Source organism: Pan paniscus, chromosome X (genome assembly GCF_029289425.2).
Source record: "Pan paniscus chromosome X, NHGRI_mPanPan1-v2.0_pri, whole genome shotgun sequence".
Classification (NCBI taxonomy): Eukaryota; Metazoa; Chordata; class Mammalia; order Primates; family Hominidae; genus Pan; species Pan paniscus.
Window position 1 is genome coordinate 135,543,415 of NC_073272.2, and position 138,647 is coordinate 135,682,061.

At 41.9% G+C, this 138,647-nt stretch overlaps 2 protein-coding genes and 1 non-coding gene across 15 annotated transcripts; 1 reads left to right on the forward strand and 2 right to left on the reverse strand.

The window, feature by feature from the left end:
* Positions 1-3,697: 3,697 nt before the first annotated feature.
* On the reverse strand, positions 3,698-3,801 carry LOC112438612 (small nucleolar RNA U13). Its single transcript, XR_003027014.3, has one exon. It is a non-coding gene; the product is annotated as a small nucleolar RNA U13 (small nucleolar RNA).
* Positions 3,802-16,106: 12,305 nt separating this feature from the next.
* Positions 16,107-80,752, forward strand: FHL1 (four and a half LIM domains 1). Of its 11 annotated transcripts, none has more exons than XM_055106636.3 (8): positions 16,311-16,418; positions 39,307-39,380; positions 75,793-75,974; positions 76,402-76,576; positions 77,178-77,347; positions 77,841-78,027; positions 78,635-78,834; positions 79,268-80,752. In XM_055106636.3, the coding sequence occupies exons 3-8, from the start codon at positions 75,819-75,821 to the stop codon at positions 79,349-79,351; spliced, it is 972 nt and encodes a 323-aa protein (XP_054962611.1). In that variant the 5' UTR covers positions 16,311-16,418; positions 39,307-39,380; positions 75,793-75,818; the 3' UTR covers positions 79,352-80,752. The 11 variants fall into 11 exon arrangements, with proteins under 11 accessions (XP_003812382.1, XP_054962611.1, XP_054962612.1 ...); XM_003812331.6 differs by lacking the exon at positions 16,311-16,418 and adding an exon at positions 16,863-17,040; XM_008964722.5 differs by lacking the exon at positions 16,311-16,418 and adding an exon at positions 16,950-17,284.
* Positions 80,753-87,623: 6,871 nt separating this feature from the next.
* On the reverse strand, positions 87,624-121,015 carry MAP7D3 (MAP7 domain containing 3). 3 transcript variants are annotated; one of them, XM_034949840.4, is made up of 19 exons: positions 120,683-121,015; positions 115,636-115,734; positions 115,457-115,540; positions 114,024-114,187; positions 110,546-110,663; positions 109,768-109,872; positions 105,629-105,724; positions 100,940-101,616; positions 100,232-100,359; positions 99,778-99,986; positions 98,020-98,155; positions 96,678-96,825; positions 95,299-95,403; positions 94,217-94,270; positions 91,778-91,871; positions 90,149-90,347; positions 88,978-89,056; positions 88,785-88,882; positions 87,624-87,874 (listed from the first exon to the last, which is right to left on the reverse strand). In XM_034949840.4, exons 1-18 carry the CDS (start codon positions 120,750-120,752, stop codon positions 88,817-88,819), a joined length of 2,631 nt encoding a protein of 876 aa, XP_034805731.2. In that variant the 5' UTR covers positions 120,753-121,015; the 3' UTR covers positions 87,624-87,874; positions 88,785-88,816. The 3 variants fall into 3 exon arrangements, 2 of the variants coding, with proteins under 2 accessions (XP_034805731.2, XP_034805733.2); XM_034949842.4 differs by having other exon boundaries at positions 99,778-99,983; positions 120,683-120,957; XR_010111258.1 differs by lacking the exons at positions 87,624-87,874; positions 90,149-90,347 and having other exon boundaries at positions 120,683-120,958.
* Positions 121,016-138,647: the final 17,632 nt, after the last annotated feature.

A 138,647-nucleotide genomic window follows, 5' to 3' on the forward strand; every position in this document is an offset into this window, starting at 1 on the left:
AACCGTGAGCCACCGTGCCCGGCCTCATGATTTTTTTTTTTTTTTAATTTGAGGCAGAGTCTCGCTGTTTCACCCAGGCTGGAGTGCAATGGCTTGATCTCGGCTCACTGCAACCTCTGCCTCCTGGGTTCAAGCGATTCTCCTGCCTCAGCCTCCTGAGTAGCTGGGATTACAGGCACGCACCACCACGCCCAGCTTTTTGTATTCTTTAGTAGAGACGGGGTTTTCACCATGTTGGTCATGTTAGGTTTGAACTCCTGACCTTGTGATCCACCCGACTCGGCCTCCCAAAGTGCTGGAATTACAGGCGTGAGCCACCGCGCCCGGCCGGCCTCATGATTTTAAAATGTACCTCTGTCTAGTAAAAGGGCCTAGAATCAATGACATCCCAATGGCAGTGAGCACACAGCACCTAGTTCTTGTACAGTAGTCCTCCCTTATCTGTGGTTTCATTTTTTGTGGTGTCAGTTACCCACAGTCAACCACAGCCCAAAAATATTAAATGGAAAATTCCAGGAATAAACAAACCATAAGCTTTAAATTGTTCTGAGTAGCATGATGAAATCTTGCACAGTCCTGCTTTATCCCTCCCAGGACATGAATCATCCCTTTGTCCAGGATGTTCATGCTGTGGTTACTACCTGCCTGTGCCGGTTATCAGATTGAATGACATAGTTTGTACAGGGTTTGGTACTATCTGTGGTTTCAGGCATCCACTGGAAGTCTTGGAATGTAGCCCCTGAGGATAAGGGAATGTTATCCAAACACCAGGGGTTTGGTCTAGGTACTGCTGCTCACCACACAGAGAACCAATCACTGAGACGATGATTATTGCCAAGGAAGAAGGCTTTAATTGGGTGCTGCAGCTGAGGAAATGAGAGCTCAGTCTCAAATCCATCTCCCGGACCAACAAAAACTAGGGGTTTATACAGCAGGCAAGAAATGTAACAATGAGTAAGAAAACAAACTAGGGAGGGGCCAGGAAGCAGTCATGATAAATAAGGGGTCCGACATCTCATTGTCTCCAGGTGGTGATGTGGTGAGTTTCAGTTCTTTGATACTTTTTTTTGACAGAGTCTCATTCTGCTACCCAGGCTGGAGTGCAATGGCAGTATCATAGCTCACTGCAGCCTCCACCTCCCAGGCTCAAATTATCCTCCCACCTCAGCCCCCATGGGTAGCTGGGACTACAGGCGTGCATCACCACACCTAGCTTATTGTATTTTAAATAGAAACACGGTTTTTTTTAAAGTTTTTCTTTTATTATTATACTTTATGTTTTGGGGTACATGTGCACATTGTGCAGGTTAGTTACATATGTATACTTGTGCCATGCTGGTGCACTGCACCCACTAACTCGTCATCTAGCATTAGGTATATCTCCCAATGCTATCCCTCCCCCCTCCCCCCACCCCACAACAGTCCCCAGAGTGTGATGTTCCCCTTCCTGTGTCCAAGTGATCTCATTGTTCAATTCCCACCTATGAGTGAGAATATGCGGAGAAACACGGTTTTGCTAGGTTGCCCAGGCTGTCTTAAATTCCTCGACTCAAGTGATCTGCCTACCTGGGCCTCCCAAAGTTGATCCTTTTTTTTTTTTTTTTTTTGAGAGGCCCGACAGCCCTTTCCTGAGGAAAGAACTCAGATAAACAAATACAAATTTCAAGCTTGGCTGGGCGTGGTGGCTCATGCCTGTAATCTCAGCACTTTGGGAGGTCAAGGTGGGTGGATCACCCGAGGTCAGGAGTTCGAGACCAGCCTGGGCAACATGGTGAAATCCTGTCTCTACTAAAAATACAAAATTAGCTGGGCACAGTGGCAGGTGTCTGTAGTCCCAGCTACTCAGGATGCTGAGGCAGGAGAATCACTCGAACCCGGGAGGCAGAAGTTGCAGTGAGCCAAGATCACGCCACTGCATTCCAGCCCGGGCAAGAAGAGTGAAGCTCCGTCTAAAAAAAAAAAAAAAAAGTTTCAAGCTTTGAGACCAGAAGTGTCTGTCAATTTCTCCGTTTATGAAAAAAAAAAAGTATCTATGGGGCTATTGGGTTGGTTTCAGGGGGACTACTATATTCTGAATACCACCTGCCTCAGGTGGGGGTCTCTGGAAACAGAAGCTGTGATGGAGTATAAAGTACAAGATGTTTACTAGAGATCAACCAATGTATACCTATGGAAGGACCGAAGGAAGCAGGACTGAGAAGAGAAAGAAGATGAACTGTGTTGCGGACCTCAACCAACCCAGCAGGGCGCTCTGGTACAAGTATTTTGTCCCAATAGAGTGTCCCAAATGGGGCTGAAAAGCCAGGCCTTTTACTTCTGTCTCAATCACTAGACGTAGGTGGCCCCGGAAGGGCATGCACCTAAGTGAAAGTGTTTTGCAGCTGAGGCAGACATTGAAGGAGCAGACAGCTGGAGGCTGCCCGCTGATCACACTCCCGATAGATAGGCAGCAAGCCCTTTCTACTTAAAATTTAATTTAATTTAATTTTATTGTTGTTGTTGTTTAGAGATGGAGTCTCACTAGGTCATCCAGACTGGAGTGCAGTGGCACAATCCTATTTCACTGCAGGCATGACCTCCAGGACTCAAGTGATCCTCCCACCTCAGCCTCCCAAGTGGTTGGGACCATAGGCGTGTACCACCATGCTCAGCTTCAAATTCTTTCTTAAAGGATGATCTGGGTGGCACATGTTCATGTCTAAAACACTGTTCCCACTCAAAGGAACTAGATCTCCTTAGAGAAGTGGCTGATTCCATGTCCAGGGCAAGGGAAGAACAAAGTGAGTCTGGAACATCTGGTAATGTGAGGAAGCAAGGAATACTCGAAAATCGATAAGACTCATGTTAAAAAGATACAGGAGGCTGAGTGTGGTGGCTCACGCCTATAATCCCAGCACTTTGGGAGACTAAGACAGGTGGATCACTTGAGGCCAGGAGTTCGAGACCAGCCTGGCCCACATGGCAAAACCCTGTCTCTACTAAAAATACAAAAATTAGCCAGGCGTGGTGGCACGCACGTGTAATCCCAGCTACTCTGGAGGCACAAGAATTACTTGAAACAGGGAGGCAGAGGTTGCAGTGAGCCAAGATCGTGCCACTGCTCTCCAGCCTGGGCAACAGAGTGAGACCCTGTCTCAAAAAATAAATAAAATAAATAAATAAACAAACAAACAAATAAATAAAGATACAGGAGCCAGCTAGAAGGGGCTCCCACTAGCCAAATTTGGGACAATTTGAGCATCAAAATGAATAAGGACAGGAATGGATTGTAACATACTGAATAAAAAATTCGGCCAGGCATGGTGGCTCACACCTGCAATTCCAGCACTTTGGGAGGCTGAGGTGGGCGGATCACAATGTCAGGAGTTCGAGACCAGCCTGGCCAATATGGTGAAACCCTGTCTCTACTAAAAATACAAAAATTAGCCAGGCGTGGTGACATGCGCCTGTAGTCCCAGCTATTTGGGAAGCTGAGGCTGAAGAATCGCTTCAATCCAGGAGGCGGAGGTTGCAGTGAGCCGAGATTGTGCCACTGCACTCCAGCCTGGGTAACAGAGCGAAACTCTGTCTCAAAAAAAAAAAAAAAGAAAAAAAGAAAAAAAAGAATTCATGGGTCCATACTGATACTGTAGAAAAAAGTTCAAAAAAGGATAGGGGAGAAGAAAAAGATCTTTTCTTTTTCTTTTTTTTTTTTTCAGGCCAGATGGGTAAGATGCCAACGTCATAACAAGGTTCAAGGGTGGCACATCTCACACATGTGCATGAACACCCAATCTTCATGCTCATGAACTACGAACAGATTGAAAAAGCTCTTCTTTATAGGAGAAATCCAACTAATAAATGTAGGATAAATGACAAAAATAGAAAAGCATTATTTTATAACCACCATAGTTAACTGATTCAAGCAAAAATCATCAATGAATGCTGAAACTATCAGGTGAAAACATACTGAGAAATAGAATATTTACACCCTCTCAAAATGTTGTTGAAATGGGAAAAGTTCCCTTATCCCTCTCACAGGGCGTGCGATGGAGGTGTGGCTCGCTTCTTCGGTGCCTCACTGCTCAAACTTCTAGGAGAGCATGCAGATGGGCAGGTTGTGGGGCTCCGACCCCACGGCAGTGGCTAGGAGCAAATGTTCACAGCTCCTGAAGCCCCAGTGGGCGTGTATTACAGGATGCTCTTTTAGTTTGCCATCTATAGGCGACCTGTGCTAGCTCAATTAGACCCCCTTCTTTATCATAAGGACAGAGGGATTTCTGTATCCTGGGGTTTCTTGCCTTGGTGTACCAGAAGAACCGGATCACAAGTGAGCTTGGAGAATGAATGCAAGGTTTTATTGAGTGGAAGTAGCTCTCAGCAGATGGGGGAGCCAGAAGCGAGAAAGTTTTCCCCTGGAGTCAAGCTGCTCAGTGGCCTGGGTTCTCCTCCAACCACCCTGACCAAACTCTATGTCATTCCGCCAGTTGAAGGCCTGCCGGCGTGCCAGCATCTGTCTTGTGCTCTTCCACTGGCGTGCTCCCCTCGACATCCTCTCAACGTCCAGTCACTTGTGTCTTCTTCTGCCAACGTGTTCCTTTCAAAGTCCAGCCACTTGTGTGCCTGCCTGTTAGGGTCTCGGGGCTTTATAGGCACAGGATGGGGGTGTGGCAGGCCAGGGGGGTCTTGGGAAATGCAATATTTAGGCAGGAAAACAGATATGCCAGTCCTCACCTAGGTCTGTGGACACAGGCCTGGGGGTGGAGCCCTAGCCAGGGACCACGCCCTTCCCTTCCCAGCACTTCCCTGTCCCCCTTCCATATCATTACTTCACAGATTACCTATTAATTCTAAGGCTAAAGGAAACTCTTACAATGGAGAAGTCTGATAGAAGCCACCTGAACTCAGTGATCAAACCTCACATTAACAATAATGGGACAAGGTGGCATTATGTGCCCTCTGATGTGGTGCACTAAGAAATACACAACATCACTTCTGTTGTATTCCTGCCAAAAATGGGAACGGTCACAAATCCAAATTGAGGGACATTCTGGGTGAAAACAAACAAACAAAAAAACTAACCTGAGCTCTTCAAAATGTCAATATCACAAGAACCACCTCACCCCAAAAAAACAGCTTGGAAATATTCTAGATCAAAGAAGGCTAAAGAGACTTGACAATAGTGTGATGTTTGGTTCTTTTTTTTTTTTTCACTGATGCCTCAAATTCCTAGTTCAACGGAACCTCCTGCCTCAGCCTTCTGAGTAGCTAGGACCACAGGTGTGCACCACCACATCCAGCTAATTTTTAAAATTTTTGTAGAGATGAGTTTTTGTCACGTTGACCAGGCTGGTCTCAAACTTTTGGGCTCAAGCGATCCTCACGTCTTAGCCTCCCAAAGTGCTGCGATTACAGGCATGAGCCACTGTGCCTGGCCAATCCTTGATTACATTTTGGATTTTAAAATGCTATGAAGTATATTATTGGAACAACTGTGAAAATTTGATTTCAGATGTAAATTTGATATTATATCAATGTTAAATTTTCCAAGTATGATTATTATACTATGGTTATGTAGGCATATGCCTTTGTTTTTAAGAGATACATGAAGTATTTAGGGATGAAGTGTCATATCATCCAGAACTACAACTATCAAATAGCTCATCAATAGATAGGTATCAACATACACACAAATAAAGCAAATGTGAAAAATATCAACAATTGATGAATGTAGGTAAAGGGTATATAGGTTTTTATTATGCTATTCTTGCAATGTTTCTGAAGGTTTGAAATATTTCAAAATAAAAGTTGACAAAAAACAAAAGTGCAAACAAAAACAATTTTCCAGAGATTAAAAAATATAAAATAGAATACATAAAACAATAATATTGATTATTAAACAGGAGCCTGCAATAAGAAATCCATTGGAAAGAAAGAAAAAAGTTGGATGAAGAATAGAAAATACAGCAAAATCAACAAAAGTTGTTTCTTTGAAAATATCAACAAAATTGACAATCCTTCAGTTACGACGACCAGAAAAAAAAAAATTGAGGACTCAAATTACTAAAATCAGAAATAAAAGAAGAAAGTGTATTATTACTGACCTTACAGAAATTAAAAGAATTATATGTGCTGGGCACAGTGCCTCACACCTTTAATCACAGCACTTTGGGAGGCTGAGGCAGGAAGATCGCCTGAGGCCAGGAGTTTGAGACCAGTCTGGGCAACATAGTGAGACCCTGTCTCTACAAAATATTAAAAAGTTAGCCAAGTGTGGTGGTGAGTGCCTGTAGTCCCAGCTATTTGGGAGGTTGAGGCAGGAGGATCGCTTGGGCCCAGGAAGTCAAGGCTGCAAAGTGAGCCGTGATGGTGCCACTACACTCCAGCCTGGGTGACTGACAGAGACTGTCTTAAAACAAAAGAAAGCCAAAAAAACCAAACTGGAACTAAAATCGCAGAGAACAAAAACATTAGAGTTGGGGGTGGGGTGGGAGAAATTACCTTGTTTGGGAGAAGGATGGAGATAGTGATTACATTTGGAGTGTATGATATAAGTAGAATGCATGACTGGGGTGACAGGGAGAAGAGATGAATAAAGAATAAAGCTGGGCATAGTGGCTCGCGCCTATAATCCCAGAACTTTGGGAGGTGAGTGGGGTGGATCACTTGAGGTCAGTTGTTCGAGACCAGCCTGGCCAACAGGGCAAAATCCCATCTCTACAAAAATACAATAATTAGCTGGGCATGGTGGTGCACGCCTGTAATCCCAGCTACTTGGGAGGCAGAGGCAGGAGGATCATTTGAGCCTGGGAGGTGGAGGCTGCAGTGAGCTAAAATCGTGCCACTGCACTCTAGCCTGGGCAACGGCACAAAGCCTAGTCTCAAACAAACAAACAAACAAACAACAACAACAACAAAAAAAAAAAAAACAAAAAAACCCCCAAAAGAATAAAGCCAGAAGATTGAGTCAAACAGACAAACAAAAGTTGCAGAATGATATAGACTGATGGTACCACTGATGTACATTAAATATAAAATCATGAAACAAAACCAACTCAGAATAGTGGTTGACTCAGGAGAAAGAAGGGGATAGGACTGGAGACAGCAGACAATATTAAATATTTTATCTGCAATATTCAATTCTTTTATTTTCCAAAAGAGAAACAAAGTAAAAACAACACAATAACAAAACAACAACAACAAAAAACTTCTTATTGACCAAGTCTGAAAAAAAATAAAAAACAGAGAGACAAAAGTAAATATAAACTCTTAATAGTTGTGAATTCTGGGTAGTGGGAGCATGAGTTTTATATTATTTTTTGTACTTTGCTTTTTAAGAAATGTCTGGGCCAGGCACGGTGGCTCACATCTGTAATCCCAGCACTTTGGGAGGCTGAGGGGGGCGGATTGCCTGAGGTCAGGAGTTCGTGACCAGCCTGGCCAACATGGTGAAACGCTGTCTCTACTAAAAATATAAAAATTAGCCAGGCGTGGTGTCAGGCGCCTGTAATCCCCCCTACTCGGGAGGCTGAGACAGGAGAATCGCTTGAACCCGGGAGGCGAAGGTTGCAGTGAGCCGAGATCACGCCACTGCACTCTAGCCTGGGCAACAGAGCAAGATTTCATTTCAAAAAAAAAAAAATGTCTGAAAGCCTAAAAAATAGATGGGGAAGTGTGCTGATTAGATTTACAGCCCACATTTATTAATTTCATATGTAATCTTGGCCTAATCATATAACCTTTTTTTTCTTTTTCTAAAGACTGTAAAAAAGCTAAAGATAGGCCGGATGTGGTGGCTCACGCCTGTAATCCCAGCACTGTGGGAGGCTGAGGCAGGCGGATCACGAGGTCAGGAGATCAAGACTATCCTGCCTAACACGGTGAAAACCTGTCTCTACTAAAAATACAAAAAATTAGCCAGGCGTGGTGGCAGGCTCATGTAGTATCAGCTACTTGGGAGGCTGAGACAGGAGAATGGCATGAACCCGGGAGGCGGAGCTTGTAGTGAGCTGAGATCATGCCACCGCACTCCAGCCTGGGCGACAGAGAACGAGACTCCGTCTCAAAAAAAAAAAAAAAAATAGCTAAAGATAATCCATCGTACTTGTGTAAAAATGGGAATGTCAAGATGGAAAGGTGGAGAAAGAATCTAACGTTTCCTGAACACCTACTATCTGTCTGATGTTGTGCTAGGTTCATTACATGTGGTATGTAATTTAATTTCATTCTCACAATAATCCTGTTACTTAGATAATACTAGACCTGAATTGCAGATGTAGAAACTGAGATAAGGTAAATTAAGTCATACTGGGGTACACATAACACGGGGGATACATGAAGAATTTCCAGGAGTCCGTGGGCACAGTCAGTTGTGAAGAAATCAATTTCTAGACCCTTAACTTTTAAAAAATGATCTGCCTGAGAAAGCTGTGTCTGAGGCAGGTGGATTCTCCTTTTCCTCCTCCTTTTTCTCAACAGCCCTTCTCCCATTTTACAAAAGAAAGACAACCCCTTTCTTCATCACTAATCTGACTTTGATGTATTGCCGCAGGGGATATAAACCTCCCCGTGTCAAACAAAGGGAGAAGCCAAAATAAGGGTGTTGTTGTGGAAAAATGAGTGATCCTGAACGCTGCATAACAAGACCTTTTGCAACACAGGTGGTTTCCAATTCTTTGTCTTCAAAAAAATTTCTGAAGGATCTAATGGAATTGTCAACCAATAAATCATTAAAATTAATTTTTGACAATAGATTCAGGATGGGATGGGATTTCAGTTACATAACTCAGAAGAAATACAAAGGTTTGTATGGCAACACTGTGAGAAACGTTCTTCTACTTATTTATGTAAACAAAGCTTCTTAGCCTTAATATTTTTAAAACATGTAAAAAGTCAAAATAACATTGATACAGAGCCCTGTCTCATTCTAACCATAAACAATATTTATCCACAAATGGCATGAACTAATTGAAAAAGACTTCATCCATGTCTAAGAACTACATTTCCAAAAAAGTTTACATTGTGCATTTAAATTATTTTTCAAATCTTGTTAAATATTTAAGTTATTTTGATTAATTGTGTACTAAAGATAACTCTATCCAGAAAACTTTTTTATATTCCACCCCCTAGAAAACTTTTTTTTTTTTTTTTTGTGAGATGGAGTTTCACTCTTGTTGCCCAGGCTGGAGTGCAATGGCATGATCTCGGCTCACCGCAACCTCCGCCTCCCAGGTTCAAGTGATTCTCCTGCCTCAGCCTCCCTAGTAGCTGGGATTATAGGCATGTGCCACCATGCCCAGCTAATTTTGTATTTTTAGTAGAGATGGTGTTTCTCCATGTTGGTCAGGCTGGTCTCGAACTCCTGACCTCAGGTGATCTGCCCACCTCGGCCTTCCAAAGTACAGGCGTGAGCCACCGCGCCCGGCCTAGAAAACTTTTAACACGTAGAACTTTATGGTAAAAGAATTTTAAAAATGTAATTTATGTACATATTTGCATTGCAGAGATGTATATAGAGTGATGAAAAACAGACTTACACGTGTAAAATATATTACATTAGTACAAAATTCTGTGAAAGAAGTGAAGGAGATATGACTTAAAGAAGAAAAAAGGAGCAATGTAAAATTTCCAACTGTTAATGAAGTTAATCATGTATAATATTTAAATGGCTAATGGTGGGTATGAAACAACTACTCTATTTAAATTTAATTGGATAGAATAAAAAAGTGATGTAATCATTTTAGAATGTCAGTATATACTATATGCCCCAAATAACTTCGTTTTGTAACTATTTAAACATTGGATGAAAAAGTTTAGATACCAGCTTGTAACGTGAATGGTAAGGTAAGTAAAATGTCTCACTCACTATTGTGTACCTAGTGCACCAAGCACAGGGCCTTTCTTATATTAGACAACCACATAAATTATTTCTAAACTGAATGGCGTGGGGGCACACAGGTTTTCAAAATTATTTTAGGAAGCATGTGAACAAAAATGTTTGAACACACCTGAGTTTATAACTTACCCTGGGCCACACCACCAACCAAGGCCAAGCTTAGACTTGAACCCATGTTTGCAAGATTCCAAGACTCCAAGACTCATGGTGCTTAGACTATACCTGAGGGAGATAAAGGATGCTATGAATGTTGGTCTTAATTATTAACTCCATTCTGCTTAGAAATAATTTATTTGGTTGTCTAATATGAGCAAGGCCCTGTGCTTGGTGCCACTAGGTATTAGGTTGGTGCAAAAGTAATTGCGGTTTTAATATGCAATAGTGAGTAAGCATTTTACTTACCCTCAAGAAGCTGAAAACTTTACATGAGAGATAAGCTGCCTTCATAAAATCTTTAATATAAGATTAAATGTAATAAGGGCAAGAGACATTTATGATACGTGCTACAGAAAAAGAGAGAGAAGAGAGGCATGGTGGTGCATGCCTCTGGTCCCAGCTATTCAGGAGGCTGAGGTGGGAGGATCACTTGAGCCTGGGAGGCTGAAGTTGCAGTGAGCCGAGATCGCGCCACTGAACTCCAACTGGGTGACAGAGTGAGACCCCGTCTCAAAAAAAAAAAAAAAAGAAAAGAAAAGAAAAGAAAAAGAGAGAGAGAGAGACAGAAGGGTTTGAGCAGGTTCCAACATCAGATAGACAGATCTTTGTAAAACAGGTAAAATTTGGACTGTGGTAGAAATGGGTGAAAGAAGGTAGAGAGAATTCATTCACCCATCCCTCCATTTACCCAAGAACCATTAATCAGAGACATAGCAACCAAATGTAATAAATGGGCCTTTAAAATTCGTGGCTGGCACAATGAGATGTCTCCTCACCCCAGTTAGAATGGCTATTATCAAAAGGACAAAAATAACAAATTCTGGGAAGGATGTAGGGAAAACTGAACTATTGTAGATGGTTGGTGGGAATGTAAATTAGTACAACTATTATGGAAAACGGTATAGAAGTTCCTCAAAAAGCTAAAAATAGAACTAGCCTATAATCCAGAAATCCCACTACTGGGTATATATCCAAAGGAAACAAAATCAATATGTCAAAGAGAAATGTGCACTCCCAAGTTTTATTGCAGCACTATTCACAACAGCCACAATATGGAGTCAACCTGTGTCCATCAACAGATGAATGGATAAGGAAAATGTGATACACACACACACACACGCACACACACACACTGGAGTACTATTCAGCCATAAAACAAAAGAATGAAACCCTGTCATTCACAGCAACATTATGAGTTTGGAGGACATTATGTTAAGTGAAATAAGCCAAGAACAGAAAGACAAATACTGCATATTCTGACTCATATGTGGAAGTTAAAAACGTTAATCTCATGTAAGTACAGAGTAGAATAGTGGTTACTAGAGCCTGGGAAGGGTAAGGGGAAAGGTAGTAGTGATAAGATGGTTAATGCAAACAATGTTACAGCTAGATGGGAGGAATAAGTTCTGGTGTTGTATGGCACTGTAGGGTGACTATCGTTAACAATTATTGTATATTTTCAAAAATCTAGAAGAGCCAAATTGAATGTTCCCAACACAAAGAAATGATCAGGCCGGGCACAGTAGCTCACGCCTGTAATCCCAGCACTTTGGGAGGCCAAGGCGGGCGGATCACCTGAGGTCAGGAGTTTGAGATCAACCTGGCCAACATGGAGAAACCCCAAGTCTACTGAAAATACAAAATAATTAGCCAGGCATGGTGGTGTGTGCCTGTAATCCCAGTTACTCGGGAGGCTGAGGCAAGAGAATCACTTGAACCCGGGGGCAGAGGTTGCAGTGAGCTGAGATTGCGCCACTGCACTCCAGCCTGGGCACTCCGTCTCAAAAAAACAAAACAAAACAAAACAAACAAAAAAAGATCAGCATTTGAAGTGATGGGTATGCTAATTATCCTGATTTGATCATTACACATTGTATACATGTATTGAAATATCACACTGTACCCCATAAAGATGCACAATGATTATGTGTCAATTAAAAATAATAGTAAAAAAAAAGATTATTTCTTGACATGGAAAGATGCTTATCATTAAACAGATTACCAGGTCGCCAAAATAGAAATTGTTTGTATCAGGGGTCAACAAACTTTTCCTGTGAAGAACCAGTAAATATCTTCAGCTTCGTGGGCCATATGATCTCTGTCACAACTACTCTGTTCTACTGTTGTACTGAGGAAGTAACCACAGATAATATGTAAACAAATGAATGTACTTGTGTTCCAATAACACTTTATTTCTTGACACTGAAATGTGAATTTCATATGAATTTTACATGTCACAAAAAATACCCTGCTTGAAATAAATGAACTGTAAAAACAACATTTGGAAGACATCTGGAGAATTCAGAATCCTGACTGGGTATTTTTTGGTATTAAGAAATTTTTGCTAACTGTTCCTAGGTGTGATGATGATATTGTTATGTTCTAAAAAGGAGAAAAGCATCTTTATCTTTTAGCCATATGCACTTAAGTATTTCTGGATGGAATGATATGATGTTTTGCATTTGATTTAAAATAATCCGGTGTATGTGTGTTGGAGGGAATTGGTAGGAGAACTACAATTAAAACAAAATAAATCATGTGTTGATAATTTCTGAAGTTGGGTGTTGGGTGCATGGAAGTTCATTACATTATTTTCCCTATTATGTATATGTTTATATTTCACCACAATGAGTTTTCAACATGGCGAAACCCCATCTCTACTAAAAATACAAAAAATTAGCCAGGCGTGGTGGTGGGCTCCTGTAATCCCAGCTACTCGGAAGGCTGAGGCAGGAGAATCGCTTAAACCTGGTGGGTGGAGCTTGCAGTGAGCAGAGATCAGGCCACTTCACTCCAGCCTGGGCAAAAGAGTGAAACTCCATAACAACAACAACAACAATAACAACAAAACAACAACACTATTATAATTTAATGCTTACCATGTTCCAAGAAACTGGAAGTATAAACAAGGAAAATACATTGCTTGCCCTCAAGGAGCTTATGATCTGCTGGGGAAAACAGACACATGAAATGACCAGGTATGTCACGATTACCTATCGGCATGAACCAAATGACCAAATGCCACGGGAGAACTGGATTCTGCCTGAGTTGGTCAGGAACGGCTTCAAAGAGACGGTGAGGTTTCACTATTTCAGAAGTAGAATTTCTAGGACTTGATGACCTACGGGATGTGAAAAAGATGGAGTCAAAAGTAATAGCTTTTACTTTGCCCACGTGGGTGGGTGGTGTGCCATTAATGGAAACAGGAAATACGGGGGGGGCGGGAAGAAATAGATCAGGGTGGGGGCAGGCAGGGGAGAGTTCAGCCTTGGACCTACAGGAAGTTGTTGAAACTGCTCTAGGCAGAAGGTTACTTAGTTACCGCAGTAACTAAGGTTTCAAGAGGGGAATACACAGGATGTTTCTGGAGATCCTTCTAGATCCCGGACTAAGAGCCTACAGGCTGGGGAGAGGCAGGAGGTAAGGCTGGCTGGAGAAGTAGATGTGTTCTCTGAGAGCTGTTTTGGGCTCCACCATTGACAGGACACGTGATGATCATGAAATGGAGCCACTGTTTCCCTGTGGATTCCATTGACAAAGTCAGATGAAGGTCTTAGCACCACTTTGGGGGAAAAATAACTAACCTGAAAGAAGCAGCCACTTTGGATGACTGTAATAAAAGTGATGAACAGTCTTCTTTCATTGTTTTGGAAGTGGAGTATACAGGTTTGGATTGTGGGCTCTGGAAATATGCTGCTTGGTTTTAAATCCTGGTTCCAAGGTTGCTTAAGCCTCGGTTTCCTCATCTGTAAAGTATCTCATATAAGAGTAAATAAAATGATGTATGCAAACTGTCCATTACATAATACATTTTCAATAACTTAGAATTATTAGTTCTAATGGTACTTTTTGAAGAGAATGTAAAGGACTTGATTACTTTGTGTGCTGATAAATGCTCCATATTTCCTTCCAAGGAAATTCTTGGAAATTCTTGCTTAAATTCTATTGAAATTGAAGGCCGTTTTCCTCGTGCTCTGTTCCTTGGAAAGGCAAGAAGGAAGAATGAATAAAGGAAGAGGGAGAAAGGAAGGAGTCTTGAGAAGAATGAATCACAACTAACACTGATTGAATGCCAAAGAATAGCCAGAAGTTTCCCTGAAAGAGGGTGCTCTGTCCAGAGCCTTCCATCATGGGTGCCTCTTGGCTGTTTCTTTTGGGCTGGGCTGTTTCTTTGGGCTGGTATGGGGTGGGGAGTTGTCTGTGGCCAAGCTAATTGTTCAATGCCTTTCCATGATGGAGTGGGAGCAGATTGGCTTCCTCTTCTCCTAGGCAGTGTAGCGGGACTTCTCTTGCCATCTAGAAGGACCAAACTTCAGTGCTTCTGAGGGCTTAGAAGGGGAAAAGAGAAAGCCCAGGCCCCTGGTGCTAGGAGCAGAGAAGGGTACTTTGTAAGGGCTTATGCTGCTGGTTCTCTGGTAAGGGAGACCACTAGCCAGTTTGTGCGACATGGGGCAAATAGGAATCATGAGGATCTATTCGCTAGATCTTTGTATACCACACCATCCCTACACCCGCCCCTGTCATCATCATCTACCTCCATGGTCTTCTGTACAGTGAAGAATGACTTTCGGCAGATGGAGGGCCAATTCTCCCCATGAATCCAGCCCTTATTCCATCTCACCTAGTCAGGGGACTTGACTCCTTTAGTAAACCCTCCTGTCATGCCTCACCAACCCCTCTCTACTGATTATCCCTAAACTGTTGACCAACAGGCTCTCATCTCTCAAATCACAAAGAGAGAAGAGAATCTTTGTTTGTCCCTACTCGCTGCTCCAGTTCTGCTCCATTTTTCTTCCCATTTACATTGGAAAGTCTCAAAACAGTTGTCTGCCCTATGCTGTCTCTACTTCAACTCCAATTCCCTCTGCAACCCTGTTCCATCAAATCCTTCCACTTTCCTCCACTAGCACCACCCTAATCTAAACCACCATCAGCTTTGATAGGAACTATTGAGAAAGCCTCCTAACTAATCTCCCTATTTAAATTTTTAATCTCTTCTGAACCATTCTCCATATAGTAGTCAAGGTGGTCTTTTAAAAATGTAAACCAGATCTGGAATACTACTCAGCAATAAAAAAGAGCAAGCTATGGAAACACCCAACAACTTGGATGAATCTCAAGGGACTCAAAACCGAGTGAGAAAAGCCAATCTCAAAATGAATATTGTATGATTCATTTACAAAACATTCTCAAAATATCAAACTTACAGAAATGGAGGACGGATCAGTGGTTGCCAATGGTGAAAGACTTGGGGAACTGAGGAGATAGTTATTGCTGTTTTGTAATTACAATACAACAGGTAAGATCCTTGCAATGATGAAACTGTTTTATAATTGACCATGATAGTGGAAAGAGGCCACACGTGATAAAATTGTACAGAACTAAACGCACACATGCCAGACGTGCACGTGCGTACACACACATACACACACACACACACACACACACGGTAGAAATAAAACTGAAGAAATCAAAATAAGATTGGTAGATTGTATTAATGTCAATATTCTAGTTATCTTATAGTGTAGTCTTGCATTGGGGGAAATTGGGCAAGGGGGACCCCAGATCTCTCTGTATTATTTCTTACAAATGCATGTGAATCTACAATCATCCCAAAAGACAAAAGTTTAGTTAAAAGAAATATAAGTCAGACCATGTCACGCCTTGGGGTTAAGCCACTCATTCAATGCCCTCCCATTGATTTTGGAATGAAGTGGCCTGCCCATGGACTGCACCTACCCATGGACTAGTATGCAATCCACGATCTGGTCCCTGCCAACCTGTCCAGCCTTACTTTCTGGTACTCTCCCCAGCTTTCCTGGAGCCAATCATAATCACCACCTTTTAGTTCCAAAGCATCAAGATTTGGTCCCTCCTTCTGGCTTGTTTTCTGGAAAGCTTTTTCCTGGCTCTTTCATATCTTTCAGGGTTCAGCTTAAATGTCACCTCCTCCTTTCCTAATCACACTATTTGTACTTTTCCTGCACAGGCTTTATCCAAATTTGATTATTTTCTCACTTCTTTATTGTCTGTCTCCCCCACTAGATTACAAGCTCCCAGGGCAGGGTGCGTACTGTCTGCAGACAACGCTGTTATCACCAGAGCCCGGCACTGAGCTTGGCACATGGCGAGGGCTCAGTAAACTGAATGCTGAGTGAATGAGACGCCACGCGCCGCTTTGCCATCGGTGCTTTCTGAGTGACGTTAAAACGCTCTGGATGGTGGCACTGGGATTCTGGATGGGGCTTATTTAGCTCCCTCCGGCTTGCTACTAAGGGGAGGGGTCGTCGGTGGGCCTTTCGGCGCCGCTCCAAGCCACCGGGTTCCGAAGTCGGAGGCCGAAACGGCGTGCGCCCCGAACCGGGGCCGCTTTTCAGGGAGTGCGCAGGTTAGCGAGGACCCCGGTGAGGCGAGACGCCACCCTCACTTGGCTGTCTTTGTTGCTCCCACCTCCCCAGCCCCAGCCGCCTGCAGTGATTCGTGACTCCCGCAGGCCTCTAAGGCCCGCTGCGCGAGGGAGGGGGCCCGAGGCGCCCCCGGCCCGCCCTCCTCCCGGTCTTCGGATCCCAGCCGGTCCTCGGGAAAGAGCCTGCCACCGCGTCCCCGCAGCCACCCTCTCCGCGCGCCCGGCCCTCTCCAGTGGCGGGGGCACGTGGGCGCGCGGGGTGCGTGACAAGCCGCCCCTCTCCCCACGCCCGTCCGGCCGTCTCCCGCGCGCGCGCGCGCGCCCCGCACACAGCCTCCGTGCAGTGGGCAGAGCCCGGCCCCGCGCGCGCCCCGCCCCGCCCCTGACTAGCCGCGCCCGCCCCCGCGCTCCTGCTCCCTCCCCTCTTTCCCTCCCCGCCTCCCCGGCGCGCACCCCTCCCCTCGCGCCCCTCCCGCGCCCTACATCCACCGCCCGGCGGAGGGGGCTCAGTCCGCAGCCGCCGCCGCCACCGCCGCGCCTCGGCCTCGGTGCAGGCAGCGGCCGCCGCCGCCGAGACAGCTGCGCGGGCGAGCATCCCCACGCAGTAAGCCCGCTTTCTTTCCGCTTGTGCCCGCGTGTGTGCCTCCCGCCCGCCGGCGTCCTGGGTCCCGGAGGAGCGGCTGCCCTTCTGCCCCGCCGCCGCCGCCGCTCGGGGTTGGTCCCTGCGGTCCTGGCTGCCTGGCCTTCCAGGGCTGGGTACTGCGGCTTCGGCGGCCTCGCTGAGGCCGGGGGCCAGGGGCCGTCCCGGGCTGCGGGGTGCGGGACGAGGGACTGCGAGGTCCCCCCTGGTGCGTGCCTCGGCCTTCCCTGGGTTTTTGGCTCGATGGGGACTAAGAGGCAGTGGGGTGGAGGTGGGGGGGATCGGGAGTGAAATGGGGGCGCTCCATGTTTTCCTGTGCGGGGGATGGTGGGGAGTGAGGAGGGAGTGAAAGGGGGGCCCTGGTTTTGTCACCAAGGATGGCGGGCAGTGGGGGGTGGGGCGAGGTGGGGACACCTCTTGGTTCTTTCAGCCAGGATAGCTAGCAGGGGCTGTGGGGAGCGGGTGAGGATGAAGCGGTGGGTCGACTCCCTTGGTTTTCCCATCAAGGATGGCGGGGATCGTGGAGGGGGGAGGTGGGAGACCTGCCTTGCTTCGCTCAACGAGGATGGCGGGGGTGGCGACGAGGAGTAGACGTGAGGGGGCCCGCCTCGGTTTTCTTGACTGGGATGCTTGTGGGGTGGTTGGAGGATGGGGGTGGGGTGCAGAATAAGGAGGGAGGGGGAGGGCCCGCTGTGGTTCTTCTGTCCAAGGGGGATGGCGCGGGTTTGGCGAATGGGGGTGGGGAGGGGGTATTTCAGCTCCAGCGTGGAATCTAGAGAAGCACGAGGAAGGTTCTATCACGGGGGTTGAGCCTTAGAAGGTGGGTTTTCAAAACTGCAGGGCGTAACCTCTCCCGCCTCGAAAAACGTGAAATCCTTACAAGGTGCCGTCTGTTCTAGGCTCTGGGAGAGTGGTTTCTGCTTTCGAAGTTTCTCTTCCTTTCCTCTCTGCTCTTAGCGTCCAGGACTAGGTAAAGGTTAAAAAATCATCAAGGCTAAGCGACTGTTGTGTCGTTCGTGTTGAGCGCTGTATTATTTTCTGCATTTGGGAATGTGCGAGTTTCTCAGGTTTGTTTTGATTGCCCTTTACAATAAAAACCCATACTAGGGAGATCCCTTAGGAAAAGAAAAGGACAAGGCTTATTAATGGGATGCCAGGTTTGGATTTTGAATTTCCTGAAGGGCAGGAGATACATCCTTGTAGCATTTCGCTTGGTTTTCAGAAGAGTAGAAGTAGTAGAATAAGCGTATGTATTTGCTGGAAGTCCCCTTGTATTCATTTAAATTATCCCTTCGGGATTATCCGAGCCCCCTTTGATTTGGGTTTGGAATAGATCCAGTTTTCCTAATTGGAGCCATCATCTTGTAATTGCTTGTAATTCTTCTCTGGGTTATCAAGTCTATGGCAAGCTTATAGAACAGCAGGAATAATTTTTTCCGTCATCTTAAGACAGTTTTAATGTAAACGTTACGGTGTTCCTTGGAAATGTGAACATTTGCAGAACAGCACAAGTTTAAATTATGGGCCCCCCTGGAATTTTGTAAAGCCTTTCCTGCCCCAGCTCATCTCCAAGAACCGGGCCCTCCCGATCCTTACACTGAAGAAGCAAGAGCTTCTGGGATGGTAGCTTTGCCTTTACAAACTCGTGTTCATGTTTGCTTAAGAAGAATACGTATTAAGCAGGCATTTGCCTTTTATGTGGTGAGACTATAGTGTTTTCCCATTTTTGGTTACATAAGGTTCCAATCAAGTCTTTACCTTCAGTCTTTAAAAATGCTTATTTAACATTTTTAAGGGCAAATATAATCTTTATGCAACAGGAAATTGGTCAGATAGGCCATGATTTGTGCAAACCACCTCACGATAAGTACATAGTCTAAGACTATCATATAGATTCTGTAACCATATATGGTTTTTGAAATTCTAGGCTACCATTCCCATATTTAATTTTCAGAAAAGGAAAATATTTTTTTCAGCCAAGTCTAGATTTTTGAGTGAAACTAAGAAAAATTGTGTAAGATTTAAATTGATAAAATTCCTCCTGTATAATACCAGTGCATTGGAGGTAATTTAATATATATTAAATGAATCGACCGCTAAAACAAAATAATTATTTTTTTTCCTGGAAGTGTTAAACTGGAAATGTTTAAGGGGAAATAGATTTTTCGTCACAAAGACCGACAAAAATGCATTTATTTACACTATTGTATTATAATGTTAGTATGGTATTCATTCTGTGCCCCCAAATAGCAATTGAAAAAATAGCATATTTTTATAATAAAATTTAAGCCTAATGTTTTTTTCTCTGAGGAGTAGAATGCAGAAAGTGGTAAAAAATCTTTTACAGAGAGAAGCATGTTGATAGGAAGTGGGCTTTAAGTTTCTCTCTGGACAAAAGGTGTAAATGGCGTATCTTTTACCTGGCTTTTTGAGAATCTGTTGCCCTCTAGGACATGAAAGACATTTCAGGAATTAACAGAAGTCGGATCAAATTCTCTTGCTAGATGTTCTTAAAGATTTTGCTGATACGCATTTGAAAATTTGTAAATCACGTTTTCATGTAAGAAATTAACCCTCACCTCTAAAGTTTGAGCATTAAAAAAGTTTGTTGAAGGCATGGAAGGTAATCTCCTGTGACTGAACCCTGTTTTCCCACTCTCCACCTCCTAGTTACCTTCTTCCCCATGCCTCTCCTTTTTCCCCCGTCTGGTGCCAGCAACATTGGCTTTTATAACCTTATAGGAGTTGAACCAAATGTTCCTGCTTGCTCGAACTTGAGGCCTTATCTTTTTGGCTGCTTTCCCCAGCTTTTGCCTACTGAACTTTTTTTTTGTTAATTGAACTATCTAGTTGTTTGGATTTGGGGTAAAAGGGAGTAGACTGTAGTTGTTTTTTCTTAAAAGATCTTTTCTTTTAGCTCCTGTGGGACAAGAGCAGAGAAAGGTTCTTTTTTGGTCAGTGGTGTACTTAATTAAGCAGAATATATGACTTTTCGTTTATTCAACAAACATTTGCCGAGTTACCTCCTCTGTTGGAGGCTCCATGCTAGGTGTGGAGTTATTTGGTTGATAAGAAATGGCTTCCACCTTTCTGGTGAAGTTATGAAAATGAAAAATAGTGAATCTGTTGTGAGTAATCAAGAATTGTCTGGAGTTTTTTGGACAGACAAAGATTTCTTGATGTTTACATTCAGCTTTGTATTACTGTATAGAGTAGGGAGAAGTGGATGGCCAGCATCCCTTCCTGCGACTTAATGCATCTCTGATGGCAAATTGGGCCTCCCCAAAATATTTTTCTGGGGTCAACTTTGAATTATGGATAGTAATGGATGATGGAGCCCAGAAGAGTGGATAGTCCTAAATAGTAGCTCGAATAAACCTTTGACCTTCTACAGGGTTGCTTCCTGAGTGCCTGGAGAAATCCCCTCTTTGTGGATAGTGCCACACTGGTGGTTTTCAGCCAGGGCACTTTTGCCCCCCGGGGTCACTCAACAATTTTTGCTAGATGCACTCCACTGGCATCCAGTTGGTAGAGACAGGGATGCTGCTTAAATATCCAACAGCACATAGGGCAGTGCCTGGCGGCAAACAAAATTATCCAGCCTGAAATGTCGATAATGCTGAGGTTGATGTAATTTCCTCTACATAATGTAGCAGAACATAATTCCAGGAGAGTAGAGAACAATAACAGCGTCTTGAGGTGACTGAGTAGTTGGCGGAGCTCACTTTATCTGTCTCAAAAATGACTAGTTTCAGCCAGGTGCTGTGGTTCACGCCTGTAATCCCAGTACTTTGGGAGGCTGAGGCAAGCGGATCACTTGAGCCCAGGAGTTCGAGACCAGTCTGGCCAACATGGCAAAATCCTGTCTCTACTAAAAATACAAAGAATTAGCCGGGTGTGGTGGTGTGCGCCTGTAGTCCCAGCTACTTGGGAGGCTGAGGCACGAGAATCGCTTGGACCCAGGAGGCGGAGGTTGCTGTGAGCTGAGATTGCACCACTGCACTCCAGCCTGGGCGACAGAGTGAGACCCTGTCTCAAAAACATAAAATAAATAAATAAAAGTGACTAGTTCCTGCATACCAACCTGAAGAATTAAAGAAAATAACAGCTACCATTTATGGCACTTACTCTGTGCCAGAGGACTTGTATACATTATATATTCTCTTCATTTTATAAATGAGGAACCACACTCAGAGAGGTAAAAGATCTTGCCTGGAGCCTCACAGCTGGTCAAGGTTAGAAGTAGAAATCAAGATTAAGATTATTACTCCTTTTAAGTTCATGGTTTTAAGCACAACTATGCATTATCTCCCTTGCGGCATGCATCATTCAAAATCTTACGTAACAAAATGAAAATTACTCTATGTCCTATATACCATTGGGCTTGCCTGAGAGTAATTAAAACCATGAATGCTAAATGTGATCATACTTGGAGTAAGTGACAAGGAGTAGGGGAAAAGGGAACCAACATTAATTGAACACCTACTAAAATTTCAGGAAGCACGCAAATTAAATATATACTCATTGTCTAATTTGATTCTCACAGCAACTCTGCAGTTATGATGCACATTTTACAGATGAGAGTGGGAGATATTTGTTAAGTAACTTGTCTAAGATTGCACAACTAATAAGCAGCAGGGTTGGGATTTGAGATGATGTCCCACAACCAAGCCACTCTTTGCTGCTTACTCTAAAGGTTGGAAGTAAGTTGAGCCTCTTGGAGAAAGGAAGGTAACTGGCCCTGGGTAAAAAGTAACTTCAGGCAGAGCGCAGTGGCTTACGCCTGTAATCCCAGCACTTTGGGAGGCCAAGCCGGGCAGATCACCTGAGGTCAGGAGTTCAAGACCAGCCTGGCCAACATGGTGAAACCCCGTCATGGCTAAAACACAAAAATTAGCCAGGCGTGGTAGTGGGTGCCTGTAATCCCAGCTACTCGGGAGGCTGAGGCAGGAAGAATTGCTTGAATCCAGGAGTCGGAGGTTGCAGTGAGCCGAGATAGCGCCACTGTATTCCAGCCTGGGCGACAGAGCTAGACTCCATCTCAAAAAAAGAAAAAAAAAGTAATTTGAGAGGTAACACGTAGTAGACGTTGGATTATATTCAGGTAGAGAATGGAGAGATGAATTGCTATACCTTCCTCAGCTGATAAGAATCGAATTCTACCTGGAATTTGTTCTAGAGATCTACTCAAATTGAAACAGTGATTGTCATTTTGTCAAACTTCATTTTCTATCTCACCTGAATTTTCCAAGCTGTGCTTTGATAACCATGAACCTGGAAGTTATGGAAGTCTGTGCTTAACCTTTCGGTAGCTCACCTTCCACCTTTCTTAGGGCTGTCCTGTAGAACTTAGGAGTGACAACATTTGGTTTTTGTCTTCTTTTTACACAATTTAAACATTTGTGCTTGCTATGGAAATTGTTTTTATAATACGCGGCATCAAATTCATTCTTGTGTTTTTCATATGGGGTTGTTTTGTTTTGACAACTAAATATTTACTTTAAGTTTTAACGTGTTTTGTTTCGGAGCACAAAAAGAGGAAACATTTAAAAAACAGCCCAATCACAATCATTTTGTCTGAAAAGCATTTTTTTGTGGGAGTTGGGGGGGGGGACAGGAAAAGGACCACATGCTTAATTTCATTTGCTTCAATTGGAAAGGAATTTTAACCACGATTCTCAAGGGCCAGGATGCTGGAAAAAAATGTTATTTAGATAAAATGCCTGTTTTGATATCCACATAGAACTGTGAGCCATAGATTCTGATTATAATAATAATGTCCTGATTCTACTACAGCAATCAGCCACTTGAGTAATCAACCACCGTGTATAGACATGCATGGTGGTACCATCTGATTTGTCCCATCACCCATTGATTCATTCTAGAGTAGACTTGAGAGATCTGATAGAACTTGCAAGAATGAATGATCCTTTTGAAAATCAAATTTTTCAATAAGAATGGTACATTTTATTGTAGGAAAATGCAGAAAATATAGAAAAGCTTCAAGAAGAAAACCAAAATCAGTCATAATCCACCACCCCAAAATTAATGACAATATTTTGTATGTCCTTTAAAAATGGAGTACTTTCTAAAAATGGTGGATTCAAGCCCATTGCAAAACCTCCAACTGATATAGTGTGTTATTTTTTTTTAAATGACTAGATTTTCTGAACGACTGCTACATCTCTAGATGGAAGTCATGGTCATAACCCATGAAAAGGGAAAGCTGACAGGTAGTTGGAGAACTATGCTATAGCCTCTTCCTGGCAGCTATCTAAAGAAGCTTAAGGGTAGCTCCTTCAAATTTCTCCTCTTCCAGCTTGAATGATCAAGTTTCAATGCTAAAAGAGGCTGTTAGTACCCACCCCCCATTATTTTACAGATGAGGAAACTGAGGCTCAAAGGGGTCAAGCACCTAATGTGCTAACGTCAGAGTTCCAGCTTGAATTTTTAGATTGTCTTCATAGGTAGGTAAATTTTTTATTTCCTAAAGATTCTTCACAGTCAAAAACTTTTTCATGGCCTGACACTCAAAAGAACAAGCTATTCTGGTGGGAGTATACTATAAAGGATACTAAAAGGCCAAGTATAATACTTGCTAATTTCAGAATATATTCCGAACAGCTGTGGGCAGTACAGGAATTTTTCATGTTATTTGCTTTATTGTAATTGAACATTTAGTGATGGGGAACCTCTTGGGTCTAGCTCTCAGTTTAATTTTCTCTAGCCTATGAGGCAAGTGCCAAGGCATATGAAGTATGCCTATAGGTACAAAAATGAAAGATGATATTGAAAGAGTCTTTAGACATGGTAGCCTGGAAGATCGCAATTAGGGCTTTTGCTCCACGAAAGTATTTTTTTCCTTTATAAAGGGAGATATCTGTTGAAATTGTGGGATAGAGATTTTAAAGATTGCATCTGCTTCCAAACTAAGGTCGAAAGTTAAATTGTAGTAAATGTGTGCAGTGTGGTATCATTAAACTGTACACACATACGTGAAATTGTTGTTTTAATCTGGCATCTTATTTTTTTTTTTTTTTTTTTGAGATGGAGTCTCCCTGTGTCGCCCAGGCTGGAGTGCAGTGGCGCTCTCTCAGCTCACTGCAACCTCCGCCTCCTAGCATCAACCGATTCTCTTGCCTCAGCCTCCCTACTAGCTGGGATTACAGGCACGTGACACCACATCTTGCTAATGTTTGTATTTTTAGTAGAGACGGGGTTTCACCATGTTGGCCAGGCTGGTCTCAAACTCCTGACCTCAGGTGATCCACTCACCTCGGCCTCCCAAAGTGCTGGGATTACAGGCGTGAGCCACCACGCCCGGCCTTAATCTGGCATTCTTAAAAAAATCACTTATTTAGCTTTCTTCCCCCTTTTCTCCTGCCCCATTTCATTTCTTTCTGTAGCTGTGAGGGTCACTCTCTCTTTGTATCTGTTTCACTCTCAGGGTGACTCTTTTTTCAGTCTACCTGACTGCACTCACTTTCCTTTTTCCAGGCTCTCCGTGGATCCATATCCTTCTATCACATTCATCTGCCACTGCATCTTGCCCTTGTCCCCGTTTGCCAGTGTTAACAATGACCCCACCCTGGGCTGGGCCAGGGCTGTTTTTCAGCTTACACCGGGCAGGGAAGCTGATCTCCAGGGCAGATGTGGAGTGAGAAGAGTTGTTGTCACTCTATACAGAAATGTCATTGACAGAATAGGATTAAACAAAATATGTACAGAGATTACATAGGCTATGTATACATGTAAACTTGTGAACACAAAATCATTCCTTCTTTACAGCTAGGGTCCCAGCAAATGCTACAGCTACATGAAATAATGAGTATGGATACCTATTGCCGAGGGCTTACTATTTGAACAAGTGAGAGAATTGTACTCTTGCCTAGGGGTGTATTTTTAAGTAGTTTTTGCTCCTGTTCCTTATTATTGCCTGCTAATGGATACGTATATTGTCAGTAAGTGACCAACTCTCCTAGCTTCCTGTAGTACACTGTATTTCTCTTCTGAAAATGGATTTTCCTCTGTATTTAAACCACAGATTTACTTGTGCCTCATTTTTGAACTACTATAGATAAAAACTCACAGATAGGAAATACCTGTGGACTGTTTGAAATGCAGTGAAACCTAGAAAAAAAAAGCAATCAAAATAATAAGTATCTCCTGTCGGCATTTTACTGCTTGTAGAATTGATATTCTATTTGCCCACATAAAATCTCTCTGGATGTTATTCCTATTGCAAGACATAGTAGCTTTTCTTCCTGTTCCTTATTATTGCCTGCTAATGGATATGTACATTGTCAGTAAGTGACCGGCTCTCCACAGCTTCCTATAGTACACTATTTCTCTTCTGAAAATGGATTCCTCTGTATTTAAACTACTGAGATTTATTTGTGCCTCATTTTTGAACTACTATAGATAAAAAAGGCACAGATAGGAAATACCTGTGGACTGTTTTTGAAATGCATTGAAACCTAGAAAAAGAAAATAACAATCAAAATAATAAATATCTCTTGTAAGCATTTTACTGTTTCTTTTTACCCACATAAAAACTGTCTGGATGTTATTCCTGTTGCAAGACATGAAATGTTCTATAGCCTTTTTTTTTTTTTTTTTTTTTTGAGACGGAGTTTCGCTCTTGTTGCCCAGGCTGGAGTGCAATGGTACAATCATGGCTCACTACAACCTCTGCCTCCGGGTTCAAGCGATTCTCCTGCCTCAGCCTCCCAAGTAGCTGGGACTACAGGCACCCACCACCATGCCCAGCTAATTTTTGTATTTTTGGTAGTGACGGGGTTTCACTGTGTTGGTCAGGCTGATCTCGAACTCCTGACATCAGGTGATCCGCCCTCCTCGGCCTCCCAAATTGCTGGGATTGCAGGCGTGAGCTGTTCTGTAGACTTTCTAATAACAAGAATTTGTAACAGTCACAAGGTTTTAAATTTCCTTTTCAGTACTAAGGAAATGATAGCTGGGAATGCAAAGGCTTTATTGGCAAGATTGTTTTGACAAGGATGGCACAAAACTAAATTTCTATTCTTGATTAATTTATAAGTCTTGTCACTCACTTTTAGTTTTAGAGTGTGGATAAAGCTGTTTGATTCTTGTCAGATTTGAAATGTATTATTTATGAGACATTAAGGATTGGTTTTTCAGTGAATTCTGCCAGGTCTAGTTTTATGCATCATTCTGGTTTGGGAAGCTGAGTGCAAGTCTGCCTACAGACATAATCAATCACCTGCACTTTCGGGTGGCCAGGTGGACTGAAGTAACAGGTTTCCCCCCAGGTTTCTCAGAGACTAAGGAATACACACACACACACACACACATAGGCAGACCTGCAAATTATCGGTCCAAAAATATTTATATCACTAAGCCAGAGCAGTGGATTTAGACATTTGACTTAACAAAATTTGTTTTTCAACACATTCTAGCAACTACCCTGTAAATGATCGTCACCTACAACAATGAAAAGATAAAGTCCTCAGCCACATAGCTTCTAGAGGCTAAAGAGGCACGTTAAGTTGCTTGTCAAAGACTCCACACCTTCAGATGCCAGGGTCAACACAAGTTTTCAAACCCTAGACCCAATCCCTTCTAGGCCACAGAAGGTCTGCGTCTTGTAAGGAAGGAATTTTCCAATGCACTAAGCACAGCTAATCACACTAAGGAAAGAAACCAAGCAGCCAAACTAATATGAGGAAGTGAAAGTTTATACTTGCATCTTATAGCAGATGGCCTTTGTTAGAGCCACTTTTAAAATATCAACTTCACCGAGCATGATTTAGGTACAAAAACCGGCATCCAATTAAAGCCTCCAATTTGATGAGTTTAGACAGATGTATATACCCATGAAACCACTGCCCCAATCAGGATGTGGAATGTTTTTATCACCTCCACAAGTTTATCCTTGCCCCTTTTCCAGTAACATTCTTCCCCCAGCCCCTTTCCCCCAGATATCCCATTATGCTTTTGTGTGAGAGCCACTTTCAAAACTCAGATTTGAAAGTTTGTGGATCTTCCTCTATAAAAAGACTATATTTATGTCCAAAATGCAATTGTCTTCTCTATGTTTAAAATAATACTACAGAGAAATTCTAGGTATTGATTTCCTAGAATCTTTCCCTCATCCTCTGCAAGTAATACTTACTTACTGCTACTTAGTAAATAGTTTCATTATGTACTTGAATTGAAGAGAAATTACAGCCAAGAGAAAAACAATTCTGATAGACAGAAAAGCAGTGTATGTTCTTCTCAAGTAGTTACAGTGAGGTGTTAAATCCCTCAAGAACCAGAAAAGTAAAATTTGAATTTTGCTTCGTACTTATTTGTAAAGTAAAAATGAAGACTGAGAATAAAGGTTTTATATGTATCTATCTGTCTAATCATTCATCCATCCACCCATCCCTCCAGCTAGTGTGTGTATATATGTTTCTGTATAAAATTACTATGTATTAATAACCCTATCCCTTGAGGATTACAAAAGATTTGAAGGCTTCAGAGGGAATTTTCTGTGCATGAAAGGTGTACTGTCTTTACACACTTAGGTGCAAAGCAAGCTTTTCATATGCTGTTATTAGTCTCATTGATATATTTAATTGAACTAATAATTATTGGGCAATTTAAAGGCTTCTGCATTGAGATGGAGTTTGTCCCTTCGTTTGTCACCTTCTAGAAAAATCCAAGTGTCAAAAAATATCTCGCTGGCTCTCTGTTCTGTTGCTATTACTTCGGCATGCGTCGTCTCCTCTTGCCACTCTCGATTTCTACTGTTTCTGCCCTATCTTCCTTCCCTGATTTTCCTCCTCCATGTCTTTCCCGTATCCTGATGCCACTTCTCTTGCACTGCTCTGCTTTCTCATGAGAAAGCCATTTTTATAAACATCTCCAGACCGAGAGGGCAGCAGACTAATTCCAATGTGTCGGATAGCATCTTGGAGGCTGTTTCTCCTGTGATCCAACACTTTTTTCACACTCCTTTCCAGTTTCGAGCTGTACTGGAAATTGGAGAGTTGTGAAAGGATGGTTTTTGGATAATCAAAGTTGAATATACTTGCTGGGCTGTGTTATGACCGTCTTTGAAGCCACGAATCATTAAAAATAAGTGAATAGTTTACATTATAATATTCCTAGGAAACTTCCTTTGATAATTGTAAAGCAATTAAAATTGTCCTGAGATAAGGTGATTTATTGTTTTTCAGAATGGGCCATAAAGATATTAAAGAACCCATTCAACATTTGTCAAAACCCATAAAATGCACAACGCAATGAATGAACCCTAATGTAAACCCTAGACTTTAGTTCATTATAATGTATTAACGTTGGCCCATCAATTGGGACAAATGTACCACATCAATACAAGATGTTAATAATAGGGGAAACTGGGAGATGGATGCTAAGGAGGTATACAGAAACTCAGTACTTCCTGCTTAGTTTTTCTGTAAACCTAAAACTGCTACAAAAAAAAGTCTACTAATTAAAAAAAAAAACTCTTCAAATGTATGGGTTTCAGAAATACAAAGACTAGATCAGGAGCTTTTTATTATTACCGTGTGGATTAAAGTCTACTGTTTGTGGCCAGGTACAGTGGCTCATGCCTGTAATCCCAGCAATCTGGGAGGCTGAGGTGGGTGGATCACTTAAGGCCAGGAGTTTGAGACCAGCCTGGCCAACATGATGAAACCCCGTCTCTACTGAAAATACAAAAATTAGCCGGGTGTGGTGGCATGTGCCTGTATTCCCAGCTATTCGGGTGATTGAGGTGGGAGAATCACTTAAACGCGGGAGGCAGAGGTTGCGGTGAACCGAGATCACGCCACTGTACTCCAACCTGGGAGACAGAGTGAGACCCTGTCTTAAATAAATACATAAATAAATAAATAAATTCCAGTGTTTGTTTTTCAGAATGAGTGAAATAAGAGATGTGTTTCTCCTTGAGTGATGTAACTTGTGGCACGAGCCCCTGAAAAGGGGAAGTATGAGGTTCCAGGAGAGCTGCCCAGTACCTCCAATGCTATGTCTAGTTGCACAATAGTCAGTAGATAGGTCAGTGGGAGCAGTGGGTTGGGACTTCGCTTGCCACCCTTGAAACATCATGCCATCTTTGCAGTGGAGTCCCAGATTTGGCAAATTCCCTGCCCTACAACCCAGTGGGCCCTCTTTTGACCCTTGCATTTGTGGTATCATTAGCAACAGTGACAGTTGGTGAACTTATGCCAACTCTGAGCCAATATCCAGGTCAGAGTTTGATTGCTTTGGGCCAAAGGCTATTATTGCATGGCTTGTAGAAGCATAGGCCCAATGCCAGAACTTCCATGCACTTACTCAGTATGGCCAGCTCTACAGTAAACGTGTGTGAAAAGATTCGGTTTTTATAGGCATTAATGTAAATAGTTTCTTTATATTGGACCTGGGTAACTATGATGGGCAATTACAAGTACCCATTGCTTTCCTGAGTTGGCTATGAGAACAGAACATTCTGTGGTACGTGGTAGTGGGGGTGAGGGGAGGATCAGGTCTAAGAGGGACATTGCAGCTGCAAAGGGAAAGAAAAAAACTGAGAAGCCATCAAGGATTAGAAGGCAAATGGGAGCCATCACTCAAGCACTGTGTATCTTGAAGTGGTTGTCTGTCAGGTCTGTGATAAGACCTGGGGTGAAAAACCTCATAGTTCATATGATTATCTGAAAAATACCAATAAAGGGAAGAGTTGATTATAGAGTTCACCTGTTTAGTTTGTTTGTTTGTTTGTTTGTTTTTTTGAAACTGTGTCTTGCTCTGTCACACAGGCTGGAAAACAGTGACGATCGTGGCTCACTGCAGTCTTGACCTCCTGGGCGCAAGCAATCCCTCTGCCTCAGCCTCCTGAGTAGCTGGGACTGCAGGTGTGCATCACCACACCCATCTAATGTTTTAGTTTTGTAGAGGCAGGGTCTCGCTATATTGTCCAGGCTGGTCTCAAACTCATGGCTTGTTTAGCTTATTAAACTTTATTTTGTATATTGGAAATAATTCTTTGTGTACAGATCTGTTAGATGTCCTCATTGTTACATCTATTGTTAGACAGAATTTTATTTTTCTTAATTTCATTGGTTGCCTGAATTGACTATATATGTGGTACCACCTGTTAAAAGCAGATTTTGATGAGGAAGGGGAGAAAGAGGATAAAAATAACCTCTCCCTCAAGTCCCATTTCATGATGGAAGCTAGGATTCCAGTTCAGTGGCCAGGCTAACTGGTCACTTGATGCCAGTAGTGAGCTACTGCCACTGGATTTCTTTCAGTCAGCTTCACAATTGACACCAAATCCTGCAGCTGACGTGACTTTGCTGCAATTCATGTTGATTGGAAAAATGGCAAAAGTCACCATCTAACCCAATCATAATATGTTTGTTTCCCAGATATAGACAGGCTGGGTTAGTCATTAGGCCTAGTGTAGTCATGCTCCCTAACTACTGTGAGTATCTGGAAGGATTGGGGAGGTATAGTGGCAGCGGCTTGTGGGACAGGCATGTGACAGCATCCTTTTGCCCCCTTGCTGCTCACCCACTTGCTTCTTGCCACCTATTGGCTCCTCTTTGTCTTCCCCTCATTCTGTCTTCTCTTTATCCTTAATCCAGTTACTTTTGAATTTTCTGTTAAGGAACCAGGAGAGCCTCAGCATGAAAATAATTGGCTTAAGTATTCAAAGTACCAGAGCAACATACTTTATAATTCTTGGACTGCCTGATTGTTACTGCTGCAGTGGTTTGTTGGGTATTAAATGAGACTTAGGGTATTTTGTAAACGTTTTCTGACATACAATTTGAAAGTTGAATTTTGTCACCTTACAAACTTAGTTATTCCTGCAACTTTTAAAACCCCCCTAAATTTTCCTTATGTGTTCATGATTATCCCCATAGCAGATAATGGCCACATGCGTGCTGATATGAAGGATTTGCTCCAGGGCTAATTGATGGGAGCAGAGCTGCCCAGTTGCTGAATTGTAAGGAAACAGTTCATGGAGCGCCAATGCCAATTTAGGAAAAGTATGGGGCTGAGTACTTAGTAAGATGAAATAAAAAAATATTTATCCAGTGCTTACTCTAAGGAGAAGGCACTTGGCTAGGTTTGCTAGATGCTGTGGGGAGCCTTAAAACAACAGTGATCTCTTCAAGGCCAGGCATGGTGGCTCATGCCTGTAATCCCAGCACTTTGGGAGGCCAAGGCAGGCGGATCACTTGAGGTCAGGAGTTTGAGACCAGCATGGACAATATGGTGAAACCCCGTTTCTACTAAAAATACAAACATTAGCTGGGTGTGGTGGCATCTGCCTGTGGTCCCAGCTACTCGGGAGGCTGAGGCAGGAGGATCACTTGAACCTGGGATATGGAGGTGGCAGTGAGATGAGATTGTGCCACTCCACTCCAGCCTGGGCGACAGAGAGAGACCCTGTCTCAAAAAAAAAAAAAAAAAAAAAAAAGTACTAGCGATCTCTTCAAGCAAAGAACGCCCATTCTAATTGGAGAAGCTGTTAAAGACACATGAAGGATGTGGTGGAAAGAGTATTGAACTGCATAGGATGTGGGGAGAGAGTCAGGAGTTTTGAATCCTAGCCTGAGTTCTGCCACTAAGCATTGGAAACTCTGGGCAAATCATCTCCCCACTCTGGGTCTCAGTTTATAAAAAGGCAAATGAACGAGATCATCTCTAAGATATTCTGTAGATTGATTCATAAATGTGGAAGAGATTCCGGAAAACGGAAGCTTGAGCCCAGGAGTTCCAGACCAGCCTGGGCAACATGGTGAGACTCTGTCTCTACAAAAAATACAAAACATTAGCCTGGTGAGGTGATGTGTGTTTGTAGTCCCTGTTTCTCAGGAGGCTGAGGTGGGAGGATCACATGGGCCCGGGAGGCTGCAGTGAGCTATCACCTGGGAGCTTGTTAGAAATGCAACTTTCATGGGCCCCACTCCAGACCTAGGGAATCAGAAACGCTGGGGATGGGGCCCCGCCATCTGTGTCCTAACAAGGTCCTCCCTCAGGAGATTTTGAGGCACAATAAAGTCTGACAATTACAGGCTATAGGAATTTGGGTCAGTGGTTCTCAGCCTCTGCCATACAATAGATTCATCTGGGGGAACTTTGTTGGGGGTGGGGCGCTGACTTTGTTTGTGCTGCTGTAACAGAATATCTGAGACTGGGTACCTTATAAAGAACAGAAATCTATTTCTCACGGTTCTGGAGACTGGGAAGTCCCAAGATCAAGGTGCAAACAGGTTCGATTGTTAAGGGCTGCTCTCTGCTTCCAAGATGACACTTTAGTGCTCCAGCCTCCAGAGGGGAGGAACGCCCTGCCCTCATGTGGCGGAAGGCAGAAGGGCAAGAGAGCCAAAGGCTCTCTTGAAGCTTTAATCCCATCCACCAGGGAGGAGCTCTCCCAGTTTAATCACCCCACCTCTTAGAGGCCCCACCTCTCAATACCATCACATTGTCCATTAAGATTCAACACCTGAATCTTGGATACATGAAAACCGTAGCAGGCACCCAGGCATCACTAGTTGCTTTGGCTCTCCAGGTGCCGCCAATTTTGAGAATCACTGGTTTAGGGGAAAGTGGCATCAACCAAGACTTCTGTCATTCTCTAGCTGCAATGAACCTCAGATGCAGGGAGTCAGCCAAAGCCAGAGGCTTGAATTTCACTCAAAGAAACTTGGCCTTTAGATTACAATGGAGAAATGTTTTTGGCAATGGGAGTGATACATTCGAGGTGGAACATTTGAGAGATGATTCTGATGCTAGCTATGTGAAGAAGAGGGCATACCCATAGTTAAGAAATCTGATGAAATAGTCTGGTGTGAAGTGATAATGGGCCAAATTAGGACCTTAGAAATGAAATTATAAGGAAGAAAATGTATGAAAGCTCTTTTGCAGGAAAAATGGGCAGGGTTTGGCGATGGTTGCTGGGGTGACAGCAATGTTAGAATGTCTTTGGTTCAGGAGTTCCTCTCAGACTTCTGGGAGGGCCAGTGCTCTCTAGATGCATCTGGCAAAATTGTCATGTATGGATCTGTGCAATTCTTTGTTTTTTGTTGCTTTGATTTAGGAGTTATAATGCAGAGGTGACCAACAGCAAGTTATAGAAAAATACAGAATTACAGTCACCTCAAAAGCTACTCATGGTCATCATGTCAGAGGGAAAAAATGCTGTTTTTCTTTTAAGGAAAGAATGCTTGGAGTTGTGGGAAAGTTGTAGACTTGGCAATGAGTAATTCAAGCCTATCAGTCAATTAAGTGAGTTTTTATTTTATCATTTGTTTTATTTGGGAGCTGCTGTAATAGTCATTGAGAGGACATCAGTCTTCATATTTTTAAAACAAAACAAAAATACCATTGAACATTAGGGCAAAGGACAAGAATTTCAAGGTTTTTACCTTTTGACTTCAGCAAATATTTGCTGCTCCATTTTTCTTGCTAGATTTTGCCATTTGACTTGTGTTTTTCCTTTGTTCCAATTTGTTCTTTGTGCTTGATAACTGTAGTGTACTCTATTTTTTTTTTTTTTTTGAGACACAGTCTTGCTCTTTTGCCCAGGTTGGAGTACAGTGGTGCGATCTTGGCTCACTGCAACCTCTGCCTCCTGGATTCAAGTGATTCTCGTGTCTCGGCCTCCCAAGTAGCTGGAATTACAGGCACGCACCACCATGTCTGGCTCATTTTTGTATTTTCAGTAGAGATGGGGCTTCACCATGTTGGCCAGGCTGGTCTCGACCTCCCAAAGTGCTGGGATTACAGGCGTGCATCACTGCTCCTTGCCTCTATTCTATTTTCGATGGCTTTTTTATTCATAAGTATTCTTAAGGTTTTAATATTCCAGTTAAAAAATAAATATATTTGTCCCTTTATGTTTTTCCCCAATATACTTATTCTTCCTTTATGACCAAAAATTATTTAAATTTGCATCCAGAAATGGCTCACAGAAAGAGCTCCTTGGTATTTATTTAGGGCATGGTGGGACCTTTTGTTAGTTTCTAGGTCATGCCACATCTGGAAGGAAAGATACCTTTTATTTACTAATTTGAAAATCTATGAAAGCAGACTCAGTATTTTACAGGGTTGCATATATTCCTATGCAAAGTTGCATATATTCCTATGCAAAGTTAAAAATGACTCACTACTCCAACTTTGGTAAATGTGTGCACTTTAGTTTTTGAAAGAAGTGCAAAAATCTGCAGAAAAATCTGGACTAATCATAACTTGGAATTTTTAGTATATCTGGTAGATAACTTTTAAAAATATAACCCATCTTTTCCCAAACTGGATAAGGATAATTCCTCTCTTTGCAAATTGTGAGGAATATTATGATTGTATCATATAAAATAAATATAGAAACATGTAGAATAAATGATCTTCCAGAGTATATAGAGGATATCACCAGGTAATACTCTGTACTAAATATAAGGACACAAAACTGGACTTTATTATATTTCTATAACTGGTAATATCCTTCCAGTTTTTGCTTGTTTATTAAATGAATATACTGTTAAAGATTTGGTTATGTTGTAGATCTTAATTATGTTGGAATTATTAAAAATGAGGGATCTTTAATCTGTACTGCTTATTTCCAATAAATTATTTTGCCGAATGAGAGCCAGTTTACCAGTTCTTTTGTTAAAGAAAATGAGCCAGTGGCTACCTCAGTTGTATTTATCATTGCCTTTTATGGTAAACATTTAAAATGTGTTTTTAATGGTGCACATGCCAATGTTTCTGACCTCTATAGTAGCATAAGTATTTGAATAAAAGTGAGGTAAATGAGAAGTCTGTGCCACCCAGTCTCATCACAAGTGTACCTAATTAAGAAGATGTTTGGAATTCACTGTTCTTTGATTTCTTGGGTGGGAGAGAATATTCTGAAGGCTGTGATTAAGGAATCGTTACCATGACAATCACATTCAAAGAATTGAGAGGAGACAATGAGTCTGTGGGGGATCATCTCTTTTGATTGATTTGACTCTTCTTTTAAGTTCTTTCAAACAGCTGTTGTCACTGGATTTTCTTTTCCACGTAATTCACACAATTGATTGGTGATGTGGGGATCATTGAAGCTTGGTTGTCAGTAGTGATAAGGGTCATCAGTGTCCATGACCACAATACTTTTGCTAAACCTGGAGAGTGATTGTATGTGTTAAATGTCACTAAAAAGTAACTCTTGGCTTCTTTCTGGAATAATATATGTGGTTTGTCTATTTTCACTTATTAATTTTGTCAGGGTGGGATATGATTATCATGATCTCTTTGAAAGCATGACTAACTCTAAAGTGTTTGAGCTTTATTTTGGATTACTTTGCTGTCATCTTACCCAGTGTTTTGTGTGCTGTTTTGTTTTTATTCTTTAACTTGCACAATGTTGTCAACGTAATTTATATGATGTTCTGGTCAGAGACACAGTTACACGCTGCAGATTGAAAAGTACACACAAATATACCCACCACGAGTGCTTCAGCCTCACGACCCCAGCTCATGTTAAGTGGGACATGCTAGTACAGACGATAAAGTGAAATGGAGATACAAAGGCAGTTCAGATCTGACTGTCAATTTTTCTCCTTTGTGGACTAATTCTGGGTGGTGAAACCATGAACTATGGAACGAAGACTGCTCCAGCATGAGTCTGAGTTGAATCCCATGTGAGAGCTTTGCCTCCTCAGCCTTTGGGCCTTTCTTTCTTCTGCCCTCTGGAGGGTGTCAGAGAACATGAAATGCAAGGACTTTCTGGAAAGGATAGCCAGGGTTTGGTCTGGTAACTAGAAGACACTTTCCCTGCCCCTTCCCCACCACCCCCTCCAAGCCGGAACATGTAGAGGTGAGGAGCAGACACAGAGATGGCAGGGAAGCCACTGGCAACGTGGGAATCGTAGGAAGGAAGTGATTCCGGTTCTTGAAAAAGACAACCGGATTCCATTAAGTAGAATCAGTATGAATTGTACTCATCTCCAGGAAAAATCAATTCCAGAAGGGTGAGTAAGATGAAATATGATAAGACTAGTGTGTGACAGATTCAGGTTTGAAGCTTAAGGTGGATGGAATCGAAAGAAAGGTATATTTGGTGTCAAGTGTTTGTGGCGGCATGTGAAATCATTATCCACGTTTGATAACAGTTTGACTCTTTGCCTGCTATAATAATAGTAGTAAGTATGTATTTAACATTCAATGCGTACCTTGTGTGGGGGAGGCCCTGCTAAATGCTTTGCATGGACGTACCTCCTTACCTCTATGAGGTAGGTGGCCATTATGATGCTCATAGAGGCTGGACAGCTAATATGAGGCGGAGCCTGTATTTGAGCTCAGGCAGTCTGACTCTGGTGCCCCTGCTGTGAAGAGCTGTGCCATGCTGCATTCCTCCTGTAGCTGCACGAAAGGGTGTGGCATCTTCTAGAAACAGTGAGTTCTATATGAGTGGAGTGTGGTGGTGGGAGAATAGATGGAGTAAAGCCTTTTGTGTAAACATACCATGCTAAGTACTGGGAGATAGAAACGAAATGAGAGATTGTTTTGTTTTGTTTTTTGAGATGGAGTCTTGCTCTGTCGCTCAGGCTGGAGTGCAGTGGTGCGATCTCAGATCACCGCAACCTCCACCTTCCAGGTTCAAGCAATTCTCCTGCCTCAGCCTCCTGAGTACCTGGGACTACAGACACACGCCACCACGCCGGCTAATTTTTGTATTTTTTTGGTAGAGACGGGGTTTCATCATGTTGGCCAGGATGGTCTTGATCTCATGACCTCGTGATCCACCCACCGCAGCCTCCCAAAGTGCTGGGATTACAGGTGCCAGCCACCACACCCAGCCAAAATAAGACATTTCTTTGCCCCTGCCACCAGGATATTTAACATCTTACAGGACTAACAAAACCTAACATGAACCAGTCCAGATTCATATGATAGAATATGAAAATGTTTTCTGGAAAGAATAGCCAGAGTCCCAGTCTGGTTACTAGAAGACACTTTCCCTGTCCCTTCCCCACCTGTAGCCCTTCCAAGCTGGAATGTGCAGAGGTGAGGAACAGACAGAGAGATGGCAGGGAAGCTATTGGCAAGGTGGGAATCTTAGGAAGGAAGTGATTCCGGTTCTTGAAAAAGAGAACCGGATTCCGTCAAGTAGAATAGGTATGAATTGTACCCATCTCTAGGAAACATCAATTCCAGAAGGGTGAATTAGATGAAATATGATAAGACTAGTGTGTGACAGATTCAGGTTTGATGCTTCAGTTGGATTGAATCAAAAGAGAGGTATATTTGGTGTCAGGTGTTTGTGGTGGCATGTGAAATCATTATCCACGTTTGATAACAGTTTGACTTTTTGCCTGCTGTAATAATAGTAGTAAGTATGTATTTAACATTCAATGGGTACCTTGTGTGGGGGAGGCCCTGCTAAATGCTTTACATGGACGTACGTCCTTACCTCTATGAGGTAGGTGGCCATTATGATGCTCATAGAGGCTGGACAGCTAATATGAGGCGGAGCCTGTATTTGAGCTCAGGCAGTCTGACTCTGGTGCCCCTGCTGTGAAGAGCTGTGCCCTGCTGCATTCCTCCTGTAGCTGCACGAAAGGGTGTGGAATCTTCTAGAAGCAGTGAGTTCTATATGAGTGGAGTGTGGTGGTGGGAGATGAGATGGAGTAAAGCCTTTTGTGTAAACATACCATGCTAAATACTGGGAGATAGAAATGAAATAAGAAATATTTCTTCCTGACACCAAGATACTTAACATTTTACCGGACAAAGAAAACCTAACATGAAACAATCCAGATTCATATGATAGAATATGAAGATACTGTCTCTACTTAAGTACAGGTGGGAGGAAGACTGGAAGATGTTCCTTTGAATTAAGTCACTTTAAAACATTTGCTTTCAAATGTTAGCGCTTCACCATGGGCACAAAATTTGTCTTCCTCCAGGCTTTTGGCCTGGCAAACAAGAACCCTGTCCCTATAGTCAGCAGATTCGTCCATTTTGAGTTGGGAAGCATTGTCTTCAGCCTTTTCTTCCTGACAACGATCCTGACAATCGTCGTCAGGATCTCTAAAGAGATGAACTCATTAGCCTAGTGAACCAACAGTCTCAGCTGTTTATTTACCAGCACATTAACAGTTTTTCCATTTATATCCACTGCCTGTGTGACGATCAGCCTGGAAATGGTTTGAGCATAGGGTGGGAGGGGTGGTTACACACCTGGTTGTAATCCTTGGTTTATTTTTGCCCTGTTTCCATCTATACTTCTTGAGAGCTTCCTGTGTTCCAGGCACTGACCTGGGTGTTGGGACAGAGTAGTGAAAAAACAGACTGGGTCCCCCGCCCAAGGCACTGTCTTTTCCTCAGATTTCATTCACTCATGTACATTTTCATAGTTGATCTAAAAGCGGCATTTGGTGTGAATTCTAGGATTTCACACTTTTAGGATAATACAGTGATCACACTCCCTTTCTCCTTTGCCCCAGCCAGTCCTTTCTGAATAAAGGTCGAGGGATTGGGGGAGGAAGGCAGTGATGCGAATGGGCCTGTGGGGAGGTCGCATGGGCTTGAGGAGGGCAGCATGTCATAGCGGGCCATATTTGTGTCAGGGTTGGGAACGGCACAGGGCACACCTGTTTCCTAGTGCTGCAGAACCCTCGTCCTGGGATGAGCCTGCCCGCTAGTCTGCATCCTAATCCTGCTGTTGATTGGAGATAACTTCAGCGGTCACAGGGCACCTCGTCTCCATGGCAACCCCTCTAAATATTCCTCTAGTGACTTGTGCTCTACATTCTGGCTGGATCAGAGCCCTCCTGTGGCAAAATATTCTAAAGATGTTAAAAGAGAGAGAGAGAAAAAAAAAGGCTCAACTAATAAATCTATTCTAAACGACTGAGTCATTTGTTTTGATTACCCGGGTGATTGCCAAATGTTAATTTAAAACTGAAATAGGCCATGAGCTCACTCCCCTAACAATGCTGAGTGTTTGAGCTAATACGGCTTGATAATGAGGGAGCCAGATCCACTGCCAGTGCTCATGTTATATGATAAACAGACATTTGGAGAAGTATGCAGAACATCTTGGCAGTTTTCCTTTAACTCTAAGGGTTGTAAATACAAAGTAGAATGTGTTACCATGAGCCATTTCATAGGAAGTTGACTTTATTTTTTTAGAATTCAGAACTTTGCTTCTAAAAAGGTAACTTTGCCTCTTGATTCTCATTTTTTTCCCTAACTTAGGCACCTTGGAAGTTGTTTTCAACCATATCCGGCCTTTGCCGAATACATCCTATCTGCCACACATCCAGCGTGAGGTAAGTTTTACTAATTGCCACAAATTCTTACACTGATCTCCAACCTTCTAAGTTGTGGTATTAGGGGCGGCATTGTACAAAGGGCTTTATTTGTACAGGAGGTTTCAGAAGGTTCATTTTAACTGACCCAACCAATGTCACTGCTTACCCTAAATATTAGCTCTCGGGGGCAATGTCTTTTCAAGGGAAAATCTCATTTGCTTTCAACTTGGGCATATGAAAAGGGAATTTGCCAGGCACAACAGAACTATTCGAATGTCTGCTTTAAAGTAAAGATCTGCTCATGTCGTTGCACGAACAGTAGGGAGCAGGAAAGCTGCATGGAGCAAATGCTGGGATGGGACGGAGGAGACTCCTGCTGCCAGCCACGAGAAGGTTAGGCTGACCTGATCAGCTATTAGGAATCTTTCTCCCTGGGTGGAAGGAGCCAAGGTGCGGGACTGGCAATGCAAAATCTGGTGATAGAAGGCCAAAGAGTGCTTCTGCTCAGTGACATTAATAGGGTCCAGGAGATTTTCTTCTGATTTGCCCTCAAGTTCAGAACAACCTGTGGGAAGCCAGTATAAGAATGCTTATACTGGATAAGCGTTCTCTGTCCTCTTCATTTAGCCACAGTGGCTTGTTTATACTCTGTGATGACTCAGGGTTCCTCAGTTTTCTCTTTGAGAGAAGGACATTGACCTTTGAAAATAATGAAAGGAAGGAATCTAAGAGAAGGCTCAGCCAGGCACGATACAGTAATGGTCCCTCCTTTTTGGTGCCCCGGTCTCTGTGCGCTCACAAGAGGGAATGTAACCTTTGCCAGCACCATACCTGTCAGGATTTGCCATTTCATCCCTCAAAAGGTTGCTGCGTTTTTGCCTTCACCTTCACCCTGCCCACCCCTGCATGCAGCCACATGGTCAGTGTAGGTACTTAGATTTCAGTTAGGGTACATGCTCAGCAGGTGACAAGAATTGCCTTTGTTATGTCTACTTGCTACAGAATTCTCCCCAGGTTTTAAAATATATATCTTCAAATACCTAAATGTATTAAACCTTAAAGAGTAAAAAGCATAGGACAAACTTTTAGAAATGCTAAACCTGAATTTTATCCATTTCATCAATTATGGTGGTAGTCAGAAGTCCTTCCAAGGCCCTCGGGCTTGAAGCAAGCTCAGTGATACAAGCTTTCAGCAGCTTCCCTCTGCTGCTGGAGATGGAATCTTCATTTCTGGGTCTAAATCCTGCCATAGCTCTCATTCATAGCCTTTACCTATAATGGTTGTTTTCAAACTTAAAAAAAATGATAGAAACCTATCTTCAAAAAATACAAATCTTTAGATCTAACCCCAATAGAGAAAACCAAAGCCGAACTGCTTTGGCTCAAGTAGGAGGCTGTGACTCTCTGTCACCCTCCTCTAAGGGTGAACCCTATTGAAAGAGCAGAGATTTTAGCTCTGTGCCCTTTCCCAGCTCTTATTTTTATTTTCCCACAGAAGAGGCTAGATTCTTTAAGGAGATATAAAGAAGGGAGAGAGAAAGATATAAAGATTCTTTAAGGAGATACAAAGACATCCTCTCATCAGCTGGAAATGCCAGCTAGGTGAGACCTGACTATGCATATGCATTGTTTGCCCTTAGTAATTCCATAGCAATCTGCAAATTCAATCAGCTTTATCAGCAGAAAACTTTGATAGAAACCATGTGTAAAAGGGCTGTGTTCTTAAAGTGGAACATTTAAATCGAAGTTTTCCAAGCACACATTTCAAGTGGTTTTATGATACCAAGCACATCCCAGTGACATCTTTACATTGACCAAAACTTGGTGTCCTTGGGTTTTCTTTTAAAGCACTGAGTTTCTCAGGTGTGTCAGTTGAATAGAATCTGCTAAATTCTTTTTTATTTTCTTAAATTTTTTATTGATTTATTTTTTTTTATGGAGTCTTGCTTTGTCGCTCAGGCTGGAGTGCAGTGGTGCAAGTGCAGTGGTGCGATCTGGCTCAGTGCAACCTCCATCTCCCAGGTTCAAGCAATTCTCCTGCCTCAGCCTCCCAAATACCTGGGATTACAGGCGTCTCTACATCAACATGCCTGGCTAATTTTTGTAATTTTAGTAGAGACAGGGTTTCATCATGTTGGCTAGGCTGGTCTCAAACTCCTGGCCTCAAGCGATCCGCCCTCCTCGGCCTCCCAAAGTGCTGGGATTACAGGCGTGAGCCACTGCGCCCGGCCAAATCTGTTAAATTCTGTTTCCCTGTAACAGAAATATATAGGATTACACAACTGCATCTGGTGTTCTTTCTTCCTTTCTTTTATTCATTCATTCAGCCCTACTATGGGCCAGGGCAGGAATGTAGTGGTGAGCACAAAAACAACAAAAAAATACCTTTTGGGTTTGATATTCTTCAAGGGTGGGACATGCCTAGATTATTTTCTCTTTTGCAGACAAGGAAACTGAAAATTGCTTTGCTTTTCTCAATTACATTGCCCAGTATTCAGTAGACAGGTATGGATGCAGGGGTACAGTTGCAAGTCCCCATCTCTACTCTGCTCTTTGAGCCTATGATTTATGCCACTTCCATATAAGCATGTGCAAATAAAGTATTCAGTAATTGCCATGGATGCAGCTGTCCCTGGGACCCGAAGGCCCTAAAATGAAAATAAATGTAAACTGTGCATTTCACACTCTATTTTTAAAACGTTTGTTTGGAATAATTGAATAGTTTAGTAAAATGGGCTTTGCTGTTTCCACATGAGGATATCTTGTTCTTTTATTTTTTATTTTTGTTGAGACGGAGTCTCACTCTGTCGCCCAGGCTGGAGTGCAGTGGTGCGATCTCGGCTCACTGCAATCTGTACCTCCCATGTTCAAGCGATTCTCCTGCCTCAGCCTCCCAAGTAGCTGGGATTACAGATGCGTGCCACCATGCCTAGCTAATTTTTGTATTTTTAGTGGAGATGGGGTTTCACCATGTTGGCCAGGCTGGTCTCGAACTCCTTACCTCAAGTGATCCACCTGCCTTGGCCTCCCAAAGTGCTGGGATTACAGGTGTGAGCCACCATGCCCGGCCTATTTTGTTCTTTTAAGTGATGGTGTGTCCCCTTTTAATACAGTATTTATCATAGATAAACTTTATTATTCAGAAACTTAGAATTATTCCATTTGGCTGCCTTTTAGTTTACAGAATTATTTGGAACACAAGCTTGAACACATAATTCTTAACACATACGTGAACTGGGCTAAATTTGAGTATTTGTACCATAGTAGTGACAATATTGTTAATTAAACATGTGTTTCACATGTAGGAGATATTTGTATCACTGACATATGGTCATTTTCATTATTGATTTGGCAGTTTTTTAATATTCACAAAACACAAAATTTTGAAATACAGTAGTCAAAGTGATTTGATCTGTGCCATTTGTATTGATGTAACCTCTCTTCTTGGTGCACTAGCAATAAGAAGGAGAATCAGCACAGATGGGTTACACAGACTTAGAGGATTTGGAAACCATCACTTTAGAGCCAAGGTCTCAAACTGATGGGCTGGATCTGGCACACAGAGGTGTTCTTTTAAAATTTTAATTGCCAGCATTTAAAAATTGAAAGGTTTCATATTTTTTGAAGTCCAAATTTTTCAGCTTCTCTTGAAATATCAGAAGATCTGGCAATATTGAGCCCTCACTCCTGTTTGGCTACACTAGGCTGGAGCCAAATGGCTGCTGTTTCTTTTCTTTTTTTTTTTTTTTTTTCCTGAGATGGAGTCTCGCTCTGTCACGCAGGCTGGAGTGCAGTGGCATGATCTCCGCTCATTATAAGCTCTGCCTCCCAGGTTCACGCCATTCTCCTGCCTCAGCCTCCCCAGTAGCTGGGACTATAGGTGCCCGCACCACGCCCGGCTAATTTTTTGTATTTTTTAGTAGAGACGGGGTTTCACCATGTTAGCCAGAATAGTCTGGATCTCCTGACCTTGTGATCCGCCCACTTCGGCCTCCCAAAGTGCTAGGATTACAGGCGTGAGCCACCGCACCTAGCCAGCTGCTGTTTCTTTAGCTAGAGCATGAACTCTGAAGTTTGCCACAGTCTCTGGCAGTATTTGTAATCTCCTTGACACTAAGGACAAGGGTTGGTTGCCATTATCTGAATGTTTAACCCCTATAGACATGTGAGTTTTCAATCCCAGGTCTAGATAAAATTGAGGTTGCAAACTTAAGGTCATCCTTTTTCTCAAGATATCAGCTTGCTAATTTTCAGGGGCACGACATAGGGTGACAGTCATATTAAGGAGGTGCTTTAAAAGGGTTGAGGGCAAACATTTCAGAGGAAGGTTACTTTCTGATGATGGTACCTGATTAAGAAAAGGATACATCGACAGGTACGGGTGATTTATTTTATTCTGGCAGATTCCTGTAGTCTACTTTGGTGCTTCTCACACTTTAATGTGCAGATTCTGATGCAGCAGGTCTAGAGTAGGGCCTGAGATCCTGCATTTCCAACAAGCACCAGGTTATACCACTGCTGATCTGAGGACCTCCCTCTCTTTGAGTAGCAAGGGGACTCTACCTTAAAGCAATCCTAAGAAAAATCAGTCAGGCAGTGATGGTGCTAATGTTTAGAACATTCACTTTTCTCTAGCCTGAGAAAGAAAAAGAGATACGAACCAGGGTATTTTGGGTTGAATCTTCCCAGATAAATCTGGATCTACTTTGAGTTGGAGCAGAGGAGGTGAAAAATCAATTATTTTCAATACAGTATAGCACATGGAAAAGATAAATCTAACTCTGATTTTAAAATTTGTTTTAAATTAAGTGCTTCTGGTAAAAAAAAAGCTAGATATGCTCAGGAATCATGAAATGTAGGGATTAGAGCTTTTAATTTTAGGAAAATATGGGGCTGTTAGCAAACTTGTAAATCAGACCACAGAAAATAGGATAATTATCAAATCCCTGGTTATATGATAACCTTGTAAGCTATAAAATGATTTTAAAAAGTTGGAAAGAAAGAAATCAACAGTTTCAAATATATACAGTCCTATATTGAAAAGTATAATTAAAATGAAAAAGCACACCAGGAAAAATCTGTGGCACAGATGACAAGATACATAATTTCTATATCATGCACAGACCTCATACAGATTGTAAGAAAGGTGTGCACAGGCCTAGCACGTGGTAGGTGCTTCCTAACTGTTGGCTGAATGAATTATCCAATTGATAGATGGGTAAAAGACACTCAAGTTATATCACAATGTAAAGAAATGCATGAAAAACATTCAGCCTCACTGGTATGCAAAGATAAGCATATTTAAACGTCAGCAAGGCACACTTTTACTAAGTTAGCAGAATTACAAAAAGAAAACACAATGTTAATATGGTTAACTTGAAATGGATATGCACTTATTCACTGCTGGTAGCAAAGTAAGTTGGTACAAAGCCTTTTGGAACATAGTTTGGCAATATATGCCTAAAGGCACAAAGATTGGTACCCTTTAATCTAGTAATCATACTTTGGGAAATGTGTTCTGAGAAACAAATTATTCTAAGAAAAGAAAAAAAGCTGTGTAAGCATTCATCACAGTGTTATTTGTGAGGACAAAAAGAAAGAATTTAAATGTCTAATGTGAAAAAAATAGTTCATTTATTCAATAAATAGTTTTGATTGAGTAGATTATGATACATCTATGCAGTGGAATTTCATGAATCTGTTAATTATAATTTTCACACTTACATTAGCAATATGAAAGAATTTGTATAATACAGTCTTACTAAAAAATGCAGGATGCAAAATTGTATATATGCTGTGATTGTAACTTGCAAAGTGATATGTACCTGTGGACAAGAACTAGAAGGCACAAGGAAAAAATGTAAGTATCACTTTATTTGAAGTTGTATTCATGTTGTGATGTTGTTTGTACATTTTGCTATTACTTAGATGTTGAGAATCTTCCACTTTTATGTACTTAACTCCATATCACAAGCCGGATATTCTAATCTATCACAGAGTGCTTAGTAAGTAACCAAGAAACATGAGGACTCCTGTCCAGAGCCTAAACATGGGGTTCCAATGCTCTAGTTCCTTCTCGCTTGTTGTGTTTCATCATCCAGAGCCCCCATTTCTCTTTCTTCCGTATTTGGTGGTTGGTAGAGGCATCTTGGTATATGCCACATGACACCAAGTATAAATATTTGTTTCAGAGCTTTTAATGAATGTCTAGCAGTGCCAGGCAGGGAATGAATCTTCATGTTTAAAGGTCCAGTGTCCACTTAAGGAACATCTTAATGGAGCTACAGCTCAAGAGCAATGCCCATTTCATCTTCTGATTTCCTTTAGATAAGCAACAAAAATTGGCTTTAAGGTCATGAGCCTCCTTACAGCAGTCCCTCTCACCTTCAGCTGTATTCCCTATTTCAGATATACTTGTTTCTCTGCTGTAAGTACACTTTTCTTTTCTAATTAGGTCAGTTACTTCATGTCTGTTTTTCTTTTTTGACATGGTTTCTTCTGGCTTTGGCACCACATATTTTCCCCATATGTCATTGCCTCTGGAGCTTCATGTTGCAATAGTTTTTCAAGGGGAACGGAGAGCACATTGCTAAGGGTGGGGGATGGCTTTTGCCTCTTTTGCCTGCCCTTTGCTTCAGTGAGTGTTCGTATTTCTTTTGGGCCTAGTTCTGTTTGGTTTTGTAGTCTTCAGAGTCAGTTATGTTTGGACTGAAAGATACTTAAGTAAAAATAATGGCAAGTCAGAGATATGTCTGGCAAAGGTGCAGCACATTTGTTAAGGTTACTGGTTTATTTATCTCCCTTGTCTCTATGGCAACTAAATCTGGGTCTGGGATTTAATGGACTTAGTTTTGACCTCTTGTAACATCTCCTAACTTTTCCCAGCCTCTGATTTAGAAAGAATTCATTTTCACTTGAGGAGAGAAACTGTCTCACTTACAAAAGGGGTCCTAACTGGACTCTCGAAAAGTGGAATCTCTAGTCTTTGATTCTTACACAGTCTTCAACCAGAGTACCCATTGTGGTTGTAAAGAAAGCTAAGAAGTCATGTAGAAATACACACACACACACACATACACACACACACACACACACACACACACATAATGTCTCAAGGAAATACTTTTTAGTGAAATAAAGTATTATTTAGTTAATGTGAATGAACTGTCTGTAAAGAGAACCTTTTGTCAGAATACCAAATCAATGGAACCATTGACTGGACATTATGTTTTTATTTTTTAAAAGTATCTCCTTTACCCATTACAGGATTATAAATTTGCACACATATAAATGTTTGAACCATATTTCAGAGTTCAAGTGTATTAAATTGTGCCATGGAAGTCCACAATAAAGATTGGGTTTGACCAGGATTCTCATGGAAGAAGTCAGATTTGGACAGCTAAGTTCAAATCTAGTGTTCCATCTTCACAATTGATGTGAAATGAGGACATAGATATCTGATCTCTAAGGTAGGTAGAGTCAAACCATCTTGGACTTCAGTTGGTTCAAATGAGCCTTTAAAACTTTTTCTCTTCTCCTGTATGGTGCTTTGAGACTTATAAAAACATTCCAGCTGTAAGAATTTACTAATTTGTTCATCTGTTTACAGGTCTTTTCAGCTTCTCTAAGAATAAGCTCACATGTGAATTTTCTTTGAAACCCCAAAACAAAGGAGTCAGTAAATGATTGATTATCAAGTATTGCATGGAGACTGAGGCAAGGGAAGTGACAAAAGTCCTCTTCTGTACTTACTCCCCAAGTATAAAATATTAGAGTTCAGATCTGTCATCAAGTTTAGTTCAAGCCCAATAGGAACTTGTGATTACTTAGTAAGGTTTTTGAACATCATAAAAGTTCAGTGCATATGGAAGTTGTTGTAAGATTTTGTCCATCATGAACGCTCCTATTAATAGGCAAAGATTTGAGAAGCCAACAACAGATGCTCACTTGTAAGAGAGAACCATGCCTGGGATATGAATGTTGGATGCTCCTTAACTTCTGAGTTTGAAACCTTGACTCACTCGTCTTATAACCGTGGACGTAGAATATTTGTTAGATTAAGGTCATAGCTAAGTCATACAAATTTTATTATGATCAGTACAGTAAGCATAGCTGGGGTCAAAGCTTTTATGGAAATCACAATGTTAAGGCCTGAAGTCCTTAATAATGCTTGAGAAATAATGGCACTTTTATCATCATCATTATCATTGTCATCATCATTATTATCATATCAACCTTATATCACATGTTGAAAGCCCAGTGTGGTGAACTGTGCTAATAATTGTTATAATTTATGTATTTCATTATTGATATTTCAATTTTGTTTGAACAACTGTAGGGATCAATTTAAAATAAAAAGGAGGAAATATATAAAAATGTATTTAGAATAGTAGCCTCATTGTCCTGTCTTATCAGCCAGATAAGCTTTGTGCTTTGTAGAGCATCTCTCACTGAAGGATACCTAATTATTGGATAAACAATTAGTTCTTTAACAGTTCTTAGGCTGGGTGCAGTGGCTCATGCCTGTAGTCCCAGCTACTCAGGAGGCTGAGGCATGAGAATCGCTTGATCCCAGGAGGCAGAGGGTGCAGGGTGCAGAGATCGCACGACTACACTCCAACCTGGGTGATAGAGTGAGACTCTGTCAAAAAAACAGACAAAACAACAACAACAACAACAACAACAAACCCAAACCAAAGAACAGTTCTTCACCTAAGTAGAAAAGCAGAAAAACAATGGTTTGAGGTCTTTGTGAGTCTGTGGACATCTCTTAAACCATGTGTGAGAGGACCATTTCTTTTTCTATTCTTTTTTTTTTTTTTTTTTTTGAGACATAGTCTCACTCTGTTGCCCAGGCTGGTGTGCAATGACGTGATCTTGCCTCACTGCAACCTCTTGCTCCTGGGTTCAAATGGTTCTTGTGCCTCAGCCTCCCGATTAGCTGGGACTATAGGCATGTGCCACCAGGCCTGGATAATTTTTTGGTATTTTTAGTAGAGACGGGGTTTCACCATGTTGGCTAGGCTGGCCTCGAACTCCTGACTTCAAGTGATCCACCCGCCTCGGACTCCCAAAGTGCTGGGATTACAAGCATGAGCCACTGTGCCCAGCCGATAGGACCATTTCTGTACACATTCATTAGGGCTACAAATTCATAATTTCCATAAGGTACTCTCTGTGTTTCTTTCCCAGGACCGGTAGAGTTTTTCCTATGGGTGGTGGTGAGAGTTTGTGTACATAATTGTCAGCGTGCACAGGCATAGGGATTTATAATCCAGAGGGTCTTTTGCTCCCTACAGTGGTTCAAATGGAAACTAATTGGAGAGGGTGAGTTCCACCCTTTGCATTGGGCTCATGGGACAGGTTTGAACTGGAAAACCGTACAACGTGCTCCAGTATTTTTAGCCTATCCCTTATGTTCCCAGCTCTGCCCTTTGAACTGTCAGTTCTCATAGACTTCACATAGGATCTTGACCTGACTTTTGGTCCTCTCATGGGTGTTTTCCATTTTCCTTACTAGGGCAATCTAAGGTACAAAGAGTAAAGGATTTGGTCAGAGTTACTGTCTTAAATTGTACTCTGCTTTCTCCAGGAAACTGGAAGCTTCTGAGGAGCAAGAAGCCTGATGTGTCCTCTTATGTCCTTTGTATCATTTATTATTTAGTGCCAGAGACTTAGTAGGCATTTGCTAGAGATACAATTAATTGAATGAAAGGCATTATGTAAATTACAAACCATAGCATTACCGTGGTATTACACAGGACTGTCTTAGGATCCCTGTTCCTCTAATATCCATATTCCTGAATTGTTGGAGGATATCCTTGAATAGAACAATCCCTTTTCCTTCACTGTAGCATGACATTATTTTTTCCCGGCATGTTATCAGCAAGTTTTTCGAACAGAAAAGTTGAAATTATACAGTGAACGCTCCTATTCCTACCACCTAGAGTCAGCAATTAAACATTTTACTATATTTGCTTTATCAAATATCCACCATTAACCCATCTTAATTTTTGGATGCATTTCAGAGTACGCTGAAGGCATCTGTACGCTTTACCCCTAAACACTTCAGCTTTATCATTATGTGGTTTCAATTTTGACTTTCTTAGAGCTGCTTTCAAATTTGTTGAGATCCTGACATTTATTTTGGTGGTGGCTAAGAAGACGTAGTAACTCAAATGTGCAATATGCTCAGTTTTCAGACCCTGGGAGTTTCTCTTTGTTTGTAACTACCAGCAAGTATACGGACACATACATATCGCTGTCCCTTCCCCGCTTCGTTATATGGTCACATTATTTGTATTGTTGAAATTTGGAAAGCCAGCCTAGGAAATGCAGTTGAGGGGCTTGTGGATATGAATGAAATCAAAGAATTGGGGTTGAGAATAGTAGGGCAAAAGGTTAGAGTTAGCTACTATAAAGGGAGGATAGAGTTGGGTATAAGGAGTGGGGAAGAGATTCAGATCAGGAAGTTACCAGCATGATACCACTTACATATATGAAGTCTAGAGAGGGCTTGGTGGCTGTTTATATGACCTAAAGGTCATGGATTGAATAAACACTAAGAGTGCAAATAGTCCTTCCAGTCTAGTGGTTTTCATATTATATTCCATGGAACCCTAGAATTCATAGACATGTCTCAGAGGTTTTACCAACATTTGAATTATACTTTCGCAAGTATATTGAACTATTTTTAAAAACACTAATAAGAAAACCCAACAAAAACACTTGACTGTGTTTTATAGAAAATTTTGTCATCCTGGAGAACACATACTGATTGACTTTATTTTATATTATTTTATTTATTATTTTTTTGAGACAGAGTCTCACTCTCTCGCCCAGGCTGGAGTGCAAAGGCGTGATCTCGGCTCACTGCAACCTCTGTCTCCCAGGTTGAAGCGATTCTCCTGCCTCAGCTTCCTGAGTAGCTGGAATTACAGGCGCTTACCACTACGCCTGGCTAATTTTTGTATTTTTAGTAGAGACGGGGTTTTGCCATGTTGGCCAGGCTGGTCGTGAACTCCTGACTTGAGGTGACCCCACCCGCCTTGGTCCCCCAAAGTGCTGGGATTACAGGCGTGAGCCACCGCGCCCGGCCCTGATTGACTTTAACATAAGTAAAGGTTATTAATGTCAACCTAAAATAAAGTTTTGACTAACACTTATCTGTCATCCATCAAAGTCGGGGTAGTATTTCTATGTGGGAATAAAGACAAAAGGTCCACAGCAGGACCATTACACTAAAGCCATGGGTGTTAAGGCATTGGCCTGCAAAAGCTGAAGTTACGTTTTGGTTTCCAGTTACCATGAGCACTTATCCATCTGTTATATTTAGATTTTTTTTTCTAGTACCTTTAGGAATCTGCAAACAGACGAGTATCTGCTTTAAACTTGAAACGACCATAAAAGGAGAGAGATGGTTAGGATGCTGGAGGCTGGCTACAGTGTCATCCTTCAGATGGGCCTGTGTGAATGGATTAGGGAACCTTCAAAAAGGTCTGTCTTCTGGCCCAAACTGCTCTACCTGGTCTGAAAATGTATGTGTGCAATATTGCACTTCATGATGAGATGTGATGTTCAGGGCTTCTTTAATAATGCCTAGAAAAACCTTAAAATGGGCTTGGCAGATTTCTTTCATTTGGAGGCTGTGGTACTCAACTTTGGTGTTTTTCATTCCAGACTGTACCACATTCTGTGCCCATAGTTTGAAAAACATTTTGGAAGCCAATACCTGCTTGTGTGTAGCTGCAGTCAGTTTTTAAAGGTTTTGCTGATGTATATTTTATTTTCCCCTAACCTTTATTAAGATCTTCAAATTTGAAATGACTTTGCAGTGGCCATCTTTATCCCCATCATCAACAGGCTGCCATTAACAGCATTTTATTCTACCTGTTTTATCACTATCTATCCATCCCTCCATCCATCAGTCTATCTTATTTTTGGATGCATTTCAAAGTGAATGTAGCAGATTTCACTAGTTAACTTCATAATATTTTATACACTTGAAGTCTAGCTTTTTGAACAGTACACAAATGTGACTAAATTGCTATAGGATGCTGTGAAAGAAGGTATAAAATAAATGCCCCAGTTTTGCTTGGAAAAAATTTAGGAGCCTTATTTTAAAAGTAACAGGTATTCTGGAATCCTGGCATGGAGTTGGAAAAAAATATACTAATTTTTAAATTGGAACTTTTTTGTAACTCAGACATTGCTGACCCCTAAAAAAGAGGGGATACACTTGTAAATTTTATTTTCATCCCAGGCAGGAGTTAAGTAACTTCCCGTTCTTATAGAGAGGCAAGATCATCTTGAAAAGTGTTATAGACATAGAATGTTGGTTACGCCCACAGAATCAATTGCATTTGGAAGGCAGAGGAACAGTTAACTGAGGACTAAGTTGATCTATGCAGGGTCTGAGTCCAAACCCTGGTGTCAAGGTGTTAAGTGCAAATTATTATTATTATTTTTTAAAGAAAACACTCTTGTTACAATTTGGACAGAGAGAATGGTATGGAGATGAAAGGTTCTCGTGTATGGCTTTTGCTCCTATTTATGTGGAAAGCACGCCCTACATTCCTTCATAGCTGTGTTGTTCCCTTTATTCTCAGTCCCCAGAATTGTGTGCAAACACTCTCTCTTGGCCCAGGGGTTTGGCTGGGTGTGTTTCCTTCTGGAAGTCTTCACTAGCACTCTTGAGTTAGCTGGCAGGAGATCCCTTAAAACCATTTCCAAGCAGTTTTTCTCACTTCCCTATAGGGGCTAATCCTGTACTTTCCACTTCAGTTCCAGCTGCTGTTGCTTGGGAAGAAACGAATTTCTGCTGTGTTCTCAATCTCCAGACGGTCCATGAAAATTTAATGTATAAGAACAAAGAGGCTGGGCGCAGTGGCTCACGCCTGTAATACCTGCACTTTGGGAGGCTGAGGTGGGTGGATCACCTGAGGTCAGAAGTTCGAGAGCAGCCTAGCCAACATGGCGAAACCCTGTCTCTACTAAAAATACAAAAATTAGCTGAACGTGATGGTGGGCGCCTGTAATCCCAGCTACTTGGGAGGCTGAGGCAGGAGAATCGCTTGAACTCGGGAGGCAGAGGTTGCAGTGAGCCAAGATTGCGCCACTGCACTCCAGCCTGGGCGACAGAGCGAGACTCTCTCTCAAAAAAAAAAAAAAAAAAAAAAAGACAGAAAATATATTTTGGGCAGGGATTAGTTGGGGGATGTGGGTGGGAAACCTGGTGATTAGATATAGTTAAACGTGTCATGTCAGTATAGAGCGTGAATTAAAAATAAATTATATATGGAGAGTTGTAAGAAATTTACCAGTCCCTTCAGACAGACACATGACCCTTTAAAACCCATTAAAACTCCTTGGCACAATGGAATAACATGCACTTTGGTCTTGGAAGAAACCATTAGGTTGCAATGTTTTTGATTTCTCTACCACTGACTTGCTCTTTGATCTTGGAAAGTGACTGACTTGTCCTGTGATTGTTTCATAATCACCCATAATAAAACTGATTTACTGTATATAGTGAACAGTTAAGTTTAAAACTATATCTAGTTTCCGTTATAGCTCAAATTTATGTATTATTTTATTAGCGTTTAGATGTTAACATTAAGCTTTCAAATCAGATGAAATTTAATTTGAAAAAAGTTTTCGTGTATGAATACTTTATATTCTGCAGTTCATACTTGCAGTACCACCCTTAATTAAATGATATTTCCACAAATCAGTTTGGAAGATTTTCTTCCTGCAAAATGTATGTTTAAAATACATAAAAATTGATGGGACCATGTACTTATGGCTAGTCGGAAAGTGGAAAGTTTTTTAGATTTATGCTTAGGACAGGTGATAGTACTTGAGCTTCTATTCTTAGTTTGACCTTGCCTCCCCCACCCCCTTAAAGCAAGACACTTAATCTCTTTAATGTCTCAGTTTATTCATCTTTAACACCTGTATTCTTATTTCATGAAAACGATACCTGGTTTATATTTGGTAGCATTTAAGGACTTGATATAGAAGGTGGTATGGAAGTTCAAATTATATAGAAAGTATTTGTATGCTGAATGATAATCTTGACAAATTACTGATTACTACATTTAGAAAGTTACAACTCTGGAGGGAATTGATATTTGATATTGTTTTCCTGTGTGTTCTAAGTTACCACCATAACAGTAGGAAAATAAACCCTATCCTGGCTGTGTTACAAAGGGATTAACTCACTTCTTCAAGTTGTTACTAAATCTCCAGCCCTTTAAACAACAGAAATAAAAAGTGTTCCTTATTTTAATTTTTCTGAAATGAAAGTCCTATAACTAACCTTGGCTTAATTTTTTCTTTTGTTGAGGGCTTTCCAAGTTATTTTCTTTGTGAGGAATGGAGGCTAAACCATGTCAGTTACTTGAAGCAACTAAAAATACCCCGTACAAATACGCAGAGGAGTATGCTTTTGATTTTTAGATCAAAACAAAGAAGCAAGATTTTATGGAGCTTGCTTATTATACATTTATTCCGAGCTACTTGTGCCTTTTCAAATAATTAAATATTAACTAAATACAAGAGGATTAAATAGCTAGACTTTAAGTAAAACTAAAATAGCCATATTAGTATTTTCTAAATTCTGTATCATTGAAAGTTTAGGCTGATATGAAAGAGAGGGAATTCCTATCATGGGGATTGCCAGTCTTTTCACAATGACCTGCCACTAGATTTTATAGTATATGATAAATGTGTGTGTGTTTATTGTGAAAATTGTGTGAGTTATATGAAAAATTAAGTCTACTTGAAAAATCAAAAGACATTACCTACTTGGGTACAAAGCCTGATTTATATATATATTTCTTTAATGACCATATTATGTTAAAGTTTGTATAGTACTTGGACATATATTATTTAATTTCATTCCTAAAACAATTCAATAGGGAAAGCAAGACAGATATTAATATTCCCATTTCATAGATGAGGAAGAAAAAATAACTTGGCTTGTAAGCAATTCAGCAGAGTCAGAGATTGCATTTGAGATTTTTGATTCTAAGTCTAGTGTGCTTTCCTTGGGTTACAACACAATAAAGTCAAAAACATTTACTGTTATTTTCATTAATTGAAAGCTTAAAATCAATTTAAAATTCTAACAGTATAAAATTTAACAGTATAAAAATATTGTTAATTTAATTTTATGACGTTAATTTTTAAATTGATTTTTGAATTTGCTAAAAGTGTTTTAAAATCAGTATCCTGTTTCACAATTCCTGAATTAATCTCTTCTCTGTACATTTCCTGTTCCAGTATGATAATTTATATAGGCTTTAGCATTTACTTATGGTATTAAATGAGTAGACAGTTGGAAGGGAATTAAAATCAATTAGGTCTTGCAGTTCTTATAATACTCCTGGTTTGCCACACTGAATTGCCATGACATGGCTGGGGATCCCTGTTTTAACATCTAACAAAGATAGCTGCCAGTGTACTTAATTTTAAAACGGTCTCATCTATTAAGCTGCTTTATAAACATCAACCCCTTTTCTGAAGTCCAAAGTTAGTTTTTAAAAATATTCACTGATAATGGAGTGGGGGTGCTGGTGACGTTTCTCTTTCTTGTTTATCTGTAAAGACAGGGAGGTGCAATCTAAGTTAGGAAATTGGTGACAAATAGTCATAGAACATGGGTCACCTGGCTTCAATTAGTTATGTGACCTTTAAGAAAACAAGTGCCCATTTCAGAAAAGACTGACCTTTGAGGCTAGAGACATCAAGCTACTCCTCTACTTTTAGGAAAAAACAATGACAGGGTTAATTTAAAACTCTGATGCAGACAGAGTTGAAAAATCCATGACAGATTTATATAACGAACGTGGATGGTGTTTTGTTTTCCCAGAATGCAGTTTTAAGGTCAGACCTATGACTCAGAGCTGTGCACTTCCCTGGTGGTATGCATCAGTGACATGTTGCCAGTCTAATCATCCAGAAGGGCTTGTGCCCAGCTCGGCTTGCTCCATTATAATCCCCAGCTGAGAAGCCACCTTTCATTTTTTAAAATAGATAAGGAAGACAGCATGAACATTTGAAACTCAAATACTATATGTAGTTTATAACTTTTCAGCCTGAAGACTTGATGCACACTAAGTTGTCTCTTTAATTTTGAGAAGTATAATCTCCATTGCCACTAATCCATCATGGTGTGGCACTGCATGAGGATATGTTGTGTGCATTGTCAGTATCGGCGTTTTGCTGAGTTTACTGTTTTTTAGTTCATTGGCAAGGCATCGTGGGTTTTGGTGCAAAAAGCATGGATTTGGAATCAAAAGCCACTTCCTCTCTGGGTGGCTGATTAGCTGAGGGTAACCTTCACATAGCTGGCATGGGATTTCCAGATGGCATCCTCTCTGCATGAACAAAAACAATGTGCCATTTCAGTAAACTTTGGTGGGTGCTCCCTCATCCACTCCAGATCTTTTCATCTCTTTCCTTTTATTCCCTCCCTTTCCTTGTAAATCAAAACTCCCATTCCTTTAGTGCTGCTGATCTCTTTTGGGGATTAGAAGAAAGCAGTCTGATTAAACTAACTTACTACTGTTTTTAGTTGGTTCATCCTATCTTTAAAAAATGTATATATTTCAAGGCTGGGCGCAGTGGCTCACACCTGTACTACCCAGCACTTTGGGAGACCGAGGTGGGTGGGTCAGGAGTTCGAGAGCAGCCTGGCCAACATGGTGAAACTCTTTTCTCTACTAAAAGTACAAAAATTAGCTGGGCATGGTGGCACGCACCTTTAGTTCCAGCTACTCAGGAGGCTGAGGCAGGAGAATCGCTTGAGCCCGGGAGGCAGAGGTTGCAGTGAGCCGAGATCGCACCATTGCACTCCAGCCTGGGCGACAGAGCGAGACTCCATCTCAAAAAAAAAAAAAAATATATATATATATATATAGATATAGATATAGATATAGATATAGATAGATAGATTTCTTACAGCATTGTGATAACAAATATTTGTCAATAAGAGACTAACTGTGGTATAGCTTCACAATTGGATACTATGTACATGTTCAAAAAGTAGAAGCTCTTTACGTACTGACAAGGAAAATTCTCTGAATATAAATAAATAGAACTAGCAATAGAATTAATAGAAAAAGCAAGGTGCAGAGGAGTATGTATAGTATACCACTATTTATGTTTTTTTTTTTAAAAAGAGGAAAAAGAAAAAATATATAGCTGCCTATCTTTTATAAGCCCAGTATCTCCAGAAGCATAAAGAAGACACTGGTATCATTGGTTATCAGTGGAGAGGGGGAAGTAGATGTCTGGGGATAGATAGGGGGAAGAATACTTTTCACTATGTATTCTTTCATACTTCTTCAAAAATACATCTTTGGAAATAAACCCATGCAAAAAAAAGAATGTTCACAGCAGTATTATAGTGGCTAAAAAGTGGAAATAACCCAAATGTCCATTACCTGATGAATGGTTGAACAATATGTGGTGTATCTGTACAATGGACTATTATTCAGCCATAAAGAGAACTGAAGTACTGATGCATGCTATAGCATGGATGAACCTCGAAAACATTATACTAAGGGAAAGAAATCTGCCACAAAAAGCTGCATATTGTGTGATTCCATTTTTATGAAAGCATTATGCTAAGTGAAAGAAATCAGCCACAGAAGGCCATATATTGTATGATTCCATTGCCAGAAGTGGCACATCCATAAAGACAGAAAGTAGGTTAGTGGTTCCCACGGGGTGGGGGTGGGGTATGCAGAGTGATGGCTAAGAGGTCCAGGATTTCTTTGGGGGTGATGAAAATGCAGAATCAGATGGTGGTAATGATTGATATACATTATGAATATACTAAAAGCTGCTGAATTGTACACTTTATAAAGGTGAATTTTATGATATATAAATTATTTTAAATTTTACTTAGAGATGGGGATCTCACTATGTTGCCCAGGCTAGTCTTGAACTCCTGGCCTCAAGCAATCCTTCTGCCTTGGCCTCCCAAAGCACAGGCATGTAAATTATATCTCAATAAATAAAATAACATAGCAAAACAACTTTAAGTCATGAACATGGAAACTTAAAGAATCACTGTGAACATATAAAACAAAAGTTTTCACCTAAGAAATGTTTTTATTCTAAAATATTTTACATATTATCTCTATAATGACAAAGGACTTCATGTTCTTTAGCTACCTTCACTCACACTCACCTGGAATTATTTCATTTTATAAGTGAAGATTGTTAACCCAAATGAAGCCCTGATTGATAAAGTTTTGGGTAAAATAACTAAAGAAAGAATGTGTGATTATCTGGAATTGAGATGTTGTAGCTGCAGGCCTTGCCCAGGCTGTGCCAGTAGGAGAGGAGGTACGGAGCCTCAGAGAATCTTTTGGACCAGTGTGCCCTTTCTCTCCTCACAGCTCATCCCAGAGCTGTCCCTGCCTCCTTAGGCTGATATGCCCCTGTTCCCTTCCTTGTGTTCTCCTGCAGTGAGCTGAGGCACAGGGTTTAGGGAGCCTATTATGATAGGAGGAGATTAACTTTGGGGTTCTGGGATGAGATCTGTGGACCTGAAAATATAGCCTCTCTGATCCTAGTCACTAACTGCTCATGCATGGAGAGTGACAGCTAAGAGGTCCGGGGTTTCTTTTGGGTGGGGATGTGAGGTGCTGGGTCATTATGGACATACGGCAATGGTCTGTCTACACAATGGTCAGATAATAGTCTTCTTACAGTCATCCCAACTCTAGATGCTTTAGCCGGAGTTCATCTTGGGGTGGGTATGGGGGATTGACCACAACGTGTTTTTGGTCAAGAGTCGGGTAGATGGTGCATATTTTGGTTCTGCCACCCCTGGGACCTTGGGCATTGCTGTACTCACCCAAGCTATGTCTCGGCACAAACAGCCTCATCTCCTGAGCTGCAGAGTCCTTTCTGTAAGTGGCTTGATGAGATAGGGTCTTTTAGATCCATGTCCTTGGCATTTATTCAGAATTAACTCACATAATATGATGCTAATCTGCATTCTGGCTGGAGCTGCATATAGGTAGCCTCTTTTCATTGTTGGCCTTTATAGCCAACTTAAGCTCAGAGATGTGAATCAAGGGTGGCCTGCCTGATGAATTAGTGCTCATAAGGTAAACCCTTATTTGTTGTGTTGGAAAGTTTATTGACTCTAGCCAGAAAAGGTCTAATTATCCACTGGGCCCTTTCCTGGCAGGGAGGATGTGGGGAAGACCCTCTGCAGCTCAAGACTGGACAGGTGACCTAGACCTATTGGGTATTTATTTCATTAGAGGATCAATAGAGCAGAGATTTGTTCTCCCCAGGTCTCCATCATCTGTTCATAAACCCTCCTGACCCATGTTGAGTCCACAGCTGTCTCCACTGGGCTGTCAAGCTGCTGAGGCCAATTCCTCTGAGTCCCTAGGACTTTGAGTTTTGCTCTCTGCTGCCCCAGTCATTCTCAGGCCCATGGTCCTTGCAGCTGGGCTCTTGGCCAACATCCTGAGCTCTTATCTCTTTTCCACATATTCCCTGTGAATTAGTAAACTTGATAAATTCTATTTGTAGGAATCTGCTGCTTGGGTCGGCCACATTTTTAGCGTGTAGTTGAATTAATAATATATAGTGCTTACTGTGTGCCAGCCACTGTTCTAAATGTTGCAAATATTTACTGCTGTATTTCTCACAATGACCCTTTTACATAGGTACTATTATCATCCCCATTTTACAGATGGGCAAATTTAGTCACAGAGAAGTTAAGTGAAACTTGCCAATGTCATACAACCAGTAAGTGATAGAGGCAGGATTCGAATTTAGATATTCTGGCTTCAGTCTGTGCTCTTAGCCACTGCACTATATTCTCTTGAATCATTATAAAATAGATATACTAATTTCGGCAAATTTCCTACTATTTGTCTTGGAACTAACCATGTTAATTGTTCAACCAATCTCATATAAAGTTAAGCCTTAAATTTCTTTCATGGAAGCCTTCAAAAATAGTTATGGTCCAGTCTAAACCGTTTTACCTGAATTTCATTGAATGCAATAGGACAATCACTCCTTGTTTCACTCTCTGTACCTTAGATAATCTGGTCTTATTTATACCAGTTAGGTACCTACTTCCCATGTTTGTTCTTGTTGATTATCACACTGATTGGAAATGAGCAAGAAGGGTGGGGATGTGAGGTGAATGGGGTGTGATCTTTCCACGTACATGTCCTTTGGTGGCTTCTGCTCCTCTAGCTGCAGACTCTCCTTGCGTTCTCCTTTCTGGACTTCGTGTTCCTGTCATTCTGTTTCATGTACTTGCTGCCTGGCATGGTGAACTTGTTGTTTGACTTCAAGGGCTTTGAAATCACTCACTCTTGTTCCTTAAGTGTCAGCTGTTTAGATAGAGCCTCTGCTTCCGCATCCAACCTAGTCCATATCTCTCTCAGCTCTGCGTCAACTACTGCTTCCAAGTTAGCCAAAGTTTATCCATAAACTTTGTTTTTCTTTTTAAGTTTAATAGGGTTTAATTGAGCAAAGAACGATTCGCGAATCAGGCGGCCTCTCGAACCAGAGTAGGCTAAGAGACTCCAGCATTAACCATTAACTGTGGCTGAGATAACTTGACTGGACTCTTGCTACTGCATGAGAGAATCTGCAAAATGTGTCATCTACACACACAACTGTCCCTTAGTCTCAGGGTCTGTGACCCAGCTTAACCTCTGTTGATGAATATAAAGTCAAGGGATAACAAACCCCCTTTACCATACATAGCATTCCTAAGGTTTACATTGTCATGAGTAAAGATCCCTTGCTAATATGGTACAAGGAATAGTGCCTTCGGAGTCCAGACACTCAGCTTCTAGACCTGGAGCAGCTGTTAACTCAGGGAAGCAGGTCATCTCTCCATCTCTGGGCCTCAGCTTTTCCATCTATAAAATGAGGTGATTGGATTAGGTGGTATCTAAGACCATTTCCAACTCTATCATGCCATTTTTATGAAGCTGGAGCACCCTCAGACCTGGCCCACTTTATCTTCAGGTCCGCCAATCCTCTCCAACTTGTGGAGGAGCCTATACTCTGTCCTTACCATGCACAGGTTGACAAACAGGGAAGACAAGCTGCCATTGAGGGTGGTAATCTAATGGCAGACCACACACCAACAGGATCACTCTGGTTCTGCAGCTGAGTTTTCACAAAACAGTGCCTGTCCTGGCACAACAGAAGAGCTCCTTCCACAGAAAGTTATTCCTATTTGCTCTCTCAGATACGAATCACTGTGGGCCACCGCTCTCCTCTGTCCACCTGTGGTTACTCCTGCATTGAATCTGAATCAAGACACTGCTCAGGCAGTCAAATGATGGCCTTCGGGGAAACTTGGCAGATGGGAGCCAAGTGAGCTTTCACTTTATGTACTTTCAGTCCTCTGGAAATCTGGATTTCCCCTGCTATCAAAATAGACAATGCTATTGCCTAACAAAATATAGACTTCCTGAGTGACATCCAGGTCACGGCTTGATCTCTTTCCTCCTGCTGTGTTCATGCTTCCACTTCCGTGCACCATGTTAGGTTCAGATGATCTACTGACCAAACCCCAGAGAACCACTCATGAGTCTTTTCAACCTTTACCTTGAATTCTAGGGCTATCTTCTATTTGGGGTTTGAAAACACCAGTGCATAATAAAGTAATGTATTAATTATAGTTTTTTGGTAAATAAAGATAGATCGTATGTTACTAGCCTTGATGTTTCATACAATGAAGCAGAGCTCATGAATTATTATAACATCCCTGATCAAGGCAGTTGATCTCAGTTATCAGCATTAAGAATAAAGGTATGGATGGAAGCTTATTTGATTTGCTCTTCTTTCCTATTATGGATATTAACCAGCTGGGTAAATTATAGAATAGGGTCATGGAATGTTTAGCCCTCAAGCATTTATCAGAGGCTTGAAATGTTCATAAAAGGTGGGCTTGGTGAATGCCAGGACTTAGCATGGTTGAAAGGGTGTTTTGAGTCATGGTACATGGCAATATGGAAATAAAACAGATATGTCACAAGTAGGTGGTAGAAATAAACTGGAAGAGAATTTTAACATCTAAAATGTGACAAAGATTTATCCTTACCAGCTTCTCAGTTTCCTGAAACATTTATTTTCCTTTGATTTTAGATTCTGTATTTATGTTATATATCTCTTTCTAAAACATTTTCTGGTTTCTGTTTTCTTTACTTCTTTTACTTTTTTGCCACTTCTGTTTTTTGAAAAATATCATCCTAGGCATGCTCTGAAAGTCATTTGTTCGGTGTTTTCCTGATAGTGATTTCTGGTTATAGGCCCATAAAGTATCTGTAGGATGTGGTTAGGATAGTTCCTACCTCTTGGTAAAAGTCTAGTAGTAACACAGGAAGGGCACAGACTTTGGGGACAAGAGACATTTAAAACTGTTACTGATCATGACATTACCAAAAATCAAAAGACAGGGGCCATGGCTCATGCTTCGTAATCTCTCTGTGAATATTATAAGGAGAATTCTAAGCCCTGGTCAACTGTGAAATGAACAGGTCTTCAGTGGAGTTAATTAGCATTTTCCAGGTGCTTTGCTGTTTACAGTGTCCTTTATTTCATGTATCTTCTCATTTGTTACAGGTCTTCTTTCATACCTTTTCCTTTTCTCTGAGATTCAGAGACCCTTTGGGGAGGCTGAATTTCAGGTTTGTTTTCATTAGGACCTTACATGACCAAATCCCCCCTCTTGGGGTTCCAGGGTTGCTCCTTCATTTTACTCTCTGATGGGTATGCCATGAATTGTGACATTTAAGCAGTGACTTTGCAAAATTGGACGTGTCAGTAGGAAAAAGTACTCTTCCCACCTTAAAGATTGACAGGAACATGAGATGGCTGAAGCTGTTCTGAGCTTTTTTCTGGCAAGAGTACATAGGACAAGAAATACTCCGGAGAGCTCAACATTGAATCACATCATATCATAGTGCATGACTAGTTGCCTTAATCTTGCAGTTGGACTCACTCAGGAGAAATTGTTGGCAGAGGGATTAAGTAGCCTGAAAAAATTATATTGAGAAAAAAACTTGCAGTCTATTAATTTATTAGTAGTAGATATGAGGGAAAGAAGAGTCATGTAAAAAAAAAAAAACAACTGGACATGAAACCACGGATAAATCCACAAAGACTCCATTACAGTTTGTTATCAGCCTCTTGCCCCTGGCCATGACTAATGGCCAGTAATTGTCTGAATAAGTTTTTAACCATTTGGAAATTTCTTCAGGAAAAGAAAAATCTAGTAAAGGGAGAAGGGTGACCACAAGTCAAGCTGTGAATGAGGAAGTCCTGAAATGTGGGCTAAGTGGGTCACTGAATTTGCTGTGTTTGATTCTTCGGTTGCACCACTTTGAACTTTTGAAGTTTGATCCTCCCAGTGGTGTTTCTGAGGTAGAGAGGCTAGGATTAGATTGCAGTGTGAGAAATCCCACAAACGTGATTCTACTGTAATCTTACTGTTCTCTCTCGCTCCTTGATAACTGGGATCCCATTAAAGGGGGTTCATTATTGACATCTCAGAAGAAACTCATTGTGAAGTCTAAAATAAAGTGCCATTCTTCCCTACACCAGCTCTGCCTCCCATATTCCCCATTATTTTCCCAGTCACCCAGAGTCACAACCTCAGAGAGATCCTTGGCTCCTTCCCCTTCTTTCAGTTCTTGTAGCCCTGTCACAGTGTCCCTTACATCTAGTTTTTCCTTTCCATGCCCATTGCCCCTGCCTCTCATTCTTTCAGTCTTTCCTTGCATCTCAGTGGACAATTGCATTACCCTGTGCTGTCTTCCCTGCCTCCTCTCTTCTCTGAGATCTGCTCTTCTTATCACTGCTTGCATGACTCCATCTCATTCTCCCCTTGCACCAGTTGCAGAAAGATCCTCCGTGTGTGGCTTTCCCTCCTCTCTAGCTTTCGGTCCCACTAATTCCTTATCTTGTGCTTCTGTCACACCCCAACCCCCCCAGCTGCATCCTGCTTCTTGAACACGTCCTGTGTTTTTCTCATACCTTAGGTGACATGGTACCATTTTCTTGGAACACTCCCTCCCCCTTGTCTGCATGCCAAAGTCTTAATCATTCTTCAGGGACCAGGTCAAATGCCGTGACATCCATCAAGTCTTTTCTGATCTCCAAACCAGATGTGATCTCTCCCTGTGATAAATCTCAGTAACACTTTATACCTTTCTTGTAATACTTGTAAGGCTCTGCCTTGCATAGTAGTCATTTGCATATTTATCTTGTTACACTTGAAAGTAAGGACTATATTTTATTCTTTGTGACCAGTAAAATACCTTGCACCACATAGTAGGGCATCTGTCCAATAAATGCTTGTCATATACAATAAAGCAATGGCTGGGGCGGCATTATCTACAGGTTAACCCAACAATAGGTCATAATGCATCTGCAGATAGTAGGACCATAAGGATGTGTAGATAAACCCTGAAGTAAATGATTTGCAGAGGGTCACATGGAAGGGAAACAGGGAGTTTGATACCTAGCACTCACTGAAAAAAGCGTCCGGATACTGCGAGAGTGTGAGACTAGAAGGCCTGAAATGTAACCATCATACACCAAAGAGAGTTGCTCCCAAACACCAGCCAACTCCACCAATAGTATATAAAGGTGTGTTGTAAACAGTACAGTGATTCTTAAAGATATTATTAAACATCATACTGTTAATATATAACAAGATTGACTAATATGCCAATGAAACCCGTGACTCCAGGTACCTGTGAAATAGCCAGCAAGGGTTCTGAGCCACTGATCCAAGACAGGACAAAGTTACCAACTATTCTTCCTAAGAAATTGTTTCTCATCATGCAAGGGGCTGTTTCTGTCTTGGTTTTGTGGAAGGTCTAATTCTGTGGCTTGAGGACATCTGCAGTAGGGCCAGATGTCAGAGCAGGTAGTGGTCATGCTTCATGAAGTTTTTAGGAGGGCAGAGTTACCTGGTTGATGCAAATGGAAATAACTGGAATAAATGCTATTGTTGCAGGCCCAAGCTCCCAGTCCATCCTGGCTGGTCATAGTTGACTAATTCATGGTGGTCAAAAAGTGATTCTCTTGTCTTTGAATTTTCTCATGTATTTTAGGCAAAACAGATTTGTTTTTTGATACTTTCATAAAGCTGTCTATCCATATTCTGTTGTCGCTTTTCAAAATGATCAGAAACCTAAAGAACTACCATACTTGCCTAAAAGAAGACACTTCCTGATGCATAGCTTGAAACAGGAATTGACTTCCTAAAGGAAAGTATTTGGCACACCAAGCCTATTGTTTACAGTGCTGCAAGAGAGGCATTTCAACATACATGGGCTCTTCCTAAAAATATAACTTGCTAAAATAAAAAATTCAGGGTTCATTAAGGTTAATCATCTAATAAAGTAAGAGAATTTCCTCTAGGTGAAAAGTTTCAGTTTATTTTAGGGGTGTGGTGTTGTTACAACTGGCTAATCTCCGCACCATAATTTAATCAGGCTGGATAAGAAAGAGACTAGAAAGGCGTGGAGCCAGAGCACAGTGTAGCTTCTCTTCTTTTCCCAGGCTTATTTTTTTCCTCTAACATGTAATAAATTTACTCGTAACAACCTGGCTTTTATTGTGTCATTTTCTAGCTAACTGGGAGTTACTGATGTCAGTTGTCTTTTAGAATAACTTTTCCTTAAACATTTGAAGATCGTAAGAATTGGGGAACTCATTCATTCATTTATTCATGGAGCATTTACTGCTCACCTACTGTGTGCTATAGGAACATGAAGACAAGCAAAGCACTGCCCTGGCCCTCAACCTGGTAGGGGAGATGTGTGAATAGGGCCAAAGCCACTTAAACAAGACAGTGGCTATAAAGGTGTCTGTACCAGCGAGAAGGTCAGCTGCCTTCCTTGAAGTTGAGTGGCCAAAACCACTTTCAGGATTGCAGGTGGGACTATGTTTTGGAGGCTTGATGGATTTTTCAGTTATTTAGTTCATTCTTTCAAGGAATAGTTATTGAGAGCCTCCTGGGAGCTGGGCAGTGTTCTAGGCTCTGGGGCCACTGCAGTGAGCTCCAGTACTAAATCCCTGCCTTCATGGAGCAAAGCAGGAGATCAGACAGCAAGGAGAGAAATCAGTGCAATACCAGCAGACTTGAAGTAGGGAAAGGAACAACCATGACTCTGGGCACAGGGGACAGTGAGGAGGCCAGTGAGGTGGGAGTGAGGGAAAGGGGGCTAAGGGTAAGGCCAGAGAAGGAATGTGGAAGAAGGTCCTGGAGGGACTTGGGGGCTTTCTTTTCCTAGAACATGCTCCTAATAGCCAGCCCCCAGACATCTGATGGCCTGTTGAGCTATTACAACATTTTAGGTTGATGTCTTCATTTTAATTCATGTTTTTCCTTTTATTGTCCCTGATGCTGAAAAACAAGAGGTTGAGTTTGTGAGACAAAATGTCTTCATTGTGTGTGTGATGGGGATAGGCATAGTCTCCCCATCTTGTTCTGTGCTGTCTGCCGTTAAGGAGGTGGGGAGATTACGATCACTCTCCTTTCCTGTACAGTAATCTGCTGATCTCTGGAACATACTAAGGAGGACATAGAGTGACAACATCTATAATCCCCTTAATCTCTGTATTCATACTGTCTAATCTCCTTGAGTTACACTGGTAACATAAGTCTATCTCTTAGAGTTACTTTTATCATTAACAGCATAAAAATGTATTATTTACAGGGCCAAATGCAAGCTCTTGAGGCATATAAAGTGGATTAATAAGGTTGGCTCAGCGTTAAGCTATGCCAGAGCCGAGTCCAAATTTTATTCCGGTACAGGGATGACTTTCTATGTGGCCTCTCTGGCTCTGGAGCTAATTTGGATGCTGAGTAGCCCCGCAGGTATTTATATGTAGTGTTTGGTATTTTTACTGGGTCCTATTCTTCTCCCTTGGATCACCTAAAATGGTTAAGAATTTTCTAGTGGGATTAAGGTTGTGATCTCTGGGGAGGGGTGGGACATCTGCTCTCGGTTATTTTTGTGTTAGCCGCTTCCCCTTAAATGTATGTTCACAAATGAGCCACAGCCTTATCAGCTGGGGTTGAGGGAAGACTGGTCTAGGTGCTGCTCCTGAACTTGGTCTCTGAGCCATGGCTTCCCATAGACACTCAGGTAAAACTTCATGCTCTTTATCTTATACTGAGCACAGTTTTGTTAGGGCAGTGAATCCGTCATTGGGCTAAAAGATGGTTTTTGATGAAATGATTTTAGTCTTGTCTGAATAGTAAATAAATTATAGCTTGTCTCTGTTTTGCCTTTGCCTTTCATGCTATTTCAAAGACAAAATATTGTTCAAGTACAATGAACAGTTTGAGTGATTTATTTTAAAAAGAAGTATATAAACATGTTACCACTATATTTTTACCTTTTTCAGGACATCTCATGAAACTATAAGAGATTGTGGGAGGAAAGGTTTTTCTGGTTAGGAATTTTTGGCTTTCTTTTTTATAAGATACAATTCTTCATCTTGACAGTGCTTTACATCCAAGGTGTTTGGAGAAGGTAAATCGAATGTGGAGCTGGAAGGAGGAACATTTGTAACTAAGAAAGTCCATAATGACCTAGCACATCTTCCCTTTTGCTGACAATGTTTTAAATCTTCCCGAAGTAACAGCTATGTTCCTTTTGATATGATAAGTATGTTATTAATTGTTTTTAGCAGAAAAAGGGGCACATTTTGGACTCCTTGGGACATGAACATTTTCTTCTGGTTTTGTAACCTTACAATTAAGGAAGCCCTTTGGCCATCGACAAGAAATCTATGAACTAGGGGCTGAGGGGCCAAAAGCCCAGTTATTTGAAGCCAGGAGGGTGGCTGTGGCCCTGTGGCCCTCTGCCTAAGTAACGGTTCCCTTTCTTGGGGCTGGTAAAGTCAGACAGTTAGGTATAAAGAAGGCACTTCGTCCTGTCTCCCAGCTTTCAGATTAAGGGATGTCATTATCTATGTTTTTTTTTTTTGAAAAATCATTTTTTAAAACTCATTGCCTGTCAATATTTAAACAATGGAAATACTTTAGGAAATTTCTCTTTTTGGGGTTTTAAATATGCTGCAATGGAATGCCCTACCTTAATGAATTAATATGTAATGTCTTCCCTGTTCCCAAGTGTTCAAAAGTTGTCTGTTTTTTTTTTTTTCCAACCCTCAGGAGCTGTTTCACAACATGGTACCAAATGCTTGAGATTGTGGTTATCAGCCAAGATACACATTCTCTGGGTGTAGGCAAACTAGTCAGCTGTGCTAGTTGTCCTGATGAACCTTAAATGCATGTTACCTGGTAGAATAACTCTCATTTTGTTTACTAATTAAGTGACAGAATAGTGACAGAAAGTTTAAAAGTTTAAATAGTGACAGAAAGTTTATAGCATACCCAACCTTGGGTTTCAAATTGCACCCAATTCTTATGTCGTTCTTGTGTATGTAAGTCTGGAGGCTATAATAACCGTGGCTAAATGGGACCAATTATTTATACCTTTTAGATGATTTTTGAATTCAGGAAATTGCATTTTGTATTGCATTAGGTTAATAGATTCATGAAAGCAGAGAAGAATCAGTCCATGAGACAGAGAAGTCCTCATAGAAAATCAGTGTTGCCCTGAAACGGGCTCAGTATGGGCAAAATAGAAGCTAGGATAATTGGATCCAAATCCATTTTTAGTGACTATCCATATACTGAGAGGACATTTCAAGGACAAAAACAATGTATACTCTTGACATTGAAGACTTTCAGTCTGCAAAATTATGTAGATTCAGTTTCTTTAGCCTTTGGCTTTTCAAGTCGAAAACCAGGTTTGGGGTGTGGAGGGGGATCAGGTCACTTGCCATATTACACAGCCATCGATTCCCTTCACCAGCTGCTGCTCAGTGGGCCGCACAAGCCCGCCAGTCTTTTCTCAGGGCAGGGATGGAAAATGAGAGGGTAGGATGAGAGGAAAGTAATCCAACTAGATTGGCTTCTTAAAATTCAGAAGATTTGAGTGAGAGTGAAACTGAATTTTTGTGCTTTTGATGACCACCAAATGACTGCCTACTACTTCACCACAGCTGGAGAAACTAAAAACACATGCTCTTTTGCTGCCGGGTCAGAAATGCTTTTTTTCCCATATGAAAGAGGGGCTGTGTTGCACGTAATCTGTGCAACATTATGAAAAATCTTCATATACGGACAAAATGGTACTAGAATTGAATCTGGACTGCAGGAAGTTCAGTGGCACATAATTTTTCTTTTAATAATCTATATCGAACCCTCCTGACACCCGATATAATCTAAAATGGCATTAGTTATACATCAGTGACCCAAAAAAGATTTGTTTTTTTTCTAAATGCAGCATACCAGTGAAGTTGCTAATTACATTGAATCATTCTGTACACATTCTATTTTGAAGGGAAAAAACACTTTCTGATTTTTGTATGAAATTGTATGAAAGACTACTTTTCAGCCGTGACTCATGAGCTCCGTCTCATTGCAGCTACTTAGGTATTTATTCCCAAATGTCTGACGACACCTCCAGGTGCATTAGCATGTCTATTACACAAGTGTCCTATTCATCGGCTAAGGCTTTGCTCCATTTGTTGAATGTTCTGAGGAAAGCATTATACCCTTTCTTTAGAAGCCAGTGTTTATATGTGGAGTCACCAATGTACTGGTAGGTTGGATTTAGTGAAGAACAGATCTGAAATAACCTGATTTTTTTCCATTTGGGTTGTTGTTCATTGTTTACACTGTACATTACACCCTTCATGGAAAGCACATAGAAAAATGCTACCTACTCATGATATTCACATTCTCCTTAAATATTCATAGTTTGAGCAACTCAGGCATGAGGGAGAAGATGAACAATAGGAAGAAATACATGAGAAAATACATGTAAAAACACAAGCAAGATTTATTAAATACAAATCGACTCTTCTTTAATGAGAGGTTTATAGTAAAAAAGAAAAAAGAAAAAAACAAATGTTGTAATGTTATATTACTTGTATGTGTACATGATTAAATTGAAAGCCAAAACTTTTAATTAAGATACTGAGGTTTATTTAGGCACCTCTCAGCATGTTGGATGTAGTTCAAGAATTTTCTGAAAAAGGAAGCTTGTTTATTAAGTGAAAATGATGTGTCTTTTGAAGCAGGCATAGAAAGTCAGGCTACCCTTTTGGAATAAATGTCTAAAATTTTATCACCCAGCCACATTTCTAACTGTATTCTAAGCTTGTAAAACTTTAATTTAATTAATTTTTAATTAAATTATTTAATAATGATGCTTTCTTAGAAAATCAGGGGACATTTATGTGACCCTAAGGTGTAGGTTAGACTTCAGTACCTTACATGTCATATAAGATGATTTTTAAAATCAGGAAATAGTATGTCATATTGCATTAGGTTCATAAGTCCATGAAAGCAGAGGAGAATAGGCCCAAGAAAGAAGTCCTTACAGAAAGGAAATCAGTGTGGTCCTGAAATAGGGTTGGTATGGACAAAATAGAGGCTCAGATAATTGGATCAGAAGCCACTTTCAGTGACTATCCACATACCAAAGTTTTAGAAACTTAGTTGTGGTAACATATCTCCATCTGTCAATCAACAGGCATATACTGAGTGATTCCTGTATACAAAGCCCTGGATTAGGTACTGGGGCCCCCTAGTGTATGAGCAGAACTTTCTGTCATAGAGAAACCCCACTTGTTAGCACTAGGGAATGTATCCAAGTCACTCGGCACCAAAGTATGTTAGCAGCGGGGAATCTGTGGGTCTGTAGCAACCTCATTTCTTGCCTCCTCAAGGAAGAACAAGGCAGAGGGAGAAGCCAAGGCAACTTTTAGAGCAGGAGTGAAAGTTTATTAAAAACTTTTAGAGCAGGAGGCCGGGCACGGTGGCTCATGCCTGTAATGCCAGCACTTTGGGAGGCTGAGGCGGGTGGATCACTTGAGGTCAGGAGTTGGAGACCAGCCTGGTCAACATGGTGAAACTCTGTCTCTACTAAAAATACAAAAATTAGCCAGGCGTGGTGGTGCACGCATGTAATCCCAGCTACTTGGGAGGCTGAGGCAGGAGAATTGCTTGAACCTGGGAGGCGGAAGTTACAGTGAACAGAGATTGCACCATTGCACTGCAGCCTGGGTGACAAAGTGAGACTCCGTCTCAAAAAATAAAATAAAGTTTCAAAGCAGGAATGAAAGTAAAGTACATTTAGAAGATGACCAAGCAGGCTACTTGAGAGATTCAAAAAGTGCATGGTTTGACCTTTGACCTGGGCTTTTATATGTTGGCATGATTCGGGTGTTATATTACTTCTCTCCTGATTCTTCCCTTGGGGTGGGCTGTCCGCATGCCCAGTGGCCTGCCAGCACTTGGGAAGTGCCGCATGCGTGGTGTTTACTGAAGTTGTGTGCATGCTTACTTTAAGCGATTTTTCCCTTAGCAGTAGAGCATTCCCAGAGGTAGGTCTTATACCAGTTAAACGCCGCAATTTTGCCTCTTAGTGCACATGCTTGAGCCCACTCACCCACCTCCTGAGATCTCATGGGGACGTGGCTGATCATCAGTTTCAGGTGTTTCTGTCTATTAGGGACCGTGGGTCCTTGGTGCCAGCTGCAACCAATTATTATTTTAGCGAGAGATAGTTTAACAACCATCTGACCTTCACCTGATGGCCGCCTGACATTCCTGGTTGGGTGGGGGGCCCTCTCTTGCCCTGCTCATGTCTAATACCTACTCTGGCATCCCTACTATGTACAGATGAGGGCTACACCGAGACATTAAAATTAGTCAAAGAGCTGCCCGAGGGCAAACATGCCCTCCACAAAGACAAGTGGTAAGGGAAGAAGCATGGTGATGATGTGTAGCAATTGTTTCCTTCAATGATGGCTGACACTCCCATTCCCGGATAACAGCAATAGGTCAAGGCAGACATATCTAGAAGTTCTGGAAGATTAAAGGCCTTCACATTTCATGTACTTAGAAATAGCTAAGGGGATAAAAAATTATTCCCTAAGAAATAAATGCCTAAGTACATGTAATTCTGTAAGGTTGAAGAGAGCCCAAAAGAAGAGGTAAAATGCCTGCAATCCCATCAAGTTGGGAGGCCGAGGTGGGCAGATCACTTGAGGTCAGGAGTTCAAGACCAGCCTGCCCGACATGGCGAAACCCCGTCTCTACTAAAAATACAAAAATTAGCCAGGCGTGGTGGCATTCACCTGTAGTCCTAGCTACTCAGGAGGCTAAGGTAGGAGAATTGCTTGAACCCAGGAGGTGGAGGTTGCAGTGAGCCAGGATAGCACCACTGCACTTCAGCCTGGGTGACAGAGCGAGACCCTGTCTCAACAACAACAAAGAGGTAAAATGCTATCTTCATTTTTCCCTATTCTCTCATTTCAAACAAAAGAAAGTGCAAGCTGGGATGGACGCGGTGGCTCATGCCTGTAACCCCTGTAATCTCAGGTGCGGTGGCTCACGCCTGTAAAATGCACTTTGGGAGGCCAAGGCAGGTGGATCATGAGGTCAGGAGATCGAGACCATCCTGGCCAACATGGTGAAACCCTGTCTCTACTAAAAATACAAAAATTAGCTGGGTGTGGTGTCACATGCCTGTAGTTCCAGCTACTCGGGAGGCTGAGGCAGGAGAATCACTTGAACCCAGGAGGCAGAGGTTACAGTGATCCAAGATTGTGCCACTGCACTCCAGCCTGGTGACAGAGCGAGACTCCGTCTAAAATAAAAAAGAAAGAAAGAAAGAGCAAGCTTTTCTCTCCTCATGAAGTCAAAGCTTGACAGTAGCTCAGACTCTCAGGGAGCCCACACTCAGGATCTTTGCATGTGTGTCTCAGCATTGTCATTTATAAGCTGGCTTTTTAGAGTTGTTTTGGTCTTGTGCACATCAGCACATCATTCATATTTTATACAAAATTGTGACGTGATCAGTATCTCCTCCAATTTCATCCTGAGCACACTGCGTGCATGAGGGTTTGAAATTGTTTTGAAACAAATAATCATAAATTTAGAAGTACGTGACGTAAGCTAATTCAGGTTGCCCAGAGTTCCACTTAATTTGATTTATTGCAAAACAAATACGAAAGTTCATGAATTTGACATAGACATTGTTAACATACTTTAAGTATTTCTAGCCTGTTTACTTATTATGCAACAAATCCAACATTCCTAGAAGTGCCTATTTTATCTAGACTAATTGTTTCCACACACATTAAAAGGACTCTAGTGAATTGTAGAAATGTATTCTAAAAGAATATGCCCTTTGAAATGATTCTCCATCTGGATACAGACTGCAGGTTTAAGTATAGAGTGGTGGGTGGGGAATCTAAGGTGTAAGGTGACCCTAGAGTTTTCAAACTCAGAGTGAAAAAATCTTGCCCAAAGCTAGGATTCAAAAATACCAAGAGATGAAACTCTTCTTATGGGTACTATCAACTTGGGGTTGATTCATTTAATTTTCCTTTTGCTTGGTTTAAGACCATGTACTATAGGAATGATACAGTGGCCAGTGACTTCATTGTCTGACATTTTCAACACCCTTTGTTACTTCTATCTTCACTGGTGAGCTGTGGATTATTTTATCATCTGGATGCTTAGAACTCTGAGCAAGTCATGTTCTAGAACTATGAGACTAAACAATGAAGAACTTTGCACTGGTAATATCAAAGTACTGAAAGTGTGTGGTTTTAAAGTGTGAAAAACATGGCAGTTAAGATCTCTCAGGTACTTTGAACCATAATGCAGTTTTCCTTCTCTTCAAAACCTCTACTTCTAAATGGCATTCATTGTGTTTTCTAGTGTTTTTTCTTTGGTATGACACTAGTTAACCTGTATTTCTTACCATAAAGCTAGGACTCAAATACTAAGAGGTTTGACTCACCTTAGGTGGAACTTTATATAGTACTTTAACTTAGAAATATTTGGAATCAATTTCTGCTTATAAAGGTATCAAAAGCAAGTGATACTAAAACGAGTAGGTTCAAAGTTGTATACTAAATAGAGACCTTGGTAAGAGAGAATGAGGGATTTTCAAATATGGTCCAGAAGATAGTCTCTGAAAGGCTAAACCAGCAATGGTTACTAGCCATGCAGGAAGCCAGTGCTGTCTAATCTTACAAATTCTGTTTTCCTGCCAAATGGCATTTAGGAGCAACTGATAATTTATTTCTTGCCACTTGCTGTTACTGGAGATTTATTTGGTTTCTCAACTCAGCCCTTAACAAGAAAGCAAGTCTTTGTTGAGGGCACAATATTATCAGTATGGCAAAGCTAAGACTTCTGTGTGACACTGGAAAGACCAACAAGAATGGATTAAGGAGAGTGATTTTCCATACGCTGTCACTGGGACAGGTACTTTTCTCTATAGACACACAGGCTAAAAGCAGTTTAAAAGCTTCCTTACCTAAACAGTACATAGTTCAAGGAGACAGGCCCTGTGTCCATTGCGTCTCTAGTTTTTGTTTCTAACCCATTATATAAAGGAACATCCCAGTTTGCTTTTTAGAGAAAAGTTCAAGTTAGAACCATTCTCTGGTCTTGCTAAGTCTCTTAATTGTGACACAACTGTCCTAAGCAACTGTCCTTGCACAAGAATGTCACTCATCTGCTTCATCTGCCAGCTCCTTAGAGATGAGGGGGGTCTGTGTGTCAGCAGGAGGCAGAAGGCCCTGTGGCTCATCCAGTGGCCTGATTTCCTTTGTTTGGAGGCTTGGTTCTGAGTGAGAGTTCAACAGCCTTTGCCCAGGCGGCTTCTCAAACACAGGGTGTGGTTTCCTTAGCTCACTCTCTGCTGTTTGGTTGCTCATGGCAACAAGATCCAAATAACTTGGACATGTGTTTGTATTAAAAAAACCTGGGAATGGAACCCAAAGTGAGACTTTGGGGCTTTCAGTTAGTGGAAGAGCTGCGGTGAGTACCAGGCAACTGCTCATTTATTTTCTCTCATTCTTTCTCTCTAAATTACGCTGGATGTTTGCTAGCACAATAACCATGTTTGTGGATAGTTTTAGAAAGTAGTCTCAATTCTTGTATTTCCTGCACAAATGAAATAATTGCTATCTATTTACCCGTGCAAATTTCTTTTTCAGGGGAGAGGAACAAATTAGCATATGTTTAAAGAAGTTGAAAGCTAATAGAAACTCATATTTGGTACCTTTTGGGTGGCAGGATTCTATAGGAAATGCCTTGGCAAAGGGAGCTGCAGAGTGCCTTAGTAATGCTTGGGATTGCAGGCGTGTTGTCTAGGGCCACAGCCGGGGAGGGGACCGGGGAGGGGACCAGGGAGGGAAGAGGGGTTGTTCATACGGAGGGAGTGGAAGGGATTCTTGGAATAATTTTTTCCAGACTCTATTTTAAGATTATAATTTTTAAGACAGCAAATATCCCAAATGGTAATACTGGTTACACTTCTATGAGCATATTGATTCTCACTTGCTTGACTCAAGGGAGGGTTTGATTTTGGTCACAAAGCCACCCGTGACTATGACAGATAATTCAAGGTTGCCAAACTTGCCTATGCCAATTGACAAAGCCATTTATATAAGTCCTCTCTTGCTATATTGCTCTGGCCTCAAAAGGCAGTAAACTCTCTTGGACAAAACTCTTTAGGATCTATTCAGGGATTTAACACTTTTCTGCTAAATTGCAAGTAAATTTAAACATTTTAAACAAATTAACAAGGATTGCTTAGGTACCTGGTGTGGTACAGAATGAGCTGTCAGTTTCTATTCTGATGAATAGAATTTTATAGATAGGAGGAACGGGAGGCCTCCAGAGGATACTACCCTCCCTAAAAAGAGACGGAGGAAGAGCTGAAAGCGGGCAGAGAGGCTTCTTGATGACAATGTGGTGGGCTTAGAGAAGCTGCTGCCTGCAGGCGGGGCCCCTGCTTTCCTGCACCCCTTTGAGCCTCTGCCCCACACTCTTCCTTTGTATAAAACAACTGCTTCTTGCCTGCCTGCCCCATCACACCCCTCCACTCCATCGGGTCACTGCTCAATGGCACAATAGCACTGCTCAGCCATACCTCCCAGCATCCTGTCCCCTATCTGGTGACTTGGCCAACACAGGCTCTGATCCACTTGCCCCGCTCCGCATCTTTTGTGAATCAGCACAGTAGATATATCTGAGCAGGGGCTTCTACCATCTCCCCAGGGAATCACTAGCCATCGGCCATCTGGCCCCGCGGGGTGCTTTTGTTCCTGGAATCATAGTGAAGTATCTGTTGTCTTGGTGCCTGGTAGTCAGCTCGGCTAAAGGGGAAGCTGGGTTTTGGTCCTCAGACCCCATGGACTCCAAGGCAGCATTGTGCAGGTGCCTCTGGGAGCCACTGCTCAGGGTGCTGGGGCATTTCCTGTGGTCATTTGTCCTGTCTGCTTGCCCCCGCAGGTCCCTCCAGCTACAAGGTGGGCACCATGGCGGAGAAGTTTGACTGCCACTACTGCAGGGATCCCTTGCAGGGGAAGAAGTATGTGCAAAAGGATGGCCACCACTGCTGCCTGAAATGCTTTGACAAGTTCTGTGCCAACACCTGTGTGGAATGCCGCAAGCCCATCGGTGCGGACTCCAAGGTAACGGGCATCCCCATGTGCCAGTGGGAAGGGCTGGGTTTTGGAGTGTCCTTTGCCCACAACCATGGCAGCAGCAGCTGGCTGTTAGGATTTCCCAGCATCACTGCAGCCACCTTGAGGCCTCAAGGAAGCCTCCTCCACTCCCCAGGCCACAGTGGCCCGAGCTGTTTAATGTGGGGCTTGACTGGATGGGCGCCAACGCCCTTGCCAGCTCTTTTGATTGCATTCTAAATATTTCAAGAATTGTGAGATTTTTATCCTCACCTCAGCGTCCCTCCTATAAGAACAGTTACTGTGGGGCAGTCCCAGGTGTAAGGGACTGTGTCATCTCAGTGGTCAGTCCCAGGGAAATCAGCCTTATGGGAGGGCTCCTGCCACCACCCCCAGCACCCCTCATGGTGGCCCACCCTGTCTGCTTGGTTTCCAGGAGGTGCACTATAAGAACCGCTTCTGGCATGACACCTGCTTCCGCTGTGCCAAGTGCCTTCACCCCTTGGCCAATGAGACCTTTGTGGCCAAGGACAACAAGATCCTGTGCAACAAGTGCACCACTCGGGAGGACTCCCCCAAGTGCAAGGGGTGCTTCAAGGCCATTGTGGCAGGTACTGCCTCCTTCCCACCCCGGGTTCCCAGGGAGGAGGCCCTGAGGGCAGACGTGATGTGGGCTTGCTTATCATGGTGGGGCTAACGTTGCTCTGAGCTGCTTTGAGATCTTAGCATATATATGTACACATATACATACACGTATATATGCGTACACATATATGCTCGCACACACGCACACACTCGGAGACTAAAGAACACTGGCGAGAACAGCCTGTGGCAACAGAATGAAGTGAACAGTATGTAGCGCTTTCTCATTTGGGCGTAGTAAGTGATGAAAGCATGCTTCTTCCTCAGGGTGTCATTCTGGGCCAGGCAGTCCCTGATTTAATGTCTAAGTGCACGCAGGGTATAGAGGTGGGGGAGTGGGGGATTCAGGCACTGGATCCTAAAATAATAATGCTGGGGTCCCCGCCCATGACAGAAATCCTGGGTTGGCACAAGCACAAGTAGAACACAGGTAGGTTAGTTGGAGGTGTGAGGCCAGTAACTGCAGGGCCTGCATCCCCTCACCTCTGGAGGGCCTGGGGAGGGGAGCTGAGTGGATGCAGCCCCCTGCAGAGCCTGTCAGTGGGGCTATCCAATTGCTTCCCTCTGCAGGAGATCAAAACGTGGAGTACAAGGGGACCGTCTGGCACAAAGACTGCTTCACCTGTAGTAACTGCAAGCAAGTCATCGGGACTGGAAGCTTCTTCCCTAAAGGGGAGGACTTCTACTGCGTGACTTGCCATGAGACCAAGTTTGCCAAGCATTGCGTGAAGTGCAACAAGGTATGCTTTCAAGGGAGTTCTGCATTGACCGTTGTTTCTAGAAGTGTTTGACAGTTTGCAGAGCACTTCCACACACACTATCCCATTCCATCCTCACGACAGCCCTGTGACGTAGGAATTATTATTCCCGTTTTACAGATGAGGAGATCGTGGATTAGGAAGCAGTGCCACAGCCAAGTCAGGCTGTCGGTACGCATCCTCAGCCTGGTGGTGCGGGTGGCCCGTATGGCATGCTGAGCTGGGCAGCCCTGGCTCTAGAAGCCTGCCTCCACCACTTAGGGGCTGTGTAACCTCACATAGGGGCTCACCTTCTCCGAGCCTTGGTGTCTTCATCTGTAAAGTGGGGATAATAATAGCCCCTGCCTCCCATGGCTGTTGTGGAGATTAAATGAGATATTGTATACCAAAGCGCACAGCACAGTGCCTGGCACGCAGTAGGCATTCAACAAAATGGTTGTTGAATCTGAATCCGGTGCTACACTCCCTGGTCTAGGCCATCACATCTGGAGGAATCACTTACCAGGATCAGCCCTGGCATGCCGATTGCTTTGTGTGTGTTACCTGCTCTAAGAAGCTGGCTGGGCAGCGTTTCACCGCTGTGGAGGACCAGTATTACTGCGTGGATTGCTACAAGAACTTTGTGGCCAAGAAGTGTGCTGGATGCAAGAACCCCATCACTGGTAGGCTAAAGAGTCCTTGCTAAGTCTGCCAGGCTAGGTTTTGCGCATGGTAACCATCTCTCATTTTCCCGTCGTCGGTTTCATCCACAAAGGCCCCCAGAGAATGCCCTTCTCCCCCTGCTATTGTGGTCCCAAAGGCCCCCCAAGAGTTTGGATTCGTCCCCAGGCCAGGTTAGCCTTTGCAATACAGAACACTTCCTGACTGTTGACTAACAATGCTGAGAGTTCACAAGCCTGAGACCTGCCAGCCAACACCGGCAGGCACTGCCACTTTGCAGGGGGATTCTGGGGGGAGGGGTGGGAGGAGGGTAGAAAGAAGGGGGTGGGGGAGGGTGGGGAAAGGGAAGGGGTAAGGGAGGTCGAAGAGTGATAACCCGGGATTGTAATACCCCATAGCTGAAGGCTAGTTCAGAAATGCCTGTTGGCAGGGTTTCTTTTATTTTTGGTTTGCTGTTTATTTGTTTTTGCGATCAGCAAAGCTAATCACTTCATTCCTCATCTCGCGGCCGCGATCCACGTGCCCTGGGCCCTTTCCCTTGCCTCCAATTTTCCCATCTTCCCGGGGAGCCTTGAAATGTACATTTGAGAAGACTTTTGCCATCCTCAGGGAAAAGGACTGTGTCAAGAGTGAGCCACCCAGTCTCTAAAGCTAGGAAGCCCCCAGTGTGCCACGGGAAACGCTTGCCTCTCACCCTGTTTCCCAGCGCCAACCTCCGGGGCAGGCATCCGGGTGGAGAGAGGACTTGTCCCTCGTGGGTGGTGGTTCTTTATAGAAAAAATCGAAGCTTAGCAGCTCCTCGAGGCCCGGTAAGTGCACACCCCACGAACAGCCCAAGTTTGCCTCCTGGTGGCCACTTTGATGTCATGGCCCTGACCTAAATCAAAGAAACTGGTTATGCTGGGAGGTCGGTGCGCGTCACAGGGCAATAGCGTGGTGGCATGGGAACGTGGGGTCTTTACATCAGGGAAGCCCTTGGCCGGGCTCCAGCATCTTCTCAGGTCCTTGAGAGCCACAGCAGGGTTGCGGCGGCATGGGGGACAATGGCGGCGTGGGGGACTGTGCACGATGGAGTGGAGGAGGGGGTCTGGGAGCCAGGCAGACCTGGCTCTTGCGTGCTTGTCGGTCTGTGAGTGGGGCAGGTCGTCATTTTATCTCTCTGAATCGTGGTTTCCTCACCTGTATTCATTCAGCTGTTTCTCTTGTTTTCTTTTCTTTTCTTTTCTTTTTTTTTTCCCCCAGGGTTTGGTAAAGGCTCCAGTGTGGTGGCCTATGAAGGACAATCCTGGCACGACTACTGCTTCCACTGCAAAAAATGCTCCGTGAATCTGGCCAACAAGCGCTTTGTTTTCCACCAGGAGCAAGTGTATTGCCCCGACTGTGCCAAAAAGCTGTAAACTGACAGGGGCTCCTGTCCTGTAAAATGGCATTTGAATCTCGTTCTTTGTGTCCTTACTTTCTGCCCTATACCATCAATAGGGGAAGAGTGGTCCTTCCCTTCTTTAAAGTTCTCCTTCCGTCTTTTCTCCCATTTTACAGTATTACTCAAATAAGGGCACACAGTGATCATATTAGCATTTAGCAAAAAGCAGCCCTGCAGCAAAGTGAATTTCTGTCCGGCTGCAATTTAAAAATGAAAACTTAGGTAGATTGACTCTTCTGCATGTTTCTCATAGAGCAGAAAAGTGCTAATCATTTAGCCACTTAGTGATGTAAGCAAGAAGCATAGGAGATAAAACCCCCACTGAGATGCCTCTCATGCCTCAGCTGGGACCCACCGTGTAGACACACGACATGCAAGAGTTGCAGCGGCTGCTCCAACTCACTGCTCACCCTCTTCTGTGAGCAGGAAAAGAACCCTACTGACATGCATGGTTTAACTTCCTCATCAGAACTCTGCCCTTCCTTCTGTTCTTTTGTGCTTTCAAATAACTAACACGAATTTCCAGAAAATTAACATTTGAACTTAGCTGTAATTCTAAACTGACCTTTCCCCGTACTAACGTTTGGTTTCCCCGTGTGGCATGTTTTCTGAGCGTTCCTACTTTAAAGCATGGAACATGCAGGTGATTTGGGAAGTGTAGAAAGACCTGAGAAAACGAGCCTGTTTCAGAGGAACATCGTCACAACGAATACTTCTGGAAGCTTAACAAAACTAACCCTGCTGTCCTTTTTATTGTTTTTAATTAATATTTTTGTTTTAATTGATAGCAAAATAGTTTATGGGTTTGGAAACTTGCATGAAAATATTTTAGCCCCCTCAGATGTTCCTGCAGTGCTGAAATTCATCCTACAGAAGTAACCGCAAAACTCTAGAGGGGGAGTTGAGCAGGCGCCAGGGCTGTCATCAACATGGATATGACATTTCACAACAGTGACTAGTTAAATCCCTTGTAACGTAGTAGTTGTCTGCTCTTTGTCCATGTGTTAATGAGGACTGCAAAGTCCCTTCTGTTGTGATTCCTAGGACTTTTCCTCAAGAGGAAATCTGGATTTCCACCTACCGCTTAACCTGAAATGCAGGATCACCTACTTACTGTATTCTACATTATTATATGACATAGTATAATGAGACAATATCAAAAGTAAACATGTAATGACAATACATACTAACATTCTTGTAGGAGTGGTTAGAGAAGCTGATGCCTCATTTCTACATTCTGTCATTAGCTATTATCATCTAACGTTTCAGTGTATCCTTACAGAAATAAAGCAGCATATGAATAACCTGCCTCCTGTCTTTTCATTCTGCCTGGTGGAATCGCTATAAGGTGATACTCCTAATCCAGAAACCTAAATGACTTATTTTCCTTCCAGGATATACTCACTTTAGTGCAGGCGCACAGAACATAGGAATTATAAACAAACCTGTAAAAACCACACTTGATTGATAAATAAATAATTAAAAACAAACAGAAACCACTCTGACCTAAAATAGTATTTCCCAGATTTTCACATCCCTGAAAAAGAAAACGATGAATTGGTTTGATTTGGCCAGGGGATTAGGGAGGGAATCCCTGATGAAGCATGGCACTGAGAAGCCATCTTGGTCCCTGTTTGTTGGGTGCTTCCTTGGTGCGCCTTTCCCCTTGTGCCCTCTGGAGCCTGGGGTCCAGGTTGAACGTGACCATCTCAACTGCGGCTGCCTCCACCTGCCAGCTGAATGACACCCTCGCTCCTTCTTGTGGATGTGGCTCACTAAGGAAGCTGCCCATCTGGGCCCATGCACTTCAGTTAGGGGGAACATGCAAGGATGCCGTGGGCAGAGGCAGGGGGTTGGCCTGGCATTGAGGCTCCCCAGTTGCCGCTGCTTCTAGACTAGCACCACACACCAGTGTCTTTTGTTCACCTCTGAGGCTCGTGTTCTTGGGTCATCCAACCTGCCCACACCCATGTGGCCCTTACGGCACAGCACAAGAGGCCCCATGCGACAGGTGTCTGCTGCACTCTCCTGGTGGAAGAGGCTTCAGACCATAAGGGCCCCTTGTCAAACTACAAGCAGAACTGGGTGGGAGGAGAGGGTGTTAGTCTTAACTGGGCCACATGCTGAGGGTGATAAAAGCAAAGGGCAGAAGCCCTTTGGTGCTAACGTTTGCCTTCTGAGAAGGGAACTGAACCTGTCAGCAAGAAACCATGAGCACTTTTAGGAATGTGGCCCGTCCCCTTGTGTGTGTTTCCTTACAGAAATTAGCCATGAAAACCTTGAAACCAATGAAGTCTGTCCAGTCATGTGGGGCCCCAGGGACAATGAGGCTGGCTCAGGGGATGGGGAGTGGCTGCCCTCACTGCTCCCAAGGGAGTGGGCTGAGTTCCTGAGGCTGCAGCAAGGAAAGAAGCCCCACGGGGAGAGGGGGGAGAAGACAGGCCTGGGATGGAGAGGGGGCCCCACCTGCCTTCACTAAGGGCTTTGGCCCCGGCTTATGCTCTCGATCCATTTCGGCTGAGCCCTGGGCCTTCAGCATCCAGACGCATGCTCTCCTTCCTACCCACGTGCTCTTTCCCATTCCGGAACTCCTCCTCACTGCGACAGTTCCTTTCCCTCCAGTCCTCGGTCCACCCTCCTTCTCAGCCCCTTCCCACCCTAATGCCCCTCCGCATCTGCCCTAGATTCTATGGTTTGCACTTCACTCGTTTCCCTCCTCACTCCTGTTATCCCTTTGCCCTTCTAGCCTGCTTGGCCTGCAAAACCTGAGTGGATGGCTCCAGCTCTGCTGAGGAAAAGCACCCTGGCCTAAAATTCCCCGTCCCACTACTCTGCCACTTGGCCCAAAGTCCCAAGACCGCGTCCACCACCTTCCTCACCCGGGAGACTGAGGTCTATCCGGAGTCAGCTTCTAACTATTGCTTGCTTCGTGATGCCTGCCTGCCGTTCACACTTCAGCATCTTGTGAAGCACCTACACGCATCACAGCTGACACGCACCATCGCTCCCGTTTCCCAGATGAGAAAACAGGTTAAGAAGCTTGCCTAAGGTCACACAGCTAATAAGTGACAAGCCACACCCTAGACATACCTCTAGCATATCACTCATGACACTAAATTGTCGTAAAAAATAGACACATCACAATAAAACCATCGTGCACAGTGCTCAGTACTTAGAAGGCATTTGTTTGTTGAATATGCGATTTTAAGAGTGACACCCCTAAGGCTCAGGAGAAATGAGGGTAAATTTCCCCTTAACAATTTGTCAGCAGAGAAACATTTTCTCCCTCATAATTAATGGGATCAGAATATCAAGAACCTCTCCGCTTGTGGTTAACAGGGTGGGCTCTGGCACCAGGCTACCAGGGTTCAAATCCTGGCTGCTCTGCCACTTTGTAGTCATGAGACTGTGGGCAAGTTAACCTCTCTGAGCTTGATCCTTCACCTGTGAGACGTAAAATTTCTACTTTGCAGAATCCCATGTGGGAGACATAATGCAGGTGCTTAGTGAGGGGACTGGCACCCAGTAAACACACTAAATGCCAACAAACATTTCATTCCCAGCACCAAAGACACTGCTCTGGTGTCTGTGACATACCCTGCAAGCCTCAAGACAGTATGTCCACTCCCAAAGCAGTGCGGGGTGTTGGTTTGAGGGACAAACTTGGGTTTGAATATCAGCTCTGCCTCTTTCCAGCTGTGTGACCTGGAACAAATGCTGCTCTCCACAAATTTCAGTGTCCTCATAGGCATAAATGAATACCCACACCTCATAGAGTTGTTGTGAGCATTGAAAATGCCTGGCTGGGCACGGTGGCTCATGCCTGTAATCCCAGCACTTTGGGAGGCTGAGGCGGGCAGATCACCTGAGGTCAGGAGTTCGAGACCAGCCTGGCCAACATGGTGAAACCCTGTCTCTACTAAAAATACACAAATTAGCCAAGTGTTGTGGTGTGTGCCTGTAGTCCCAGCTACTCAGGAGGCTGAGGCAGATGAACCCCTTAAACCTGGGAGGCAGAGGTTGCAGTGAGTCAAGATCACGCCACTGCATTCCAGCCTGGGCAACAGAGCGAGACTCCATCTCAAAAAAACAAACAAAAAGAAAATGCCTATCAAGTACCTTGCATATTGCACATGTAAACCTAACTGCAATGATTACAATACAGTTGGGGAAATTAGAATCAGATGGGTGCCTAGGACCCATCTGGAAACACTGTAACTGGACTGGTAAGGAGACCAAAGGCAAGGAGGCTGTTTCGGGGCCTGTTTTGACCAACCAGGCCGGCCAGGCACTGGAGGGGTGGGGTCACTGAAAATGACAGGGAATTGCCCCGACATGATAAAATGTCACGCACAGTCCGCCTCCACGCTCTGGCTCCTTGGCCATCGCTGCTGTTTTATGCCTCCTGATCCCTCTTGCTCTGGCTCCAAGGAGTTAGAGGTGTTTGAGAACAGTGGAGTCTCAAAACTGAAAAGGCTGCAGAGATTGTAGCACAGCCCCCTCATTTGACAGACAAGGAACAGGGATCAGAGAAGAGCAACAACGTGCACAATGTCACACGTGAGCTAGCAGCCCTCTCAGCTGGGTTCAGGTCTTCAGGGGCCTGTCTGGCATTCTTTATGGTATTTCACACTGCATTCTTGTGGTTTTTAGGGATTGGAGCTGTTAAAAAACTTCATTCCACATGCAGTGTCCACAATGACACAGGCGTAGAAAATGCGCTGATCTGCAGAATCTGCTGGTAGAGGCCAGGGGTCTGTCCCTCTGGGTAGAGGATACCAGGAAGGGAAATGCGAGGCAGCAATGCGTGAGGGGAAAGCTAGGTCAGTGTCTATCACCTTGGCCTTGTAAACAGGAACATCCTGGTAGACAGTTTCAATGGATGGATCAACAGGACCTGGCGCCAGACTTGGCAGTGAAGAGTTTCCAGCTCAGATGAGACACAAGGAGGAATGGGATTTCTGGAATTTGACAGGAATGGGATGTGTCTAGTTTGTGCTGATTTAAAAGTATATAGAATGCTCTAGCATGTTCAATGGGGAATGGCTACCATCATTCTCATAAGCACCAGACCCCAAAGACTTGGGATAAACAAGGACCTTGCCTTATCAAAAACAAAACCTAGTAAAGCAGAGGTCCCCAACCCTTGGGCCATGGACTGGTGCTGGTCTGTGACCTGTTAGGAACTGGGTCACAGAGCAGGAGGTGAGTGGCAGGAGAGCAAATCTTCATCTGTATTTACTGTGGCTCCCCATCACTTGCATTGTTGCCTGAGCTCGGCCTCCTGTCAGAGCAGTGGTGGCATTAGATTCTCATAGAAGTGAGAACCCTATTGTGAACCACACATGTGAGGGATCTAGGTTGTGTGCTTCTCATGAGAGTCTAATGTCTGACGGTCTGTCACTGTCTCCCATCACCCCCAGATGGGACCGTCTAGTTGCAGGAAAACAAGCTCAGGGCTCCCACTGATTCTACATTATGGTGAGTTGTATAATTACTTCATTATATATTACAATGTAATAATAGAAATGAAGTGCACAATAAATGTAATGCACTTGAGTCATCCTAAAACCACCACACCATCCCCACCAAAGGTTCATGGAAAAATTGTCTTCCACAAAACCAGTTCCTGGTGCCAAAAAGGTTGGGGACTGCTGGAGTAAAGCATGACTTAAGATTGGAAACTAAACACTCACAGGCAGATCAGAACATTTGTTTTGCCACTCACAGTAACAGTGATGTTATTAAGAGATGAGTATAAAAGAGCACAATTAACTGCCCAGACTTTTCAAAGCAAGAGGGTTTTCCTCATCCAAGGTGAGCACCGAATGTGAGAATTAAAGGGGCGAGGGGAGGAGGGAAAGGGGAGTGACTGCTTAAAGGACACAGATTTTCTTTTCAGGGTGATGAAAATGTTCCAGAACTAGACAGTGGGGATAGCTGCACAGCCTTGTGAATATACACTTTAAAATGGTTACTTTTAGGTTATATGATTTTTATTAGGATTAAAAAAAAGCAAGATCAGCACCATAAAAAAGGGCAAGAAAGAAAAAACAAAATATTTTTTTTTAAAAAATCAAAAGATACTGCAGTAATAAGCCTCAACTTATACAACAGAACCATCACAGGGAAGAGTAACAAGCACTGAAATAGTTGCAGGAAGACAACCAGAGCTTGAAAACTCACATCTAGGCTGGGTGTGGTGGCTCATGCCTGTAATCCCAGCACTTTTGGAGGCTGAGGCAGGAAGATCACTTGAGGCCAGGAGTGCAAGACCAGCCTAGGCAACATAGCAAGACCCTATCTCTAAAAAAAAAAAAAAGAAAAGAAAAAAAGAGAAGAAGAAAGAAGAAAGAAGACGAAGAGAAAAAAAAAAAAGCCAGGTATGGTGCCATGACTGTGGTCCCAGCTACTCAGGAGGCTAAGGTGGGAGGATTGCATGAACCTCAGAGTTTGAGGCTGCAGTGAGCTATGATCGTGCCACTGTACTCCAGCCTTGGCCACAGAGTGAGACCTTGTCTCTAAAACAAACAAACAAACAAAAAAACTCACATCTTTCTATTCCAGCAGTGGAACTCTGCCAAATCACCAACTGGATGAAGAGGGAAATCAGGGGATTTGATCCCTGTTCATTCAATTTGCTGGCTGCCTGTGTTCATAGCTCAGCCAACAATTGGTGTTGCCTTTATACCACCACCAGTACACTTTTTTTAGTATTATAATGAAAAAACTCTTGTTTTATCTGCAAAGTTTATTTTATATAGCACACATTTATATGGAACTGTAACAGTGTTTCAACACAAGACATTTGTGCAGAAAAATAACAGAAACTCTTTTGTTAGGATGATTGTCTCTGTTTTATACATGAAAGAGCTAGTATATAAAAATAGTTTTTAAACCAAAGGTAACCTTCTCTATTCTATATCAAAAGTACAATACTCTGAGTGGCAAAGAACCAGGGAATCTGAAAGAATTACCTCCTTTTACTAATCCAAGACTGGCAGCCAAAAGGAACACTGGCCTGCTTCAGACTATTTATGATTCAACACTGAAAACTCATTAGGAGAATTAATCTGCATTTGAATTTTATGGAATCATATACTGTGTGTGCATACATACGTGTATGTACATCTGTGTGCATTTCTGTGTGCCCATCACGCGAACTCACTGGCAGCCAGTGGCTAGAGAAAGGCAAGCAAATTTTGGTTGTATCTCAAGCCTGAGTGTATACTCAACGACAGAACTGGAGAGTACAGGCAGAAAAGTACTTTAAACATTTAGAGGAATTAAACATACCCCACGGGACAACAGCCATGTACTCCTTTATGTACACAATAAAAATAATATATGTTTCTGTAGATAAACACCAATATGTCCTTCAAAAGGGAACACTGACAAGAGCATGAAAGGTGCTGACTGTTCCAAGATGGGGCTTTACAGGACTCCCAGCATTTCAGGTTATTAGTGCCTATGTACTCACTGGCACAGATGGGTAGAGTTAAAAATATACATATATCATAGTAAAATACAATTTGCTGGATTTTGCAACCTTTGGTATTTTTATATTAGAAACAATCTGACAGCTCTTGTGAGCGATCCTGCGGCCCTTGCATAATCTATTATGTTCTCTACAAGATCAACTGTGAGTTTTTAGCTGTCAAAATTGTCACTGGTACACAGAAAAAGCATTACTTGGCTGGGTGCAGTGGCTCACACCTGTAATCCCAACACTTTGGGAGGCCAAGACGGGTGGATCTCTTGAGGCCAGGATTTCGAGACCAGCCTGGTGAACATGGTAAAACCCTATCTCTACTAAAATACAAAAAATTTAGCCAGGTGTGGTGGCACATGCCTGTAATCCCAGCTACTGGGGAGGCTGAGACAGGAGAATTGCTTGAGATGAGGAGGCGGAGGTTGCAGTGAGCCGAGATTGCGCCACTGTACTGCAGCCTGGGCGACAGGGCAAGACTCCGTCTCAAAAAAAAAAAAAAAAAGAAAAAAGAAAAAGAAAAAGAAAAAGCATTACTTTAAGATTTCAAATATATACTGAAAGAGAATTAGTTCTGCAATCAGATTCTTCTAGAAACTCCACAGTTACAGTTTCAGGAAAGCATCCTTGATGCACTCACTCCAGCAAACACATTGGTGGGACAACACAAGAATGAGAGACAATGATGATTTTCCAAAGAAAACAAAAACCACTCTTTACTTAGAACTCTTGCTTAGACACAAGAGAACAAGATGACTTTAACATCTGAGATATACATCAAAGTGGCCTTTTGACAGTTTCTTTCAATTTTTCGGTGTCACTTCCTTTACCAGGTTCAAGTCAGAAGCAGAAAAATTTGAGGACTGATGGGCCCAGGAGTTGAGTTATCCAGAGTGGAAGATGTATTCATCTCCCAGGCTGAGTAAGGTTTACATATCTGACCAGAGGGAAAAGTAAAAGAAAGATCAGTAGAGAAGATGCTAGTCTCACAGCAACTTGTCCCTGGCCTCCCTTCAGGGCACACGCCCAGGACTCTCAGCAGCCCCTCTGGAGTTGCTGACACACTGGTCCTATAAATGTCCTTCACTTCCCCAGTCCCCAACCAGGCCCAAGGTGCTTCTCAATTTCAAAGAGAACTTCTCAAGGAAAGAAAAACAAGAGGCTTCTGGTTTTGGAAACAGGTTGAGGCTTATTCCGAAGACCTCCCTAATCTTCTGCCCTAAGCAACTGTCTGTGTGCTTGCCAAGCAACCAGCAGACCAGGAGCTCAGAGGAGTCTGAGATGCAAGCTTGAAAAGATCATTTTTTTTTTTTTTTTTGAGACAGAGTCTTGTTCTGTCACCCAGGCTAGAGTGCAGTGGCAGGATCTCGGCTCACTGCAACCTCCGCCTCCTGGGTTCAAGTGATTCTCCTGCCTCAGCCTCCAAAGTAGCCGGGATTACAGGCATGCATTACCACACCCGGCTAATTTTTGTATTTTTAGTAGAGACAGGGTTTCACCATGTTGGCCAGGCTGGTCTCAAACTCCTGACCTCAAGTGATCTGCCCGCCTTGGCCTCCCAAAGTGCTGGGATTACAGGCGTAAGCCACTGCACCTGGCCAGAACTTATTTTTTATATCCGGCCTGAAATGTGGGACATAAAAATTAGAATCAAGTCATCTACTCTCTACTCTCTCAAAACCAACTTAATGGAAGACTCTCACATCATTCCTGCAGACCCACAACTGTCTTCTCCTTCTCTTCCAAAGCTATATGGTGCAAAGACTGCCCTGGAATGGCTAGAAGGAGGGGAGCGGGTTCAGGGTCAATTGCCTTTCAAGAAAAAGGTAGATGAGATGAGGACTTACCCAAATGAGGAGAAACAGGTTTGCTTCTTCTCTTATTGTCTAAAGGTGTCTGAGGACTTTGGCAAGATGTCATGGAATCCTTCAGATTTTGTTTGTGCCTGTCAGGAGAAAAATGTGACAAAGATAGTTCTGTGTGACTTACAATGTTGGTGATCTTGTCACAGATACGCTGCTGCTCATAATTCATACTAACAGAGGATCTGCTGGTGGTGTTGGTTTCATCCGCCTTTCTGGTTTTCGTTGTGTGACTGGTCATTCTTTTGGAAGATGGTCTGGAAAGAGACAGTTTGGTTAGAATCCCAATTATTCCCAAACCAAGGCTCTGGCCTAAAAGAAGCTTTGTCCTTTAATTAACTTCTAAGAAATGCCTTGGAATTAAAAAACATTTCAGAATCATAGAACAGGATGACTGAAAGGAACCCTAGAGATCACAGGACACACTGATTTTCAAACTGTATTCCAGAAAGCCCTAGGTCCCACGGAAGCACCAGGAGTAGGAGCAGCTAAGCACGCAGGACTCCAGAAACCATGCCCCTCCCTTAGATTGGTCAAGGATGCGGCCAGTGAGGTGTAGTAACAGAACTGGTACAGGTCCTCTAGCTCTAATGCTCCTTCCACATCATCACACCTCTCAGCAGACTCCTGTTCCTGTGGGCCTTGCAGGTGAATGTCTTCTTAGGCAATTGCCCATGTAGCATTCCTTTCCATGAATCAGTTCCTGCTCTCCTGACCTAACTTTTGACCTTGTTTCCTTACATTGACAATGAGCATATTATGGCCGGGTGTGGTGGCTTACGCCTGTAATCCCAGCACTTTGGGAGGCCGAGGTGGGCAGATCACTTGAGCCAAGGAGGTTCAAGACCAGCCTGGCCAACATGGTGAAACCTCAACTCTTAAAAAAAAATGAAAAATAAAAAAATAATAAAATGAGGATATTACTGTCACACTCACAGTTGTGATGATAATTGAAATAGGTAATATAAAATGCCTGGTATATAGCAATCACTCAATAAATGTCTCCTTGCCCAACTTTATGAGATAACATTAACCAATGTGAACAAAAGTAAAGTTTGGAGCCAGATGTATCTGGAATTGAATTTGGGCTCTGCCCTTTAATAGCAGGATATTGGGCAAATAAAGCCCCTAGCCTCTCTGACCCTCAGTCTCCTTGTCTTTATACATGGGGATGATGATCCTTACCTAGCAAGGCTGTTGTGGGGATGAGTTTATTTCCGTTAAGTCAAATATGTGACATGGTGTTTGGTACAAACTAAGAGCACAAGAGATCATATTTATCTAGCATTCTAAGATTGTCAATCATAATCCTGCCAAGTTTATTTAGATAAGCTGGCTAAGTGACTCACCTTGAAACTACTTCCTGTATTGAAGTGTCTTTCATGCTTTTTTGTCTGAAGTTTTTCAAATCGCCATTAAAATATGTTTTTGGCTCTTTACGGACCTGGCTGGTACCATCTTCTAGAAATACCAGCTTGTGTGTCATTTTCTTGGCATTGTTGAACGGCATTTTACATTTGGTAGGTGAGCCTGTGCCATTTAGAATGGCTAGGAAAAAAAATTACACAATTAAATATGGAGTTTCAATAAAGAATTCAAGAAAAAGTGAAGGCTATGATCCTGATGGGATGGGGAGTGGGTACTGCCTGCCTGAAGGCAGGAAGAGTCAAGCAGCAGTACTCCTGGGAGGCAGGCCCAGCAGTCACAGAGTTTCCCAAGCCATGTCCCAGGCCACTGCTCAGCACACACACTCACCCTGCCCTTGAGGCACCAAGAGGCTACGTTTAAGGAATCTGTCCTTTTTCCTTTGCTAGGAAAGAATAATGACCAGAGATAAGACTGCTCCAGATTTTCACCCCTCCCCTGATCACTCACCTAGACAATTCTGTTTGTGCATTTCGTCTTACCTCTAATTTTTTTTTTTTTTGAGACGGGAGTCTCGCTCTGTTGCCCAGGCTGGAGTGCAGTGGCACGATCTCCACTCACTGCAAGCTCCACCTCCAGAGTTCACGCCATTCTCCTGCTTCAGCTTCCCAAGTAGCTGGGACTACAGGCGCCCGCCACCACGCCTGGCTAATTTTTTGTATTTTTAGTAGAGACGGGGTTTCACCGTGTTAGCCAGGATGGTCTCGATTTCCTGACCTCGTGATCTGCCCACCTCGGCCTTCCAAAGTGCTGGGATTACAGGCGTGAGCCACCGCCCTGCCTCATCTTACCTCTAATATTACCTTCTATCTTCGGCTTTCCTCAATGCCCTAAGGCAGACTGAGGGGCTCTTACTGCTATGTTCTCATTGTATTTTCACCAAACTTCCTTCAACCCAATCATCTTGTGGCAGTATTATGGTTTGCTCATATGTTTGTCTTCCCACTGGCTATGGCTCCTTCAAGCTGAGGCCATGTCTTTTCACCCCTTCATCCCCAGCACCTAGTAGAGGACCTGACTTTCCTGTTCAACATCCACTGGCAGGAAAAATATGGACAAATAGTGTTTTCTCAAATGGCAATTACTGCTACTACAAAGTGGTTCCTACTTGTAAGGGAGTCAATGATACATTTGAGAAAGCATTCTTATTATGACATGGTTTCAATTTTTCTTAATGAAGTGGAAAGTGGAATTCCACCTGTGGTCAATCATGGATGCCTTGAGGAGCTGAGCTATGAAATGCTGGCAATCCTCACATTCAACTGAGAAAGAACTGCTGTCTACAGTCCATTAGCATGGTCTTTAAAATAATAAGCAGCAGCAGCTGATATTTATTGAGAGTTTATGTGTGAGACACTGTTTTTAGCATTACATGGATTTACCTCACTGAAATCTCATATCCACTCTAGGAAAAGGACATTAGCTTCCCCTTTTTCAGATGGGAAAAACTCAGCACAGAAAGGTTAAGTGACCTGCCCAAAGCCACACAGCTCAAAAGCAGAGGAGCCCCTGGATATGAACCTAAGCAGTCTAGCTCCTAAATGGTGACTAACCTGATGGAAACATTTCATTCAATGAGTCCTTGTCGCTTTCTTCGTTGTCAGCCTCAGCCTCTTCATATATGTCATGGCTGGATGTTTCTGTGACCTACGATTAAAAAAGGAAATCTTGATTATGCCTAATATTCAATCATCCTGGTTTAGAATTTCAACAAAGTCTGACTTCAAAGCTGGACTGATGGCTAATTTTTGTCATTTCAACGAAAAGGTAAAAAAAAATAACCTCTTTTAACTGGCCCCAAGAATCTACAGGGGATAGGGACAGGTGCCCGTAGCTGCGTCTTTTAGCTAGGAAGACATTCAAGAATGAAAGATTTCCCTGGGCAGGAGCCAAGGGAATATAACTTTGGGTTGGCATTTGTTCTCTGCCTGCTCAGAACCTTAACTAAGGTGGGATGGGACTAGTCAGTGAATAGCTAAAGTTTTTGACTGCTGTTATTTTTTTTGGGGGGGAGGGGGGAGGACAAAGCCTCACTCTGTTGCCCAAGATGGAGTGGAGTGGCACGATCATAGCTCACTGCAGCCTCAGACTTTTGGACTCGAGTGATCCTCCCGTCTCAGCCTCCCAAGTAGCTGGGACTATAGGCATGTGCCAACACACCTGGCTAATTTTTAAACTGTTTTATAGAGACAAGGTCTCACTGTGTTGTTCAGGCTGGTCTTGAGCTCCTGGGCTCAAGAGATCCTCCTGCCTTGGCCTCCCAAAGTGCTGGGATTACCGGCGTGAGCCACCGCACCCAGCCTTTGGTTGCTGCTTGAGGGAAAACTCCCAATGAGTTGAATGAACTTTGACATGATGACTCCCAGCACTTTTTGAAAATGGCATTTCTACTCTAAATTCTCATGTCATTTAATGCAAATGACCACAACTGGGTAATTACAAACAGACAAAATATCAGTCTTGTAGCATAGAATGTAAAAAGCACAGAATCTGGAGGAAAAAGGCCTTGAATACATGTGCTCCATCAAAAGACATGACATTGGGGTAAGCAAATAATGATGAAACAGACCACAAAGACACTCACCATAAGGGAAAAAATGATAAATTTGAACTTGTTAAAATGAAGAACTTCTGTCTGGTTCATCAATAGACATTAGGAGAGTGTGAGGCAAACTATGGCATGGAAGAAGATACCTGCAATATATATATCCAAAGGACTCCTAACCAGTGTAGGTAAAAATACCTACAATTCAATCAGAAAAAGGCAGGTGACAAAATAGGAAAATGGGCAAATGACTTGAAAAGGTACTTCACCAAAGCAAATCTCCAACAGGCCACTAAGCATTTATGAAAAGGTGCCTAACTTCATTAGTCATCAGAAAATACTGGTAAATTCAAGAACATTAAAATCAGAATGCAGGGTGCGGTGGCTCAAGCCTGCAATCCCAGCACTTTGGGTGGCTGAAGCGGGTGGATCACTTGAGCCCAGGAGTTCAAGGCCAGCCTAGACAACATGGCAAAATCCTGTTTCTACAAAAAAATAAATAAATAAAAAATAAAAAATTAGCCAGGTGTGGTGGCATGCACCTGTAGTCTCAGCTACTTGGAAGGGTGAGATGGGTGGATTGCTTGAGCTTGGGAGGTGGAGGCTGCAGTGAGCCATGATTGCGCCACTGTGTTCCTGCCTGGGTGACAGAGCAAGACTCTTATCTCAAAAAAAAAAAAAAAAAAAAAAAAAGCTTCTATCCAGAAGAGGACAACATTAAGAAAAGATAAACTGGCTGGGCATGGTGGCTCACACCTGTAATCCTAGCACTTTGGGAGGCTAAGGCAGGTGGATAACCTAAGGTCAGGATTTCGAGACCAGTCTGGCCAACATGTTGAAACCCTGTCTCTAATAGTAATACAAAAATAGCTAGGCATGGTGGTGCATGCCTGTAATCCCAGTTACTCAGGAGGCTGAGGCAGGAGAATCACTTGAACCCAGGAGGTGGAGGTTGCAGTGAGCCGAGATCACACCACTACACTCTAGCCTGGGTGACAGAGCGGGACTCTGTCTCAAAAAAAAAAAAAAAAAGAGAGAAATGATCAGCGTTTGAGGTGATGGATTTGCTAATTATCCTGATTTGATCATTACACATTGTATACAAAAAAAAAAGAAAAAAAGAAAAAGAAAAGATAAGCTGTAAACTGGGAGAAGGTATCTGCAACACATAACCAAAAAAGAAGCAGTATCTATAACATTTAAAGAACTACAATGAGACAAATCAACCCAAAAGTCTTGGGCAAAAGATAAAAAAAAAACATTTCACACAAAAGAAACATGAGAGCTAACTAAAGATATGAAAACATGGTCAACCTTGTTGATAATCAGGGAAATGCAAATGTAATACTTTATTTCATTACCACCAGATTGGGTAAAGTGAAAAACTCGGCAATAATGTGAAACAAGAGGCATTCTTATACACTGCTGGTAGGAGTATGGAGACTACCTTTGAGGCATTCACATCTGTCTTTCTTGTCCGCTTCATAATTTCTTCTATTCTCTATTTAAAGGAAAATAAAAATTCAAACATGAAAACAGATTAGAAACCAAACAGTTGTCCTAAAGGAGTTGATTATCCCCATTTCACAGAGGTGCACAATGGCAGTGATTGCTCCAAAACCACAAATATTACCAACAAAAGGCTTACGGTGGCAGTTGAGTCCCCTATCCCAATCCCAGTTTCAGCTATAAAATGCCCTGAATGATGACCGCTGTATTTGTTATAACACAAACATTCAAATGACAACATCTCACTCCTAATTTTGCATATGCAGAAATTCATTAGACTAAGCATATATTATTGCAAACCAATTAGAGCTTTTAACATAATTTTAGTCTTTAGTCTTCAGCTGATTCCTGAAGTCAATGTTAATGAAAATAATACATCTCAATGATGCCACACTGTTTTGTGTTAATGAAGAGAGAAGATAGGAGGTGGAGGAGAAATATATTTCTAGGGAAGGACAGGAATTCTCTCTCCTGTGCACACTTCTTTCCCTGCAGTGAGGAGAGTTGCAGCTCCCTGGCCCCCTCAAGGTGACCAATCTACTACCAGATAGGCCTTGCAGCAACTCAGCCTGGACCAGGGCTGCAGATGAGCTCACATGTGGCCCTACCTTAAAAATAGCCTGCACCTTGGCCTCTCAAAGAGGCCTGCAGTTTCTGCTTCTCCCCATGTAGTTGCTGCAATTTCCAGCCAGTTTAGAAGAAAGTCTTAACTTCTACCAACCCCTACCATGACTGGAGTCCTTCTGCTCAGAGAAGTTTTGTTACCAGAGGTTTGATATAGTGAGGCATCACTGTAATGGCCAATGGCCACCAAGGGTCCATGAGAGGGAGGCATGATCAGTAAGAGGACAGCCCTCTATGTAGGAGAAGTCAGATCCTTGGATAAGGAAGAGAATTGAGTGGGAAAACCACCAGGAACTAGTATATATCAGATTTGTGATTTTTAAAAACATGCTGATATCAGGTGCCCAACATTGTTTTAAACACAGAATCAAGTCCCCCCAAACAGAGAGCGAGTACCTTTTTCCTTTCTAACCGTTCTTGTAAATTTTGTAACATAATTCTCTCGTGTTCTTTCTTGCGTTTGTCAGCTTCCTCTTGAGCTTTTATTTTGGCGTCCCCTTTCTAGGAAATTTGCATAAAAATATCATTCAATCTCAAGATACCTGAGTGACATCAGAGAACTCTAGTTTAAAAATTTCAATGGTAAATGTTATCTAGTATAACAAAAGAGTGTAACCTTTTGAATGAGGGTTCCTATATCATGATATTTGCGGATTGTCAATTTTCAAAGCACTAGTTAGAATGCACAAAGCTAGGCTAAATGTTATCCTGAGGATTCAGGACCACAGGGTCATTGTTATGAACATCACACCATCCTAATTCAACGTATGTGACTGTGGAGCTATCCATTAACACAGTAACAGGAGCCAACAGCCTGACATTTCTCAAAAGCACTGAGAGGATTCTTGAAGGCACCCTCCTGAGAAATGCAAGCATAAACAATCATATATAAAACATATGACCAATGCTGGTGAATAATACACTAAAAACTGGAAATATAAATTGGGCTATGGTAATAATTCAAACTGAGTATAGTCTGAGCTCAGTTTGGGCATTTATTTACCCAGTGACTTGACTTTAGATAGATGAGACATTCTTCAGTTAATGATTTTAAACTTGTAGAAGTATGTATGGTTTATCTTATCTGTTACAGGGGTGTAAGGTCCAGTTGATGGAGTTGTATATGGTACCACAGAATGCAAGATGGGGGAAACCAATGTAGGATGTGGAATCTGTTAAAGCAATTTGGATTTCAAATTAAGGACTACTAATCTACAATTTGCTGTTTTCTGCTTATTTCACCAGGAAAACATTCTATGGTTTTCTGAGGGTGGCTGACAATGACCTGCAGTGGTACTGGGTAATAGAGACTGTAACATAAAAATGCAGCCAGAGGTTGGGCGCAGTAGCTTACACCTGTAATCCCAGCACTTTGGGAAGCTGAGGCGGGCGGATCACCTGAGGTCAGGAGTTCAAGACCAGCCTGGCCAACATGGTAAAACCCCATCTCTACAAAAAATACAAAACTGAGCTGAGCGTGGTGTCAGACGCCTGTAATCCCAGCTACTTGGGAGGCTGAGGCAGGAGAATGGCTTGAACCTGGGAGGCAGAGGTTGCAGTGAGCCAAGATTGTGCCATTGCACTCCAGCCTGGCTGAGAAGAGTGAAACTCCATCTCAAAATAAATAAATAAATAAATAAATAAAATAAAAAATAAAATGCAGCCAGAGAATCTGCTCATGTCTTCTTTCTCAGAGACAGAGATTTTTGCTCTGGGTTCCATCTGAACTTTATAATCTGGTTCTCATCCCCTGATAAAGTGTCAAGTCAGCAAACCTGCAGTGGTGCTTCCTGGTCTTCCTGATCCAGCCATCCTTTCTTCTTTTTAGTCTCCTTTTGTTGCTGCCCATCTTTGAGTTTCAAGTGGTCTTCTGCTTGGCCTCCAACTGCTTCCTTTGCCACGTCTTTTGATTTCTTAATGACCCTGAGAGTATTTAAATAATTGTTAGTATTTATCTTGATTGCTATCATACTCAGCTTGCACTAGTATGTGAGTTTTTATAGTGAAACTTCCTGTGTATAGTAATATAATTTATATCCACACCAGAGTCACTACATCTTCTGTGTTGTTACTATATAGGAATTACACAATTCCACCCCTTTTTAAAGAGAAAAACTAGCCCTCGGGAGCAGAAAAATATTTCAATCAAGTAATAGATTACTTTGCTTGTTAAAAAACACACATACGTGAGAGGAACTCATTCCTTAACTGTCTTTGAGACATGACATCCCCTAAAAGGCCTTCTTTACACGTGCTCACACCCAATCTCTCGTGGGGATAACAGAGATAATTTAGAGGAGAGTCTGGTGGTTCCCTAGTATTCAGCACTTTCAAATGCTAAATCAGCTCTGTTTATATGAAGCAATGAATAATATTCTTCATGTTAGAGTTTTTTTTGTAATTCATAATATTCCCTTCTTTTTCCCAAGCCCATATAAGCATATGGAAAATGTGTGATTATTTCAAATAACACTAAATACTTAAAAGCAAATTCAGTACTGTTGTTATTCCCTGCAGCCAGTGGACAGAGGTTTACATTATAAGGCCCGACATAAAATAGGCCTCAAGATGGAGGAACAAGAAACCTTTGCTAGAATTTGAATGCACACAACTGTACATGAGATTTGCTGCCCACAAAGGAAATCCTTCTAGCAATGACTCACTGGCCTGATGAGATACAGGTGTCACAAAGATCACAGGAAAAGTAAAACATGAGTAAGTATAATTTTCAGGTTTAAAAATCCTGATGTTACAAGTCTTTTAAATAAAGGGCTGACACTAGTGAACGCGAACTGATCTGTTCTTATATACCACTCTGGTGCTGAGAGATCAAATCCTGAATGTGAGTTTGGTCTCTGTGCATCCTCCTAGCACACCTTAATGGCACATGATGTATGGAGGCTAAAAAGGACTGTGCCATTTATCCACATACCAGGGTCCTTAGCCATTTACAAGGGCTTGAAATGCTTCCTATGCAGGCAATGAGGCACTTCTGATCCTCACTGAAGAAAGTCAATTGTTCTTTGAGAATTTATAACTTGAGGGTAAAATTTTGACTTTCAAAAATTTGGGCCCCACTCAAGATTTATAGTATAGGAAGGAAGACTTTGTGCTGACCTTCGCTGCATTTCTTCCCGTTGTCTTTCTTCTTCCTCTTTTTCTCTTTGTTCACAAGCAAGGCGGCGCAATTCTGTCAAAATTTTTGTTGCCGCCTCGGCATTCATAATACCTGCAGTACTCTTATTACCAGACTCTAGTTTAAATAAATATGTGCAACAGTTAAGAGAGCTAATCAACTCTCACTCCAACAAAGAAGTGCAACACAATCCAAAACATTAAAATATATATATATGTGCGTAGTCCAAAATTTATAAATCACAAGCAAACTATAGGTGATTATCTAACAGATTTTGTTCAAACTGCACCCCCAACAACAGCAGAAGCATTTTGTTTCTTTTTAACACCTACTTGTTCCAAAATGAAATAATGTACTTCTACTTTCGTTTTAGTGGTTTTGAGATAACTGAATCAACTGACCCCATGGGAAAAGAGTAAGAAATACTGAATATAGAGGAAGACAAGCTTATGCTCAGTCCAAACGAAGGGTACAAATATCTTAAATACTCAAACAAATATGTATCTGGTATACATTTGAGATCTGTGCATCATTTTTACTATATGATTACTATTTAGCTAAACCTTGATAATAGTGTATACATTTGGTTGATCATAGAGTAGCTAACTGTAGATAACAAAACCAAGACTATCAGTAAAATAAGGTGAGTACACAGAGGCATATTATGATATTTTGGTCTATATAACTACTAATTTATTTTAAATAAATCATATGAAAATGAGAAGACATATCAGGAATGAATAATCTGTAATTAAAAGATTGTTTCTGTTACAAAAAATTCACTGTGGAATTCCCTAAAAAAGCAAAATTCCCCAGTGTGTTTTTGAAATTAAGTAATGTCCATGGGTATTAAGAATGCACATAACAGGCAAAATAGCAATATGGCACTTTCAGGAATACTACACAAATCAAGGGACACCACATTATGGCCTATATATAGAAACGAACCTAAATCTTAGGAAAAACCTGCTCATCCACGAGTGGATGTGCTCTCTCCAAGAACCATCACTATCAGAGCTAGAAGGGATCTCAGGAATCACCTAGACCAAACCTCTCATCCGACCTATGCTTTTTTTTTGGTACGGGGTCTCGCTCTCTCATCCAGACTAGAGTGTAAAGGCACTATCACGGCTCACTGCAGCCTCCACCTCCTGGTCTCAGGCAATCCTCCTACCTCAGCCTCCCTACTAGCTGGGACTACAGATGTGTACCACCTTAAGCTAGGTGGTTATGGTATAATATGGCTTACTCTTATCCTCAACCCCCTAACCGAATATATAGCCTACCCTTTCCACATCGGGCTAATTTTTTTTGTGTGTGTGTGTGTATATATATATATATATATATTTTTTTTTTTTTTTTGTAGAAACAGGGGTCTCTCTCCTATGTTGCCTGGGCTGGTCTCAAACTCCTTGGCTCAAGCAATCCTCTCACCTCAGCCTCCCAAAGTGCTGGGATTATAGGCGTGAGCTACCATGCTTGGCCAGACCTATGCTTTTAAAAGCAGTTCCAAAAATGGATTTTTCAAAACAAAGGGGTGAGAAGAAAGCTTTGGCAAGGACAAACAAACAGAGAAGATACATTCCAATGTACCAGAGATTGGTTAGATTCTCTCTTTCTAAAAGGAAAATAATTCCCTAAAGTTCTCTCAATTGGGGAATAAAATGAAGTGAACCTTTCCCAGAATACAGTAAGATTTTCTGTGTTGCTAAGATAAACTTCTTAGTGAAAGAACTTACCTTCATAGATCATATGCCTTTGGCTCAAAGCCTCACATCTGTTAGTGGTTTTAGAAACTGTTTCTTTTTTCTTTTTGACAATACTTGATGCACTTTGCACAGACAGGGTGTGTTGAATAGGCATTATTTTATAAGGAAAAGAAGTCTGTGGTGACTGTTTTGAAATAAGTGGTAATGGTGATGGAGGGCAGTTCTTTTGGATTTGCCTGCTGAGAAAAAGTAATACACATTTGCTAATTAATTTTCAGTGTACAATTTCATAAAATATAAGATGCTATTATGAGATGACATTATAATCAGGGAATTTTTCTGAAAAGTAAATCCCTTTTTACAGGCTTTTTTCCCTTTACATTTGTGTTACCATGCATACTATATTATTTCACTCATCAAACATTGACATGGAATTTGTTCTAGTAAAACGCCTATCAGGAACAGTTGCGAATAAGCTGCTTACTTAGTGCTGATGGGAGACGGCAGACCACAAGCATCTGCAGGAGATGATGACCATTTATAACACTCAGTGTATGATGATAGACGCTTCTTGGCAATAGGGATTAAGGCCTGTTTGTCCATTTCTGATTTCTGAACAGATAAACACAGTATGGTAAATTACTAACAAACAATTCTTTTACTGCAGCTGGCTTTTTTTTTTTTTTTTTTGAAGAGAAAAACATTCTGAATAAAACACAATTAGAATTCTTTAAACTGCAATTTTCTTTTAGAGTATGAGAATCAGGACATTGATATTTGCTTCTGGACTAACAATTTACATTACACAATTCCAGGAGATCACAGAAATAACAGGTTTAAAAGAAATATTATCCTTCAAAACCAAACTCGATTTCCAAATCCCAATTCAGGGTTTAAAACATTTCTCAAAAAACATTTCTTCAGAGTTTAGAAACAGAGTTCATATAAACTTACATTTTCTCCCTTCTAATAAAAACTCACTAATATTTCAGCTTTGGAGGAAAAGTGGTACAATGAACATCAGAGAATTTTAAATTCCTAGTTTAAGTGAGTTAACCTATTTTATTAATTATATTGCAGAATATTGTAAATAATATGCTGGTTATGTTGTAAAATCTGACCCATCGTGAACTATACAACAAAATATACATATTTTAATAGAAAATTTGTCAATAACAGGCACTTGACAAACCTTTGGAGCGTCTCTCGCTCTTGCCTTGGGAGATGCTTCCATGCTTGCTTCAAGGGATGTCTTGGGGGATGCTTTCACCATCGCCTCAGGAGATGCCTCCATGCTCTCCTTGGGTGACCCTTTCACACTCTCCTTGGGGGCTACTTCTGCGCTCCCCTTGGCAGGTGCTTCCAGGCTCCCCTCTGGGGCTGCTTCCACGCTCACCTCTGGCAGTGCTTCCAGACTCACTTCCGGGGGTGCTTCCAGGCTCGCCTCCGGGGATGCTACTATGCTCACCTTGGGAACTGTTTCCAGGTCCACCTTCGGGAGTGCTTCTATGCTCAACTCGGGGGATGCGTCCATGCTCATCTCAGAATCATACGTGCTCACCACAGGCGACACGTCCATGCTCACCACAGGGAATGAGTCCGTGCTCACCTCAGGGGCCATGCCCACACTTGCCTTGGGGGACGCTTCCATGCTTGTGTTGCAGAATACTTCCACATTCACCTGGGGGGGTGCATCCACACTTGCCTTGGGAGGTGTCTCTACTTTCTCCAAGGGAGACTCTTCTACTTTTGTTTGAGGAGGTATTTTCATTGTCGACATGGGAAACATAACAGCCCTCAATTCGTCGCTAGTACATTTACGCAAGGGTACAGTGACATACTGCATTACATAATTGGTGACGCCTGTAACTGAATGAGGACAGAGCATGAAATTCCCTAAGTTAGAAATCTGACAAGAAAAGGATGCACCAGGTACACAGTATAAGAACAGGAACACAGAAAAGAGATTGTTTATTAGGAAAGCACAGGGATTACACACAACACAGGAAATGCTTAGTGAAATGGATGACAGACACAGGACAGAACTATCACAAAGTCACTACTTTGGAAGCAACATTAACAACAGTCGTTGTAAAGGCAATAGTCTATTACAGATGAAAATAAGATGCTTCTCCAAAGTTGATGTTTGCAATAAGCTGTTTCTATTTTAATCATACTATATTTCAGAATAATTTTCACAAAAAATTACAAGATCTTCAACCCTTTCTAAAAGTAATCTAAACATCTTCGCCAGGGCTAGAGATCTTACCATTATAGGTGATTATGTAAGACACTCCATATTTTAATGTTTTAGAATAGAATGTAAGAAAGAGCATTTTCTCACCCATACTAAAAACTTAATAAGACATTAATCAGAGTGGGTTGGATCTCCAGGGTCCTTTCCACCTTTAACAATCTAATTTTATTTTTCCTATGAAACAGACGAAAATGATAATATTTGGTGCCAGGTAAGATGGAAGAAAGTGATTAATACCAATGTTTGGAACCAGGCAACCTCATCACAACTGGTGGGAGTATAGATTTGTATATTTTCCCTGGGGAGCATAAAAAGTACATACTGTTTGTTCCAGTAATTCTACTTCTAGGTTTACCCTTAGGAAAAAAAAAATTACATAAATATATAAAAATGCATGTATAAAGTTGCTAATTACTGCACTGTTTATAATACTGAAACAATTGAAAATACCATCCAAATGTTCCAAAGGAAATGTAGACCATATTAAGGCAGTCACTAAGAGCAATAATATGAAATATTTTGGACATAGAAGATGGAAAGCAGGTTATTTCATTTTGTGAAAAAAAATAAATGCAAAGAAAAATATGAAGTTACCAGTGAGCACAGGGATAATGGGGGATTAGATTAAAAACATCTTCTACACGAAATATTTATTGCTTAAACGATTAATTTTTTTTTTTTTTTTGAGATGGAGTCTCGCTCTATCACCCAGGCTGGAGTGCAGTGGCGCAATCTTGGCTCACTGCAACCTCCGCCTCCCAGGTTCAAGCAATTCTCCTGCCTCAGACTCCCAAGTAGCTGGGATTACAGACATGTGCCACCACACCCGGAAAATTTTGTATTTTTAGTAGAGACGGGGTTTCACCATGTTGGCCAGTCTGGTCTTGAACTCTTGACCTCAAGTGATCCACCTGCCTCAGCCTCCCAAAGTGCTGGCATTACAGGCGTGAGACACCGCACCTGGCCTAATTAAACATTTTTCAAAAGGTATTTGGAGGTGGCTTCCTTAAGACCTGGTAAATTAAACTAAGAAAAAAAAAAAAAAGACCTGGTTAAATTTATCTGCCACCTCATCTTTAAGTATGGGTGGCAAATTTTCACCTAATCTTACCCCAAATTACCAAAGATAGACTACTTATGAATAAAACTTTTAGCTAAATTAAATGTTATCTTTTAGTCCCTCATTTTTAGTGGAGAAAGCATTTTATTTACATATCTAAATGTGCCTAAACAGTCACATTACACCAACAGTTTGTGCTACAGAAAATATAGTATGACTGGATTTGTATTAGCTATAAACTTTTAAGACAAAATATTGAGATTTTTTGGATGGTGGTAATAGAAATATCTCACCATAGATTGGTGGCAAAGGGAGACTGGCAGAAAATAACCTGACATACATATAATTGGGCATAAAAAAGTCAGGAATTAGAACAAAAGAAATAAGGCTGCAGTACAAGAAAGTCTGTGATAGCATTTAGATGTGTTTTACTAATCATATGAATACTAACAGAGAAAAAGCAAAGGGAGTGGGATATATACTGGAAAGGAAAAAGTGAAGGGGAAAAAAAAGAAAAAAATCATAGGAACAATGCATTAGTCCTTTCCATTACTGGGTGGGGGGGGGTGGTCTTGCTATCCAAAGGCAAGTCTAATACTATATGTAAACTATAAATGAGAAAGTCCACACAACTCTGAAGATGTTTCACGTTAAGAACAATCTTTAGGTTTCTAACTAAAAGCTGAAGGGTGGCTCTATGCTATTCTTCCATATTTTAGGTGAAAAAAGGAAGGTAGAGTAGGAAACTTTCTCCCTTGAAATGAGTGAAGGTTTTCTATATTTTTAAAACCCATAGAACTTTAAAATTTAACAAACACCTTCAAAGTTAGCTATCTCATCCTACAAATTACCTGTCTCCCATATAACTGCCCTATCATGTTAGAAGTCATAAAATAAATATGCAACATCAAATGCTGGGTAAAATCACTAATATGGTAACTATGGATTCAAACTATTTTGATGCCTAAATGCAACAAATTCAGTGATGAAGCCTGCTTTGAAATGCAAACACTTAACACCTCCTGGCTTTCCACCATATGCCTGTTACCTGGAACATCTTTTCCAGGGCTGGATAATGAAGCAGCACTTCTGCTTCTGGCTAATGACGCTTTTGTTGGGCTGAACAGACAACTGATTAAATTATTCTCTTGAGAACTGATATATGAGCAACGAGATATATGATGAGAACAAATCCAAAGGATTCCATTGGAGGTCTCACAAATGCAAAGCAAGAAAGAGCAATGCAAACTGCTCTCAACAGCAGCTTTCCCAGCAACACAAAACACTGAACACAGTCATCTGACTGGACTGCACTGTCAAAGAAGAGATCCTCAGAATAAAAGGAGAAAGGCCACAGCATACATACCAAAATAACTCTAAGGAAAGAATCTAGGTAACATTTCAAACAGAGCCACTCCCCACCGTATGAAATTTATGGAGGAACTCACACTTGAGGAAAAAAGTTGCACATGGCAAAACAACTTTGAGAAAGATTCCTACAGATAGACAGCACTGAAAATCATAATGGTCAAGTCCACTGCCAAAGGCTCCAAGGAAGTGAATAAACACTTTTGTTAAAAGTAAATTTTGTTGTAAATATCTTGCTCCAATAAATCTTCATGTTCATAAAGATCCCTGTGTCAATGACATTTGTTCTAATAGGATTTGACCTGAATCAATTAGGTGTAAGGTCTTCTGTAAAGGAATGGTTTGGTATGAAACAAAAAGCAACAAATACACGTGAAAGGAAAATGCTAGGGAAAGGTGTTAGAAAGAAACTACTTTATGGCCAGGCGCGGTGGCTCACACCTGTAATCCCAGCACTTTGGGAGGCTGAGACGGGCGGATCATCTGAGGTCAGGAGTTCAAGACCAGCCTGACCAACATGGCAAAACCCCATTTCTACTAAAAATACAAAAATTAGCCAGGCGTGGTGGCAGGCGCCTATAATCCCAGCTACTCGGGAAGCTGAGGCGGGAGAATCGCTTGAACCCGGGAGGTGGAGGTTGCAGTGAGCTGAGATGGTGCCACTGCCCTCCAGCCTGGGCAACAGAGCAAGACTCTATTTCAAAAAAAAAAGAAAGAAAGAAAGAAAAGGAACTACTTTATGTAAGGAAGTACTTTAGTAATCATTGTGAAATTCTGTGAATAATCAGCAGTGAAAATATGCACAAAGGATATATGTGGGTAATGCTATGAAGCAAGGGCAAAGCTTTGAAGTTCGAAATGTGGCCGGGTATTTAAACTTCCAAATACAAATTAATGAAATACTGGAAGTGAATCAAATCCTCCAGTACACTCCTATCTATACCAATATTCTGTGATTTATTTCCTCAGCTGCATTATCCACCCCTTGTCAGATGATGGCAGGAATTATATACTTCATTTAAAGACAGATTTTTCTGGCTTTAGCCAAATAAGCATGGCACCAAAGCACATTTTTTCAGTTTAAGAAGGAATATTTTGGCTTCCAATTTTGGGAATGATTTTTCAAGCAATTCAATGTTGACATAAAATACCTCTTTTAAATCACTATTTAAAATTTGTATTTAGAAGTAACTAACCACGTGGCTTCCTTTCGGCTTGTTCTTTATCAGTAGACGAATGTAGGTTACTATCTCTTCTATTTAAAGATGAGCTTCTCTCCTTGTCTGTTTTCCCTAGAGAGCAAGTACAAAAGGAATATTAGTTTTCATAAACTACTAATTATCTCAGGAGTGAGATACTCCTTTTTCAAACATTTTTTATGTTCTCTACCTTGCTTATAAGACTTAATTTCAAATATTATGCAGAGATTCTATATCCCCAAACTTAAAACGAGTTTATTCTTTATCTGAAATGAAAAAAAATTTAGAAAATGGTAAAAATTAAGAGGTAAAATATCTGACACTGACATCAAAGTTCCCAAATTACAAACATACAACCCTTTAGACATGATGCCTAATACTTAAAAGTAATTTACACTTTAGTTATAACTAGTATTTTTGTTATATATGCATATATTTTTAAAAGATATATACGTATACACACATGTACACACACATATGTGCACACACCAGTATAAAATGACGAAAACATGAAACTCCAATATCAATCATTTAGATAAAAAGATATTTGTTCTTAACATAAAGAAAACGAATTATCTGAGTTATACATGTATCAACTTGTAGGCTCTAACAGACTGTCAGTGTTTTACCCTGCGGAGCCATTCTTTTGATATCAGGTGTAAAGTTATTGATAGCTGTAGCATCTGATTTCTGCATCATGGCCAAAAAGTGGCTTTCGGAGGCTCAGGTCCTGGACCTTACAAGTTAAATAGTTATAACTAGTATTTTTAAGATAAAAATGAATATTAACAATTGGTATAAATGCCACGATTTAAACAAACCAAGGAGAAATAATCTGCTTCCGTGTAGACACTTTCATTTCACTTGAGATACCCTCGCTCAGAATACTGAGAAATGTCTGTTTAAAAAATAATTTCTCTTTCAGGGATTTGTAAACTAAAGTACATGTTGACAACACAGTATCATCGGAAAATTCCTTGAATTAATAATGTGATTGAGCAGCATGAACCACAGAGGTGGTTAGATCATGTGATTAAGTCAGTATCCTTCATTAGCATACTGCAAAAAATGACAAAATGGTGTGAGCAGTTATTATGAATCAGCAATGAGTAGAAAAAAATAGACTATTTGAATCAACCCAGATTTAAAATAGTTATTTAAAATATTACAGGTTAGATTATGAACTTCATCTGAGTTTAAAATGTTGATCTCTCTGGACTGACCAGGTTTCATTTCAAGTTAAAGGTAAGACATTGTCAATATGGATTTTATTTCCTAGAAATCATTAATTATAGCATTCATCATTTCAGAGTGTGCAACATACTGTACCTTTAAGAAAATCTTTCACAAAGTGTCTTCCACACATACCTTCTTGTATTAAAAGCTAATAAAGAAATCATTTTAAAAGTTTTATTTGGAATTGCCCCTTCACAGTACAATTTAACTAATTATTATCCTGAAGTCATAATCTGTCCCTTCTCTTTTTTTTTATTATACTTTAAGTTTTAGGGTACATGTGCATAATGTGCAGGTTTGTGACATATGTATACATGTGCCATGTTGGTGTGCTGCACCCATTAACTCATCATTTAACATTAGGTATATCTCCTAATGCTATCCCTCCCCCCTCCCCACACCCCACAACAGGCCCCGGTGTGTGATGTTCCCCTTCCTGTGTCCATGTGTTCTCCTTGTTCAATTCCCACCTATGAGTGAGAACTTGCATTGTTTGGTTTTTTGTCCTTGCGACAGTTTGCTGAGAATGATGGTTTCCAGTTTCATCCATGTTCCTACAAAGGACATGAACTCATCATTTTTTATGGCTGCATAGTATTCCATGGTGTATATGTGCCACATTTTCTTAATCCAGTCTATCATTGATGGACATTTGGGTTGGTTCCAAGTCTTTGCTATTGTGAATAGTGCCGCAATAAAAATACGTGTGCATGTGTCTTTATAGCAGCATGATTTATAATCCTTTGGGTATATACCCAGTAATGGGATGGCTGGGTCAAATGGTGTTTCTAGTTCTAGATTCCTGAGGAATCGCCACACTGACTACATGTCTCATTAATAAGGCTTTTGCTCATTATACTAAATATGTAATAAATGTCTATGAGATAAATCTTTGCTAATTCCTGAAAGCAATTAGATAGTAAAACAGAGTCAATGATTGTGGAACAATTAAGATATATTAAAATGAAAGTACATAAACATTAGATAAAAATGTTATCTAATTTTTCTAAAGGATTTAGTTGGTGAATAATAAATTAATTTTACCATATTATAAGCAAGGTGCCAGAGAAAATCTTCCCATATTAATCTATGAACAAACCCAGACTATATATAAAAGTGCTTTGGGAAAGCACATTGAGGGTGGAGGTGGTAAGTGGATGAACTTTTCTCAGACCAATACAAGAGAAAATGTGATATACTCAGACTGACAATAAAAGACCTCTCAAGCTCATCATTGAAATTTTAAGAGTCCTAAAAGTACAAATAACATAATGTAAGTTGGAATAAAAATCCTTTCGCCCTAGAAATCCTTTTCAACATATTAAAACTATATTGTTTTAGGCAAAAATGGAAATCTTTTCCATAAGGTTAACTACTGCTACAATTAATTATACTTTAAATTGTATCCAAAATCTTTTGCTGTACTGGAATTTTATAGCAATCAGCATTGCTCAAAAATTGTCGAGATACCTAATAATGCAAAACAAACATTTTAAAATTCAAACTATAATTATGCCTTATTCAATTCACAAGGCACAAAAGCCATCTTTCCTCATCATTTTTACTGGCTAAGTTTAAGGGAATGATGTGGAATTTGTGCTCTTTTTCCTCTCAAGAACATTCCTTTTTTTCCTCTGGAAAGAAAAGGGATCTTTTTTTTGGATTGATGGGTATAGTTGCCTAATCCATTTCAATTATCAGTGAGAGGCACCATGTGCTACAAGCCAGACATGGTTATTGACACACACTTGGGTATAGATTTTTCTTTTAATAAGGAACACTAATTAAAAGGACAAACACCAGAAACAAAAAGACATTTGAATTATTCATAGTAGATAACTTCACTGTATTTGAAACAACTCTGTATTGCCATTAGGAAGAGTTGTAAAGTGGAGCTTGGCAATACGTCTATCATTAAACATCATTATCACATTATTTGCTTTTGGGGGAAAACATTGACTTATAAATGAAAGGTACAACTTAAATATCATGATCCATTTATCAAATGACCAAAATATAAACCACAGAAAAGGATGTTAGAGTAGAAATCACTGAATTTCTTGGAGTCTTAACTATAAAACAAGGAAGGCAATTATACTTGTCTGTCAATTTTCTAAGATAATTGTGAATAACAAATATGATATATGTAATGCAGATCAACCTGTCCACTGCTATATATATGCTATTATTTTTCTAAAATGAGGTAATATTCACAATACTTAATGGAAATTGAATAACTAGTCTAACCAGTCTGTAGAAAACACAATTTCATTTATATGTTGGTAGAATATGAACTAATCTTCAAATAAATAATTATGCCACTTAATGGCAGTGTCTTTTGACCAAAATATGTTTCAGTTTCAGCTACTGAGGTCCAATAATCCCATCTGATATGATTAACACAAACATCATGAAACAAGTATATTGATGAAAATACAAGGCCAGGCATGGTGGCTCACGTCTGTAATCCCAGCACTTTGGGAGGCCGAGGAAGGTGGATCACTTGAGATCAGGAGTTCAAGACCAGCCTGGCCAACATGGTGAAACCCCGTCTCTACCAAAAGTACAAAAGTTAGCTGGGCGTGGTGATGCAGGTCTGTAATTCCAGCTACTTGGGAGGCTGAGGCACGAGAATCGCCTGAGCCCACGAGGCAGAGGTTGCAGTGAGCCAAGATCATGCCACTGCACTCCAGTATGGCCAACAGAGTGAGACTCTGTCTCAAAAAAAAAAAAAAAAAAAAAAAAGGATGACTATCTCTCTCCCTCTGCTGTAAAATAACATGGGACTCTTCTGAAATAAACATAAATGTTCCACAATCTTAATAGGTGGTACTGTAAAAATATAAAGAACTGATTTCATTTAATAGAAATTCAGTAGAATACATGAAATAACTACTTACTTTTGGCAACGGAATTTTGAAGGCCTGCAGATGACAAAGGCATTTGTCTGATTAAAGCAGAAGTACCCTGTTCAAGTTTTTCAGTAGACGCAGATCGTTTATTGGCTGAGAAAAAGACATAATACTTACTGTAATCATATTTCAAGGAGGAAAGCATCATTAACTGAAACAAAATGAGTTTTCATGATATAGTTCTATGGAGCACAGACTTACATTACTCAAGTTCACAATATTACTGCCCGTCAATCCTTTTTTTTTAGTAGAGACGGGGCTTCACCATGTTGGCCAGGCGGGTCTTGAACTCTTGACCTCAAGTGATCTGCCCGCCTTGGCCTCTCAAAGTGCTGGGACTACAGGTGTGAGCCACGGCAACTGGCCAATCCTTCTAAACTACATAAATTTTACTTTTGTTTTCTGAAATTGTGTAGAATTATGTGCATATAAGAAAATTTACACTGAATCAATAGTAGACAAGGCAGACTTATTTTTAAAAATATGCATTTGATAAGCTGTGTAAAGCTTAGTCATTATTCAGCATTTTTCTGCTGATTATAAGTTTAAATAAGATTTTAGGTATATTGAGCTAAATAAAATCTACTATAACATTTCACCTGTTTCTTTTGCAATGGCATATGACAGAAATTTAAATTTACTATATACAGTATTTTTGTTTAGGATACAAACACTAAAATCTTGCTGTAAATGCAAGCTTCTACTCATAGCCAATATTTAAACAAGAACATAAACAAACTTAAAATTTAATGGGTGTATTAATTACCAGTTTTGCCCTCAGAATTCGCCATTGCAGAGCCTCCCCATGACCATCTTTTTTGCTGATAATCATCAGCAAGTCTCCTCCGTTCCAAAGTACGATAAAGAATGGCTGTAAATTTTTCCTATTTAAAATAAAAGCCAACATATTTTTACATATTCATCAAATTAGTATAATTTTGATCTGTGGTTTATAAAATAAACCATAACCAAATTTCTGTCTCAGGTAAAAGTTTAAAATAATTGGAGATATGTCTCAGCTATCAATCAATACCAGTGCTTCTCCTAAATAACTCATTTTTTTTAATCTTATGGACCTTGCATTAAGAAAATGACCATGCTTTCCTCTTTGTTTGTATCATTAGGAAATTTAGAGCCAAATGTGTAGCCTCTTTCTAGCAACTGTACAAAGACTGATTGGTATACTTTTGTGCATGCTAATCATACCTTATGTTTTATTTGCCTACGTTAATTTTCCCCTCTGCTTGATTCCCCCAACCATTTATTTTTATCATCTGGTGTGGTATGTATTTTTAAGTCACCTTAAATTCTTTGTAGAATGAGGCAGGGGAAAAATCAGCACACATATAAGTTAAATTTATACCAGAATCATCTATTATACTCACATCTGTAACAGCTAAAATTCTGGTGTTAACTAATAAAAATAAAGTTTCAAAAAAGATAATCAATATATTTGTCTTGACCTGAACTTTAGCTGGTCAAGACAACAGCTATACAAAGTAAATACCATGCTGCAGCAAAACAACTCCACTTCCAGAAATGAGCTCTTCTCTCAAATATTTCTCATCCTTGTACTGTGCCATACCATGAACTCAGGTAAGCAAATCAACTTTTAGGACCAGAGATCTTCTATTTTTCCCTAACAACAACCGTTTCATAGCAAACACCATCCTTACAAAGCCTCTACTGTTTCTACCAAGGGCAAAGATAAACGTACTAGGAAAATGGAGATGAGCCATATCTTCTGAGAAGAAAAGCAACCGCAATTCTTAAAATAAAGTTGATACAATGGGCAACATTTGAAAATTATATTTTCTAACAGAAAGGCAGTTGTTCTGAATTACTTAGAAACCCTGAAACTATAATAGACTAAAAACAAAGATTAACTTTGTATTATTAAACTATTTCTGATTCTATTCCACTGTTTCCAAATGCATTACCTACTGTGCTCTCTTCCAGGTCCCTTCTCACATCGTGGCCACCCAGGGCTCACATAGAAGTTCCTATCCCATTTCATATACACCTCCTGTCCACACTCATACCTCCTCAGCACCACTGAGTCTGGGTTTTTTTTTTTCTGCTCTCCAGAATTCCTCTCTTTTGCTATATGTAGCCTACTTACAGTGTCCCATGTCCCCTGTTCTGTCTGGGACTCTCCCGCACTAGCTATCTGGGGTTTTCTTTTGCCCCTTCTCCTGCCATGTCTGTGGCTCCCTTTCTGTCTGCAGTGTCATTTTGCTGCATTCTCTTCTATTCTCTGTGTTCTCTCTGGCAGCTTCCTCTTTCTCTAAGATAGTCTTTATTTTTTGGTCTCAGTCCCTGTGACTTGTCTCTCTCCTCCATGGACTCCCACTCACTCTACACACAGTTTATATTTCACTTTCTTTGGTTCTTTACTTAGTTCTTGGTTCTTTCTTCGTTTATCATTACTTAGTTCATTCTCTCTCTTTCTCTGGCCTTCATCTCTTTACCACAGAAAAGTAAAATAAGAGAGATGTTTCACAGAAGATGATGGAAAGTGACAGAAATTCTGAATGAGAGTCTACCAAATACTAGAGCATGAAACAGAGCATAAACAACCACAGAAAAGGGTTCAGAAAGGGAGAGATATAGTACACCATGGATGGGGAAAAAGTGGCACAAGAAGTGTCCTAGAATCAGGAAGCTCTCCAGATAGGGTGCAGGGCTGGAGAGGAAGCACGTACAAGAGCAAAGGTATGGATGAGGAGGGAGGAAACTGAGCACCGCAGAGAAAGACAAGAGGAAGCTTCATGGGAGAAATGGAACCAAAGAGAAAAGGAGAGAAAAAGAAATGCAAATATTAGAGTGACAGAAAATAAGAGAGGGAAATAAAAATACAACACACTGAGAGAATGGCAGGCAGAGGATATAAAGATGGGGAAAAACAGACAGAAGCTAAGACAAAGACAGAAGAAAGAAAATCAAGCTGCCTCAGGCAGAAAAAGGCCAGAGTCAGAGACCAAAAGACAGACTAAGGCTTATTTAGGGACACTTAAGAATCCCTATAATGGGCTGAGCACAGTGGCTCACGCCTGTAATCCCAGCACTTTGGGAGGCCAAGGAGGGTGGATCACGAGGTCAGGAGTTCAAGACCAGCCTGGCCAAGATAGTGAACCCCCATCTCTACTAAAAACACAAAAATTAGCCAGGCGTGGCGGTAGGCGCCTGCAATCCCAGCTACTTGGGAGGCTGAGGTAGGAGAATTGCTTGAACCGGGGGGGCAGAAGTTGCAGTGAGCCAAGATCACGCCACTATACTCCAGCCTGGGCGACAGAGTGAGACTCTGTCTCAAAGAAAAAAAAAAAAAAAATCCCTGGAATAAAGAGAAAGAGAGAATGCCAGGAAGATAGAGGACAGTGTCACAGCGACCACGCTACATTCAGAAGGAGTGAAGCATACTCCAAGTCAAGTAGTGAAATGACCTACAAAAGAAAAATTTGGTGTCAGAGAGAATCATACGGAATGAGACAGGTAGCCAGATGCCCAGTACCACAAAAGACAAACTGAAGAAAGACAGAAGTGAAAAAGAGAGGGCATAACAAAGCCACAGACTCATCCCAACAGAGTGCCAAAGACACCAAAAGAGAATCCAGAAAGGAAAAGAGAGGAGCAGTGCCACAAAACAAGAGCAAGAATGCTGACTCTGAACCACACATCCAGAGGGGCCCTGTCAGGAAAGGGAATGTGAGGAACACGGAGACAGAGGGTAGAGAGGGAGAGAGTGTGAGTGTGCACCAGAGGGAGCCAGGGAAGCTGAAAGGGAGAGCGAATGCCCTGATTTGGCTGGGGAGTCACACTTTTAAAGGAGTTGTGAGAAATCGGTCAGATGAGGGCACGTCAGGGAGGGTCAGACAGTGGGGTCTGCCCCTATTCTGTAGGCAATGAGACAACAGTGAATACTTTTTGGTAGTAAACAGAGCCACTCAGAACAAACCCCAGGCCACAGGTACCTCATGTGCCAAGTCCTGAAGGTGGATGGGGCTTTGTTCCTGGATTTGGAAGTCTCCCCATTCCCTAGGCTAGTGGGTCTCAGCTCCTGGCATCTTATCAGGACATGGGTAAAAGCCTATATAATGCTGAGGGGAAGAGGAAGCGAAGAAGAAAGAGCTGGGATTGGTTCCCTTTCTACAGGGCAAGTAAGGCAGAGAAGGCCTGAGAAAACAATATTCTAGACTCAGGCAACACAGTTTATCCTCTCATGCACAGGCTGTAAAATTATGTACCTTTTGTGCTTCATCCTTCTGGTGTCTTTTTTCTTCTGCAGCTATTCTCCGTTGTTCTTCTTTCTCTTTTCGCTCCTTCAGCTTTCTCTGTCTTTCCTCCATCTGTTTTTCATATTGGAGCTTGGTCTTTCTTTCTTTTTCAAGTAGTTGTGTTTCTTTATTGGCTGAAATATTCCAAATACATTTTCAAGGTGTAAGAGCCAAGAAAATATTTAGGTTTTCCACATTACACACACAGAAGGAAAAAGTTAACACATCTCATTCACTTTCTTAAAATAACACAACCTGTGCTAGTAACTAAAGATTTATTATAAAAGTGAACAGAGGTAGCCACTGCAGAACCATTTTCACTGAGTATTCATTTAACTCTGGAGAACTGGATTGTCTGTGCCAAATGACTCTCATCCTGTCCAAACTACAATTCCAAATTAAGAAAAAATATTTTCTTTCATGTGATATTTCTGCTGATTTGAGCTAAAGTCAAACCCTACCATATTAATATGCTGTACATTAAAATACTAATTATTAAAAACCGCATGGCCAGGATATATGTTTTGTTCCCTTCTACTAGGAAACTTCTTTCAAAGTCCTCATCTATACAGACCATATTAAACATGCCAGTTTTACATTAATGGACTTAACCATATACCATATTACAGGAGAGCAAAATTTTTCCTATATTCAAATTTTCCCTCACTAAATGCTTCTGAAGTGTGACTCTGTATAAATTAGGATCTAAAAGGATAATCTTTTTACAACTTGGTAACATGCTTTTCATCTTATCTATGTTAGGATTATTGGCAATTTATTTTCATTTTTAGAATAACTTTTACTGGCCAGGAGCGGTGGCTCACGCCTGTAATCCCAGCACTTTGGAAGGCCGAGGCAGGTGGATCACGAGGTCAGGAGATCGAGACCACCCGGGCTAACACGATGAAACCCCGTCTCTACCAAAAATACAAAAAATTAGCCGGGTGTGGTGGCGGGTGACTGTAGTCCCAGTTACTCGGGAGGCTGAGGCAGGAGAATGGCATGAACCCGGGAGGCGGAGGTTGCAGTGAGCTGAGATCGCGCCACTGAACTCCAGCTTGGGTGACAGAGTGAGACTCCGCCTCAAAACAAAACAAAACAAAAAGAATCACTTTTACTGAAATCCCATTCTGATTGTTTTTACAAATATTGAAGAAATTTCCAGACCTTAGTTTTCAGAAAATCAAAGCTAAGATAAACTACTCCTTCAAAAATTAAACAATTTAATCAAAGAATTTTCATGGGCCTTCTTGCCTGATTTAGTAAAAGGATTTAATCCAAAATAATACATAATATAAAAATTATACTCTATCATATAAACAAATTAGGAGGAATAAGTTAAAAACACTTTGCAATATATAACACAATTCATTTTGATTTTTGAAAAAAGGTCTAAAATATACCATCTTGCTGTCTCCTTTTCTCCTCTCTGCGCTCTCTTGCTAATCTTTGTTTTATGTCATTTTTAAGCATGGATCCATCGATTACTAAAAAAAAAAAGAATATAGTTAGATATTAATAGGATATCAAATTTTAAAGATATGACACTTTGACATCTATCAAAGCATCAGAGAAATTATACCTGGTTTAAATGTCGATCTTATATTTGAGGAATGGGTTGCAACACGATTAACCACATCTTGCTTCCTCCTTTCCTTAGCAATCTCGTTTGCTGCAGCAACTAAAATACAGGGAGATAAAAGGATTAGATGTTAAGAATACGGATAGCTAACACAGGAGTCAGCAAACCACGGCCAATTGTATTTGATGATAAAGGATAGGATCACTTCTATAAATCATGACTGATTTCATCTGGGTCAACAACAAAGATATATTGAACACCTATGATCTTCAACAACACTTTAACAAAGAAATTAAAGTGTTTACTATGATGGGCCAGGGTATTTGTAGACATAAAGATAATTGAGTTGTTAGTGGCGGTGGCAGCATAAGTTTGTGGATGAGTAGAAGCCAATGATTAATAGATTTTAAAAATGTCTCAAACAAAACATTACACCAAGTGTTAGAAATACTGAGCTGGCGAGGAATTGGAAAAATTAAGTTTCACCATAAATTGGGAATTCAGAAGATAACAGGTTAAGAATTTATGGATCTGAATTGGGAAGCAAAGTGTTAACAGTGAAATACTCAGTGAAAGATCAGGCCCAACCAATGTTAAGGAGTACATTTATAAATTACCTAAATTAGGGGCTTTCTATCCTGGTTGCACACTGGAATCACCTAACTCACTTTTAGAAAATCAGCAATGCCTGCCTGCCCGCTCCCCACCACCAGTCTCTGGCTGTGGGGCCCAGGCATCTACAATTGTTGAAAGCTCTATTCTGATGCATATTGAAGGTGGAGAAATAAATATTCTTTTAGAAGAAGTAATCTCCAATGAGATGGTATCATTCTAGGTAGATGTCAAGCAAACAAATATAAATTATACAAGGTGCAAACAAACGTGTAAACAGGCAGAAAAGTGATAAACTTCAATAAGGGTGAAGTGTAAGATTAGGAAAGCACAGTATGAGGAAAAGTAAGAAAACTAAAATTCCAGGATGACACACATGAGTTATTATAGGGGAATCCCTGAACCCTTTAATTCCACACATGGCTATATCTAAAATGTCCCACAGTACTGAGCATCTTCAGAAAGAGTATTGAAAATAACACTGAAAACTAACTCTGTTCTTCTTTTGTAGAAAAGCACAGGAAGTAAGCCCCTGTGATGCTGCATACAAGTCTGGTTTCTATGTATTGAGAAAAATGTAACAGTTGAAGATGGGCAGTTAAAGTAACCGAGGGAATAGAGGGGCTGTCCTTGGACTTATAAAATGAATGAACTCTGAGGTGTTAATTGCTACTGAGGGAGTTATTTTACAGCATAATCTTGAAAATGACATCACAATTGCTGCCGTAAGGATCACCATTTTTTTTTTTTTTTACCCCAGAGGCCGAACAGCCCAGATAATATATGACCTAGCTTAATTTGAGAATTAGACTCTTCTCAGCTTCCTTAATAATTTAAGTACTGGCAATTCCATGGACCACAATTATTTTCTGAATTTGAGCACTAGTATATTAACAAAAATTCTTGGTCTATAGACACTCCTATATACCCACTTGCAACATTTTTATGTGAGTGCAGAGAAAACAATAAAGTACTTGTAGTATTGTTTTTACACATTCAGTTCTCCTGCTTAGAAGTCCCAAGGATAGTCCGTATTTGACACTATCTAGCTGATAATTTCCCTCAAAATCTACATTTTTGGCCCAGAGTGGTGGCTCATGCCTGTAATCCCAGCACTTTGGGAGGCCAAGGCAAGTGGATCACTTGAGGTCAGGAGTTTGGAACCAGCCTGGCCAACATGGCAAACTCCCATCTCTAAAAATACAAAAATTAGCTGGGTGTGGTGGTGCATGCCTGTAGTCTCAGCTACTCAGGAGGCTGAGCCCAAGAGTTTGAGGCTGCAGTGAGCCTTTAGCATCCCACTGCACTCCAGCCTGGGCAACCCTGTCTCAAAAAAAGTATACTTTTACCAGGCTAATTAAAAATCTTATTAAACAGAAATAACCTTAGAAGTAGCTGTGGTGAGAATAATGAACCAAATCATATAAAGGTTAATGTGGTAGTAGTATCAAATCTGATTTTTAGACCTTTGTATCCAAATTCCTACTGGTAAGAAATACATTAACAGAAAGGACAGGGTTTAAAAATTATTTAAAATGTCCAGAAAATGGGATAACACCTTTATGTCTGGATATAATAAAGTCAACATTTTATTCAACTTCATTGAATGAAAGAATTTACTTAACATGCATTTAAATGAATGAGGGAATTTACTTAATATTCAGTTAAAAGTAACAGCAAGGTATTTCTGTAGTCCTTATACTAATTCTAAATCCAAAATTAAAGTAAAAGTTATATTTTGCCCAGAGATTAAATAAGAAAATGTGTAGTGTATTACTAAAACTGCATTATGAATCTTAATCTGTATTTATGGAACGTTTCTAAAAACTTCCATAACACATATTATATATCATTTCACCATTTACAAAGTTCATTTGTATTACTTCATGTAATTCTTACAACAATCCTATAAAGTGGACGTAATTATTTTCCCCAATTTTTTTTTATAGTTGAAAAAACTGAAGCTAAACATAACTTTCCCAATTCACACAGGTATTAAGTGGTGAAGCCAGAACTTGATTTAACTGTAAATTTCAAAGCAACTTTATTTTGAAATATTAAGAAAAAATAACAGGAAAAGAAATCTGCCACCAGAGAACCATAAAAATCAGGCAGATTCACAGAATTTTGCCTCAAATAGCAAAAGCCAAAGCCATAGGGCTGAGACTTTCAGAAGACCTCCAAGTTCAAACCAAAGATAGCATGTCTTGAAGACAAAACTGGAGACAATTTTCTACCATTTAGAGCTGTCTACAATGGAATGGCTACTTGGAAAAATATTAAGCTCCTCATGAGAGTGCCCATTCAAGTGGCAGAAGTGCCCCAGGATTTTACAGCTGGGACTCTGGATGCCTGACAAGATCATCTTAAGGTTTCTCCAACTCTAAAATTCTATGATAATCTGGCTGTCAATCTCCGTAGCTTTTTCTGCATTGGTAGAAATTATTCTTTGAAAAAGTTATTCTAAACTGAGAAACACTGGTGAATTTAGAAAAACAAGAAGGGAAAGGTGATACGTCAGTGGCAAGTTTCTTATGCTCATCTGGTTGAAATATTCAAATAAATTTTTACTTTAAAACAATTCTGCATAAAAATATAAACACGTGTTTTGTTAAATATTTGGTATGCTACAACCTCAGCACAGTGCTATGCACAGAAAACATCACTCAACAAATATATATTTACACTTTATATGTAACACATATATATATACATGTATCTATTGCATGCATACATAAATGTATAAAATAAATGTATTTTGACTGTGCTATGCATTTATATGTTATGTATTCAAGACAGTTTTAACTCTTGCTGCCAGGCTGCCAGCAGAAGATGAAAACAACATTTTAGCAAAAACATCTGTCTCCTTGACCCCTTCAGGAAAACGCTGAGATCTAAAGGGCAGTTCTGGTCAAGTTGGTGCTCTGTGAAAAAAGTCTAACATGCGATATTTACAATTCCTAACATGAAGTGGGCAGCAAGGTTTTAAACCAGGGTCCTAGGTTAAGACTTTTACATGGCTCTTAAGTTTTTGGTTTGAAATGCTGTGAATTCCAGTATCTGGTCCCATATATAATTTTAAAACACTTTCCAACATCTGATATACAAATGCTTTTAGGGGTTTATCCGGTTCACAGCTTCTTCACCATATTGGAGTAATGCTGGTTAATCTAAATCACTGAAATAAACCAGTGCCTGAGAGCCACAGGTACCAATAAGCAACACAATTTATTGGAGACTGTCTTTCTAGGTGAACCATAAGTATAGACACGGAAGGAAGATTCTTTTCTCCCTAATGAATGGTGGAAGTGTATGTAGTATATGCTTCTGACACAGTCTTTGGAGAGCTGATTCAAAGTCTTCTCAAGTAACATATAGCTTCCCAATCGTAAACAATCTAACTTTTTAATTGCAAATGCAAAAAAAACCCTAAGAAATTCAATTAAAATTAATAAAATCGTTTTATTCGCGCTCATAGCAGAGGGAACTAGTCTAACAGGCTAAAAGCAACCTCCTGCAAGGAAGAAATCCTATCTCAGGTAGTGGAGCAGTCTCCTGGACCAAGCAATGTGCTGTCAAATTGTATAAGATTAACGGTTTTCGAGGAGGGAAAAACGTTTTGGCGATGGGACTAGTTGAGGAAAAAGCACTCTGAAGTGCTGATTCCCGTTCAGTTCAGCCTAGAGACTGCAAGATGTCCCACAGAAGATGACATCTTGTTGAAGTCATGTGCTACAGCAGGCAAATCAGGAGATGCAAAGAGCCAAGTTTCATCCCAACTTTTAAAGCAACTTTTAAGCATCCCCACCCTCACCCAGCTTCCTCCCTGGACCTTGACCGGGAGGGTGCAGGAGGTAAGCCTTTGGGAGAGGCAAGGACTGCGACAGTAAAAGCGCCTAAACTCGCCCACGACCCGGGCTGGGGGATAACTCAAACTTTCCGTGCCTGGAAAGGCTGCCTGGCGGCGGAGGCGGCGCCGGCGCGCGGAGTCCCTGCGGGCGCCCGCACATCCCAGGCAGCTGTGCGTTCGTTGGGGCGGTTGAGCGGGCGGCCACCGCCCCCCAAGGGCAGATGGGGCTCGGGGCGGTCCGCGGGGTCCGGCTTCCAGCCGCCCCCGCCCCGCCCGTCGAAGCAGAGCCCGTGAGTTGCCTCGCGCCGCGTCCGCGGGGCTCAGACCGTTGGCAGCGGCAGTTCGACCGTTGGCGGCGGGACTCAGGCGGCTCGCGGCGTCGGCTGACAATTTCAACCCCCCGCCCCCGCCCCTGTCCCATCCCAGGGCACTCCGGCGGGGGTGAGGGGAGGACCAGATAGCACGAGGCGACTCCAGGGAAAAGTTTTGTGGCGCCCGCTGCGCCGCTCCGACGGCCCGGGGACTGCGGGAACCCTGCCTCCCACGCGGGCCCGAACCACCCCCGGGAGCCACCCGCCCGCTCACCCATCCGTGCCCGCAGCTCTCTCAAGGATGGGCTGCCGCCAGCGCCAGCTGCGGCGCCGTCCGCCATCATCGGAGTCGGGACCGGAGGCGGTGGTGGCTCTCCGGATACATTGCGCAGGCGTCGGCGCGGCCTCCGCTTGGGTCGTGGCCGGGCTGCCGGTAGGCGGGGCGGGGCGGGGCCCGAAGGGCCACCGCGCCCGCCTCGGACCTGCGAACCGGGCAGGATTGCCCCTTGCGTCCCACGTCCTGACCGGCTGGGCAGCGACTACCTGGTCTAAAGAAACCCTCTCCTACGTTCCGTGCTCTGCCCCTACTGCATTGTGAGGACTAGCCAATCAGCACCCAGCTTGGCCCCCCCAACATTCCTTTCTTCACCTTTACCTAGCAACACAGTAACATTCCTTCCTCATTCATTCATTCATTTAAAGAACATTTACGGCGTGCCTCCTGGGTGCGCTTGTATCATGAGTTTACTAGTCCTTGAAACATTACACAAAGAAAGACCCAAGTTGGGGGAAGAAGCCTAGGGAGAGGTTGGGAGTCGCAGGCTTGCTTTGAGGTGCTAGGGGCCCCATCATGAGTAGACTTCCCTAAACCGTTGCACAATAAATCATGACACATAGGTCTCAAAGTTGTGTGAAATATCTTTAAGATGTTTGTGAGTCTTCAAAGAGAGGCAGAGGACTTATTGGCATCAATCTCTCCGGATTTTGGGAAAGACTCTACCAGGTTGCAGAATGTTTTTCCCATTCACAAGGAAAACCGTCATTGGCCTGAGGCTCCTTTAAGGGGCAGACCTCACTTCATGGGGGCTTGCCCTTATGAGGTGGAGTCACCACTGTTGTGAGTGTGTGTGTAGTGACATAGTTGTAGGCACGCAGTTTATGGTAGGGGCCATTAAGTGTGATGCAGGAGATCCCAAAATGGGGCTGGACCACTTGTGAGATGGGCACTTTGGCGAGACCACTGAGTCTCCAAATGACATGGGAGCTGTAAAATGGAAGAAGCTAATAATAGCATATATTACATATGTTAGCAATGATAGCATATGTTACATATATTAATGTATAATATATATAATATGTAATATGGGGCAGGCACGGTGGCTCATGCCTGTAATCCTAGCATTTTGGGAGGCTGAGGTGGGTGGATCATTTGAGGTCAGGAGTTCGAGACTAGCCTGGCCAACATGGTGAAACTCCGACTCTACTAAAAATACAAAAATTAGCCGGGCATGGTGGTGGGTGCCTGTAATCCCAGCTACTTGGGAGGCTGAGGCAGGAGAATCGCTTGAACCCGGGAGGTGGAGTTTGCAGTGAGCCATGATAGCACCACTGCACTCCAGCCTGGGTGACAGAGCGAGACTCTGTCTCAAAAAAAAAAAAAAAAAAAAAAGAAAGAAAGAAAAGAAAAAGAAAAAAAAAGACATTATGTTGCACCTACAATTTTAACAAAAATTAAAACATGGTCAATAAGTGTTTGCGATGATGTAGATTAATACAAGTGGGGGGACAGGCACGGTGGTTCACACCTGTAATCCCAGCCCCAGCACTTTGGGAGGCCCAGGCAGGTGGATAATCTGAAGTCAGGAGTTCAAGATCAGCCTGGCCAGCATGGGGAAACCCCGTCTCTAGGAAAAATACAAAAATTAGCTGGGCGTCGTGGCGGGCCCCTGTAATCCCAGCTACTCAGGAGGCTGAGGCAGGAGAATCGCTTGAACCCAGGAGGTGGAGGTTGCAGTGAGCCGAGAGCTGCCACTGCACTCCAGCCTGGGCAACAGAGCGAGACTCTGTCTCGAAGAAAAAAAAAACTAGTGGCGAAAATAAACAGTTTGGCATTATAACTCCCGAAGCTCTGCTTCTAAGTAAATACAGAGACCAATGCTTTGCATGATATCCAGGATGGTAGCCATTCATGATTATTAATACGACACACATATGATTAGGGTGCCCACAAAACACACACACATACACAAACACAAGTTCAGCTTTCATGACCTTATCTGGAACTCCGCAAACAGAAAATTTAGCAAAACACATCAGCTTTGTAGTTTCTTGCAAAAATGTTGAACCCAAATCTAATAATGAAGAAACATTCAGACAGAGATAGAGACTGTGATATAGTCCACAAAATAACTGGCCCCGATGCTTCAAAATATTAGTGTCATGAAAGACTAACAACAAAAATCAGAGAAGTGTTCCAGATCACAGGAGGCTAAAGAGACCACATGCAATATATGATCCTTGATTACAACCCTAATTTTTAAAAGAAGCTTTAAAGGGCATACGTTACTGGCATAATTCGAAAATTTGAATATGAACTGTATGGTACATGATATTGTATCAAGGTCAAATTTCTTGGGTGTGGGAATGATGTTGTAGTCACCTAGGAAAATGCACTTCTTCTTAAGAAATAAATAGTCACGCCTGTAATCCCAGCACTTTGGGAGGCTGAGGCCGGCACATTGCTTGAGCTCAGGAGTTCCAGACCAGCCTGGCCCAACATGGCGAAACACCATCTCTAGAAAAAAATAAAAACACAAGACAAAAACCCAAAAATTACCTGGGTGTAGTGGCACATGCCTGTAATTCCAGCTACTCGGGAGGCTAAGGCAAGAGAATCGCTTGAACCCAGGAGGCGGAGGTTGCAGTGAGCTGAGATTGCCTGCTGCACTCCAGCCTGGGAGACAGAATGAGACTTTGTCTCACGAACACAAAAAAAGACATAAATATTGAAGAATGTAGGGGTAAAGATTTGAGGTTTTTCCAAATAAGAAGTTAGATAATTTTTTCTTTATTTTTTGAGATGGAGTCTCACTCTATCACCCAGGCTGGAGTGCAGTGGTACAGTCGTGGCTCACTGCAACCTCCGCCTCCTGGGTTCAAGCGATTCTCCTGCCTCAGCCTCCCAAGTAGCAGGAATTACAGACCTGCACTCCCACGCCCGGCTAATTTTTGTATTTTTAGTAGAGACGGTGTTTTGCCATGTTGACCAGTCTAGTCTCCAACTCCTGAGGTCAAGTGATTCACCCTCCTTGGCATCCCAGAGTGCTGGGATTACAGATGTGAACCACTGCGCCCAGCCGAGTTTTTTTCAATCTAGAAGTTTGTCTTCAACTTATTTGTAAACACTGTCACTTTGAAAAATAAAATTTGATTGGGAATTACACATGGGGAGGCACCTTACTAGTCTTTTCAGTGTTTAGAGCCTCTAAAGGCCTCAGTCCAGCCAGGATGTAGGAGAAAGAGGGGAGATAAGACATCCAGGAATAACCACATACAGGTGGCATGAGTAGGATTTAGGTGAGTAACTGAAACGGCTTCCAAGGGCTAAGGGATGAGAAATCAATCCTGTTTGGAGTGATCAGAGAAGTCTTTGTGGAAGAATTAGCACTTATTCTGGGCCTGAGATGGGGACTGTGGGAACCACCTCCAAAAGCGAGTAACCACGTCTTAATTCCAGCCCATGGTCGCTGAGTGGGCAGATGGGCCCATCTGTGGCCAGATATTCCCACTTTTCAAAATAAACTCGAAATCTGGATCTTAATGTAAAATCTATTTTTAAATGATGACATTAAAAGTAAAAACAAAAACAAAAACAAACAAACAACAAAAACAAACAAACAAAAAAAACGGCTGGGTGCGGTGGCTCACACCTGTAATCCCAGCACTTTGGAAGGCCAATGCGAGCAGATCACCTGAGGTCAGGATTCCCAGACCAGCCTGGCCAACATGGTGAAACTCCATCTCTACTAAAAAATACAAAAATTAGCTGGGCATGGTGGCACGCGCCTGTAATCCTAGGTACTAGGAGGCGGAGGCAGGAGGATCACTTGAACCTGGGAGGCAGAGGTTGTGGTGAGCTGAGATTGTGCTATTGCACTCCAGCCTGGGCAACAAGAGCAAAACTCTGTCTCAAAAACAAACAAACAAAAAGAAAGCAAATAAAAAAAGAAAAAACATGGTGCAGGGCAGTGTTCAAATTTCCAAATTGCCTCGTTTAAAAAATCTTTGAATAAAAATTCAAACAAGGTCCATACATTGCATTATTTGATATGCCTTTTAATCTGTAGATATAACTTCTTTCTCTCTAACATCATTGGTAGATTACTGTGAGATTTAGTATTCATTTAGTAGGTAAATTATTCAATTAATCTTTTATTAACCACCTACTCTGTGACTAGCAGTGTGGGGACAAATACATATGGAAGGAAGCCCTGCCCTCTAGGGTCCCCAATCTCATTGACTCTAAACTAATGACTTACATCAGGGTCCCTTTAGATGTTTCCTTGGGGCTACAGAAGCTCACCAAGGAGCTCCCACGAGACTGTACATTTCTGAGAAAAAAATATTGGAACTGAAAGCTATCAGCTTGGGGACAGTGGAGTTTATTCTGGAGCCAAAACAGACTCAGAGCTGGGAAAGAACCCAGGCGGCTCCTCTCCTCTCCTCTCCTCTCCTCCCCGTATTTGGAAAGCATGTGTTCCCCAGCGAGCAGAGAAGAACTGGAATCCTGCTCGCTTTTTCTTCCTTCTAGGCTATTTTTTCCCCTTAAACCTTACACCCTTGGGAAAAACATTCAGAAACCACAGTCATAACAGGTCTAGAAATTGCCACATTTGTTTCTATTAAAAGATGAAGTTTTTTTAAAAATTGAACTTACATATAATAAACATTTAGTGAGCTTACCAATCTAGCGAATTTGCATGCAAACTGCCACCACCACAGTCCTGTACTATGAGTTTTAAGCTTACCAGCCATGCGATGGCTTTTTCTCTCCATTCTTAACGACCTGTTAGATTCCTTGTCATATACACAGTTGAGACAAGGCTCTGGTTTTGTGTTCTTTCTCCTCTCGTCGCTCACTCTTGTCCTGCATCTGTTGTAGCTTGACTGTGATGCCCGGGAAGAGTGATGTTTCCTTCTGGACTCATCTCTTGCCAAATCTACTCACATTTTCCTTCCTTTTCCCACATCTGCGCTTTCTTCCCTCCTAAGTTACAGACTTACCTAGAGGTCTGGTCATGTCTCACTTGGTTGATGGCAGCCTTCTCAGCTCTGGAATTCCCACTGCAGCACTGCCCCCCACCCACCCAACAACTGACACTTCAGTACCCCTCCATCCTGTGGCACAGAGGACCAGGGTGACCCCGCTGTCTAATTTCAACAGGCTGCTCTGTACCATTTCCTTTTAGGTCTTCCCTGGGGTGGAGGGGCTGATTTTCATAGCCTGAGCTCACCAGGGAGGGGGCAGTGAACTTCTGAGGAGAGGAAAAAGAGGCTCCCACTGCCATTTCCCTCCAGAGTGGGAATGTAGACGAACCTCAGAGAGGAAGGGTGTGGCAGTGGGGGCAATTTGCTTGGAGTAGTACATAAGCCGAGGAAACTGCCTGGTTGATAGTAAGAGCCATCATTTGCCGGTTGCCTACTCAGTGGGAGGCCCAGTGCAAAAGGGTCGACATGGATTATTTCGTGTAATCTTCACCACAACTTTATGAGCTAGCTTCTATTCCCATCCTCATTTTACAGATGAGGAAGCAGGCCCAGGGAGGTTAACTAACCTGCCCAGATGGGAAGTCGCAGAGTTGAGATTCAAGCCCACATGTATCTGACTCCAGAGCTCGTCTGCCTTCCACTGGGCCTCCCAATTTCTTTTTCCTTTATTTTCTGAGATGGAGTCTCGCTCTGTCACCCAGGCTGGAGTGCAGTGGTGCAATCGTGGCTCACTGCAACCTGCATCTCCCGACTTCAAGCGATTGTCTTGCCTCAGCCTCCTGAGTAGCTAGGACTACAGGCGTGCCCCACCACACCCAATTTTTTTTTTTTTTTTTTTTTTTTTTGGTATTTTTCATAGAGACGGGGTTTCACCATGTTGCTCAGGCTGGTCAAACTCCTTACCTCAAATGATCCACCCGCCTTGCCCTCCCAAGTTGCTGGGATTACAGGTGTGAGTCACTGTGCCTGGTTCCTCCCAATTTCCAGTTGACAAGCCCTCGGACACTATTAATTCCTCACCCTTGTCTTCCACTTCTTCCTTGATCCAATCCTCACACTCTGGCTACAGAGCCTTTTGAAAGTTACACTTTCTAATTGGTAAGGTCTCCCACAACTACATCTCCTAACATGAGTGTTGGTACAGCTGTCTGTTAAGCCTCTAATGAAATCGACTCAAACTATTGAAGAAGAAAGCATTGAAAATGAGTGTTTAGTTGATGGTTACAATAAAAGCCCAGACACTTCACCACTACAAAACTGCACTTGCACCCCTTAAAGTTATACAGATTTAAAAAAATGGGTGTTTAATGTATATCTTGCAAGGGAGATAGATATGACTCCTTTTAAGCAGGCTTCCTTCTAGAAAGGCTCAGAAGAGTCAATAAATGCTGAGTACATGGGACTGATTTCAAAATACATGTATAAAGGAAGATGTGCCACATTTATCATGCTGTGTATCCTGTAAAGAATATTTATTGAATGAATAAAAGAGAGTACTAGAAGCCCCCTGGGTACTGAAGGAGGAAGAAATGAAAATGCTTTGGATGGCCACCCCAGTGTTGAAAAGATCTAGACTTAAAATTATTAAAGGGCAAGAAAATGTCCTCATTTTTTTTTCTTGACTTCAAATAAAGTACAGCAAACATGGGCTGTGCCTCCTCATTCCAAATACAGGCCTGCAATATAAGGGAAGTTTCAGAGGATGCCAAAAAGCAGAAAGTATCAAGGGATGCCCTTTAAAGACACTTTGGAATTTCTAATAGAGCTAAAAATTGGTAAAATCCAGATAGGAAAAAATGAGAAGAAAATAGGAGTTAACATAGATTTCTGGGCCCCATTCCCAGAGTTTCTGATTCTATAAGTGTTATTATTTATATGACATCCATTCCTAAGTATACTGAACAATGTCTTGTGTGATGACAATTACTGCTGAGTATTTAATACCATTACACTTTGATAATGGAAAATATTAGAGATTCTAATACAGATCTAGTATTGTGTACATTGTGGAATATATATATGTATATATATGTATATGTATATGTGTGTGTATATATATATATATTTTTTAACTCAGAGCAGGCAGATGCTTTGCCCTGGGGTACATTGAAAGCCAAGGTAGCACCATGACATTACCAGCGAGCATGACAAGGCAGGGAAGCACATCACAATACAGACAGGTGGAGGTGGTGGTGTACGTCACCTATAGGGAGATGCAGCAGAGATGCCTGATGGCATTTCATATCACAATGCCCTGTGCCAGAGTCTGATACAACGCACTGCATACACGATTTTCTCTTTTCCCCACAAAGGACAGTACACGCACAAAGCCAACTACATTTTAAAATGAGCTAGCTAGATGAATGAAGGAGAAGTAAAAACATCCAGATCACACACAGAAAGTGAGACACAGAAGAAACTCTTCTCCTATAAACAGAGAGAGATGTTTCCCCGGGAAAATTGGTCAGATTCAGAGTAGACCATGTCCCCTCATCCACTGCACTCAGCCCCCAGTTTTTCATGCTGCAAACTCAGATGTCTCTGTGGCAGAGGGAATGGTTTGTTGCTTTGAGTGTTGATCTAGACATCTGGAAGCTCTGTGGCTGGGAGGAATCTCATCCATACTTATGTATTGTACTTCATTAATCATCAAGTCCTATCTGGGGCTACATGGTGTTCTAAAGTCTTAGATTATAAACACTTTGAGATTCAACCTGAAGGCATTTTCACTGGTTAAAAATCTGTTCTTGCTGTGGTTCTTCTTGAGAGAATGTCCCTTTGCAAAACTCAGTTGTCAATGGGCTGATACAGTTGTGTAGCTGAAAGCCTTCACTGTAAACCTCATTGTTTTTTTCATGGCCAGTTCACAGCCCTATTTAAAGAATGTGTACTTTGGGAGAAAAAGGGCCTGAGAATATAAAGGGACCTGTGTGCGCAATCTCCAGGGCATGTGGGTCTATTGGCATGCACGCATGGGTAGCCAAGAGTCAAAGCAAGTTTTGCCAATGGATTCCCATCATCTTTGCATGCAGGTCAGGTGAAGGACTCAGCAAAAACAGAGCAAAAGTTCTGAGGCTCAGGTTAACCCAACAGCAAACACTTCAAGGCCCACAAGGAGAGTATTCCGGAAGAGACTTGAGGTAGACGAGGAGAAGAAAAAAAGTGCAGGTTATCCCTGAGGCCAATGGGTAAATAGACCATTTTCCTCTGCTCTCATGAAAGACACATACACTTGGATTTTGCTTTTCTTTAGTTTCCAGATGTTACTGTTGAGAACATATCAAGGATGTCAGAACTAGGAACAACTGTCAAGGCCACCTACTTTAGTCCTTTTACTTTCCTCCTAGGCTCAGAGAGAGGTGTTGACTCAACTTCCTGTGGCTGGAACCGAAGTCTCCTGACACCCTATCTAATGAATGTTCTTTCCTCTACGCACACGTGAAAGGCTGCCTAAACAATCTTTTGGGAGGAAAAAAAAAAGTGAGAATTGCTGATTCAATGCTGGGAACCATTATGTAATCCAGCTGGAATTTGGCCTATATCCTCCCAATGAAACTGAAAAGGGGATAGGAGAGAATTAAATGGAGATGTTGCAAAGTTTTGAAAGATGTACTGTTTGACAGCTTGTTCTTTTTGTAAAGGTTCCTGTGAATTGGCCTTTACCTGCTGTTCCAGACTCATTCCTCACTACTTTCTCCCAGGAACTCTTTTTTGCACAGGTGAAACCAGGACGTCTCCTGAGCCTACAAGGGCCTCTGCTTTGATCTTTGCTCTTCCCCCACCTCACCGAGGCATGATTCAAATTCAGGATAATCTGATTCCAGAGCTCGCAAGCTTTCCATCAGTAGGAGGAGTCAGAGGAAGAGAGGGCCACTAAAAATGTTGCCTGGGAGCCTATGCCAAAGGCCAAACGAGCAGCCACATCAAATTTCCATCTGAATCTGGGAGTTAGGATGGGAATGGGGGAAATGGCCAAGCTCTAGTGTACCTGAGTGGCTTCATGGAAGAAATGGCTATTTCTTGAATGGCGAGTTTTTTTATATGTTGTCCTCAGAGCTTAGGACAAGGCAGGGAATCGCATCATAATACGGGGAGGTGAGGGACACATCACCAACAGGGAGGTGCAACAGGGATGCTGATGGCATTTTACCACAATGCCCTTCTTTAATACTGTGTAGAAGGTTTGTGTTCAATAAGTTTTGTTGTTGATCATGATGACATTTATTATTATGCCTGGGGATAATTAATTCAACTGAAACATACTCAGGAGGAACTGTTTCATTTTTTGGTACTAACCAGTTCTTTTCTTTCTCTCTCCTTTTGCTGGGGGCGGGGGAGAGGTATGTGCACCCAATTCCGGGATACTGCAGAAAAGGCTGATGTAAGAAGGGAGGTGTGAGAAATAAAGTACTGACTTCAATTTTGGTTCTGTAGAAATATTTGGGTAGCCGGCTTGGTGGTGTTTTCATGATTAAAAATGACCCAGTGTGTGTGCTTGACAGGAACATGGACCACAGCATGCCTGACATATGCTTTTTACCATCTCCATATGTCTCATTTATATCTTAATCCACAGCCTGCTGGGAAATAGCAGGGTAAGACAGCACTTGGGGGACCTCTATTAGTTGGTCTCATGCTATTTTCTTAGCCTATGGTATTCACACATCCTCCACTCTGAGCTGGAATTTGGCCCTGGGCCTGTGCAATTGCCATAGGGCTGACTGCAGGGAAAAGAAAATCTGAAATGTGAAATGACTTTGTTCAAATATGAGTCAAGGATGTGTTCAGTCTGTTTATAGAAGGAGGAAATGACATTTGAAGAAAATTGGTTCAGGGAGAAATGCCGTCATTATATAAGCATTCATAGTTTAGTAACAGACTGGTGAAGAGAGTAACTGACTGGCTAACTTGCGAACCCCCTGAAAGTGTCCTTTATCCACTGCAGTGTGGTGAGGGGCTTTGGAACTGAACACATCTGGGCCTGGGTCCCAGTTCTGCCACTTAAGGACTTTGTGACCTTGAGCCTCAGTTTTCTCATCTGTAAAATGAGCATAATGACAATTTCTTATAACTGCTCCATTGTTATTCAAATCAGGTGATATAAAAGATCAGATACAGTGCCCAATGTACAGTACAGGCTCAATAAAAAAAAGATTGTTAGTAGTAATAATAGCTAATAGTTTGAAGGAATTTACCGTGTGTCAGGCACCGAGTCATACACTTTATTTACATTGCAGCCTCACTTATTCCTGACAATAATGCTATGAGGCCGGGCGCAGTGGCTCACGCCTGTAATCCCAGCATTTTGGGAGGCCAAGACTGGCAGATGGCTTGAGCCTAGGAGTTCGAGACCAGCCTGGGCAACATAGTGAGACCTCATCTCTACAAAAAATCAAGAAATGAGGCAGGAGGATATCTTGAGCCCAGGAGGTCGAGGCTGCAATGACCCATGATTGCACCACTGCATCACTCCAGCCTGGGGGACCCTGCCTCACAAAAAAAAAATGCTATGAAGTCAGTAGAATTATCCCCTCAAATGCTGTTACTATTAATAATGATAATAATATACATACCACGTAGCTCAGACTGCAATAGATAATTCCATGCTTCCTGATCCTGTCCCAACTCAAAAGTTACCTGAAAGCCTTTTCTTTTTCTTCTCCCTTCACCTTTACCCTAAATGTCCTCATTTGTGAACAGAGGGCTGGGGATGTTTTACCAGGTGATTTAGAGACTAAAGACGGGAGGCCAAGAAAACAAAGCATTTTGCAACCCAAATGCTGGCAGAGGGATTTGCAGTTAGAAACGAGATCAAGTTTTTTAGGCAAAGAATAATAATTGTGTGTAACTATCCAACAAAGATGCTTGTTTGGGGAGAAATAAACGCAGGACTCATTCATATTCTCGAAGTCTTTTTAAAGACCAGAATGCTGGCGCTTCACAGAATGTCAGTACCCTTTGTGTTCCTGCCCTGCCCCTTCCCCTACCTTCCTCAGCTGTTGTGGGGGAGAAGGCCTGTTTCAGAAGAAGACAAGGTAGGGTCTATTCCCTTGAGGTGCCGATAAAACGTTGTCCAGTTGCAGACACCCCTCCCCCTCCCCCAAGCTTGTCTCCTGATGGAAGAAGCCAGAAGGCAGGAACAAATATAGTCTCAACAGACTGCAGCTACTACAGTGCTTGAACTCTCCCCTCATTTCTTACAAGTGGAAACAGCCTTACTGGAAGAGTGATCTTGCAAGAAGAGAAAACATCTATCAAGAGTAAGGCAGGCCGGGCGCGGTGGCTGATGCCAGTAATCCCAGCACTTTGGGAGGTCGAGGCAGGCAGATTGCTTGAGGCTAGGAGTTTGAGACCAGCCTGGCCAACATGGTGAGACCCCGTCTCTACTAAAAATACAAAAATTAGCCAAGAGTGGTGGCGCATGCCTGTAATCCCAGTAACTCAGGATGCTGAGGCAGGAGAGTCACTTGAACCTGGGAGGCTGAGGTTGCAGTGAGCCAAGATGGTGCCCCTGCACTCCAGCCTGGGTGACAGAGCGAGACCGTGTCTCAAAAACAAACAAACAAACAAACAAACAAACAAAAAAACAAAGAGTAAGGCAAAAACTGAAGCAGCATCTCATGAGAATCTAAGCCAGAAGACCATAGTCATGGCAGTTTATGGCAAAGAGGGAGGCATGTGGACCTTGAAGAGCATCAGGTTCAGGAGGAGTTAACCCCAATCACGTGGCTTAACACACTCCTCCTTCCCCCGCTTCAGGACAGCTTGTGGTTGGGGGAAATAGTGCCTCCTAGATGACAAAATTGTTTGAATGCTAGTTGAAAACAATGCTGGTTCGAGCCAGAATTTCCACATTTTTCACTTAAACTGTCTGTGCATAATTTCCAATTCTTTCTGGGTATGTTATTCCACCCCCACCTCCATCTCTGCCAATTCTCTGGGTATGGTAGAAAGGAAGCACTTTTATTCCAGTCACCAAAGTTTATGAAAATATGAATGACATTAATAGAATATTTTGAATCGTGTATTGCTTTAAGATAGGAAAGTCAGTTATCTTTTTCTCTGGTGGCCTTTTTGCACCATACTTTCCTTCCTTCCCTCCCTTCCTTCTTTCCTTCCTTCCTTCCTTCCTTTCTTTCTTTTTGAGACGGAGTTTCACTTTTGTCTCCCAGGCTGGAGTGCAATGGCCCGATCTCAGCTCACTGCGACCTCCACCTCCTGGGTTCAAGTGATTCTCGTGCCTCAGCCTCCTGAGTAGCTGGGATTACAGGCACCTGCCACCATGCCCGGCTAATTTTTTGTATTTTTTGTAGAGACGGGATTTCACCATGTTGGTCAGGCTGGTCTGGAACTCCTGATCTCAGGTGATTCACCCACCTCAGCCTGCCAAAGTACTGGGATTACAGGCGTGAGCCACTGCGCCGGGCCTTGCACCATACTTTTCAAAACATGTTAATGGACACTCACTTCATGGTAGGCATTTTAAACTGTGATTCTCAGGAACACCAGAGACATAAAAACTAAAATTATGACACATTTGATAGTTCAAAGACACTCAGATTTAATATTTAATTAGCTTCCTCCTCATTTTATGAAGGAAGCGATTTAGAAAGTGACTTGTCCAAAGTCACACTTTTTGTAAATGGCAGAGCCACTCATTTTATTTTATTTTATTTTATTTTATTTTATTTTATTTTATTTTATTTTATTTTATGTATTTATTTTGTTGAGACGGAGTCTCGCTCTGTCGCCCAGGCTGGAATGCAGTGGTGAGATTTCGGCTCATTGAAACCTCTGCGTCCCGGATTCAAGTGATTCTCCTGCCTCAGGCTCCTGAGTAGCTGGGATTACAGGCGCCCACCACCACGCCCAACTAACTTTTTGTATTTTTAGTAGAGGCGGTGTTTCGCCATGTTGGCCAGACTGGTCTCGAACTCCTGATGTCAAGCGATCCACCCACCTCGGCCTCCCAAAGTGCTGGGATTACAGGCATGAGCTACCATGCCTGGCCAGAGAGCCACCCATTTTAAAGTCCCATTTTTCACAATGCAAATGATAATCCCAGCAGGGTGTTTTTTTTTTGTTGTTTTTTTTGTTTTTTTTTTAAGATGACATCTCCCTTTGTCGCCCTGGCTGGAGTGCAGTAGGAGTGTACAGGTGCACACCACCATGCCAGGCTAAATTTTGTATTTTTAGTAGGGACAGGGTTTCGCCATATTGGCCAGGCTGGTCTCGAACTCCAGATATCAAGTGATCCGCCTGCCTCGGCCTCTCAAAGTGCTGGGATTATAGGTGTGAGACACTGCAGTCATCCCCAGCAGCTTTTTGTGTGTATAGAAATGAACAAAATGGTGGCCGGGCACAGTGGGTCACGTCTGTAATCCCAGCACTTTGGGAGGTCGAAGTGGGTGGATAACCAGAGCTCAGGAGTTCGAGACCAGACTGGGCAACATGGTGAAATCCAATCTCTACAAAAAAAAAATACAAAAATTAGTCAGACACTGTGGCACATGCCTGGTAGTCCCAGATACTCAAAAGCTGAGGCAGGAGAATCACTTGAGCCTGGGAGGTGGAGGTTGCAGTGAGCCGAGATCGTGCCACTGAACTCCAGCCTGGGTGACAGGGCAAGAACTTGTATCAAAAAAAAAAAAAAAAAAAAGAACAAAATGATTAGTTGCTATGAGAATTAAATGAGATAATATTTATAAAGCGGCATGCACAGTAGCTTGTTCCCTACACTACACACGTTTTCTTTCCTTTACACACATATATATTTTTGAGACAGAGTCTCGTTCTTGTCTCCCAGGCTGGAGTGTAGTGGCGTGATCTCATCTCACTGCAAGCTCTGTCTCCTGGGTTCAAGTGATTCTCCTGCCTCAGCCTCCCGAGTAGCTGGGATTACAGGCATCTGCCACCACGCCCGGCTAATTTTTGTATTTTTAGTAGAGACGAGGTTTCACCATGTTGGCTAGGCTGGTCTGGAACTCCTGACCTCAGGTGATCTGCTGGCATCGGCATCCCAAAGTGCTGGGATTACAGGCGTGAGCCACCACGCCCGGCCTCTTTCCTTTATATTAATGTCTACATATCAGGTTTACATAGTTATAATGTTTATGTCCATACCATGTTGTGATCTGCCTTTTTCACTTAACTTACCACTTTAATGCCTAAATAGCATTCCATCTGGTCGATAGACTACATTTTTAAGACATTCTACCATTATTGAACATTTGGATTGTTTTCAGTTTTTCACCATTATAAACAGCTGGGCTTGGAATGATCTTACACAGTTTTTCACCTTCCATCCCCTTGTTCCTTTGGGGATTGTTTCTTCGGAATGTGGTCTCAGCAATGGGGGCAGAGGTATAAAGAGCTTTCAAACCAAATTGCTCTCCAGAGAAATACCACCAGTTCAGTGTGTCTGCATGTCATCAGTGATGGGGAGACAATATTATTTTTTATTTTTAAAAGACGGGGTCTCACTCTGTTGCCCAGGCTGGAGGTGCAGTGGCACAATCATAGCTCACTGCAGCCTTGAACTCCTGGCCTCAAGTGATTCTCCTGATTCAGAAGCTCTGGGATTATAGGCCTGAGCCACTGCACCCCATCGAGTCTATACTATTGGGAAAAAAACGTGGTTTAACTCTTCTCTCCAGGCATAGAAAAGCAACTTGAGAATTCTTGGCTGAAACTTCCTTCCCCACCCCTACTTACCCCACCCTGTCTTCTGCACTGTTAGTGCTTTCCTGGCCTTTTCTTTCTGTCTTTTTTTTTTTTTTTTTTGCAAAGTCTTGCTCTGTTGCCCAGGCTGAAGTGCCTTGGTGGGATCTCAGGTCACTGCAGCCTCTGCCTCCTGGGTTCAGCAGAGAGGATCATGCCTCAGCCTCCCAGGTAGCTGGGATGACAGGCACACACCACCACACCTGGCTAATTTTTGTATTTTTAGTAGACACGGGGTTTCACCATGTTGGCCAGGCTGGTCTTGAACTCCTGACCTCAGGTGATCCACCCGTCTCGGCCTCCCAACGTGTTAGGATTACAGGCATGAGTCACCGTGCCTGGCCTTCCTGGCCTTTTTCTAACTTACTCTTTCTGTGCAGAATCTTGGAGCAGAAATGGCCATGCTGATACACAACAGGACAAACAGTTTCTGCATATCAATACTAGGCAAAATCTCACAAAACCCACACACAGAAGTGGGAACATGAAAAGTCCTTCGCCAAATCAAACATTGGAGATACACAAATTCATGGACAAAAAGGTGATTTTGGTATCAAAGATTAGCTAATAAGAAAAGACTGTCTTTTTTTTTTTTTTTTTTTTAGCAAGAAAAGTCTGACTCTGGATCTGTGAATCCATATCCTTGAATTTGAACATTTAGCCCACTGGATTTGGGGTGCCTATCCTGACTTCTGTTACAAATAGTCAATGATTTAGTAATAATAAGTAATTAAAAAAAATCAAGACCCTTTGCCTCCATTCACTATCTTATTTAATCCTCAGAACAACCCCTGGAGTGAACTCTATTAGCCCCTTTTTGCAGAGGAGGAAACTGAGGCTTAGAAAGATCATTTAACTTGCTTGGAGTCACACAGCTGGGAAGTACCAGAGCTATGATATGAACTCAAGTCTGTCTGATTTGAAGGCCTTTGTACTTGATCTTGTTCTGCCTCTCATATTCTCCTCATTTATGAGATGGTGACTTACAACCTGCCACACTAACTCCAGTGTTGTGTTAAGGATCAAATGAGATTAAAAATACTCCCAAAGTGCCTTGTAAAAAATGAACAAAACATTACACAAATAACATAGGCACTTTGTAACTGCAAGGCATTGAGATCACTTGGATTTAATTTAGCTACAGTGATTCTGTAGGACTCTACCAGCCACAAAACTGGCTCAGCCCTAGGCTTTCTGGAGATACTCAGTAGCTTCGGTCCTAAGAATAATTTCTGATGGCTGGGCATGGTGGCTCACACCTGTAATCCCAGCACTTGGGAGGCCGAGGCGGGCAGATTACTTGAGGTCAGGAGTTCGAGAACAGCCTGTCCAACGTGGCGAAACCCCATCTCTACTAAAAATACAAAAATTAGCATGCCCTGGTGGTGCGCACCTGTAGTCTCAGCTACTTGGGAGGCTGAAGCAGGAGAATTACTTCAACCCGGGAGGTGGAGTTTGCAGTAAGCCGAGATGGCGCCACTGTTTTCTAGCCTGGGTGCCAGAGTGAGACTCTGTCTCAAAAAAAAAAAAAAAAAAATTTCTGAGAATGGATCCTGATTATGGTTACACTGCGATATTTGCAAATGCAATGCTTACCTGTATGAGACTCACTTGTATTGATGTTTCTGTTCATGATGGTTTTGTGCATATTTTAAGGGAGCCAGAGTACCAGGTGTGGTACTCAGAGACTGTCCTAGAATACTCAGAGAATAATCAGGGAAAGCCAACTATTCTACCTCAGGTCTTTGTTATAGGTGGGTTATTGAGGCAATGTGATAGCAACTGATGGAGGCACTTTCTCTCCCACTTCCTCTGCTAAGAGAGAAACCTGGAGTTAGACACATTGCATTCAGAGACTGTTAACATTGAAAGAGGCTTTGGACATCCTTTCATTGGACATCAGTCCCCCTTTCTCATTTCTTATTTTTGGAATATAGCTTAAATGTGTTTGTTAAAAATGCATGCACTGTCCTGTATGTGGAAAAAAGAAGGCAAATTATGTGCGGAGTGTTGTATGAGACTCTCTCAAAGAAAGCTGTGGTCCAAAATGCCATCAGGCATCCCAGTGTATGCTGCCCATTCCTGTGGGTGACACACCTGCCTGAGTATGATGTGCCTCCCTGCCCCTTGCAGGCATAGTTTCATTTAATTCTGATAGAATCCTATGAGGTAGCTACTATCATTATCCCCATACTACAGACAAAGAACTCGAGGCCTAGAGAGGTTAATGAATCTGCCCCAGGGTCCATAGTTACTCCATGAAACTATTGGGTATATTCACCTCCCAAAAGAAAAAAATGGGCAAGAGGTTGGGGTTGAGAGTTGAGACAGACTTCTAGTTCTCACTCTGCCACTAACTACCTGTATGACTTTGGGCAAGTCTTTCCAGCTCTATTTCATCATCCATTCATCAGTTACTGTGCTGGTTGTTTCCTGGCTTTACATTCAATTCCTTTTTCTGAAATCCGTACAGTTATTTGTGATTACTTGTAACTGGAGTTAAACTTTAGTTGTCCAGAAAAATAAAAATAGAAATGCAAAGTATCGAGGTGCTCCCAAATCAAACATACAGATGGCAGAGATCATCACAGAAATGACAATAAGGACCCTTTTTCCTGTTTGGCAAAGCTGAGTGTTGCTGCCACCTAGCGAGTAAAAGGAAGATGGCTATCATGCAAGGTCAGACCCTTCTGTGGAGGCCCAGGGAAAAAGACCAGAAATCATCCAGTTTACCAAATATTAATAACTTACGAGATTTCACTAATACGTTAAAATTGCAGCATTTGCTTCAGTATATGCAAGCCAATATCTCTTCCGTTGAGAAAAATGGGATCAGGAGAAGAGCTACTCTGGGCAGTGTTAAGTAGGAGTTATTAAAGAGGAGGTCTTTAAGTGTTAAGTAGGAAGTCTTTGGTTTCCTCCAAACATCTGCTTACACTGTGTCCTTTCCTACTGATCCTCTCCCTCTCCCAGCTGGAATCCCAGAACCCTAAGTCTGAGCAGGAAGGAACCATCATCAGAGAATTTCTAAGGCAGCCCGGGTCATAGCACAGAAGAAAACGGATTTGACCAAGGTCACAAAGGTAGTTAACATAGGCAAGACTGACAGAAGACTAGTCTCAGAACTCTGAAACCTGGTCTGATCAAATCCACCCAAAATGGATGAGATTAGATATTTGCAAAATCACCTTCAGTCTGGAGCAATATTAGGAGATACCATCAATGATATGAACATATATAAGGAAGCCAAG

Bases quoted from the DNA above. Each gene is read 5' to 3' on its own strand.
- MAP7D3 (XM_034949840.4), bottom strand. From the start codon at position 120,752: ATGATGGCGGACGGCGCCGCAGCTGGCGCTGGCGGCAGCCCATCCTTG. The intron at 95,404-96,677 runs GTTTGCTGACTT...CAAATTTCCTAG, and splicing joins ACCAGGAAGCACCACTGCAG to AAAGGGGACGCCAAAATAAA. The intron at 90,348-91,777 runs GTTAGTCACCAT...TTTTTTTCCTAG, and splicing joins GAATGAAATGTTTCCATCAG to CCATTCTAAATGGCACAGGC.
- FHL1 (XM_055106636.3), top strand. From the start codon at position 75,819: ATGGCGGAGAAGTTTGACTGCCACTACTGCAGGGATCCCTTGCAGGGG. The intron at 76,577-77,177 runs GTACTGCCTCCT...TTCCCTCTGCAG, and splicing joins CTTCAAGGCCATTGTGGCAG to GAGATCAAAACGTGGAGTAC. The intron at 78,835-79,267 runs GTAAGTGCACAC...TTTTTCCCCCAG, and splicing joins TAGCAGCTCCTCGAGGCCCG to GGTTTGGTAAAGGCTCCAGT.